Source organism: Tursiops truncatus, chromosome 20 (assembly GCF_011762595.2).
Source record: "Tursiops truncatus isolate mTurTru1 chromosome 20, mTurTru1.mat.Y, whole genome shotgun sequence".
NCBI lineage: Eukaryota > Metazoa > Chordata > Mammalia > Artiodactyla > Delphinidae > Tursiops > Tursiops truncatus.
The window spans coordinates 3,637,173-3,781,351 of NC_047053.1; the positions used below are offsets into that span (position 1 = coordinate 3,637,173).

The 144,179-nt window shown below is 44.5% G+C and overlaps 1 protein-coding gene across 2 annotated transcripts; it reads right to left on the bottom strand.

The window, feature by feature from the left end:
• Positions 1–10,561: 10,561 nt before the first annotated feature.
• Positions 10,562–119,697, bottom strand: COX10 (cytochrome c oxidase assembly factor heme A:farnesyltransferase COX10). 2 transcript variants are annotated; one of them, XM_033848377.2, is made up of 7 exons: positions 119,094–119,697; positions 113,588–113,721; positions 111,547–111,868; positions 97,124–97,248; positions 45,810–45,880; positions 24,714–24,946; positions 10,562–12,404 (listed from the first exon to the last, which is right to left on the bottom strand). In XM_033848377.2, the coding sequence occupies exons 1-7, from the start codon at positions 119,695–119,697 to the stop codon at positions 12,001–12,003; spliced, it is 1,893 nt and encodes a 630-aa protein (XP_033704268.2). In that variant the 3' UTR covers positions 10,562–12,000. The 2 variants fall into 2 exon arrangements, with proteins under 2 accessions (XP_033704268.2, XP_073653382.1); XM_073797281.1 differs by lacking the exon at positions 10,562–12,404 and adding an exon at positions 12,411–16,017.
• Positions 119,698–144,179: the final 24,482 nt, after the last annotated feature.

Sequence of the window (144,179 nt, forward strand, 5' to 3'; positions counted from 1 at the left end):
GGCACAGCTGTACAGAGTCGCAGCTTCATTCCTCTGGAAAACAAGGCTTGAGGCGAGCAGCAACATGCTAACAATCTACTGGAGAGGCACAAGCCCACAGGGTGCAGACCAGCGGCCACGGGAAGTGAGGCTAGGGAAGGAGAGAGGAGAGGCTGTACTTTGTGGGTGACTTGGAGAAGAGCTTGGAAGAGGTAGGCAGGCTGGCTCGTTAGCCTTCTTTATTTTTATTTGATTTTATCTTTTTTTTCACTAGCCTTCTTCAGAAGAGTGGAAGGAGGTCCACAGGATGGGACGGGGGTTTATCTACCACTGCAGGGGGTTTCCTCCTTCTCTTGTCCCCCACTGGTCAAGGTCCATCAGTTGTGAGTTATTTCCTCAGGAGTCCCAGACCGCATCACCTGGCCCTTTGTTGGCTACAGCAAGCAGCCCCCGCGCCCGGCAGCACGCTGTGTTTTTCAGGTTTGGAAGCTGGAGAGGTGCAGGGGTCTGAGTGGTGGTCTCCCAAAAGGTATGTCCACCTGGAATTTGTGATGCAACTCTATTTGAATAAAGGGTCTCTACAGATGTAATTAAGGTAAGGATTCTGAGTTGAGATCATCTTGGATCAGGGCGGGCCCTAAATCCAATGACAAGTGTCCTTAGAAGAGGATGACACGGAAGAGAGGCCAGTGAAGACAGAGGCAGAGCCTGGAGTTTTGCTGCCACGAGCCGAGGGATCCCCAGAAGCTGAAGGAGGCCAGGGGCCCATCCTCCACCGGAGGCTCGGGAGCCAGCCAGGCCTGCCCACGCTGGGACCTCCAGGGCTGCGAAAGGATAAACTTCGCCGCTTTAAGCCACCCAGTCTGTGCTCATTTGTTACAGCAGCTCTAGGAAACACAGACCAACAAATACACCGATGGGGCTGTCCACAAAGAGACCGGGAAAGGAAGAGGGCCGCTGCGGAGATTCGAGGTGAGCAACCGTGTGTCCCGTCCAGCTCCTGCTGCAGACCTGTGTGGAGGGAACAGGGGACCTAGGGACGCAGGCCTGCTGGCAGGTGGAGGTGGGGTGTGAGGCTGGGGCTCAAGCCGGTGGGGAGGCTGAGGGCTGTCAGATCAAAGGGAGTCACCAGTTCATTAAAAACGGATGCTGTTGTCCATGAGGATGACGGCAGGGGATGTGAAGAGAAAAAGAGGGATAAACACAGGGTTGAGATGGTCTCGGGGGGAGCTGAGCTCTCGTGGGAAGGGGCTGTGGGCAGGGATTATCCGGCAAGTATTGAACAGATGAATGGCTGGAGTTTTAGGTGCTGATAATAACATTGAAAAATGTCCCCCAAAGATATCAGGCCCTACTCCCCAGAGGCTGTGACTATTACATAGCAAAAGATGGGACTAAGTTAAGGATGTTGAGATGGGTGGGCTAACCTGGATTATCTGGGTGGGATCTGGCTAAGGATGTCCATGTCCTTCTAGGAGAGAGGTCGGGGGTGGGGGAGATGTCACACACACACACACACACACACACACACACACACGCACACACGGGAGAGGGCTGTGTGAGAAAGGACTGGAGTGTGATGGTCATGAAGCCATAAACCAACGAACACCAGGAGCCACAAGCAGCTGGAGGAAGCAGGGAAGGGTTCTCCCCTAGGAGCTTCGGAGGGGGCTTACTCCTGTAGACACCCTCATTTCAGCCCTTGATACCGACCGCCTTCAGACTGCAGACCTTTAGAACCGCGAGAGAACACATCTCTGTTGCTTTTAAGCCCCCCGGTGTGTGGCAACTCGTGACAGCAGCCCTAGGACGCTGATACAAATGGGGCGGAAGTCAGGGCTGATTTGGCCCTAAGTCATAGCTCCTGCAGGAAGGAGGGACCAGGAGAACTCAGGGGCACGTGCAGAGGAAAGGAAAGTGGAACGGACGACGATTCACCTCCATACACAAGTTCTGTAGCAGATGCTGTTTGACGCCGTGAACTGTACACGCTCACCCTTGAAAAACGAGGACAGAAGTACGACGTGTTGAACGCCCAGTACAGATTTCAGGAGGAAGCAGGGTGAGTAGAAGACCGGGGTCCCCTATAGGAGGCACTGTTGGGTGAAGATGAACTCAGGCGTCGAAACAGAAACAGAAAGGACCTGCGAGGAGGGGGGCGGTGGGAAGACAGAGCGAGACACCCTGCAGGGCAAACCGCGCGCACGCCCGTACCCCACACGCGGAAGCGTCGTCGTTCTGTTTCCAATCTTGCTCTACTTCAGAGCCGTGGGCTGTGTCTGCTCGAGGCCAGAGCAGCTGGGCAATTCAGGAAAATCATTCGTCAGACAGTTCAGCGGGGCAGCACAGTACAGAGCAAAGCGCGTGAATTACTTTCTCCAGTCCCGTCCCCGAGCCTCCCTCACCAACTTCGGAAATGGAGGGAATCGTGCCGCATCACAGAGGGGACTCGTAGAGGTGGCAACAGACCCCTGCCCGGGGGCAGACCCGAATTCCAACTCGGATCTGTCTGCCTCCTAAATGCATGATTTCTCCATCAGTGTGTGGAGGGAATGAATATATATGCTCTTGGAGATTTCTGAAGCAGTTGGCCTGAGATAAGACATGGGTCAGCATGACTAAGACACTTGAAAAGAGAGAGGGGAAATCTGTTGAGAGCCACCTCCCCATATTAGAGACCAGGGGGACCCATGGACCCTCTGAGATAGTTTGCAAAATTGTACAGGCATGTGTCCATTTGCTAGGTGGCAAGGGCCTCAACTCCTACACCTTAAAATACGTTAATCTTGCTGCTCTAGACATAGGGCACCATGCCAGGCTCTGTGAGTAACCATCAGTCTTTCTAAATCTAATGCCAGTTGACCGCCCCTAATCCACAGACAAAGACAGTGCTTTGGGAAGAGGCCATAAAACTGACGTATACATATGTTTGTTTTACTTCTCAGCCCAGGCAACATCTGTCTGGGCAGCTCTGGTCACACGTAGGTATGATATAAAGATATAAAAGGTGCCCCCCAAAAGGAAACCCAGAAGTTACCACGTCATTCACAACTACATAAAGACTCTATCAAAACCCTTTAAAGCCTCGTGTCTACATGCCCTACTCATCTCCCTGAGCCTTTCTAAACTGCGAGGGGCCCTTCTCAGTGAGGTGACAAAGGTTAATTAACAGGGCGGCCCCCTCTACCTCAGAGAAACATAGACAAGTAAGGGAGAGAAAGCTTGAGTCAGCGTGGGCAGAGATTTGATCCTTACACGTGTGTTCTGACAAAACCCATCTGGATGAGCCTGGGCTCTCCAGAGGAACAGGACCAAGAGGACTGAGGGGTTGGCTGGTTGATAGGAATTGGCTCCCGCAGTTATGGAGACAAAGTCCCAAGACCCGCAGTCGGCAAGCTGTTGACCCAGGAGAGCCGATGATACGGTCCAGTCTGCGTCTGGGAGCTGTGACCGGTGTCGTCCAAAAATAGAAAAAGATTTCTGTCCGTGTCTGCTGAGATTGCTCACGTTCCTGCAGCTCAAGAACACCTGTTGGACTTCAAGGTGGGCGAGAGGCCCTGGGTCCATCCTGATTCCCTTAACTCTCCTGGAAATGGAGCCAACCTTCCAGCCGCATCCATCTGGGAACCAGGAATTATAATCACTGAAGGGACCGTATCAGATCTCAAGTAATCAGGTGGGAAAATCCTAGTGGCCACCCTATAAATCTAGATCACAGGCGAGAGCTGAATACACCAGATGGCGGGCACTGGTCTGTGCTCTTGGGGAAGATGAACCAAGTGGCTCAATTCTAACCCGTGGTGTTTGCATGAAGATGTCCATCCATCCGTGTTCACTGTCCTTTTGTCCATATGGGCACCAGGGTCAGGGCTTCTGGAGCACATTCCTTGGGGCTCCCAATGGTACCCCTGCGTAAAAGAGAAGCTGGGGGAAGGCAAAGTGGATGCAAGAGTAAGTAAAGGGACGGGGCTGTGGGACAGGCCCAGGGGTGGCCCAGGGTAGTGAGAGTAGCCTGAGACCCAGGGAGCCCCTCCGGAGAGGGGGCTGGCCACCTGGCCTCCTGCTGTGCCCAACAGCCAAGGTATTTTCAGCTTTTCGATGCTGGGGGCTGCGGGTCTATCCCTGGTCACGTTTGTCTCCAAGTGAAGTGGGTTCAGGGAGCAGATGCACCACCGTCCGAAGCGAGAGCCTGAAGTGGGTGGCCCTCTGCCTCTCCTGCCGCAGCCAGCCCAGAACTCGGCCGTAACACCCTCCTACTTCTCCCGAGACCCAGCTGATCACAGATCAGAACTGGCTAATCCTTTCCTCCCCAGCCGGCCCAGCCTCGGTGTGTCAGAGCTGCTGCCGGAACGCCGGATGCGTGAGTACAGACGGTAGCGCCTTTGATCTCCGAGCACGACGACATAGACTTATCAAATGTTTGCCTCTTTCTGCCTCTTCGAAAGGCTGATTTATAGGACGCAGCCTTAGCCTCCCTTCCTTTCTTGAAATATGAAGTGTTCGTGAATAGCCAGGGTAATATTTAACCTCCTGCCAAGGAGGCTTTCGCACTGACTAACAAATGCACAACATCCCCGCCAAATGGACCACATCTGTTTGGGCTCCTCTTTTTGGGCTAAACAAATTAGCATTAAAATGCCTCGCGAGAATGCCAAGTGTCCCTTTCTAGATGGGGGGGCAGGGACAATTCCGAGGGAGCCCCGCTTGCGGCTGATGCTTTCCTGTCCCGTGTGTCTGGGCAGGAGCCGGGTGGTTGGCGGGGAGCCAGGGAGCACGGGGACCCCAATGCCCACGGAAGCTTAGGGTTGGGGCTACTGGAAAACGGACCTGCCTGGCTCATTCCTGGCTCTTTAATCCAAAGTTTTCCCTAAACGATTCCTGAGAAAATGGAAGCGTCTTCTAAGAAGCACTTTACTTGGAGAAGAAAGGTGCTGAGGCAAATGCTCTTGACAGGAACTAACTTAGCTCTGAGGGTGGCTCTGCCACCCTGAAGAGGGTGCCGGCCTGGGAAGTCCCGGGGGTGCGGCTGACTTGGCGTAAAGAGCAGGTAGTAAAACGCCCTGGGTGTTCACCTTGTTAATGGTCTTGTAATAAGTGGACCTTCACCCGGGTCTGTATATAAAGGAGGTCCTTCCTTACGATGAGTCGGGGACCACAGGTGTCAGGCGGTCAGGAGAGGCTTATCGTGGTGATGGGCAGTGGCATCTGAGGGTCTGCATAGCCGCTGGGCGCTGCCTTTGCTGGGACCCCTTTCCCAGCGCCTCTCCTGGGCCCACTTCCTCATGGCCCTGACCCCAAGGCCTCTCTGAGGACCAAACTATGGGGTGGCCAAAAAGCTCACGCGGGGCTTGCCAGAAAGTGTGACGAAAACCTCGAAGGGACTTTTTGGCCAACCCAATACAGTGTAATTCCCCTTTGTCCACTCTCGTCTCACCGAGTTCCTCAAACCTTCACGGTGGGAGGGGACGGCTGCGTCCCGCACGCGGGCTGATCGATGTGAACCAGGCCGAGTGGGTCAGGAATCAGCACAAACCCTACATCAGGCCAAACAGGGCCAGCATCTCAATGTCCACTTTCTTTTCCTTTAGGTTTGAACAAGCAGCTGGCTGCAGTCGCCCAGTGGCCCACCGAGGAGGCCACCAGTTACCGGGGGCTTTTGTTTTCTTCTCAAGATATCCCAGGCAGGAAGACAGGGGGGTTTGTTTTTTTCACTTCTGCACCCCAGCACCTCACTCGAGGTAAGTAGTAAACAAGTATTTGTGAATGAATAATTGTTTAAGGGGTGTCTGCTCCTTAAGGGGAGAGAGCCTGCCAAGAGTGGTGACAACAGCGAGTGGAGAGAGATTCTGCCGCCTGGATCGAGCCGTGCCTGATCTCAGCCGGCTGAAATGCGCTAGCCTTTCTCCAGCCAGTGACGTTATAGATGGCTTTCTGGAGCTGATGGGTGACGATGCTTTGCCCCCAGAGTTGGTTTCTTATTTTGAAACATATTGCATTGGAGGGGAAAGAGGCTGAGGACCCCGAAGGTGCAGAGCTAGACCCCCGTTTCCTGTAGGACGTTGGAACGTCGGTCAGAGGACACGTGACACTGTGTCTAGGGCACCAAGTGGGGTGAGGCTTTCACGGCGCGAGACAGTTCGGGTGCAAGCTGGGACCCCACCGTCTGGAAACAGATACCTCTCTTAATGAAGGAGGAGATTTTAGCAAAACATAAAAAGTGTGATGCCAAACGAGGAGATGAACCACCAAGCAAAAAAAAAAAAAAAAAGTTAATACTATGAATGAAGGACTTGGAAGACAAGCTCTGAGGTCCAACCCACAAAATAAAAGAAGTTATTTGCACAGTACTGCCATGAATCTATACACCTTTTAAGTTTTCTTAATCTTTTAAAATTTTATTTATTTATTTTTTTAAATTTTTGGCCATGCTGCACAGCTTGCGTGATCTTAGTTCCCCCACCAGGGATTGAACACAGGCCCCTCGGCAGTGAGAGCCCGGAGTCCCAACCACTGGCGCCAGAGAATTCCCTACACACCTTTAAAATGTATTCAGATATTTTGATTTTGCAATAGTCTTTCTAATTTTGTTATTCGTTCCTCATGTACCATCATGTCCTTTTTAACGTCCCTCTTTTATTTTTTGTTATTTTATCTTTTCAGCAGTTGCCTCTCGGCCAATTAGTTTTGTGGCCAAAGTACCTAGAAGCGGAGGACTTTGGGGAAGAAGCTGGAATGCGCCTTCCACTCCCTCTCTGAGAACTCTCCAGAGAGTAAGCTCCTGGGGGTCGCGGCCGAAGCTGGGTTCGTCCCTTTGTCCCACACCAGGCCCGGCTCACGGCACGTGGACGGTCACTTGCTCAGCGGATGACAGAGGGGCAGGTGCCTCTCCCCTCACTGACGCTTTGTTTGGTTTGTGTCTGTCTGTTTGTTGAGGGTGGGAAGGGTGGAGGGCGGTGTTTGTGTTAGCCCAGCTAATGCTCCCAGGATTGTTCGTCTTGTCACCTGGCCCCTCTTTAGGTGTTTGGGGTAGGGTTACTCAGCAAAGCACCCTGCTCTGTCTCCTCCAAAGTTTCCTCTGCTCCCCTCCCCTCCCCCCTCCTGCCCATCCCCAGCTCTATTCTGGGCTTTGCTTTAGAGAGAGGAGCTGTCGGGTAGGAGCTGTCTGCTGAGGACACACTGGCTTTTACCGAGACCCTGGCACTCCATCTTCACCCCCGGCCTGGCCGACCTGCCGTCTCGCACTTGGGATCCTCCCCCTCTTGGCTTCCACTTCCTAGGCAGCCCCCCAGCTTATGCGCCAGGTCGGGGCCCCACTCCTTTAAGCTGACCTGGATGCACGGGCTGGCTCTCACCCGCTGGAGGTGGGTGACGATTAAGGAAGAAGATGGAGCTAGACACTAGATTCTCTGCTAATGCATTTGAAAAAGCAAAAAGAGAGAGCAAGAAAAATCGTGGCCAAGAAGCCAACCTGACTAAGAACTCCTTGCTGCTTAGTCGTTGAGCCAAGACAGCCCTGAAGCCACAGGAAAGAGCGAAAACGTACCACACTTTGGAAAACAGACCGAGTAACATCAGGAGGGAACGATAGTCATCATCTTGGCTCGACCCTGGCTGTTTCCTTCACAAGACAGGTGGAGAGCTGCGTCTGCCCTGGATTCAGTCACATGCGGCGTGTGCCCTACTCACCGCCCCACCCCGTGCTGGTCCCAGTGGAGCCGAGACAAGTGTCGCTCCAGCCCCAGCACCTGCCCTAAAGCCACCCACTCATTCCTTTGCTCACTGACGGGGCACCCGCCTCATGGTCACTCCCAAGTCCCTTCTATTCTGGGTGCCCGTGGATCCAGCAATGAGAAGCAGACGCTTCTGCCTTACTGGGCTTAGGATTGATGGTGGGGCAGGGAGACGGTGCATGGACAGGTGAGTAACACCTGCAGGCTGCACACTGACAGGTGCCCCGGGAGACACAGCAGGAACGGTGGGGGGGATGGTCTGAAGTCAGAGAAGGGAGATTCCGGAAACAAGCGAAGCTGTGGGTGCTGGTCTGGAAGCGGCGGGGGGGGGGGGGGGGCGGGCTCTGGTCGGTGCAGCCCCGGACTGTCCTGCGGGTGGGGTGGGAACGGGGACTGTCCCAGCAGTGGGATAAGGACGGTTTACAAGCCATTTTCTCTCACGAAACCGCCTGTTATAAACAGCTTTCCGAATCAGTTCCTTCTTGATCCCAGGCTAACAGACCCTGTCCCTCTGACCACAGGGGCCTCTCGTAGTCCAGATGGGGTTATTCACTCAAAAAGCACTTACTGAGGGACTTCCCTGGTGGCGCAGTGGTTAAGCATCTGCCTGCCAATGCAGGAGACACGGGTTCGAGCCCTGGTCCGGGAAGATCCCACATGCCACGGAGCAACTACGCCCGCGAGCCACAACTACTGAGCCCACGTGCCACAACTACTGAAGCCCGCACACCTAGAGCCCGTGCTCCGCAACAAGAGAAGCCACCGCAATGAGAAGCCCATGCACCGCAACGAAGAGTAACCCCCTCTCGCCCCAACTAGAGAAAGCATGCATGCAGCAGTGAAGACCCAATGCAGCCAAAAATTAAAAAAATAATAATAATTTTTAAAAAGCACTTACTGAGCACCTACTCTGGGCCAAGCATTGCTCTAGACACTGGGGAAAAAGTGCCGTGGAGCAGCAGTCACGTCGATTGTTGGACCCTGCTTGTTTTCCACTTGCTTTTTATTTAGTTGCCTGTCAGTTGACACCACTGATCCTACAAGACGGATGGAGAAAACGTGCCCCGGACACGAAGAGCTTTGTGGATGATCGCTAGCTGGCCGATGATTCCAGAGAAAAAGCAAGGCAACATCCCAACCCAGTTCGTCTTTAAGTCAAAATCTCTTGGGCTGTGAGCATGTCATTAGAAAGGTCAAGAGAGCATTTCCCGAAAACCTTTCTCCCCTGAGTCCCTCCTGCCGTCAGTTACAAGTGTCCTGCTGTAACAGGAGTGTGCTGGGGAGGGGGGGGGTGGGTGGAGGTCAGAGGACGGAGACCCTGACTCCAACTGAACTCAGAGAAGTGAGTCTCCCATCACACCTGCGTCAGCAAGCAGAAAAACCTTTGCTCTGGTCCCAGCACTGCCATGGGGCAGAGAAGTGCTGAGTCCTAGCTATTTTCTTAACAAGGCAAAAGGAGTGAGGATGGACTGAGAAAAAATACACGGTCAGAGGGAAATTCAACTCTGTACATCCGCAGAGCAAAGCACAGTTTCCGACAGCCTTATTTTTTCCCTCTAGCATCAGGGCATGGGGCACTCAAAGTGTATTTAAAGCGCAATAAAGGTGTTTTGATTGGGCAAGACAGACCCTATTTTTATGTCTGAAAACACAAACCAATCCTGGGAAGAGGCAACGAACAGCATCCCCCTCACTGTCGGCCTACAGAGACAGACCCTTTGGTGAAATTTGGTTTTATCCTCAACGGATACAGTGGTTTTACTAAAAGGAAGTTGGTGCAATTTTCCCAGAGTCAGAAGGAATAGCGTGTTAAGAATCATGTTTCTTAAAAAGCTAAATAAGGAAACTGGACATGACCCCTTTCCTTGTCATTAGTTTGCCATATTATGAAATAAAGTCCAAGTGCAATCCCGTTTCAAAGCACAGGCTTCTGCTCCTACCCGTGTGGCCCCCCTCCTGAGTCAGGGCCCCCAGCTTGAGTCCTGTCCTTGCAGCCACTGGCCTGACAGGCTGAGTGAAACTCTGCAGATCAGGTCCAGACAGTGCGTCCCAGGCTGGGCTCTTGACGTGGCCAGGGAATCACCAGGATGAGCAAACTCAGACCCTCCTGTCTTTAACCTTGGGTGCCTGGGAGGTCCTCTGCACATGTTCGTGCCTCCCCAGTGGGGTGACAGGATTTCCTAGAGACCTGCCGAGGGATGCTTGAAACACACGGGCTTCACTGTGAGGGAAATGCTACTGGTCATCGGCCAGGGTCAGAACACCCAGCTGTGGAGGTGAAGCCCCGGGACGTCAGGAGCCCAGGTGACCGAGCAGCTGTCTGGGCTCTAGGGTTGAGGGGGTCATGGGAGCGTGAATTCCACGTTCCCGCAGGGATGAAGGGACAGGGGTCTGGGGAGGTGGTGGTCTGAGCACAGGGTAGCCCCGGGGAGGTGTGAGAAGCAGCACGGTGGTGGGGTGGGGGTGGGGGTGGCAGTGAGGGGTTCCTGTGGAAGGTTCTCATCCTGGGGTCTGAGCACCAAGGAGCTGAGACATCATTGGCTGCGCAGACTGCACTCTGGGCACTGTATTTTCTGAGCCGGGGAACGACAAGTCAGGAGGTCAGAGAGGCCCCAAGGACCACTTCTAGGGCGATGGTGCTGAAGGGAGGGGAAGGGAGAGACTAGGTGATCCAGAGCAGAGGGTGGGTGTCAGGCGGATTCTCTCGGGAGCGCAGCATGCTTGCTTCCACCCCCTCAATGAGAAGCATCGCCGGGTGGGACATTCTGCTCTCCTCCCGGCTCATGAAAGTGAGGCAAGTGTTATCGGTTCCACCAGGAACCGGAGATGGAGTGGAATGACGCCACACACACTATGGTTCAAGGTGCTGGTTTATTGCAGCAGGAAGAGAACCGACTCGCTTTACAAATCCGAGGGCTGTGGATGTCCCCACCAGACACACTCATGCCAGTTCCCACAGGGCCACCTGGATGCAGCCAGGAGGTGATGTTTCAGGTAAGCAGAGACAGAACTCAGATGCTACCTGCAATCGCTTTGGAAGGTTTTGAGAGAACAGGTGTATTGCAGGCACTGTTTAAGTGTTGCATAAATTCCCAGATGGATTCCTTCCGGGGCACTGAGTGACTAAAGTATCCTGTTCAGCTTCAAGACCTTCGGGCAAATGGACAGACAGCGGACAAGCAGGTGGATGTGGGGGCTGAGGAGGCTGCTGGTGACGGAGGCCACCCCTGTCTGCGGGGACCCATGCGCCTCCCAGGACCATTAAGCATCCCCATCTGGAGTCCAGCTCCTGCTTCCGGCTCTCCGAGCCACTGGACGTGTGGAGGCTGATTTCTGAATTTAGAAGATAGCAGGATGGAAATGTGTTCCTCACTAAAGGGACAAGAATGTGAGCTATGTGGGCCGGCTGGCCCCTTTCTGATTTCCCTTCTCACTCAGCCTTGAGCCGAGCTGATGACCGCAGCAGTGACTAACGAGGACGAGATGGATCAGAGCCGGAGGGATTTCTAGTTTTAAGTCTAGCATGACCCTTCCAGAAAGAAACGCTCTGACACCTCTGATATTTTAAAGTGAACTTTAAAGATGCCTTTGATTCCTTGGAGTTTCTGAAATGCTGATACGTGATAGGGTGGGCAGTGGGTGGTCCAGTCTGAGATTCCCCAGACAACCGTTTGGAATTCCTCCCGCAGAGGCTGGGCAGCAGCATGTCCTTGGCGTTCTGTTATCGTCTGAGGGAAAATGAGGCTGAGGATGTGTGTGGGACAGAGGAAGGTGGACCCGGGGGCCCTGGCTCATTCACAGGAAGGGGGGCTGCGACTGGCAGCCTGCATTTCTTCTGACAGCCGGCGAGGGACCAGAGGCCACGGAACCACAGATACCAGAGTGCGAGTGTGCACCTCGTCCGGCCACCCCGGTCGGCAGCTGGGGAGTGTGTGTGGAGGGGCTAAGAAAGGAAGGTGCGCTTGCACTTCTACCCGAGGGAGAGGACAAAGTGGGTGGGGTTAGAGGAAGAGCTCTGGAAAGACCCTCAAAGAGAAATGCGCTCCTCACGTAAAACTGCGGAGCCAACCCAATTCTTATTTGGGGAGCATTTTGGATATCACCGCGGAAAGAGTTGTCGAGTGATCACCGAGCACCAAATTAGTTTACAATCTTGTTCTCAACACAGCGACTTCTCTCCTGGTGCTTTGGAATTACCAAAATATCCTTGCCTAACAGCAAAGGCGGAAAAAAAAAAACCCCTGTGCGTCTCCCTGGATGATTTTTGCTCCTCCCCACACGCCGGTCGCCGTCAACTCTGCGGCCCGCCCGCGTTGCCCTGCGCAGCCGGCCTCTTGCAGGTCAGCATCAGCAGCAGGAAAAGGGGCAGATGCCAGAGGCTGCAGAAGAACAGCTTCCGGGAGCTCTTCCGGTCTGCATCCCTGTAGAACCGAAAGCTGAGGTAGGAAATGTACAGGTTGATGGGGAGGGCGATGACGGGGAAGGTCCACGTGGTGACGTCCAGGGCGGGGGCCGCGGCGGACATGGCGACCAAGGCCAGGCAGTGGCGCAGGGCGACGCGCCGGCACAGGTCCGGGTGGGTGACCGACATCATGCAGTAGCCGCCCCGGGAGTAGTCTTCGCGGAGGCTCCAGCTCAGCGCGTTGAAATGAGGAAACTGCCAGGAGTAGAGGATTCCTCCCAAAAGACACGCTCCTGCACAGAGGTTTGGGGAAGCAAGACACGCCGTCATCAGAGATCTACAGAGGCACCCTTTCCGACAGCTGCCGGCCCTGGCGGCGCGCTCCCACCTCGCAAGCCAGACTCCCTCGGGTGCTCGCGCGTCTGCGCTTCCCTCTTTGCTCGGAGATGGAGGTGGGCGGGGGCGGGAGGCTTCCCACAAGGCTGAGCACCTGTGGCACCTGACCGCCCCCCGCCCCCTGTGGTGCCAACACCGCGACAACAAAGGGGGTCACGTTCAGGGGCGGCCCAGTCCCAGAGGGCCTTCTGGGCCGGGCTTTTAGCTCTGTTTCCACCAGCCGGCTCGCGAGTGAGGGGCTTGGGCAGCGAGGTGGAAGGCCGCTCCGGGCAGGTGGCAGCTCCCCACTCAGCACCGACAGAACCGCAGTCCTTATGGGCGGCACCGGGGACGCGGGGGCAGCAGGCGGGGCGCACGGCCCGCACCGCAGGGAGGGCGGGGGACTCCCCAGCGCAACCTGAATACGCAGAGCGGCACAGGGGCAGAGGCTCTGCTGTTTCTCAGAACAGGTGAACACCTGAGCACCCTTTCTCCGGAACTGGATCTTCCCCCCAACACGGTGGGGTGAAGGCTGCCAGTTACTGAATGCCTCCTTCTAACAAAGACTTCTACAGTCACCTCACTTAATCCGACTGCAGGACTCGAGGTAGGTTTTATAATCCTCATTAAGCGAACGAATCAGATGATGCTAAGTTCTCCAACAAGAGGTGAAGGAGGAACTCAGCGGGAGCACGTCTGATTGCAGCCCCGGCTCCCCCGCGGCACTGGGCCGGGTCTCCGAAAGGGGCTGCAGCCATTCCTGAGCGGACGGTTCATTCCTCCTCTCCTCACACAGGGCGTGTTCCCCGAGCGCCCACTGAGAGGCGAGCGCGGCCTAGGCACCGCGGATGCAGCGTGAGCGCCAAGACACGTGGGCCGAGTTCCCCCAGAGCCACGCATCCAGAGGCCCGCGGCGGCTGTGCAGAAGCATGTGCAAGGGGGCGCAGGGCACCGGTGCGCAGCGCACGGGGGCGCAGCGCATGGAGCGGAGCAGACGTCTAGAGGAGGACGTCTGTGCCCAGAGAGGAGTGACCAGGCCAGTGCGGTAATCAAGGCGCGGCAGTCACAGCATGACAAGAAGACTAGGGCATGTGTTAGGATCCACAGAGCTGTACATCAGAACAACAAGGTCGATTTTACTGTATGATAATTTAAAAAGTAAATTAAAATAAAGAAGGCAGGCATGTGTCTGGAGTGCAGAGAGCAGCGGGGCCAGGTTCCAGGATCAGCCAGAGGGACGGGCAGGGCCACCCGCCCCCCCTCTGCAGGCGGCGCCAAGGACTGTTCCGTCCTAGAAGCAGCAGAAAGCCATGGAGGGGACTTAACGCGTGAGAGTGCACATGTGCGTGTGGCGAGAGGGGCTGAGGAGAGGGGCCCTGGTGAAAGGACACACTGGAGGGGCCCAGGCAGCTCTGGACGGATCACTCGGGAGAGGAGAGGAGAGGAGAGGAGAGATGAGGGGAGTGAGGATCGGGGCGGTGACGGCGCAGCAGGAGATGGGCCTGAGAGGGACCAAGGAGGCAAAGGTGACAGGACGTGAGTGCAGAGAAGGGAGGGAGGTGTCGGGAGCGATTCCTGGGCCCAGGGGTGCCCGGAGACCTCGCGCCCTAGAGGACACACCCGGAAGCCGTGCAGGGCAGCTCCTAAGGGTAACTCTGGTGTGTTCGGTCTGACACGCCCTTGGGATATCCACACGGCAAGTCGTGAGGAGGGTCTGGGCTGCAAAGCGTCCCCCACAGGGTGAGCCACCTATCCCGTCACTACCTGTTTCCTTTCCCCTCCGGGATGTGAACTCCGTGAGGGTTTGTTCCTGTTTTTTTCATCTCCAGAGAGAAGTGCTGCATACCATGGGGCAAAGGGTCCTCCAGCCCAGCCCCGGAGCCCATGTGCACAGAGATCTGCTCCACAAAAGCCATTCCCAAGACCCCCGCTTCCAGCGCTGACGTGTAACCCTTAGGGCCTTCTACTGCCCCTGCTTCCTTCCTCCTCGGAGGGTCCCGGACGCGCTGACTCACTCGGGGTTCCCTGTGTCTCAGACCCCCACCTGCCTCTGGGGCCCCTGATCCGAGAACTGGGAGGTTGAGGACCCACTGGAACCCACCCTGGGAAGCACTGTGCTGCAGGCGGCTTGAGCATGTGCACCCGCTGTCCTATCTTAGATGGTGATACAGATCTGCTGAGCCCCTCGTCTATGGGAATGTGCAGGAAAACAGGGCGGGGTCTGGGGCGGCGACTGCTAACACAGGACCCTCAGCAGGAGAGAACACAGTCAGATCACTGAGAGTCCTCCAGAGAGTAAGCGTGGGCTCCCAGTCCTGCCACGCACCTGCCGGAGAGGATCAGAGGAAGGAAGCTGCTCTTCATTTTGGATCTTTATTTGTGAGTCAACCGACTCCTCGCCAGCCTTCCAATCCAGGAGGAAAATAACAAAGACTTGCCCTCAGGGTCCCTGTTTTGGTAGGGTGGCTGTCAAATCCCCTGCAGACCATTTTAACCCTGTCTATAACTAGCACATATATACATCTTCATTCATGTAGACACATTCCAATTTGAACAGCAAAAGAAGCAGCTACTGGGACTCCCCTGGTGGTCCAGTGGTTAAGACTCTGCGCTTCCACTGCAGGGGACGCAGGGTGGATCCCTGGCTGGGGACCTAAGATCCTGCATGCCGTGGGGCCAGAAAAAAAAAAAAAAGAAGCAGCTACTATTTGTTGAATCTGGTGGCAAACAGAGGACGGTGTCAGCCACCCACCAGGTACGACCCTGGAGGCCAGAGAGGCAGCGGCCAAAGCGACAGAGCCCTGCACGGGGTCCAGCGGGAGGTGCACACGACGCAGGCGACACTGACGGCTGCTACTCAGAGAATCAAAAGAGGGCGGCAGGATGGGCGACCTGGGAGTGACTGCTCAGGGAAGGCGTCCCCAAAGGTGGTGTGTGAGCCACGTCTCAACTGCACTGATCCTGGGAAGAGTCACTCGTCGTGTCTCTGGGAGACGTGCAGGCTGTGGGGAGGCATGGGGAGTGAGGAGACAGCCAGCAAGGGCAGGGCCGGGTCTCAGGGTACCTGCACACCCGATGGGGAGGGGCATCTCCCCCAGAGCAGCGGAGAGCAGGGAGTGGGGACAGGCGGCAGAGACCACCGAGGGGACAGGTGGTTGGGGGGCACTGGAGTGGCACACACTGATGCCTTTTCCTCCGGGGGGGACCCGCACGGTTCATGGTGGAGACGTGAAGGTTCTCTCTGTGGCCGTATTAGGTTTGCCCAGCAGACATCCATCCCCACGAAGGCCTGGAGGCTTGTACGCAGGCCCGCGCAGGGGAATCACGTCCATGCTCTCCTGTTCCCGGCACCTTTCTACAGGCACAGCTGCTCTCACCTCATAGATGAGAGATTAAGTAACTTGCCCAAGGCTATTCAGCACCCCGGCACCGTGTACCAGCACCTTCTCCTAGAAAGTTGTTGCCGAACAGTAACAAGGGACTGCCAGGTGGTCGTCAGAAGGCCAGTGGAGCAGAGCAGAGGAGGGCTTGCTGGAAGGAGAAACCCATGTATTAAGATAAGAGTGCTGGTGCCTTAAAAAACAAACAACCAAGGTTGTTCAATTACAAACACACAGGTAATATTTTTCTTGACAGTGAGCACCCTTGGGGAATTAGCCAAGACAGAAGGGAAGGGGGCAGCACCCAGGTACACGTGAAGTGGAAAACAGAGCGACAGAAGGAGACTTCTCCTTCGTATTCCGATGGCAAAATAGAGCCATCTCTGGATGTCAGAGGGGCCAGCACAGAGGAGGCAGTGTGACTGGTTCTCGGGGCACCGGGCCACTTGGAGGCTTTGAGCGCAGCCCTAGCCCAGGGGAGCCGACAAGACCAAGCTGTGTCCCCAGAGGAATGGCATCAGGGCTCACGTAGAGATGGGGGAGGGGACAGGTAGGTCAGGGCTCAGGAGCTGTTTTGCTCTTGCAATGGCTGAGAAAGAGCCAATTCAGCCAGGAAACCAGGCTCGAAACGGTTAAGACATCAGGCTCCCACGTGGAACCTTGTCTTTCTCAAAAGCCCTCTTTTTTCCCGTGCCAATTGGAGTATTCTGTTTTGCTCAATACACGTTTTTAGTTACGCTTCTCCTTCAAATAACATAATTTAAAAAAAATCACTTTCGTAAGAGTGGCATGCTGCTTTCTCTGGGAGAGGAAATTGGGTAGGGGTTTGGGTCATGTCACAGATGAAAGAGCTTTAGAAATCACAGCTTAGCCTTCAAGCAGTGTAATCAGAAAACCCCACCCCACACAGCTCTCCTCGATGGGCTGCAAGGCCTCGGCTCCGTAAAAGATTAAAACAAATGACTGTCTCCATCAAGATAAGGCGAGCTAGAACAGGAAGGCTGGAATTAGTCCAGGGGCCTTGGGGGAACCCACCTTCCTCGTGGGGGGAACATAAAGCCCTCGGTTTCCTGACTCAAAGGCTTCACCTCAGCCTCACCCCCACGAAGCAGTCTGTTTTCACTGGGCCCATGGTCTGTGACAACAAATATTTACTGTTTGCCCACTATAGGGCAGGCACGGTCTACTCTCAAGGCCTCTGCTGGAGTCTGGCCAGGGACAGAGACAACACACAAGGGATCACAGCCCAGGAATGTCACCTTCGGTGCAGGGCTTCAGGGGAGCACACAGGAGCAAGACCTCAGTCGGCCCTGGAGAGGTCAGGGAAGGCTTCCTGGAAGAAGTGATATGTAAACTGAGATTCAATGATGGTCTCTGAGGTTCAATCCATTCACACAAGCCGTGCGTTTCCTCCTTCTCTGCAATGTGTTTTCTCATTTTCCTACCGGTCTGCAGAATCTTCATACATACTTGGTTTAATCATATCCAGAAGAAATGTCTGCTTCCTTTCTTTTAATCAAATACCTGTTGGTCTATGAATACACAGGATACGGAAACTTGTGAGATAGTTGGCGTATCTGTGCGAACGGACTCTCCAGAGGACAGCAACTTCCTGAGATCATGATGCCATGATCCCAGCTTGGAGGCCAACTCCAGAGAAGGGCCAGGTGTCAGCGGCCTTACTTCCTTCCCTCCACACACAGAAAACAGAGGTGAGCTCGTCGACTGTGCTGTGTGTGACCAGCTGAGGGGAACCCTTATCTCCTGGCACCCTCTCCGATTAGGGGGGCTCCTTAGGTGAGGCAAGGCCAGACAGTGTCTTCCCAGTGACTCTTGGAAAATACTCTCGGAACATGTCCCAAGCATCTCTACGCCACACCGGCAGGTGGAGACCCTCACCTTGTCCCCTCTGCTCAGGTCCGTAGCGTACTTCCATCATTTTGTTGGCAAACAAAGCCAAGGCAATCCCAGCCAATGGCTTCCCAACAGGGTGGAGACAAAAATCTCCAAGTTGGAGCTCTGACTCTGTACGGGCTCTTCCAAAACACACTCCTCTGGAATGGAGCTCAGTGGTTTCAGCTTGCTTTCTCTGCTGCCTGGCGGGCTTACGTTCAACCCTTCCCACCCCGACCCCAACCATTCACTGCCCTTCGCTGCCCACGCAGGGACTTGAAAAGGAGGAGAGACGCAGGTCCAGCAAAGCCTGGGCTGGGCTCGGGCAGTCCTCCCTCCGTGGACAGTGGGCTCCCTCTCTCCACGTGGCCCTCAGCAGCTTTGGGGTGTCGTGCTCATGTAAACTGGGGCTGGCTGGGGGAGCACAGCCAAGTCAAAAGCTTCATGGTCAGCAGTTTCAAAGCCCTTCTTTTGAGGGTGAACACAGAGGCGCCTGTGGGACAGGTCAGCCTCCCCCATGTGATGAAATTCCACGGCGCCGCAGAGAAAGGGAAGAGGACGGGGGCCAGTTCATCAACTGCATGGCGACAAAGGGGAGATGAAAAGTCCCCTGGAAATAGGAAATAGAGTCGGCAATGGCCGCCTGCCCTTGAAGAATGCTCTGGCAGTGACTGGGGAATGATGAAGAGGCACGGCGAGGAGAAGGGATGCTCTCCCTGCCTCCCTCCACGGTCCACTCCGCACGGTCCCAGCCCCGCTGTCCACGCCCCACCGTCCATGCGGAGCCGCCCGAGGTTTCATTTGAAGCACAGTCGGGGGAAGAGGCAGCACAAAGCCCTGACTCTGAGCAAGGTGACCCCTCCCCTCCTCTTCCCCCCGCTCCCCTGGGGGCTCCGAGCCTCTGTGGGTGCTCTAGGAAACTCACCTGCTCCCCACTCGCCAGCTCACACTTGAAGGTCTGTCCGTTTATCACCCGAGCATGAATCTGTTTGTTGAACAGAACTGACTAAATGTGCACTGCGGGCCAGGCCTCACCTACTGTGGTCCAGCTCCTGTGATCCTGCCCAGCTACGGGACCCGGGGGTGACAAGGCTGGGCCTTTTTGTGCCAAACGGTCGCCAATTACACCGCCGACCTCCGGCTCGCTGCGTGTTTCTCATGTGGTCCTTCTGACTTTTGTTTCTTCGTCTTTGAAGACAAGAGGGCTCTAAATATCGTTTGGTTTGCTAATATTCCTGTAATGTCTCTTGGTCACTCTGTCTTTAGAAATGTCATTTATCTTAATCAATCTCAAGCTCTAAGACTAGTTATGGAAAAATCTCACACGAAAGGAATTTACTCGTTTTCGAGTTTGATCTCAAAGTGAGGCAGTGTTTTCAAGGAAATCTTCAAAAGGGCTTGGGTTCAACAGTGCCTGGTACTCGTTAGCCCTCAATAAATATTTGTGGAATGAATGAGTGAGTAAATTCTATTCTACCTTCCCATCCCAGAATAAAGGAGGTAAATACAGTGAAACGGTATTTAACATTTTGTAGTTTACCAGCTGAGGCTAAAAAAACTCATTCTCTTTTTGTTACTAGAACCATCCATCTGTCAAATGTCACTTCCTGATAAGAGTCCGTCTCCGAGTCCTCATTTGTAACTGAATGTTGGCTGACATAATTAATGTTGACCACACAACAACATCTGAATTACAAACCAAAGGCCATTTACAAATCTCTTCAAGGCAGTCACCAGAAGCATGCCATAAGACCGGGGATTTATTCAAATATAGGAAAGACCCAAGACCGGGGATTTATTCAAATATAGGAAAATAACAAAACAGAATCTGAGCCTTTTTAAGAAATGAGGGTGATGGGAAGAGAGGTGGCTTTGGCATGGGAGAGGGGAAGGGACTTTAACCCGAAGCCTTCGGGATAAACTAGACCGTCTCTGGAGGTGAACGCTGCTGAGAGGCTACCACGTGCGGCTCCAGGCCGGGCCAAGCAGGAGCATCTGCTGTCGGGCACTTATCCGCGGTGTGCCCCCCACCCCCACGCCCTCCCCCGGGCGTGCAGGTCGCTTGTCTCCTTGCTGGCCACTGCCTGCAGAATCAAACCAAGCATTTCCGTTCCTAAGGCAGCGAGCTGGCTGCACCACGGGCCAGCCCTCTTACTGGGCCTTCCTGAGTTTTAGTTGCTAAGCATTTTTAATGTTTTCTGCTAACAGCAGTTAAGCTCCCCCGCCCCCCCCCCAAAAAAAAGCAAAGTAATTAGGCAGGTGGGAGGAAAGGTCTAAGCCTGGGTCTCAGAGGAGAATGGACACAGGAGAAAATTCCACTGTAATGATCACCTCTATTGACACAAAAAGCGCTTTTAGGGCTGGGCCCTGGCTGGGGCTGGCACCCTCTGAAACAAAAATTCCACTGGGAGAGAAGAGCTAGCTGTTCACAGTTCTTTGTGCAGCTACAAAGCAGCAAACACCAAGAACACCTGATGTTTGTTTAGCTTTTACAATTTCCATCCGTTAGTCTGTTTGTCTTCACCTCACCCCCTCCCCCTGCCCACCAATCCGGCCTCACTCGCCCACCCACACTGAGCTGGATTCTGAAGGGTCACATCAAGCACAGGCTTTGGACCCACACCACTGGGGCATCTAGAACAGCGAGAAATTCTTTTCCACTAGTGGTAAACACAAACAAACAAGACCAACAACAACAATGCTGTTGTGGGGAAAAGAAATCAGAACCCCATGGCTGTCTTATGTTTCACGTCTTTACTGGAGGTGGGAAGGCAGCACCATCTCTTCCGTGCTTGGTGCCCTGGAGGTCTTGATTGGCCCCGTGGCCACTACAAAAACCACAGAAAGATCTAGATGCTAAGAAGGGTGCTTCCGAACACTGCATTTCTTCACTCTGTCGGCCGTCTGGGAAGCACACAGTTTTCTGTAGCTACAAATCTGGTATCTTTCCTCCCATCCAGAGTCAGTTCCGTCGAGGCAGGACCCTGAAGGTGAGGCTTCAGGGTCCCCATCACACACGGCCCCGAGCTGCTGCCCCCCAATCGTAACCGATGTCCACCAAGCCCCAGGAAAGGGCTTCAGCCCAAGTCCACCTGGTCAGGGGGACGGCGACTGAAATGAACGCCGGGGCTGGTAGGCGGCGTCCTGAGGCGGAGGCACGGATTTCGGTCTGTGTAGACTTGTATGCCTACCAACCCCTGTGCACACACTTTCCGTTTCTTGGAAAGCACTTTCCCTCCTCAACTAAACGGGCCGCGACTTAACTCAGAAGTCACTCGGCTCCGAAGTCTCCCTGGACCGATTTGGGGGCCAATTTAAGAGAGCCCGGAGCCCCCGCTAAAGCTCTCTGCTCAGGGAAATACTTGATCACCGGCCTGCCTCTCCCTGAAGACTCTGAGACATGAGACACAAGTGAGAACCGGGACTGGGTTTAAGTGACCCTGTATCTCTCAGGGCCCCGCATGCAGTGGTGGCTGGGGGGACGGTTCGGGAAGGCGCGAGCCGAGTGGGCCTCTGTCACCTCTGTCACCCACCTCCCCCTCCCTCCCCGGCAGCAAGCTCGACAGAGTTTTCCAAACTCTTCTCTCTCATGGCTGCTCCACAGTGACCAGTTTCTGGAGGTTTAAAGACAAGACGGTTTGGAGATACCACAGAAGAAAGGAAACACTGCTGGCTGCTTTTTCTCAGAAGGGCTCCTTCAAACAAACACGTCCCCAAAGATAAGAACCCAGAAGAGATACAACCACCTCGGTAAATAGTACAGATGACACTGTTAGCGCATCTCTGATAATACCATCTGCCAAGCCCTTGGCCCAAATCCCTCGGTATTTCCAGGACATTCTAACAGTAAGAGCGCTCGCTGGTTCTGCCTTTTCAGATTGGCGGTTCTCAAATGTAGTCCCTAGACCAGGGGTATCAGCATCACGTGGGAACTTGTTAGAAATGCAGACTCTCAGGCACCTCCCCAGACCCACTGAGTCAGAAACTTTGGGGGAAGGGCCCAGGATGCTGAGTTTTAACAAGCCCTCCATCCAGGTGATTGATATGCACTAAAGTTTGAGCACCATCGTGTTGGACTTTGGCTAGCGGCTGCCACAGTACAAAGTGCAGTTCTAGAAGATGATAAAACTATATAAAATCATAGCTGACTTAGTCCCTAAAATCCAGGAATAAAAATCTTTCAACTACATTCTCTCAGATTCTGCCTTATTTCTTTGAGTCATTTCCTTCTGTACTCATAGGTGATGCTCAATAAATATCTGGCGATTGACCTTGGAATACCTTAGAGGTTTTTCATCTTTAAAATGGAAGCTACTTATTCACTGTTTCATTCATCCATTATTTCATTTACTCAATTCATTCAAAGATCTACTGCTTAGCTCAAGTTGGCTCTACCTATCAAATTAATGTCTTGAAACTTTTGGAGCAATTGCAAGCATTATTTAAAGTAGCGTTCCTCTTTCTGTATAAACCTCACAAGGCTTTGGGTGTGTGATTTGATCTGTGGTAATTAAGGATTCTGGGGGCAGAATCACACAATGCACCTTCAAGATTTACACAAAAGGGATATAATAGAAATCAATCACAACAACTGCAAAAGGACCTTCTTCTTGTGGCTTTACAAACCTTTCAGGCTGCTGTGCTTTACACCAGGGTCAGCTCAGGTAGATGAAGGGTCTCGTTTCTCAAGACAAACGTGCATTTTCAGGCCGCTACCTATAAAAGGTACAGCCTGGCCCTGAGCTGTTCCTCATTAATGAGTTTGTATACAAACAATTAACTTTGGATTGCAGAAATACTATACCTCAAATTAAAAAAAAAAAATTAAATACGCCCATTAGCATTTTAGCCAGATCCGGACGTGGCTGAACAAATAAGGGCTCCACCTGGATGTGCGTCCTAAGTGGGAGGACCTGAAAAGCTTCTCTCTCTGGCCTCCAGGGAGGCAGCTCGAACACATGCTGAAGCCCAAGCTCTTCGCAGGAAACTGCCAGGGGCCTCCAGCCTTCAGCAAGAACCTGGGTCCGAGGACCCTGCATGACAAAGGTGACTGAGTTCTCCACGGCCCTGGACTGGACAGCCCTCACATACCTCCAAGCGATACCTGTCCCTGGGGCTGTCACACTGGGCCCTGACCCTGGCCCTGGCTGGGATTCCCTGGACAGAAAAGGTAGTTTCTGGTGCCTTGTTCCTTGTGACAGGTTTGAGGAAACTGAACAGGGCTGTGTCCATCCGGCAGGCAGGTGGCTTGGAGCAGGCATCCGAGGGCTTAGGCAGGAGGACGTGGATGGGGACAGAGCACACAGTGCGGGGCGGGCGGGGAGGCAGAGCCTGGGAGCGACCTGCTTGCTTTCCAGTGTCTGGGCGATGACTGGAAAGGCCTGGAGGGCACAGCAGGGGGAGGCTAGCTGGGTCAAGCGTGGGGATCCAGGCTGAACTGAACAGCAGGAATCTGACCAGGAGGTTTGGCAGTGCCCAGGTGGGCTCTTTAAATTTACAACTGAAAACCGGGGGTGGAGGGTGGGGGCGGGAGCTCATTCGTCATCTGGTCCAGGGATGCCAGAGCCCTGCTTTCCCTCCCACTTCCCTCACCCAAGACACAGATCGCTGATGGACCCAGTGCTTTCCCTCTAAGCCGGGAGGCATCTCCCTGTCCCAAAACAACAGCCAGGGAACAATCGGGAACTGCTCAGACTCTGCCAATGAATCAAATCTCACCACCTTCCTTCATCTGTACTAATTAACACCAGCTTTATGATTGAGGGAGATTCAATAACAAGTCAGCAAATCCTCACAACAGCTCCATGAGAAGGGTCTTTCCAGTTCCAGGTGGGAGGCGAGGAGACACCGCGTAAGGACGTCAAGTTTGGTTCTGAAGGGCAGCCAGCTAAGGGCGGGCGCGCCCCAAACCCAAGCCCCCTCCCCCAGGGCCAAGCCCTTCACCGATGGGCTGACACCATCTCCCGCTCACAGGAGACTGGCTTCAGGCTCATCACAGAACAAACAGGCACATACGTTTCAGAATATTATATTCGCAGATTCATGAAACGCCAACATTTACAGGATATTAAAGCCACTGTAAGAGACAATCCTGGTAAAGGTGCGATCACCTCTGTAAGCTTCCAAATGGGAACGTAAGAGCTTTTACGAAAACGTTTCAGAAACGTGGCTTCTAGGGCAACGGTTTATGGCCAACAGCCTTTTGATCGCTCATGTGAAAAATATGTACTTACATATATTGCAGGAAACCTCACCACTTCCTTCCTAAGCGTCGGTGAAAAACAATAATTACTTGACTAATTAGACTGTGAAACTTCCCTTACAGATGGTAAAAAGGAGCTATTTTCACCCCACAAATTTACTTGTGACATCCCAGCCAAAAAACTGGAGGAATGTTTCAATGGTTTTACTGTAGACAGCATGAAAAATGTAAGCAAATCATATAAAAATAAATTAGAAACTAATGAAAATAGTCTGTCCTCTCCTAAGAGGGGAAAATAGTCTGGTTCTGGGGGAGCGAAGAGCTGGTGCAGGAGGCCTGCTGACGAGGCAGCATCCGCTGTGCCCGGGCCGGCCCTGATACCCACTCCAGGATCGGGACCGACCCCACACAGCACCAGGCCTGCCTTGGCTCCTGACTTCCAGGTGCTTTCTTCTCATTCTACCTGTTGCCCTTTGTTTTCTCTCAGCCCTTCCCTACTGGTGAGAGCATCTGTTCACCCAGACGCCAGGCTGACACGGTCTCCCTGCAGCTCTACACTCGATACTTCCGACGGCCACAACCGCACACGTGCCAAAGGACTGGTATTGAATAGAACGGCATCTACCACCAAGTACCGCAGCTCAGGGAAGGAAGTGGCCTCTGACCAGCGGTGTTAGCGCATGGAAGAGCCCCTGAGCTCGCGGGGCCAGCACCCAGGCCCCGGGTCTGTGGAGAGACGCTGAGACACTCACCAGCATCCAGGCTGCCCGTGGCCGCGGTCCAGCCCATGAGGGGAGGGATGGCCCCCACGACGGCTCCCACCCACGTGTTGGCGATGCTGATCCTCTTGAGCGGGGTGTAGCAGCAGGTGTACAGGAAAATGTTGAAGAGCCCCAGAGCTCCCGTGAGTGGGTTTACGCCCCAGGTCAGAAGGGCAACTCCCGGAACTGCACAGCAAGTGGCAAAGGACACAGCTAGCAACGGGCTGGAAGAGAGAGAGCAGGGGACACAGAGCCATCACTTTCAGCTCCAGGCAATCACGACGTGGGGCACAGGTACAGGGAAGCGAGCTGGGGGGCGGTGCTGGCCTGGCTTCTGCCCTGAACCAGGACATCCTCTGGATGACATTTACAACGAGGAGGGACTGGCTTGTAGGAGCTCGGGCTGCTCCTCCTGGCTTTGCCAGCTGGGACTAACAAAGTGAAGAGAGTGGAGGCCGCCGAGGCCCGGATTCAACAGGAGGCCCTGCCTCACCTCCCAGGCCGCAGGATGTCCCGGCCTCCCTGTCCTTATCTGAGCAGCAGTGACCGCCCCCTCCTCCCAGGGCTGACGCGAGGGCTGCCCAACAAGGCACCTGCTTTGCACACGGTTCTGTTGCACAGCTGGTGGGAAGTTAAGTGATCGTGACAGATGAACCCTTCGGAACCCAGGATTTAGGATTTGGGCAAAAACCAGTATCTTACTTCTGGAAGCAGTTCTGTCCATTTACTTATTCTTTATTTAAAAACATCACCCAGTTAGTACTAATGCGTAAGGACAGTGTGTCTGAGTACCACTATGTGTAATAAATTACAGGCTCAGCACAGCACCAGCTCTGGGCCAGCAATGAGACACCAGGGGCCGCCCGCGGTGATCACGCTGCCCGGCCGAACCGTGGTTTATGGACACACAGTTTTCAAAAGAGGCGGCACAACGCCCTATATGTAAATTGTCAGATAAAAGTCTACAGCGCTAAAGATGACCGCAAGCCTGGTTCTCAACAGAGCCTACTTTATACAGTGGACTTCCTGGGGCCTCTTGTGAAAGGCTTTTCGAAAGTGTGGATAAACTGCATCTACTAGTCCCTGCCCATCTGCATGTTTCTTTCCTCCCCTGAAGAAACCTAAGGAGGGCGCTTGAGCCTGTATCCTCCTTGGAGAAGCCACGGCTCACTCGCAGGCCCCAGCAGGTGCCCATGGGGACACAGGCGTCATGGGTGCAGCTCTGAGGGGGCTCTGGTTTTAGGGAGGCCGGCTCGCGTCCCTACAGGCACGCGTGTGGGTGCGGCCATGTCCCTGACACTGCCTGCCTGTCCCTCAAGGAAAAGACAAGATGCGGGGGGGGGGGGCGAGGAGCCCCCAACCCCTCAACAGACATCCTTCCCTCTTACTATGAGTGATGGATACCTTCATCTTGACTTCTTCCTCCCATTTTCTCTCTCATTTTTAAAGGTAAACGCTCCAGTTTTGCTCTTGTGTAATCCCCTCCCTGTCTGTCTTTCACCTTCTCCCTCCACTGAGCCACATCCTCACGTCAACGGCCTTGTTCACATTTCTCCAAGGTCTGACCATCCCCTCCAAACCCAACTAGCCTTGACTTCCCCATCCCTCCCTCTGCCATCGGCCCCAACTCTCTCCCTCACACCTACTGAAGCAGATTTCTCTCTGCTGTGACCTGGATAAACACCATGTGATACACACCATGTGACCTGGACCACCTAACTTCCCTGTAGAGCAGACACACTGTTTTCCAGGGGCACGGGGAGGAAGACGCCTGGGGTCACCTCTCACATTGGTCCAGAAAGTGGAACTGAAACGGCTGAGAAGCAGTGCAAAAATTGTAACTGCTGTTCTTCTTTCAATCAGGTACTTTATAGCTTATAAGAACAGATTTTTTTTTCCCTATGGGACTCTGAAAAGCTAGTTTTATTTGGGTGGAAGAAAAATGTGGCTCATAAACATTTTTATTTTTCCTGAATTGGACCTTGTGGGGAAAAAAAAAAGGCTGTTCACTCCTTCTCCAAGGACTGTGGAAGCCAGTTGGATTCAAAGGTATTAGTGTTGTAAAAAGCCCTTTTATAAAAGTGCACGTGAACTTAATTTATTGAGATAGGCGATTTTACGTGGAAGTTTAGTTTCTGACCCTTGTCGGAATCACAGAAAATCATGAGACTCAAGTTTGGTGTTTAAATCCGTGCTCAGGGGCACGAATGAAAATTGGGTAGGTTGACAAACCATGTAAAGAAAAATGAGGATATCCGCCCTGGTAGGGGTGAGCACTCTCAGCGCCCAGACACTCAGGGAACCCATTTCCTTCCCGGTCCAAGGAGCCTGGGGTCGGCTCGTGTTGTGGGTAAAAGTGCCCCAATGACTAATTCTGTGAAGTTTATACTCCTGTGCTTTATTTTTCATAAACATATATGTTTATCAACAGAGGAATGGATAAAGATGTGGTACTTATATACAATGGAATGTTACTCAGCCATAAAAAAGAACAAAATAATGCCCTTTGCAGCAACATGGATGGAACTAGAGATTGTCATACTGAGTGAAGTTAAGTCCGACAGAGAAAGACAAATATCATATGATACCACTTATATGTGGAATGTATAGTCACAGATGTAGAAAACAAACATAGTTACCAGGGGATAAGGGGGGGAGGGGTAAATCAGGAGACTGAGATTGACATATACACGCTACTATATATAAATAGATAACTAATAAGAACCTACTGTATAGCACAGGGACCTCTACTCAATACTCTGTAATGGCCTATATGGGAAAAGAACCTAAAAAAAGAGTGGATAGTTGTATATGAATAACTGATTCACTTTGCTGTATACCTGAAACTAACACAACATTGTAAATCAACTATACTCTGATAAAAATTTTTAAAAAATAAAATTAAGGGGCTTCCCTGGTGGCGCAGTGGTTGAGAGTCCACCTGTCGATGCAGGGGACACGGGTTCGTGCCCCGGTCCGGGAGGATCCCACATGCCGTGGAGCGGCTGGGCCCGTAGGCCATGGCCGCTGAGCCTGCGCATCCGGAGCCTGTGCTCCGCAATGGGAGAGGCCACAACAGTGAGAGGCCTGCGTACTGAAAAATAAATAAATAAAATTAAATTAAAAAAAAATTTAAAAAGTACTTACTCTTCCCCCTACATTTGAGGAAAGGAGGGAGAGAGGGCGGGAAAAAACCCATAAAAGTAACATGTTCATTTCCAAAAATTTGGAAGGACAGAAAATCACACAAAATATTCTAAATTAGCTTTTCAAAGAAACATTGGTTTATAGCTTTCTAGACTTTTTTTTTTTTTTTTTTTTTTTTTTGCGGTACGCGGGCCTTTCACTGTTGTGACCTCTCCCGTTGCGGAGCACAGGCTCCGGACACGCAGGCTCAGCGGCCATGGCCCACGGGCCCAGCCGCTCCGCGGCATGTGGGATCTTCCTGGACCGGGGCACGAACCCATGTCCCCTGCATCGGCAGGCGGACTCTCAACCACTGTGCCACCAGGGAAGCCCTCTAGTCTTTTTCCAATGATACATCTACTTTAAAAATAACTGAGAACAGGGACTTCCCTGGTGGTGCAGTGGTTAAGAATCTGCCTGCCAATGCAGGGGACACGGGTTCGAGTCCTGGTCCAGGAAGATGCCACATGCCACAGAGCAACTAAGCCCGTGCGCCACAACTACTGAGACTGCGCTCTAGAGCCCACGTGCCACAACTACTGAAGCCTGCACGCCACAACTACTGAAGCCTGAGCGCCTAGAGCTCGTGCTCCGCAACAAGAGAAGCCACCGCAATGAGAAGCCCACGCACCTCAATGAAGAGCAGCCCCTGCTCGCCGCAACTAGAGAAAGCCCACGTGCAGCAACAAAGACCCAATGCAGCCAAAAATGAAGAAAGAATTACTTTGCTTGGCTCTTTTAAAAAAAAAAAACTGAGAACACAATGAATTGTGGTTTTGTTGCTTATTCTATTTTCAATATATCTTAATATTTTCCCTATGCAGTTAAGAATTATTTCACACCATTATCATTAATAGTTACATAGTGGCCTATTCCGTGGATATACCGCAATTAATTCAATCAATATGTCTTTTTGGACACAGCATTTTTCCAGTTTTTAATTAGAAATAATGTTGGGATGAATATCTCATAGACAGGTCGTTGTTCACAGCTCTGACTATAATACATTCTGAGGATAAGTTCCCAGATCACTAAGTCAGATGACATGAACATTTTTAGGGGTTCTGACTTGTACCCCAGCCTGTACTCGAGAGTTTATACTAGTTTACACTCCAACCAGCAGTATATGAGAAAGCCTATTCCCAGAACCTGTATCAACACTGGGCACGGCGGCATTGAAAACAAAACAAAAATGAACAAAGTCAGACAAGTTTACTGAGATAGATAGTATTATCCCCATTTTACAGATGAGAACCTGAGACTCGGAACCAGGACCTGTACTCGGGTTTCCTTGCGGGCTCATTCAGGTAACCCGGGGTTCACCCTCTAACTGGTACGTGGAGGGCACTGGTCTAATACCATTTACTGATGCTCTCACTTCTGGGGGCTGCAGGGGGCTGGGAGGTTGGGGTCTTCAGCTGGGAGCAGCCTCCTGTGTGCTCACAGCTCCTTCAGTTCACCCCTCTGCCCACGTGGCCTAACTTCCTATGCATTCCCTGACATGGAAATGACTGGGAAGCACTCCATTTCTTTGAAACAAAGGACAGACCTGGGATGTAACACGGTGAGCAAGACAGACATGGTCCTCATGCTGGGGGTGCTTATCCCACAGTGGGCGACAGTGAAACAGGTGCAACAGTCAAGTGAGGGGCGAGCCTTCCGGGAGCAGGAACCCAGTGTGGGCGGAGGTGTGGAGCAGACACGGGAAGTTCGGGGGATGTTGAAGCCAAACCCAACCCAAACGGATGGGAGGCAGGCAAAGGGCGGGGCAGCGTGCTTTGGGGGCCAGAGAGCAGAGGTAGGGAGGGCCATGGGGAGGTCTCTGGGCAGATGCAGAGTCCACAAAGTTCCCTCTGGGAACTTGTTAGGAACCCAGGTGATCTGGAGACCCGCTGCTACACTATCACCAACGTGACGCTGGTCCTACCTGGCCTGCGTCTGGCCAAGCTGACGCAGGCTGAGCTGACAGAACCCTGCACCCTTGTTCTGCTTCCAGTGCTGACTGTGCTGGCCTGGTAAGTCGCCCACTTTCACTTGTCTTTACATAAATGTCACTGCAGTGGAAAGCACTCAGCGCTGTGAACTAGATCTGTCATCAGCTAACGCAGGAACTCAGCTGTATCCCTCAACCCCTCTGTTCCAAAGACCTTGAATCTAACCTAGTCATGTGGCTTAACGTGTTCTGGCCACTGAAAGGGCAGGATGAAGCAAGTGTGGCAACGTCTTGATAACTGTTGACTCTGGGTGATGGGTGTCCTGGGGTTCAGTGTGCTCTCTCTACCATTGTGTCCCATGGAACGTTTCACAACAAAAATGTTTCCGAAAATGCTTTGATACTCTTTATTCATATTATCATTCTGGTTTCTGTATACGGCATAACTAAGCATGTTGTACAGGAATCAGGTGGTTCCGAGTTCTCTCATGAGAACTCTGATGTAAACTATCTACATAAAAGTGGGCGGATTATTTAACCTCTCTGGTCCTTAGTTTCCTCAACTGTAAAGTAAGGGTTGTATTAGGACTCTTTTGATGGCAAGATTGCAACCCGAGTCAAACTGGCTTACACATAAGGCTCGGTAACAAGACTACGGGGAAGGCCGGGGTTTCACCCCATGGAGCTATGGGACCTGGAGCAAATTATTTAACCTGCTGGCCTCAGTTCCTTCATCTGGGAAGTGGGAGACACTTACGCCACAGACTTGCTTATGAATTAAATGCAATAATGTAAATAAAGCACTTAAGAGTGCTCACTCAAGGTGTTCATTCATTATTCATTCAAATCTCTCACTGCCTACACAGCCAGCCGCTACACTGGGTGTGGGTACAGCAGCCGTGAACAAGACAGAGAGCAGAGTTTAGTCTAGAAAGGAAGACAGACGTTAAACAAACACAAGTACTATGAACTCTCAAGTTGCAACATCAGCTACAAGAAAAAGAACAGGTGATACGAAACAGTTATTAAATAGAGGACTTATTTAAATAGAGCTGGAGGTAGAGGCTGATAAACTTGCAATAAATTGTTTCCCGATTTATTTTTTCAAAATTATAAAGATGTAACGGATATATACTAGAATATGAAAACGCATGTATATATACTCAGGAATGTCAGCTCTTAATCATAAATTATAAATGTATGATGGCTGTGAAGCATGTTTCTAATAGTAACAATTAAAATGGCAGAATATTTCTATCTCTAATTATAACTTTAAATTAAGAATTTAATTTTATTACAGCAAATTACAAACAAATAAACCAGAACCAGGAGAAACTGGGTTGATCACCTGCAAAACATTTTTAAAATAAATTTATTTATTTATTTATTTTTGGCTGCGTTGTGTCTTCGTTGTTGTGCGCGGGCCTTCTCTGCGGCGAGCGGGCTTCTCATTGTGGTGGCTTCTCTTGTCGCGGAGCACGGGGTCTAGGTGTGCGGGCTTCAGGAGTTGTGGCGCACGGGGGTCTAGGTGTGTGGGCTTCAGGAGTTGTGGCGCACGGGCTTAGTTGCGGGCTTAGTTGCTCCGCGGCATGTGGGATCTTCCCGGACCAGGGCTCGAACCCGTGTCCCCTGCATTGGCAGGCGGGTTCTTAACACTGTGCCACCAGGGAAGCCCCCAAACATTTTTTTTTAAAATGTGTGCTTACACGTCTACCACAGTAGCTGTCATGGCTTTTATTAAGAACCGAGGAGTTATCTCTGTGAGTGGATGTTGCTGGAGTGAATTTATAAAGGAAAGATCAGAAAAGCAGGGGAACGGGGTGTGATACTGCTGCAAAACATTCCTCATTGTCAATAAAACAGAAAAAAAAATGTGTGAATAAGGAAAACAGCACTACTTGATGGGGGCGGGGAATGGTGGCAGGAAAAGATCTAGCAATTTTCTTGAGCTAAAAAATATTCTTTTGTATCCCTTCACTCACTCATGCAAATAGGTTCACGGCTCATGCTGAGGGTGGAATGATGATTTATTTCCAAACTCACATCCAAAACTGAATTACATTTTAAATTGAGAGATCTTTCTACTGAGCACCAGCGTGAGGTCTTTCTACTTGTGCCTTTCCTGGCCAAGGCTACCGTGGAAAGAAACTAAGAGATACGAGTGGGAGGGGGATTTGTCAACACATTTCTATGAATTATTTATTCCTCCCATAAAATCTAGTATTTCTTTGTTTACTAAGGACCAATCCTTAGTAGCTCTATCAAAGTGGAATCTATAGAAATTAGGAACAAATGAGAAAATACAAGCTTTAATATGATACCTACTTATTACACTTAAATGTAATTTAAATTACCTGACTTTTAAATAATTTACTGGAGAAATGTGGCCTTTCTGTTTAAGTGATGTGTCAGAGAGGTCTATGAAATGTTATATTAAATCAAGAAGGCTTTATATTTTAAGCAGCTCTGCAGGTAATTGGTTTAGACAAAAACGAATCTCATACTTCTTGGTCATTTTTCCAGAATAAATGATTTTTAAATTGTAAAACGAAATTCCCTTTCTTAAAAAACAAAAGAAAACTCAAAACCTTAATCAAACCAAGCCAATTTAACTTTAATTTCCTACATAAATCCCACATTTGAGCTCTGACCTGAGTTTTTGGGAAAAGTGTTCACAAATAACTGTTTTGAAAATATCTCTTCAGAACCTGATTTAGGAGTTTTCTATTTCTGAACAAGTCTGAAGTTACAGATACTGGAAGGTAGCAGGGGACTGATGTAAATTTAGAATTTAAGGAATATGTGATGACAATGAGGACACAAAACATACTTTAAAAGGAAATTAGTTACAGCAAGTTTTGAAAGACTATCAGTTACATATAAAATGATGGTAACCTGCTTCAGGAAAAAATTAAATTTTACAACATGTTTAAGAGAAATGCAAGAATAAGTATGTATTTCTGGCATGATTATATTCAAAATATGGGGACTGTGGTACTACATTAAGTAAAACTTTAAGGAGGAAAACAAAGCAGGTCTGAGATGAATGAGTTTTTGAAAACTGACTGAAGAATCTTATTAATCTAGGGGGAAGATAAGAAAGATAGGTTAGGGGAAAAAAAAAAACAAAAAACACTCAAAGGAACACTGGCCCGCTGTTGACCTCTCAGATTCAGCCTTCTAACTCAGGGAGGAAGTGAATGGTTACCTCTTGAATGACGCTCCATCGATTCAGCTCAAATTAAGAATATGTTATTTGTACGAAGACTCTGGAATTTTCAAAGAGAAGATTCCTATTGTTCGATCTCCTCCATGAAAAGCAAGTTTCTAGTGTAGTGGTCCAATCTCAGTGTTTTCTCACATCCTTGAGGGCGGGACCACCTATGGAATTCCTCCATTACCCCCAGGCCCCGGGGAGGAACACCTAGGCCTGCCTAGGTGGGAGACACATACTTTTCCTTTTTCCTGGTTGAGCCAGATGGTTTAATTCTGACCCCCTCCCTTTTTAATTTATAGGAATCTATTAAAAAAAAGCAGCTTTGTTCACTTACATAAACTTAGGGTCAGTGAATTGTTAGGAGTCTTTGAAAAGCTTTAATAAAACACAATTTATAAAAAATGAAGCTAGGAAATAAAACTATCCATCCCTACAGCTCTGGAGACTCCTGGGAGCTGCATGCACGTGCAGCTACTTGGACATGAGGGTGCAGATGTGGGAGATTGCATCTCCTGCACCGCCTGGGACCGGAGCCTTTGGTCCACAGGTCCAAACAGTGTTTGCAAACATGGACATCTGTAGGGACCAGGCTGGCAATGTGAAGCGTAAAGTGGGCGGACTTAAGAAAAAACAGGAGGCGTGAGGACTGTGGGAACTGCTAGTCAGGTTGCGCTGGCAGATTCCACGTGGGAGCGAGCCAAAGAAGCCTAGAAATCTGTGGGTTTATGTGCAAAGTTTCTATTTTTAAACGCTGGCAACTGCAGAAAAGCAGTGCACCAAACAAAAACGTGCCTCCTCGGGATCTGGTCTGGTGGCTGCTGTTCTGCAGTCTGTGGTCTAGGTGGAAGGTCTCTGCTGTCGAGTGCGTGCAGCTCCTCTGCCCCAGGACGACCCCACACCCTGCCCCCAGCGACACTTCTCTTATCTTTGGTGTGGCCATTTCTTACTCATCCTCCAAATTCAGCCTTGACATCAAAACACGTCCTCCAAGAACATCTTCCCTCACCCCTCTCTCCTCCCTGTTGGCCCCCCATGGGTGGTCCACGTGCCCTCTGCTGTCACAGCACTTCTTGGTCTCATGCTAACCTCCTCTGCTGCCTTGTCTACCCATCCCCGACGTACACTTTTTCAGTGCGACTCTGTACCATTCATCTTTACACGCCCTGTACCTAAGGCTGGGGCCCAAAATGTTGGCTGAAACAAACCTTTACAAACCAGGCAAAAGAGAGAACACGATCTTAAGACTACTGCTCCCGTAACAGCAGTCAATGGGAGTAGCATTTGATGGTGTCGAGTCTTTTCACATCATCATCTTATTTGAAAAGGGAGGAAATAAAGTGATAGGACATTAGACCAACTGACTCCAGGTTATTAGTAAAAGGTCCTATGACTTATTTCCCACGTGACTGCAAGGTACTGGCTATGTCGCTACGATACGATAGTTACTCTGTATATTCATGTTTCTTACAATATCTAAGTATTGTCTGGTTATACAAAGGGGCCTGGGGGCTGAAGGATTCCTCCATCCCCATGACTGCTGTCAACAAATGCTCACAACTCACGATGCTTTCATAAATGCTTTCTTTTTTTTTTTCTTATGACAATGAGAGAAAAGCATGTTAACTTTCAGAAAACTCCCGTGTTCCTCTCATAGAGCCACTGTGATGACTTGTCACAATGACGTGCACACAGGCCTTTTGCTGGTTCTTCCTAGTATGTTTCATACGTTGAATGATTTTATTTTAAGGATAAAGTTCTGTCTGTTAGCACCACTATTATTAAGTTGAGACCAAATCTGTTCTTCCTGCCACTCCAAATGACTGGTTAACACTAAAAAAAAAGAAATTTCTACACTTATAAAATGTTTATGTTCTTATTACATTCGCATTATATACACAACGAGAGACTAATCGTAACCACCCAGAAGCTCTGCAGAGCTTCCCCAGGGCCGGCTACGTGTCTACTCGACCAGCGTGATGGGGGGGAATGAATAACACTCCCAGGTCCCCTGCAGCCTGCAAGATGTTTACGTTTGCTTAACTGCTTACTGGTAAAACCTTCAGTAAATGTGAAAAATGTCTCCTGTAAATCCCTATAATACTTCAGCTAAACCCCGTTCTTTAAGTTAATAATGCCAACTAAACAATCCATTAATTTCACTCCGAAAACTCAATCTTCATCATTCATTTCGAAACCAGGTATGGGCTGCCCCCAATTCCAAGTGCTCTGATTTATCCTCTCTGAATCACCTTCCACTCTGCTCTTATCGCTGTCTCTCCGGCTCACAGCCCACACCTCAAGCTTACCAGTTATGGAGCACTCTCATCGGAGCCATTAAGTTGGGAAAACTAACGCTGACATGTAGTCTTTCCCTGTCAACATGACCGAGCTGGAAAATGGATAATTCAAAGGAGACGGAATCAAAATAAAAAAGTAGGCCCAGACCACGCCTGACTTCTTCAGGAAGCTTTCATTGCCCAGCTGGTCCTTATCCGAATCTCCCCTTTCTGACCTCCCGGAGACCTTCTTGTTTGTACCAATTCATTTATTTCCGTCAACACATGTTTATAGGTTGCCCCATCTTGTCTGCTAAGCATTTTATGCATTTGGCTAATTTTTCCACCCAGATTATAAGCCTTTTAAGCATGATAACAATAAAACTGACAGTGCTGCTTCCATTCTAGGTAATCAATAAATTTTTGATGAATTAAACAAGGGAAGTATGTAACTCTAAAATATAGACAAAATACATTTGGCCTTGACATTCTTAAAAAAGATTAATTTTAATTAGGGTAGACCATGAAAAAAGGTTATTACTTAAAAAAATATATAAGCTATGTTAGAAATTTAAGTCTGAAGGACTTCAACTCAGAGAAAGATGTATCCCTCTGTCCTCTTTGAAAACAAACAGGAGAGTGAACAGAAAACAGAAAGCTCCAACTCTGACAGAACCAGGAAACCCTCCTAGAGAAGAGCGCCAGATACAGGAGGACAGTGAGAGCACACACAGGTCTGTGCATTGAGGCAAACAGTGAACGTTTAAGCTCAGAAGGTCTTCTGGAGGCTCTGCCTACAGGTCACAGAACGGATCTGACGCCAAGTGGGTGCTCTGGGGGTGGGGAGGTGGGCCCCAGTTAGAAGGTGACCAAGTAGAATGAGGCCGAGGGTGGCTCAAGCTGTTGGAAAGCAGCCCTGGAGGCGTGGCCTTGTGCTCTCTGTGCCCTGAATCCGCGCCCCCGCCCCACTTAACTGCCCCTACAAGCCTTGCCCTTGGCCCAGGGCGCTGGACCAGAACTTGGGCCAGCAAGTCTTCTCACACTGGGCCTGGGAACTGGGACAGAGGACTCGGCCAGAAGACCTGGGGGCCAAGGCTGAGGGTTCCATGTCTATGATGAGTCAGTTTAAGTGGAATTGGGACCTGAAGACCCAACAGGCAGAGAGGAATGAGGTGGAAGCGCAGAGAGCAGCAGCCTCGACACGGGGGTGGGAGGGGTGAGGGGTGCCATGCTTTCCGGAAGTCTGGCTGTAAAAAGAGAAGAAAAGTCAGGTGGAGGGGCTGATTTAACACTCATCTCTGTGGCAGAAGGACCACTTGTCCAAATATTAAGTCAGAAGGAAAGGCCCTGATGGGGCAGAGGGCCTGGGAGGCCCAGGGAGCCTCTAGGCCAGGCACCCACGCTCTGCAAGCTGCCCTCTAGGGCTGGAGCTTGGGTCCCAGAAGGCAGAAACGGGGCCCCAGCCGCCAAAAACAAGTGTTAGATGCTGACAGCGAAAACCTGTGCAAAAGCACCTGGTCTCATCCTCCTCGGAAGAAACGAGGGCTGTCTCAGGAAGAACTACTGAGGACATTCACTTTAACCACTCATCATCTGCCCTCCCCTCGGCCACCCGAGAACTACGAACCGTTTTATCCAATTAGGACCAATGTTGCAAGTAAATACAGAGCTTCATCACACAGAGGGCGTTCAAGGACACTGGATACGCGTGTGACATGTAAGTGGCAGGAAGGAAGGAAGGAAGTTACTGGTGAGAATACAAAACAGCAGAAAAACGGGGGGCCCAGAGGTCTCAAATTCCTTCTTGGTTTTGCCTTGCTCAACCCCGAGTCACCCAGGCTCCCAGAGCCGTGGTCCCCTGGGCGGTGCTGCGGCTGTGCCGACAGCCTCAGGGGCACAGATGCAGGGGTGTGGCCCACAGTTAACAGAGGTCAAGTCTGCAGGGAAAAGCCAGTCCTGGAGGTAAGACAGCGCCATCTGACCCCTGCAGCCCCTCTCCAGACGTTCTCAGAGGCAGACGCTGAGCTCTTTACCAAACGCACCGAGACTCCGCGACCAGCGGTGTGCGTAAGGCATGCACCTAAGTGACGTGGGGACAACATACTCAAGTTCACCAAGTGGCCCCCGAGCCATTAAAGACTCCGATAAGTAATTCCACCATAAAGGCCCCGGAACTGGAGTAGAAAGCAGAAAGCCACGGGGTCAAGTGTTTCCACAGGAAACAGAAGCTGCAAAGGATGTCGCCAGCAACCACCGGCAATTACTGTGAGCCGCAGTGCCCGCTAGACGAGACCACCGGAGTAACTCATAACTGGGTCCCTGAAAGAGTTAAGATGAATTCAAACATGCCATCTAAATATAAAAATGCCTTTTCTTTCCACTAGTGAAAAAGACATAAGAAGCAGTCCCAAATGGCTGACACTTCTTTTTTTCAACTGTAAAAATTTTAGACACACAGAATTGGTATTTTATGTAGGTAACCAACAGATAATTAAAAGTGCTGTCCTCTGTATCCTCCTTGGGAAAATGAAGTAAATAATAATGCAATTTCATAGATTTTTATGGTCATCAAATGGCATTTTAGCTGTAAAGATTTTTTTCCTTTGATCCTCAAAAAAATTAGAGAAAACTTCTATGGCCTAAGATGTAAGGGGTGTATTTTTACTGTAATTGACTTTCAAAAATAGCCAATTATCTTACTATGCCTTGTTTATTTTATTTTTTTTAATATTTATTTTTGGCTGCGTTGGGTCTTTGTTGCTGCGTGCGGACTTTCTTTAGTTGCAGCGAGCGGGGGCTACTCTTCATTGCGGTGCGCGGGCTTCTCATTGCAGTGGCTTCTCTTGCTGCGGAGCACGGGCTCTAAGCACCCGGGTTTCAGTGGTTGTGGCACGTGGGCTCAGTAGTTGTGGCTCGCGGGCTTAGTTGCTCCGCGGCATGTGGGATCTTCCTGGACCAGGGCTCGAACCCGTGTCCCCTGCATTGGCAGGCGGATTCTTACACTGCACCACCAGGGAAGTCCTGCCTTGTTTATTAAATATGTATTCAGTGTCACGTTCTCCAATATCTGAAGCAACAGAGACAAACTGCAGCTCAGCAAGAAGAAAGGCAACAGCATGAAGCCTGGCGAGCGACACCTTGGGAGGACTGGGTGCATTTCCCTTTCTTGAGACACAACTGAGCTGCAGTTCATTCAGCCTGTGTCGGTCAGCCCTAAGGTGAAAATATATTCTACTCAAAATCATCCTTCATGACCCGCCGAAGTCAACCATAAAGTACATGCAAGCTTATATATGTACAAATCTGGAAAATAATGACTAAGTCCACTGAAGTTTGAGAAGCGCTGAGTTAAATTAAAAGAGAGAAGAAAAGTCTATATTTAGGTGGTTGGGTGCTCAGAGCATCTGCCTTTGAGACGACTCTTGGCAGAGGGGAGGTGGAGAACTCTACAGGGTTCTGCTTCCCTGTAGGGCGTATGCCCTTCTGTCTTAACGTCGACTGAAAAGGCATGGATTTCTGCTGTGGTCGTGAGGCTGTGAGGCCACACCTTCTCTGGGGGTTGTGTCCTAATGCCTGCTTTGCTTCTCTACCTTATAATGAATCTGTGGTACTGGCACAGAGGGCTGCAGAATTTAAGAAAAGTGAGAGGTCAAGAGCAGACGGGTTACAGCTCAGGGAAGGGGTGTTAAGATCTCAGACTTCTTTGCCTGGCCTGGTCTCACTGGGGGTGGGTCTGCGGGGCAGCTCAAGCTGTCACCCCAGAAGTGCAACTCCTAGAGTTGGTTTTTGTCTATTGACCTTGTATCTCGTGCACTTCCTAAATTCACTTAACTAGTTCTAGCAGCTTTTTTGTCAATTCCTCTGAATTTTCCAGGTAAACAATCGTATTTGTCTGTTTCATTTCTTCCTTCCCAACAGGGATGACCTCTGTTTCCTCCTGCCTTGCGGACCAGTGAGTCAGGAGCTCCAGAACAACGTGGACAGCGCTCCACTTCCTCCAGGAGGCCCTCACAGCTCAGCCGGCAGGCACATTTGCCTCGCCCTCCTCCCCAGCTTTTCTTCCTTACTATTCTCCTCCAGGAACCCTTCACACTAAGCCCAGCCCGGTCACCTGTCTTCATCCTGAAACACGTATTTGCACTCCTGCTCTGCTCCTCTGCTGGCCACGCCCACCCTGCCTGGCTTGCTTCTCCACCTACCAAAGTCAAGTTGTCCTCCAAGGTCCGCAAGCTCCCTCTAACTTTCGGCCTCACTTTCTCTCATTAATTCTCCACTCCCGTCCTTCTCGTCACCTGAGGTCACATGTCATTCACTCCTCGGTGTCTGTACTTCCCTCGCCTGGAGGCCATTTCCACTTCTCTAACGTCTATCTGTCCGTCCACCCACCTACCCATCCCTCATTCAGCACCAAGAGATGTGCCACTGCCACACGTGGTGGCGAGCAAGAATGCTCCATGGCGTCCGGGGTCGTCGTCTGTTCTGTTGTCTGCTGTGTCACAGCACTAAAAATCATGCCTGGTGCATATTAGGCCCTCAGGATATTCGTGTTATATAAATAATCCTATGCAGTGCACATAAACAGATGGAAGACTCAGTCTTCGTCTTGGAAGAGCTCACAACATGGTAGTGGAAGACGCCCAAGGACAGGTGTGTAGTGTGCTGAGTGGTGCAGTGGCAGACACAAGCACAAAGAACAAGAAAGCCACCAAGACCAAAGCCCAGCACCCCGTTACTGGAGTGTGGACAGAGCGATCCGTCCGGGGGCAGCCCCGCTTAGCTGAAGACCTACCTACCCGGGCATGGAAGGGCAAGGCTAACAGCTGGCAGGGCTCAGAGAAAGCAGGGCATTTTGGTGGAAAACGCAGCAATTCCACTTAGTGACAATACAACATAAAAGCGTGAATAAAAAGGAGAACAGAGGGATGAGGCTGGAAGGACTAGAAAGGACCAGACTCTGAAAGGCCTTGTATGACATAGTAAAGAATTTAAAACACATGTTTTCCCCAAATATGTTTGGAAGACCCCAAAAAGTTTTAAGCCAGACACGAGTGTGATGCTTATCTGCCAGCTGAGTGGAAGATGGATGGAGAGGGGGTGAGCGAGAAAGCAGAGATGGCGGCTGGGGCACTGCTGGAATCACCCCACAAAATGGAGGATGGTCAAAGGGCACACGCCAGGGTGATCCAGGTGGTGGAAAAGACACAATATGTTGAATAGTCAGATGAAGGGGATAAGAGAAAGAGAAAGTCTAGAATGAGTTCCAGGTGCCTGACTTTAGAATGTAAATTAACAAGCATAGAAGGAAAAAGACAGACTTGGGAGAGAAAATGATGAGCTTACGGAATGTGAGATGCCGCAGGGCACCCAGAAGAGAATTTCAAAGGGTCCAGGCTCGGAAGAGGAGTCTGGGCTGTGGGCACAGCAGTGTGGAGGGCAGCACCTCAGGGGAGGAGTGAGATGGGAAGAGGACCAGTGACAGGGCGCAGACGGGGGAGGGAGGGGCAGAAAGGAGAGCCGGAGGTCCCATGCCTACTCACCCTTCGGTCCTCAGCTCTAAGACCCCACTCCCTGATGGTCGCCCTGACCTCCTCGGTCTGGGTCAGGTTCTCTGTGCTCCCACCTCCCCTGGGCACCCCCCAGCACAGGTTCTACCGCTACCCCTCCAGTGTCTGGCGTGGGGTCTGTCTGGTTGGCAGGTGTATTCAAAAATTACATTTGTTGAGTGAGCTGTACCTTGGACAGCACTTAGGGTCCTCATGCTTGTGTGCCCCGCTCTCTCCAATTGGATTCCACGAATGGAGCCCATGTCATTTGCCTCTTCGTCACTCTAGCAACCAGCACATCCTCTAAGGGACGACATCCTCCATAAATGCGTCCTGATAATGACAGGATGAACGAAGCATTCACTAACCTGCCACTGGCTGGACCAACTTAACCGTGAAAATGGAAACATGCACTTTCATCTTCTGAGTTCCCTTATCTGCCAAGTGTTTTGCTTCCTTTTCCCCATCCCTTGAAACGAATCTGAATTTCTTTTTTATGTTATTGCCTGATAAGTATGAAAATATTTGTATTTCAAAGCAGATTTGGAAAAAGATGGAAGTTCTGCAAACAACTCTACGTTCCTCTGGAGTGTCAAACCCACTCCCCAACAATGCACTTCAGTTTACATGGTTCTATCGATCTTACGTTGTCCCCCCAACAACGCTATGAGATGAACAAGGTAGGAGATACGATCTCACCCTGCACGTGAGGAAGTGGTGGTGTGGGAAAAGCCATTCACTGACTTGCCCAGGCTCAGTGAATGAGATAACGTTTTTCCTAGACTGCAATGACCACACGAAAAACATCTGAAGACTGAGATGTTTTCTCTTGCATACAGTTTTTAAAGATTGCTAATTCACTTTTTCCGATCATCAAGTTAAAATTGGATTATACCAAATCTGCCTTTTTTCTGAAAAACTGAATGAGTCTTTAAATTCTATAGCGCTTTACAATTTTCAAAAGTTTCACACAGATGTTTTCATTATTTCCTAACGCTATGGGATTATATGACCTTCTTGATAAGAACGTCAGCTCCTCTGACGTCTACCTTCACTCTTGCCTTTGAGTCTGCAGATTCAACCTCCTCAGTGGGTTTCCTCACCAGCAAGGTGAGTTCTCGGGAATGTTCTTTGTCTGAGAATGAAAGGGAGCTCTAAGCCCAAGTCCCCCCCGCACAGCGATGACCAGAGCCATGACAGTCTGGCCAGGAATGTCCAAACAAGTCAGCTGACCTTATTTATCTTTTCCAATTTATAAGACATAAAGATATTGAGAGTCATTGAATAAAAAGCTATTTAAAGGGGTCGGTATGACAATGCCTACCCGCAAACTGATTTAGGTACATCGTACTTTCCATTTATGCTCTTTCTTCTCTTCGAGGCAAAATAAACAATTGGAATTTGTATGAAACATCCTTAAAAGTAAGGGAATTCTGTGAACATCACAATTGTCACCGTCACTCCCTTCATGTAGGTGGCATTTGGTCAACACTCAAGCTGGACACTGTTGACAGGGAGAGGGGACACCTCCCACAATTCTGCTGGGACAACGGGTATAAAGCAGGCCCGTCCTGGGTAAGCTGGGAGGACGGGCCCCTTGACTTCAGCACACATGACGGTCACACTTGTGGCAGAGTGCTGTCCCCGAGCATCTCTGGTCATGGCCCTCACCTGGGACGCACTCACACATGCAGCTCCTCTCTTCTTTCTTTTCACCATGTCGGTTTAACCCTGGGTCAGGCTGAAGGGCCAGTGAGTCCATTCCCCTCCCCGCTCGTGTCGAGGCCACGCATGCACTCGCCATGGGTCCCAATGGGAGCTGGTGCTTGGTGTCCTGTCTCTGGCTTGTACCCAGCGATGCCTTTGAAATCCATGATTTGCCGCCGCTACAGAAGCCACTGAGGCCGCTCCTCTAATATCATCCAAGTGCCCCTTCTTTCTTACTTTTTAAGAACTAAGAGGCAGAAGATTGGTCTCCCTGGAGTGGTGTTTTCTTCTCATGGACAGGGAGACTTTTACAGAGAGTTATGTGCAGCTGTTAGGAACTCAGGGTGTGGAGTCAAGTGGCCGAGGCCAAATTTATTCATCGTACTTGGATCCCCAGTTTTCTCACGTGAGTACTGGGAGGAATTTAAAAGCATCTACCTGGGCTTCCCTGGTGGCACAGTGGTTGGGGGTCCGCCTGCCGATGCAGGGGACGCGGGTTCGTGCCCCGGTCCGGGAAGATCCCACACGCCGCGGAGCGGCTGGGCCCATGAGCCATGGCCGCTGAGCCTGCGCGTCCAGAGCCTGTGCTCCGCAGCGGGAGAGGCCACAACAGTGAGAGGCCCGCGTACCACAAAAAAAAAAAAAAAAAAGCATCTACCTCACAGTGCTATAGTGAGACTTAAATATAAATAACGCGTATAATGCTTTTCATTATGATATAAGTGTGGTTTCACCAGGAAATGTAGAATGACATTTACAGTTCAACCTTATTAACTATGTGAATTTGATATGCTTTTCTTGTGATCTTACCATTTATCCCCATTCTATTTTCTGTAACCCCGACTTTCTTTACATATTTCTCTACTTTACTAATAGTCTTATGAAGCCTCTAATCCTTTCTGGAATAAAGAATAAAGTAAGTAAGCAAGAAGGCACTATTTCCTCTGCCAGCTCCGAACCCTCCCTGTCGTGTTTTTCTAGAAGGGAAGCCACCTAGGAGCGCAGAGAAGGCAGCCAGGCACATGCAAACTGCACCGACGGTGCACACAAGCGAAGAGCTCCTTCAGGGAGCTCCCCCAGGTCCTCGAGAGCTCTCAGAACGACCAGTCCAGGCATGTGCTTCTTTCCTTCAGGATTGCTATATTACTTTAACTCCCTAGAATAGAATTTAGTTCACTTAAACAAAAATTTTCAAAAAAATCTGCAATCACTTGAAAAAGATAATGAAAATAAACGTCTACAGTATGTCTGTCAAATGGATACAACCAAGCTATGGACAAAGGCTGTCATCAGCAAAAGACCTTTAAGGATTTCTTCCCCAGATTCACTTCACCGCTGCCCGTCAACAATGACAGGGATCACACTTTACCTGCCAAATTGTGACTAAGTCTACAAGGTTGTGCAGATTCATACAGGCCCAGATCAAATGGGACAGTAAACACCAAAAGAGAATTTCAGAGCAAACTGGCTAGGCTTTGGACTTAAGGCCCAATAGCCGTTATGAACGGGAGAGCCACCAAAGCTGAGAGATAAATGTCAATGGTCGTCTACAAGACTTTCTACTATACCCCTATGGCCGCTCATTTATAAAATATCTGTGTAGAAGAAAATGATTTACTGAATATAGTAAACACTAAATGGCAAGATATTAAGTCTTCAGTTTTAAAACTATGATTCTCAATGCAAGATTTTGCCACAGACTCATAATAGCTCCTTGTACCTATTTAATAAAATACATCCTAGCTAGAAAAATAAGTCTGAGTCTAGATTTTTCAGGCCTATAATCTACCCTCTAGAAGAGCAATTACGGTTTATTATCATAAATGAGATTCTGCCTCGGTCATCTTGCAAACAAAAGATAAGTTCCAAGTCTATCAAGACTAATAATCTCGTACTGTAGCCTCTTGCTTTAACGCAAGGGCACTGCCAACACCAGCCACCAATGCCGTGACGCTCCTCCCTCCTGGATGTACTGAGAGACTGTGCTTTCCTGGGTGCGAGGAAATGAGCACGCTGGGCGAAGTAAGACAAGCTACTAGAAGAATGACGGCCTGTATCTGATGACCATGCCATGCCTAATGGCTGTTTGCTGGGCTTATCCCGTTTCCCTTGGTCCTAAAGGAGTATGATTTCACTGAGGAAGAAAGCCTGGACAGAAATTCCAAACAAGTAGGAAGGCACCAGTGATTTCAGCGGCGGCAGGAGCATCGTTTAGCTTTTGAGATGGGTTACGGGGCTTACGTGTGCCCTCTAAAACGACTTTATTCAAATCAAAGTGCTTCTGACACTTTCTAAACATAAAGACAGCAGACAGCTGCATCAGATCTCACAAAGGGAAATAAAGGATCAGTCAGGTATGAGGTTTCTGTCCTTAGGTGTTTTCATCTGGATCTCCTGCCCTTTCAATATTTAGATTCATTTAAGAACTGCAGCAAATACTAAAAATTACGTTTACACAGACATCTGACTGCATCTGAACTTGCTTCCTTTATTGTTTTGCTTGATATGTATGATTATTTGATCCACGGTGTTACGCCAATGAATCTGAAGCTCCGTGAGGGCTCCGCCGGGACAGGTGGACCGGGGTTTCTCTGACTTAGAACAGTCATGCAGTATGAACCACTGGTCCTTTCTATTCTTCTCACCTGTGCTGGCTATTAGACTTTAAAAAATATTTTAAAATGCCGGTTTCGAGGCCTCCAGGAAGTAAAATGTTTAATTATTAACCGTTAGTGGTATTAAAATATTCATATGCCTTTTAGTTCTACTTAGTTGAATTTGGTGGAGAGGAGAGTAAAGGACGCAGTGCTTTACTTGGGGTCTAACGGTGCTCTCAGCTCATCTGAAAACACAAGGATTCAGACATAGCTTGCTGCTGAGACCCTGTATGGATCTGTCTGAAATCACCTGTGTTAATGGAATGTTTTTACCTTTAGCCACTACGAGCAAAACAAGCCCACGTCTCAAAATCGAGTCTAATAAGGGAAACTATCGCGTCAGTTATTCCCACAGCAAAACTGCCCATCTCAGATCCATTCTGAGCTCTGAGCCCTGCATTCTGGTTAGAGTTGGAGAGCACTACATGTCCCCCTCCCCGTATGTCCCTTTGGGGGTGGGGTGTTCTTTTCACTTTACAACTCAAGGCAAAATACCGGGAAATGATTCAGGATGGACAAGCAAATGAATGTTCTGTAACATGGAGGGGACTGACATTCATGATTTTACCTGATCTGTCCACGAACCAGAGGTCTGTTCTTTGTCCTATTCATGTTTGAATCAAATGGAACCTCAAAAAACTGCAAAAAGATTGAAAACAAAACAAAACATTAAATACAGTGTGAAACAATTATTCTCTCCTGCTTTAATTCTACAGTTTTTTTTTCCACAGTAAATTTCATTTTAATTTTGATACTACAAACTCATACTCTTGGTACTCTTTAGAGAAAAATTCTCTGGGAGAGACACATTTTAAAAAATATATGCATTAATTATCAGGAACATGCACAGTTCTACTTTTACCCGCTTTGAAAACCACGTGTTAAACACACAGTTGCATTCCTCAAAGCCAATGTTTCAGCTTTAGAGCATTACTGCTGTCCACAATTTCAGAACTTTTCACACATCCCAAAGCCTGTGAATTAACCAAGCACCAGATGACACAGGAAATGGGCTACTAGAGCCAAGGCCAGGTCTGAAGGGAATAAGATGCCAGATGAAACCATACACAAGTGAGGAGCTTACACTGAGACTAAGGCCACATGCCCCTCTGCCTGGGACAGCTCTCCTGTACACCCGAGACCAGGGTGTCACACCTGTCACTGTCTTATGAACACAGCAAAGTGCCCGGGGGATGGAGACTTAGGTGGCTTCTAGGTCTGAGGCTGCAGGAAATACTTAGTGTCTGGAGCCTTAAGAGTTTCCTCAGCAGCAAATGAGAACAGTTGCTCTCACCTACCGACGTCGGGCAGTGTGTGACGACACTGCTGCCATGCAGGCCGAGAGCTGCCGATTCTCCCCCACACCTGCACCCGCCCACAAGACTCCCAGCCCCTCACAGACCGACCCTTCCTTCAAGACTAAGGTCCGGTTTAATTGAAGCCCGAACCTCTGACCTGATGTGATCCCCTCCTCCTTTCAATCCCCATGGCACCTGCCTGAACCACTTGGAAATGTGGCTGCACCTGAGGTGAAATCGAAATGCTGCAAATACAACAATCACTTGTCAAGAATTACAGAATTTAAAAGGTGATAAGTCTCTTTCTGATTTCACATGATAGCACTGTCACTCTAGTTGGTAAATGAAAATACAGACTGTCCATTTTTTGGTTCAATCTTTTTTTTTTAACTTTACTGAGATCCACTTGATATACAATAAACTGCATGTATTTAAAATATATGATTTGGTTAAGTTTTGACATCTGTACACACCCCTGAAGCTATCACCACATGAAGACACCGCACGCATCCATCTTCCCAAAAGCTCGGTCATGCCCCCTTGCAGTCCCTTTCCCCCACCCTCCTGTCCACACCTCATCCTTAAGCAGACACGGAACTACTCTGTGCCCCTATAGACTATTTGCATTTTCTAGACTTTTACGTAAATGGAATCAAATAATATGCCCCCTCTTTGTCTGGATTTTTTTTCACGTGGCATAATTATTTTGAGATTCATCCTACCACTTAGTGTATCAATAGGTCATTCCTTTTTACTGTTAATATTCCATGACATGGTAATACCACAATCTGTACAGCCATTCACTTGTTGCATATTTGGGTTGTTTCCGGGTTTTACCTATTACAAAAAAGCTGTGATGAACATCTGTGTATAAGTCGCTGCATGAACACATGCTTTTATTTCTCATAGGTAAACACACTGGAGTGAGTCATCGAGGAGATGCATGTTGAAACTACTCAGGAAACTGTTCCACGAGGTGGATTGCCACGTTACCTTCCTGCCCCCAGAGTATAAGAGGTCCAGTCCCAGAGCCTCCAAGAACTAAGCTTTGGGTCATCTCTTGTGGCAAGGAACTACAGCCATCCAAGGACAAAGGGCACGCGGACTGGCCAGCAGAAGAAGGTAGTTATAAACACCAGCTACAACCCTACGACCAGTTGCAGAAACAAGGAATGTAATAGTTCTGAGTATTTTCTCCTTGTTTTGCTATAAATATGTTTGTATATATAAACCACATTTTTTATTTGTCTCCCATTCTCCTACCACTGAATATACGCTAATAGTATTTACTCTCATGCCTCAGTATTGAAGTTACACAGGATCAGCTGGAAGAGAAGTGAACATTCCCCCAGAGATGAATAAAGGGACTTTGCCTCCTCTTTCAGGGAGTGGATCAGTGAACTGTTGGTGGTAAGGAGAATTTCATCATGTTCAGTGTACACACAACTTTTTGCTATCGCCTTATCTGGAAGTACGACTGAAGGGTGTATCCAAGCGCCAGGCCGACAGCGGCGAGCTGTGACGGGTCTGTGCCGCGTTGATTTAGCTCACCGGGAACCATGCTGCCCGGAACGCCCGCTCCCCACAGCTGCAGCTTAGGGGCAGCCACGGAAGCACACATGAGACCTGGAAGGTGGGAATGCAGGAGCGGCCATGTTTACACGTGCAAAACTGGTGTGAGGTCTGGCTCTACTGCGGCTCACACGTGGCAGCTGGGATCCGTTGGCTCACCTTGCTGGCCTGGATCGGCACGGGGCCCGCAGCTGCCCCCCGAGCTTGTCCACGTCTCGTGACCCTGGGCCAAGTCTGTGTGCTGTTCCATGGTCAAGTGCATGCTCTCCTGCAGGTCAACCTGCATCATCAAAGGTGCAGGCTTGGAAGCGGCAGGAAACAGACACGTGGTCCAGTCTTTTCTCATGCACTTCTGCTCCTCCTTGTGGATTCCGGGTCACTCCTGCTCTCCTCTGCTTTCCTCAGGCCTGGCACCAGGTACAGGGGCAAGAGGCTTACAGGACTGCAACACATCCATGGTCCCACCAGGCCTAATCCCTTATATCTCTCAAGTGGTTCCGACATCCTGATCAAACCTTAACTGATACAGGCCTCTTCTCTAATACTTTCAACAGGGCTGCTGTTTAAAAGTAGTTACCTGTCCAGTATGACCATCTTATGATCTCAATGACAGGCTTCCTGAGATATGTGAATATCCCATCCTTAACGTTAAAGGGAACTACGCAAATAGGCACTCAATAAATAATTTATTAAATAAACCATCACTGCAAGTAACTATATTTGTAGACTGAATTACATGTTGAAACGATTTACAATTTATAAGTGTTAAAAATTCTTTGAATGTGTTCAAGTTACACATAATTAAAATGTTCCGTCTGTCACATTCCCTCCCTTCCCCAATATTCAAACACATTCTATAAGTATTTGACTTATTAATTTAATTTCACAGGACTAATGAGGATTCCAATTACAAATCATGTTATTTAAATGCTGGTAAGGTGTTATCCAATATAACACAGAAACTCTTGTATAAATAACTATCTTGGCAGTTCTCAAGTCTGTGCGCGTGCACACACACACACACTTAGTTCAGGAATTCTAATGAATGGTTTCATCTGGATGAAAAAAGATGTTATATTTTCTCTGTTTCTGGCAAGTCAGCCATCCAAAGATGGGAACTGAGGTCTAGAACACAGCAACTGAACTGCAGGGTGCCAAAACTTGGCAGTAGCTTCTGACTCCCACGAACGCTCAAATTTATCAGGACAAGCGACATCTGGGTAGAAATACCACGCTGACCAAGACTTCTGGTTCATTCCAGCGAGGGCCAGACAATTCCTCCAAGTACATTATGCTGCTTTACGCTGTTTTTCATGCGTTGCCTATAATGCCTTTCAGTGATGCTCACTGCTTTGGTTTAGCTATTGAAACCACATTCCCAAAACGTAAAGCGGCGGTGATACAGATGAGAAATTTAAACACTTTAGAACATATAGCTGGCTTGATAATCTACTCACATTTTTCCCCTGTGCTTTGCAATTTTTTCGTAATGTTATTATCATTTCAGTTGGCTCCAACTACGTCCGAAGCAGAGAAGTAAAACTGCTACAACTTGTGTTGAAAATAAAATACAAATGTTGTCTTACCAACCCTTAGAACACACTGTTCGGCCCTTTTCGTATACCCTCGCTGCTTCGAATACCACCCCCAGTGATACGCTTCGGTGAACACACTTGGACAGCCGCTCAACCCAGGCCTGTCCTCTCGGGCCCTTCCTTTAGAAGGCTCTAGTCATTAGGTCTCAAATGGCCATGTCACCCAGTACTTTACCCCACGCCTGGACACAGTGACTGGTTTACTGAGTGGTATCGGATTCAAACAGAGTCTTTCCTTGGGATTTTACAAACCAAAAGCCCAGGAAGGTATGTCCTCCCTTCTCTTGGGTTGCCTGTGGCCACGGAACAGGAGAAAGGGAAGTGGAGGAGAGGCCCAACACTGATTCCTTGGGTCAAGTTACCTCCAAGGCTCCACCTCCGCCCTTTCCAGTTGAAGCCAACACCATATGGGTCCGGGCCTCTTAGTTCCAACATCCCAATACAGGAAAGGCTGTAAGAGCTTCAAACATCAGAGCAGTGCGTTGCCCAGGAGTGAATAATACTTGCTTTTCCTTCAGCAAACAACTTATTTTCTGTCTATGTTCATTTCCAAAAGAAGTTTTTCTCTCAGTCTCTTTCCCTCATAAAAATCCGTCGTTCTTCTGGAATTCTTTTCATTTAAAATTTCCCCTTTAATCCCAGCTCCCCACCCCACCAGCCTCCACTGGTGACACTCCTCCTAGTTTCTTGCCCCCCAGCTATCATATGAGCTGTTATATGAGTCAGGCTCTTGGGGCTGCAAATGGTAGAAACACAACCCAAACAGCTCAAAGCAAAAATGGGGTTTAATTTCTTACTACAGGGCTGTGCCTGCTTTTAGGAATTACTGGGTCCAGTGCCAAATGTGCTGTCATGATTCTGGCTCTTTCCGTCTCTCGCATCTACCCCGAGCACTCCTGCATGCAGGCGCCTTCCAGGAAGCAGGCAAAATGGCACAGGCAGCCCTAGACTCTCATCCTCCTGGTGACCCTAGCAGAAAGTTTATTGCCTGATACCTCCAAAAGAAAAGTCCAGAACCACCATGGCCATGAATCCTCACAGCTAGGTGATGATGCGACTAGCCTGTGACCACGGGGAGGGTGCAGGTGGAGAGACACAGTGATACTGTATCGCCCTCAAATCGTGAGTGTTATTTTCTCGATAGGAAAGGACAATTCTATTACCAGAAGAAAATGGGAAGATGTTAGGCAGACGGATGCAGTGAAATTATTTCTAACTCACTGTAAAGCTAACAGCCCCAAATCATTTCATCTCACGTCATACCTATAAAATAACTTGCCTACGTTACTCCTAGTTTAAGTATCTGAAAGGCATTAATCATTATAAACATAGTAAATAATTTATATTAATCTTTGTCTCATAATCAGTTTGGGGATCAATAGTTCTGTCTATTTAACAGAGTAGTAAATGGATTACTTTTTCCTCCTTGTAATCACATGAAGATATGGGTCACTATTACACCAATGGGTAAATATTTATTAGATTCCTAATATCAGATTTGTGCTTTTCTATTATACCATGCTTTTATATTAGTAATTATTATTACTCCAGAGAGATGCTGCTCAGATATAAAATATACTTATTAGCCCTTCTAACAGATAACAACCTACTTACCACACTACTGAATTTTGTAAGCTAAAATGACACAGACACCAAAAGCAGGTCGAAATATAACTTGGCCCTAGTGATGAACTTCCTATTCCTATTTTGATTAATTACACGCTATGCAAAAAGTAGATGTGTTCTAGAGATGTCTGCAAGTCAGGCTCAGGAAATATTGACTTTGATAACGAGGTGCAACTTTTTCTTCCCCTATGCTAAATAATGGGGGCAACGTTCTTCTAAAGACTCAAAGGAAAAACAAACGTGTGAACCCTGTCAGAGTTTGTTTTTCCATCCATCTTCTCAAAGCTGTCAACAAGTGTTTGTCATTCCAGTATGGCTCACAGCCTCCCAGGTCCAAGATAATGTCTCAATCGGTCTCAGACCAAGTTAAAAGGGATGTTAACAAAAATAAATAAATAAAGCACCGGGAGAGGCACCTTATCCAGCAGGGTTCCACATACCATTACTTTCAGCTTACAAATCAGTTAAGATACGAGGTCAGCCATGGCTCTTTGGTTGTTACCAGTGTTCCACAGCCATACCAAGAATAAACAAATTAAGTGAGACTCGCTGTTCCCATTGATTTTTCCCCACGAGGTATTTGAAATAAGGTGTGTGTGTGCTCAACGTGGTGCTGGGGTAATGTTCTCCTCCAAACATGCTACTCAGGCCGTCGCTCATTAAGCTGTATTTTGAGGCTTCGCCCTAAAAGGTCACCCAGCACTTAGCAGGGGCCTGAAGTACCATATCCTATAAGTAAAAGAAAACTCAGAAAGTTGCACTGGTTTTGACGAGCTTCAGAAATGGTGTTATAGGTCACCCTTTCTCCTGCCAGAGGGAACTCAATTTGTAACACTGCTTTCTGAAAAGAGATGGAAGGAAAACACAGCAAAATATTTACAAGATCTGGGTAGAGAGATGTGGGGTGAGTATTCTTTTTGTATTTTATAATTGTCTATAAAGACCATGTATGTTCTACTTAGGAAAAAGAAAAAGTAATAAAAATTTTTACCTAAATGATACAAATATAAAATCTAGACAGACCTTCGTTAGGTTAACTAATAAAGAATAACTAAACTTATCTAGTAGAAAGCCAATATCAATGGAGCCTTAGTCAATTAGAATCCTTTTTTTCCCCCAGAAAGAACCACAGGATAAAATGCTGATCCTAAATATTTCTCAAGGACACCCATTTCCCTCCATCCTTGGTGCCACTCCTTTAACTCAGGCGACCATTTTATTTTGCCTAGATTACAGCGACTCCCCACACTTCCTATCTGCATTATTGATTACCCCTATCAATTTCTCACACAGCAGCCAACACGATCTTTTCAGGTACAGACCTGATCATGTTAGTTCCCAGCCTAAAACTCTTCATGGCTACCCGCTGCCCAGGGAATAAAGTCCAGGCACTCACGTGGCACAGAAAGCCCTTCACAGAAGCTCTGGCCCCTCTACCTCCCGAGGCCTCATCTTCTCTCGCCCCTGATTGCTCCCCTCTAAGGGTCAGAACCTCCTGTCAGGTCCTCAGGGGCACCCCGCCCGCAGGGACCCTTCGCGGTAGCCGTGCCGCATCCATCATTAGCGCAGAGCTGACTCACTGGTCTGCCATACATTCTGCTTCTCGTGTGTGCCTCGGCAGTGGAGCTCTGCCCGAACAACCACCGACAGGACAAGAGGGCTCACTTCAAGTTCAGAGTCACCAGTTTCAAAGGGGGCTCGTACCACTCCCTGGTGAGCCCCCTGGACCTCTCTAGCCCACTGGCTCTGCTCCCCTTCACGGGACGGTGGGGGGCGAGTTCAATCTGGTCCGCTCTCAACCGATGGGTGCAGCCTCCTCCTTCCCTCCACCTGGGCTGGCGACCCTGTTCCCTCCCACCTCCTATGAAACCTAGTCCATCAGGCACCCCTTTTCTCCACAGCATGGTGTCTTTTAGCTGGATCTTTCCCACCCCCACCTCAACATGCTTAGTTTTCCCCCAAGCCCACACGTCTCCCCGTGTCATCAGCAGACTTGAGCACCAGGTTAGCATTTGGAAAAGAGAGGACGTGGTCTCTGCTCCTACAGCACATGAAGTTCGGGCCCCTCATCTTAGCCAGCACGGTCAACAGCAGGAGGTGTCCGGGGCGAGGCTAAGAACCCTCCAGAGATCTCGCAACAAGCTCCAAGGGATTTCTATGCTAACACCTGCCAAGGACCATAATTCCATCTTTGCAAAAATCATTTTTAAAACAGGTAATTCTGAAGGCCAGTTTTGAAGAACAATAAGGAAATGCATTAAAGTCCACTAAAGGCGACTAATATGAACAGACTATTTAGATTTCAAATTTTTTTTTCAAACCCAACTTTTTAAAACTTGGGTCTCACAGATTAAAGGAACCTTTCCTCAACTAGTGCTACTTCATCCTAATCTAATGGGGACAAAAGACTAGCAAATTAATAAAGTCTTGTGGATCCCTCCACAACTATAAAAAAACAGGCATGCTGACTGAAACCATTAATGGTGATAAACTAGCAATAATATGACAAGTCTGACCTCTGAAACAGTTCCAAAGAGCTGTTTGGAGCTTAAATGCTACACTACACTACAAAGAGCTTAAATGCCACCATTAAAAAAAAAAAAAATAGAACATGAACATTTTAAAAGGCAAGAAATAAGTAAAATCACCTTTATCTGGGATCCATGGCAGAAGAACGAAACGATACTCGAAAAGAAAAGGTTATACCACAAGGTGAGCAGTAAAACTGGCAAATCTACAGAGATTCAGCTGCTGCTCTGATACACATCTGGTCCCACCGGGGCGGGGGTGGGAGCTACAGAAATCATTAAGCCACCGGAGATGTTCCAAACAAAGAAACTGTAAAATTCTTAACTATAAAGCAAAGGAAACACACTTAATCCCTCAGGGGTTGCAGTATGTATTTCAACTGGGTGATCCCCTCCCTCGCGAGGACACGTCGATACACCAAAACCTGGAGTAACACAAAACCTCCCCTGTCCGCATGTGGCCCGGAGCCAGCCTGCGCTGGCACCCCGGCCCCTGTTGGTTTAATCGTCGCGTTACTCTACACACCCAGGAGGGGGCGGCAGAGAGGAGGAGGCTGGGGGAATGGGGGAAAAATGTGTCTCACTCATTCTGCCGATCAGAGAATAAATACCTTAAAAATATAGTTACGCAGGCCTTCTGTAAATGTTCAATAACGTGTTGTAAGATTAACACATTTCTTCTCAGATTACGGTTTATTTTTGAACTTCAGATCCTATACGGCTGCAAAGGGAAATGATTCGTCTTCTGAGGAGACACCAACTACCTACTTACTTACTATGTTATCTTAAGCAAAGTGACTCGAAACCGCTCTTTAATGACCCCATTCCCTTCTGTCTCTGAGATTCTGTGATGGGGGTACAATTATAGTGCATTTTAACTTTAGTAAAATTTTTCTGCTGCCTATTTTCCCCTATAATCCTCAGTCTCTTACTGATCACCTAAAATTATTTTTAAATAACCTTTTGAAAGTCTTCGTGCTGAAAGCAGGTATATTACAAAATGAGCTTCTTTAGGAACTTAAGTGAAAAAGAAAAAGATTGGAATGGTGAATAAAAACAATGACTATTACATCAAAACAATAAATAAATAATAATGGAAATAATACTTGAATCAAAAAATAAAATAGCACATAAAATATATTGGGGCATTTTCAAAGGCTTAAGAAGGGAACACAGGTGTTATATAAGTAGTCATTAAGTGGAATACTTCCGACAGCCTTTTATAATTGTTTCTGTTCCTATATTCCCACTGCTTTCCTTTCAACCTGATTACTGGACATGCCTTGATTCTGTGTCTGATATATTCAGAATATGTATCTGAGCATAGAGTTGGGCCTACAGAGAAGGACCTACAGTTCCTTCACTGAAACACAGGAAACGGCGGAAAATTCTTTTGGTAGGGCAAGACATATGTCATGGGCAAGGGAAGGATACTGGGAAATTTCCCAGAACTGAGAAAAGTTTAAGTATAGAACTTCCTTCCTGAGAAGCCAAACAAAAACCTGTGACATGTTATAAGCATGGTTACCGTGTTCTGAGAGTGTAACACGTGCATTGACCACCTTACAGAACGATGCCGAAGTAACACAGTGGTTGATCCACGGAAGAAACGCTTTCCATCCACACACACAATATTTTCAGTCTTCCTGTTAAAAGCAAACCGGGAAGAAATGTTTCCTTTTCTAAGATATGTGGATAAAAATTCCAAATTACTTGGAGTTTCTAGGAGAGAAAAGATATAATAGGGTCCTGACGTTCACTTTGAGTTTTTCAGTGGGAACTTTTTTAAAGTTTTAAATTTAATTAATTAAAAGTGGCATTAAAGAGAACTTAAATATTTCTAACTTTTCTGTCAAATATCAATATAATCCCAGAAAACAGGCAAACATTTAAAAATGCCTATGAATTACAGTAAGTGATATGTGACTGTGAACTTATTAGTATGATCATGCAGCTTAGGTGGATGGCTAAGCTATTTATTTGGTCATCAAATCCCAATACTTAAAGAATTGCAACCGATTACATGTCCATGTAGTTTCTGTCAGCATCACAGTTTTTTGCCTCAGAGGCAATTCTTAGAATATATACAATTTTCTGCGTTTGCACAACTATCCGTGTAAAGTAGCAATCTAGTTTTCTAATAAATATGAGTTAAACGGACAGCATTAATGTCTTAATGAAATACTTCCAAACAGAAAAGGTTCTAATTTTAACGACCACCTTTCTTAACCAGTTTTAATTTTTTTTTTTTAATTTTAATTTTTTTGGCTGCACCTCACGGCTTGCAGGATCTCAGTTCCCCGACCAGGGATCAAACCCGAGCCCCCAGCAGTGGAAGCCCGGTGTCCTAACCACTGGACCGCCAGGGAATTCCCCTCCAGTTTCCTTTTAAATACACTAATGGGAGGGCAGGCTTTCAAAGAGATGCAAGTACTCCCTTTCTTACTGTTGGTGACAGGAGACAGTGAAAGCAGCAGAAGGAAGCCTCTATGCTGAGGATGGGTAAAAAAGCAAATGAGGAGGAGCTGGCACCAGGTTAAACTCTAAACGGTACCCAGAGTCAGATTTTACGGACAAAACATGTAAGAACTTATTTGAGTGCACGTCTAATCAGAGATTTTACTTTAGAAATACCAAGTGGACCACCGTTCTCCTATATTTAAAAAAAGCCTTCCAGGGGCTTCCCCGGTGATGCAGTGGTTGAGAGTCCGCCTGCCGATGCAGGGGACACGGGTTCGTGCCCCGGTCTGGGAAGATCCCACATGCCACGGAGCGGCTGGGCCGGTGAGCCATGGCCGCTGAGCCTGAGCGTCCGGAGCCTGTGCTCCTCAACGGGAGAGTCCATGACAGTGAGAGGCCCGCGTACGGCAAAAAAAAAAAAAAAAGTCTTCCAGATCATGTACTAGTCTTTCTTCTGTGAAGCAGAGAAACCCTGAATTTATGTGCCAGGAAAACAGTAAGTAACTACCACTCCCACAAGCAGCCACAGCAGACAGAAAGGCAAATAGACTTTTATAATTAAATCTGTAATGATGAAAAACAATGTTGCGTAATGAATGTCTTTATAAAAACACAGTCTGCCGAACTACCTAACCATTAAGACATTTATTTCAGTTTATCCGTTGACAGTGACTTTTATTCCATAACGAGACGTGACTTCTCATTCTTTAAAAGACAGTCTTTACAGGTATAATACAAATTAATAAGACAAGTCACACTGGGAAGAGGGGTTTGGGACTTCCGTCAACTGATCTTTAACAGATAAATTAGAACTATAACTTATAATTAGGCTTAAAAATCCCAGACAATATCCACATATGAATTCTTGAAAGAATATATGAGGAACAGCAATAAAGCAGAGTCTAGTTTATACTAGTATAATTTTTCAAAATGACAGCTCTTATAATTAAATATATTTGAGAGAATCTGTACCTTAAAAATATATAAATGAGAATATATACCTCATTTTATTTATCATAATGTGCTGACTTAAAAATTAATTCTATTAAAAGTTTTTTTAAAAAGAAAACTACCACCACAAATCAAGATTTTGAAAGCTCAGATGTGACATTGCAATTAAATGAACAGGCTCGCTGAAGATTTACTGACCACATATTACGTGATATTTAATAATCTAAATTTTGTATTGCTTCATAACAAGTCAATGAGATTACTATTAAGGATATAAAATGCCTGAAATTAACAAAAACAGGAATATGAAAATAAGGATATATTATTTCAATATCATTTACAAAAGAAAAAGAAAACGTTCTTATGAAGGGCAGTAAGGAACTCTAAATTTAATGAGCTTAGTTTGTTTCTAATAAATTCCACTTCTGGAACTACATATCAAGGAAATGATATAGAAGTATAGGAGAAAACTACATGATAAAAATTTAAAACGTCTGCTGCAGGGTTGCTTTTAACAGATAAACACTGGAAGAGCACTAAAGGAACGGTTACAATGTGGTAAGACACCTTAATGGAACATCAGGCAGTCATTAAAGATGATAATTAAGACTCTAATAATCTGGGAAAATGCTTCAAACACTAATAATATAGTTTATAGTTTATAATTTGTTCAGAGTGGTGGGTCTATGGATTTTTGCTCTCTTTTTCAATTTTGTTTTATTATAATAATGAGAAAAATAATAAGCACAAGGAGTAAATTAAACAGATAGATGTGGCTACATTTAAAGAAAGATTTGCAGATGTTCTGGGAGTATTTTTAAAAATTAAATGTTACATTACATTTTCCAAACCACATTAAATCTTTTAGGTTTTCCAAAACACATTAGAAATGTAAAAGTTTCATCACAAACACTTTTGAAGGTTAGTTTGAGGGAGAAAGGCCCTTATAAACATGGCAGGTCAAGCAGACTTAAGAGAAGAGGCTTCTTTTAGAAAAGGTTTCTTCACTTTTAAGAAGTCTTCAAACCTATATTTTCCATAGCTTTATTTGTTTATTCATGGCTGTAGCTCGCTAAGGCCGTATTTCTCAGAAGTTTTGTTTTAATTTTACTATTATAGCATACTCTGATTTGCTCAAGAATTTACAGACATTTATTAGTCCAGCAAGCTTAGGACTACCAGCTGAAACCATTTCTGATACTAAATATTGGAGGTGACAGAGGGTTTCTTCCACGTAGAAGGCCTCAAGTGTGCACATCTGTAGTTTTTCCACTTTGAGCTGTGATGCTGATGAACAAAATACCTAAGTTTGCAATCACTATGCAATTTTATTTTACTGCTAAAAAATCCACTGACTTAGACATTACAAAAATATAAAGCTAAGTTATTTCATTTGAAACTGTCTTATGAAACCTTAAATAATAAAATTGTAAAACCTTTTATTTTGATCAGCTTTTTACTTGAAAGACAGTGCACATTCTCAGCTATGGATTTAGTAATGAAGGAAATATATTTCCCATGAGGTGACCAGCAAATCTGCTATGCATAAAATAATTGATGGATTCTGGCTAATATTGTGAGGGTTCATTCAAATGTTAGCTTCTCACAATAACCAGTCACAACGTGAAGCAGGTGAAAACCTATAGTTAGTTTCATGACTAAATGAATGTAACGGACAAGCAAACACAGAAGAGCAATGGGAAAATGCCTTCTTAATACTGATGAGGCTACAGCAATGCACTGACTTATTCTGAACAAATCAGGAATAAGTACCGCTATTAGCTATTACTCACCGAGGGTTTACTATTCCCACGCCTGGGCTCAGTGTTTTGTGTATTAAGCCTTATCTCCTGTAGGTAGGTATTACCATTATCTTCATTTGAAAGTCGAGATAACTGAAACCCAGACAAGTAATTAACCAGGGTCGTAAGGCTTGGATTTGAACCTGGGCTGCCTGAGTCCCTGTGCTCAATCATGGCCCTACACGCCACCCGGCACAGGAGGCTTGAGCGTGAGACACGGCTGGGATGAGGATGCTCTGAGGGGCTGCGAGATGGAGACCCTGGCCCCAGATCACAGCCCAGCTCGGGAGATAAGATACTTAATTTATAAAATAATGAGGCGGCATGATAAGATTCACAGAGATGCAGACGATAACTGCCCAAAATAAGGTTCAGGGGTATAATAATATAAAGAATATGTTTCGGGGCTTCCCCGGTGGCGCAGTGGTTGAGAGTCCGCCTGCCGATGCAGGGGACACGGGTTTGTGCCCTGGCCGCGGAGTGGCTGGGCCCGTGAGCCATGGCCACTGAGCCTGCGCGTCCGGAACCTGTGCTCCGCAACGGGAGAGGCCACAGCAGTGAGAGGCCCGCGTACCGCAATAATAATAATATGTTTCAAATGATTTTATTCTTTTCCAAAAGAACCACTGACATGCTTAACTGCAGTGGAAACACAAAGTATTGGACACAATTCCAATATCCAACAATATGGGCTTAGTTAATGTAAATTTTGCTTTATTTGTATAATGGCATAATATACAAAATGTTTAAAGCCTTTTAAAAGCAAATGATATTGAGTGACTTGGGAAGTTCATGATTCGGTACTAAGAGAAAAAAATAAAATTATGACATGCCATATACAGTATAGTGCCTATCTGTGTATCTGTATTGAAAAAGATCGGACAAGAGCTATAAACCAATATATTATAACTGAGGGATGCTATTCCCTCTCTAAGGAAATTTTATTCATGAGTGTCCCTTTAATGATCATCACTGTATGAAATATTTGAAAGAATACTTCAAGAACATTTTGGTATTAAAGAGCTCTGATAACAATCACAAAACTAGTTGTAAATCTGCATGGAGAAAAACAACATAGAAATATAAGCAATTTGTCTAAGGCATGCCGATGAATCTCGATATAAACTGCATTTGACAACTGAAAATAGCAGTGATTTCCCAATACCGAACTGAAGAGATACCCACTCCACCCCAGCTCCCGGAATGTCAGGACTCAAATCCCTCTGTCCTTTTGACATCCCAGAGAGTGTCCTTTCCAGTCTATCTTAATGCTGTTTATTTTTTCTCCGTTCACCCATTTATTTTAAAGTGATTTGTTTTAGAAAGTTCTTACAGTCTGTAGATAAGCATGCGTCAGAATCCTAACCACAGTCTTTTAACACTACCCTTAAGATTTTCTGTATTAAAACATTAAATATATAATAACTCATAGGGAGAATTATTTTTATTCTCCTTATCTTGGTTCAGTGTTTTAAAAGAAGTGTAAATATTTGTTTACTTTCACTTTATATACATTCATTTCCAAAAGGAAAATTACTAGGTTAAAAGCTATAAATACTTTTGGATCTACCACTCAGACATATACATATTGTATTCACTATAATAATCTAATATTTGTTTCATAACACTCACAAACTTACCGTGTCATTAAATGCTATTTGGAAATGTGACTTTTATGATGTTCATAGCATGCCATTATATGGATAAGACATAATTTAACGGAGCCCATTTCTGTATGTTGAAATTATGTCTAACGAATTTTAATACATAAAATACATGCACGTATTTTGATAATTTAAAACATTTCTAGAAATGGAATTGCTGGGTTGAGGGGAAGGTACATTTTTAACAATTTTAAACTATACTTCCAAAATTTCCCTCCAGAAAGACTGTCCCTATTTACATTCTCAACAGCCTGAGAGGGCCTGCCTTCCAGCATCCTCGCCAGCATTAGGTAAAACAATTAAAAAAAAAAAAAAAAAAAACCTAAAACATCTTTACTCATTTAATTTCTCATTGATTTAAAAAAAGATTTCTCATTGACGTAAAAAAAAGATTTCAACATAGGATGTAAACTAAACCTTACAACTTTACAAAAAGTCTTAAGTTAATAAAGCGTTGATTGTTAAAATGAAGTCATCAGCACATGCAAATATCTGTATGAACAGACTACAGTCATGCATGTTTTTCTGTCCCCTTTCACTATAATTAATTCCAAACACTGTGAATCAAGGTAGAGTTCTTGTTCTGCTAACCTCATAAATAAGATAATCACAAAAAAGAACACCCCAGCAAAAAATGTATTTTGAAGGAGGAGATTCACTCTAAGTTTTGACATGCACATATCAAAAAAACAAATTAAGTACAGCATTCAAACAACAAGAGTCTCAACTGGGCTTTATGGTGAGAAATCTCCTATAACATCAGTATGGTGCGGCCAAGCCAACAGCAAAAAAGGGGGTTAAGCAAACTGGTAATGAATGAAAGCAAATCTAGACTTTTGGGTTAAGTAGCAAGAAAAACATCTATAAAAAGGTATATATAATTCCCCAGCTTTTCCTTAAAAGGATGCTTATTACTCAGAGGTCAAGTGAATAAGTCACACCTCATTTTTCTGTCATCTCTGAGAAAGAAAACGATGCACACAAACTAATTTTCTAGATTAATGAAGTAATTTTCTATTTTGAATAGCCAAGTATTTATAAAATTAAAATCAGTTTTGGATGGAAATGTCTCTAAAATTTCTCCTGTTTCTGAGCTTTCAGAACAATTTGCTGAGCCTCATCTGACCTCGTTTGCAATGACTCAGGATGCCTGCCTTCATAGGAGATTGCTCGAACTCCTAAGCTTTTAAAAATAAATCACCTTTATTTTTCTTTGTTTTGTTTTACGCCAGCGTTTTCTTCCTCTTTACCTTCATCTCGAATCCTTACTACTTTTAATTTTCTGTCATTACTTAAAGAAAAAAAAAAAGACTAGACGGGGGCGGGGTGGGGGATGGTAGGAGAGGACAACCAACCAAACTACTTGATTAAATGCAATCATCAAAGGCAGCGCTTTTAGGGTGTTTGTTCCTCAATCTCTATTCCAAGCCCTTTACCGTGCAAATGCCTTTGCTTCTCTAGGTTTGAAAAAGGATTTCAACTGGAGGACAGAGGTGTGACTGACTTGCAATACTGAAATCTAACCGTTTCAATATGGTTGAAATATGGTGAAGGTGGTCAAACGGTACAAATGTCCAGGTATAAAAAAAATAAATCTGGTGATGTGGTGTACAGCACGGTGACTATAGTTAATAACACTGTATATATATTTAACAGTCGCTAAGAGACTAGACCTTAAAAATTCTCATCACAAGAGTAACAAATTTGTAACTGTATGGTGATCATTTCATAATATATATAAATAGCAAATCGTTATGTTGTACACCTGAAACTAATATAATGTTACATGTCAATTATAACTCAGTTTAAAAAAAATCTAAAAATTCTAATAGATTCAGTAATAAGACTATGAAAAACAGTAATTCCATATTTGAACAAAAATTTAGAAAATGAAGATGATGTTCTCTATACACATTTAGAGAAAAACATAAACATTCTATTGCTTCTACAATATAATGCTAGAAAGGCTCCATGTCTAGTACAGTGTTTTCAAAGTGCAGTTCAGGGGCCGAGTGCATCAGAATCCTCTGCGGTACTTAATTACAAATGCAGATCCCTGGGCCCCGCCCCTGACCTTCTAAAAGGAAGAACATCTAGGAGTGGGGACTGGAGCCTGCCTTTTCCATCAGCTCTGCAGGTGAGTCTTTATATCCATAAAATTTCAGAACTACTAACCTAGAATCTAAAGCCGGTGGCGTGCTTGCGACATGCTAACACACTTTTGTTCCCAACAAAATAGCTGCATGAGCTCCAAAGAAATTTTACCATTACGATAATGGTTAATTACCAAAATTATTCAAAGATTTCAACTTCTGATTTTTAAAAAAAATCAAAGTAAAATGTGTCAACAGAACCAATAAACTAAACTGCGAAGGAAAACAAAGACCACTCCACGTAAAATCTGTAAGAGTCAACTATTCGCGAATGAACAGCTTTACAGCATGGATCTCTGTGCCCAAAAGGTAATAACAGAGATCTCATCATATATACATTAGGTTAATTTTAAAGATAATTTTTATATGTATAGTTATGCACAGTTGCTCTTTATTCAGAATGAAAGAACAAACATAGTGCTATGCTTTGGCCTTGTGGACAGACTCAAAAAGCATTTTGAAAACACGAAGGCAAGTTGGTATCCTGGCTATGATGTCATGTGATGTTTTTGCAAGACGCTACCACAGAGAAGAACTGGGTGGAGGGTATATGAGATCCCTCTGTATCATTTCTCACAACTGCATGTGAGTCTATGATGATCTAAAAATAAAGAGTTTAATTTAAAAAAAAAAACAAAACCTCCAAAGGCACTGATTTTACCCAGGTCTGGTCAAAGAACTACCGCTTTGGAAGGCATACTTTCTGCTACTGAAGTTCAGTGGCAATGCTGGCTTTATTAGCTTATTAAGCTAGCTGATTTCAAAATTCTCTCCGAAAGTGTACTACACCACACATATTCCTTGGGAACAGGTTTAATTTCCTTTTTATGTGCTTGTGATCCCTTCTTAGAGGTGAAACCATCTGTGTCCCACATATAAAGCAAAATTAGGCATCTTACAGTCATTCTGTGCCTCTGAAACCCTATCTGACAGAGGCGATGCTTTTCATCTTCCAATATGAGCAACCATTAAGGTAATTCTAAGACCCAGTTAATATTTTCCAGAAAACAGACATTTTCTAACACGTAAGTTGTTTACTAAAGCCAACAGATACTGTAACTTTGTATTTTTATCTCGATTTTCTTTAAGAGCACGTTAACAAGCATGTAAGCATATCATCAATAATATTCCCAAAGGTCACAAGTGTCAGAGACAACTCGATGAAACGTGAAAAACTATACTCTTTAAAGATCTAGATGGAATGGATTGTGAAGAATCATTGCTTTTTTCCTTCAGACACTAACATTCGTTGAATTTGAAGACATTATGCGGTCTGCATCACGAAGCCTTTTAGTTACAAGTAACTGAAAAACTGTTATTAATATTTATTGTGTAGAAAGGAATTCTTTAACACCAAAGCAAAGAACCAAAGAGAGCTCAGAGACACTGGCTCAAAGAACCGCCGTGAACGCCGGGGTTCCTCTCTGTAAAAGTCACGTCATTCAGCATCTAGGTTATTAACATGCTCACAAAAAGAAAAGATTTCTGTATGGTAACACAGAGTCTCACTTACGTCCCATAAAGTCAATGCAGACTAAAACTTCACTAATTAAGACTGTACTAGAATTAATGAAAAATCTGAATTAAAGACTAATTTTTCTTAAAAACGATGTTTCCTTCCTTGATTTCAATTATGATAAATGTTTCATGAATTTAAAACTTTACTTAATTAGTCATTTTTTTCATCACCCATACTAGAGTCAGGATGAAACCGATTTCCATTTAGAAAACTTTTTCATTCTACAGAATACCATTTCGTGGTTTTAACAATATTTGGTGTTGGTAGTGACAGCAGGCATTTAAAATGCTTGATAACCAACTGTTTAAGTATCTTCAAATATATTTTGTCAAGTACTCTGTATTACACAGTGGGTATAATTACAAATCATGTTTGTTAATTCAATGAATTACACCATTAGCTACAATGGGGGCATATAAACATAGACACAGTGCCCACACTCAAAGATTACTCTTAATAAGAAGAAACTCTTCAAGAACTTTAGTATTCTGATTTAATTTGAAAAATAATACTGGATTTCTTCAGAAATATTCCATAATTTGAACCTTTCACAAATCCAGCTAGTACAAATTAGTGTAATTTAACTGCGGCTACAGTAATACAGATTAATGGATAACCAGAGGTCCCCTTAAAGCTTCCTTTAATGTATGAGTCACAAAAGTAATTTATTAACAATTCCTTTATTTAGTCCTAAATATGCATTTGTAAAATATTTCTAATTATTTTTAAAAATACATTCAACAAACTACAGTTATTACATTTTTGATTTTTTGTTTTCACGGAAAGTACAAAAGTAAACTGCAGTCCAATCCAACTAAATGAATACAGTCTAATTACTGAAATACTAAGTTTTAAAGTTTTACTCCATCATTTCTAATAAAGAAAACTAGTGAATAAATGGCTTATTTTTAATAAATTGCAGGGAAATTCTAGGAAAGGTTTTCAAATTCACATTAACCCAAGCTTCATCTGGTCCCTGTGTAAAGAACTTCACAAGCATCACACATCCCCTCAATAAAGAAGCTACAAGAGTTACCACATTACAAATTTTTAACTTAAAATGTTCAACAAAATCTCCAACTGACTGAACTGTACTGTTTTCTTTAGGAATTAAATAAATCTAAAAGGAACTAAACTCAAAATCAGAACGGTTAAAAAGTTCTAATGACACAATTCTTTCAACATTAGATTATTAAATTTCTATAGCAACAGTGCATAATTTTTCTCTAATACTACCCAAAGATTTTTTATGCTATGATTTAGCATCAGCATAGGCAGAGAATAAGTAAAAATAACAAGGATTATTCTTTGATATAGTTTCTTAGCCCAACAAATATCTTTTTCTTCTTCTCAAATAATTTAATAGGTTAGAGGTTAAAATATATGTATATCCCACAGAAAATTTAACACTTTATCAAAAACTGTTCTACAATAGGCCAATGTAATTGTCAGATGGGAAAAAATACATAAAATTTTATTTTTTAAGATTAGGAGAACATTATGGTTAGAAAATTTTTAAAAAGCAAACTTTTATGCTCAGATACTATGACCACCATTCATTAAAGTGCTTATAGACCCAACGTGAGAGAAAGCAGAGAATCAAGCTAACGCATATTTAGTAATACAAGGATCATACCTCCATGTTGTTTAAAATTGATACATCAGTTGTTTTACTTCATATAAAACTTTTTCAGGTGAATGGATTTCACCATCTACACTTATCCTCCTTCGGAATTTAAAATAACAAAATTACAGAACCTGGTTTCATATACGCATCTTAGGCACAAGTGATTGAACAGCTGTGGAAATCTACGTCTCAAATATCAAAAATTCCTGATATAATAAAATGGTGTAAACTTAAACCATCCATTTCTAATCCAATTACTTTATCTCCTCATCTCATCTGCAATGATTTCATGATGTTTGGATAAGGAATGATGTGGCATTTTGTTCATGATTAAATTCTAACGTAGAATGTAGAAATATTATGGAAAGGGAAACCCAAACAAAAGCAAGTTCAAGTATTTTTAACGTAACTATAAATGATGAAAATGTATAGATCACTAAGGAAATGTCTACTTAGAAGGAAGTCATAAACAATTCATTTGTTCATCATTTTATCATTTAATCCCCCAGTTTTTTTAGTTGGAAAATGCTCTGAATGAAAGGGACTTTGTCAAAAAGCTACTGGCTTTGGTTTCAGACTCTCCTTCCTAATTACTCTACCCACCTGATGAATGCCAAGATTGCAACACACGAATCAGCGTTCTTTATTATACTGAGTCTGTCCGTCTAACACTCCTGTGCATTTGCTACTATCACGTGGTAACAATATAGGCTGTCGTATAATAATTTTAAGGGAAAAATCTGTTTCATAATTTTTTAATATTACTTTCTAAATTACTTCCATTAGAATATTTGAAATGGGGAGGAAAGGCAGAGGCAGAGGACCTCCCGTGGATGGAGGAAATCAGGCCGGGGAACAGAAAGGAAACACAAGCTAAGGCAGGGCTTTCTGCGTCTCTTCTAACTGATCCCCAGGCTCTATGACAGGCTACCCATACCTGCCTCCCAGAGCTGCTGTAAGGGTTACGGAACCACACGGGTGCAGCATCTTTGTCTGGCATGTGCTATGTGCTTCTTTGTTCCCACCCTTGCAACCGGCATTCAACAGTTTCTTAGTTTGAATCAACCTATTCCCATGGAACGTTTGAAATTTCTCCGCCTCACAGACTTATGAATAAATTACCTTTAAACAGCGTTTCACAGCTTACATAATGCTTTCCCATACGTTATTTCACTTGAAAGTGTTTTTTCATAGACACAACCTTAGGTAAAATGAGATGGGTAGGTCTGTGCCACTTTTTGCCTCTGTGTATCATATCCTGTTTGGTTGTTCCAGATTTTCTCTTGGGCTAAGATTTAACTGCATGAAACTGAGGTCTTTTGGCTACAAAGACTGTTGATGCAAACTTCTAACCACAACATGTAAGTGATACATAGCAGGGGCCATTCAAAATACTTAACCACCAATAGAGCATGGGCCTGGGGCTAATCCAAAGAGACGCTGCCCCCGCCCTCACCCCTGCTCTGATGTCTATGGAGTCCTGGGCGCTGGGTGGGTGGCTGCCTGACTTACCAACCCATAGGTTAACAGCCAGCATCTCCTGACTAGCAGCCCTGCACGTAGGTTTTTATCCCCGTGTTTAAAGTGGACCGTTTAGGTCCAGTGGTATAGACTCTGCACTTGCACCGCATGGGGTGTGGGTTCGATCCCTGGTCAGGGAACTAAGATCCCCCATGCTGCGTGGCATGGCCAAAAAATTTTTACAATAAATAAATAAATAAAGTGGACCGTTGGGCTATATGGGGGGGATGCTAGAATGGGCCCCGAGAACTCATTCTTCTAATCTCATGTACAGTCTTCAACTCCCTGGATGTCCCTTCTTGTACATTATACATGTTTGATGCCCCTAAAAATGGTCTTCTGTGATATAAACACTTGTACATCAGCTGACAAATAAAATATCTGAGCTATTACAAAGTGTGGTTTTCTACCTCCTCATATTTGAGTTTAGCTGCGCTATTTTTGTCTCAACCATAGTATTAGCGAAATTATTTAAATATTTTACGGAGTCTTCTCTCATATTTACAAAATGAGTAGAAAACAGAAAATGGAAAGCATAGGGACTAGTGATCAGAGAAACTGAAGAGGAAAACCTGCGCCTAAAGCTTGTGCCCTCTGGCTTTTATTTATTGGATTAAGCCGGGAGATGGTGTATTTGACGGTGAAGAAGATGTTCAAAATTTTAAAGCGCTGAGAAAATTTTGGACATAGAGTACTGAAGATCATGTTTAATTAGGAACTGGAACTAAGACTTCAAAGATAATCTTAAACTGGACGGGAGTATTCAGAACCCCTAACAACAAGGAAATTGATCTGTTTACACCTGTATATTTAATATATAAAGCAGCTTTCTTAAGCTTTAAAAACCAGTTTCATGCTTTGTTTTCTAATTATAAAATCAGAAAAAAAAAGAAAAATAAAAGATAAACCATAGTACTGATACATACAAAGTTAATATATTTTTATCTCTATCTCCCTACATATTGCTCTGAATATGCTCTTTCACTTAACATTATAGAGTGAACATCATTTGTGTTAAAATATATATATATATATATATATATATATATACACATACACACACACACATACATACACAAATAGATCTACCTCATCACCTATAATGACTGCAGAGTATTTCTTTCACTGGACAAATCAAGATGTATTTAAACAATCTCCTTTTAGTTTTTCTTGAGCAGCTTTTTGGTTCTTCTTCTAAATTACAGTAACTACTTAGAAATGCCTTTTGACTTTCTCTTCAATAAACTGCCCTTTTAAGATGTCTATAAATCAATGGCCATTTGGCCCTTCATTTAAATGACTTGAATATATCCAAGCTACACATCACAATGAAAATCCAATTGTTCATTTATTCGAGAAGAATTTTATTAGGCATCTATTATGTGCTGCTGGGGATACGGTAGGGAACTAGGTTCCTGATCTAGGGGAACCACTAGTCAATGACGGCACAACCAGAGACCAGCCGTGGTGTGAGGGCTTTTCAAACACAGCCTAATTCGGCGGTTTTCACACAGTGTTTGAAGAACCCCAAACCCTTCTGTGAAGGTCCCTGAAAAGTCTTCTGTTATAGGGAATGCTGGGGGAGAAGAGGAGAAAAGGAGGAGGGAAAGATGGGGGACAGGAAGAAGAGGAGAAAAGAAAGCTGCAAAGGAGATAGAGGGGAGCAAAGATGAAGATGACAACCAGGAAGATGGCCTGGAGGATGCGAGATGGCGAGACGGTGGGGACCACAGAGACGACGGCCAGGAAGATAAACGCGACGGTGAGGAAGACGGCAAAGGAGGAAGTTCTGAAACCAACTGACCTAGCTTAACCCTTAGGGAAAATTCTACAGGGTAGATGTTACAGGCTTCAGTTCCTGCGTGAGAAAGCTGGGGTTCAGTGAGATTGCCTGGTGACAAAAATAGTACACCTAGTAAGTGGAGCGGGAATTTGACTCTGGGCCTGTTCTGCTCCCAAACTTCTGACCTTCACCAGGACATTATTTGATGGACTTTGTCTATTACAGATCAGTTGATCATTACAGAGGCAGTGACTGGGCTTCAAATCTTCCAATCACTGATGGACATTACTCAGATTTTATCTTAAAGAGGCAAATCTACTTAGTAACAGTAATATATCTAGTGTCTTTACTTGCAGAAATATTTTACAATTATGGGAGCAATGTCTTCCTAGGAAGGGAGGAATAATCCTGAGGGGGGCACAACACATTCACTCACGGGATTCTTACTTCTTCCGTGTAATTTAATTGGGGACTAAAATCTCTCCACTTACGTCCAAAGGCTTTTACTTCCCTGACTTTTGTTGAAGTCGCAGACTGGCAGAGGTTGACTTCAGCACGTCCACTCCAGCCCCCCAGAGGAAGAGATGTGGGAAGATGCTGGGCTCACAGGTGTACACACCTGGGGTTAAGGAGTATCACAAGCTATAACTTATGCACGCTTCTTAATACGCGACTACAGTGTCTCCTGGACAAGTTGGTCCTTAGGCTGAAAAAGGAGAAGGAGGCTTACCACCTTTATTCTTCAATAAATAAAGAAAAAAACCGCCAAGCATATCTGGCTGTATTTTACACATACTATTCCCGACCTTTTGCTTTCACGGCTCTGCAAAAGTGGGCTTTTCTGCAGGCGTGCTTCCCAAGTAAGGAGGTCTGTTTTTGTGGAGCACAAAGAACCTACATCTCCACATCTTTTGCTAAAGGGACGCATGGCTTACAGTGCGATGAAGAAAATGATTGAGGTGATTATGAGTAGTTTTCTCAAGGGGCCTTAAAGAAACAGAGTAAAGGCAAACAAAAATATAGGAGGCTGAAAGAGCTGGTCTACCCACATAAGCCTAAATAAAAATAGCTCTCCTACATAACCACTGAGAGTAAGATCCTGGTAAAGATTACAAAAGATGCAGATACCACAGGAAGTTTTAAGCTGATTCAGACAGTATGTGTATAACTGGAAATCAAACAATGGAATTCAGGTAGGAGAAACTGAGAACTTGAGTTAATAGTTCTTCATGGCAAGGGGCTCATCAGCTGAGGAAAGGTTACATTATTTATACACCAATGCAGAAATATAAAATACTATTTCATCAAAGGGAAGAAATTTCATTTCTGCAAACTACAACTGAAGCATAATGGACCTGGCAATCTCTTAAATCTAAAGAAAAAGATTTATTTTTACTAACGCAAAACGGGTGTTTTAGAAAAAATAAATGTAGAAATACAGATTTTAGAAATGCACCTTGAGATATACTCTTCTTGAACACTTTTGTTTGGGTTCGGTACTCCTGCTGTAACTCGGCCCAGCTGTACAATCATAAATCCATCCATAATGTACTTAACTGCCCCCTCTCAAAGCACCCTCTCCCCTCCTCCACAAACCTTTTTATTTAATTATCTAAATATCTGAGGTGAAAGCATTTTTACAAGAAGTCACCACGCATGCAAAAAAAAAATAGAGAATCCCTACTATATGCACACCCTATTTGGAGAATTCATAATTTGTATCATAAGTCATTCAATTTTAATGGTTTATTCTGACCAAAAGAATATTTGCAGAGTTACTTTCTATCCAGAAATATAAAATAGCATAAAAAGAACACAAGTATTATAATCAAGTCATAACTGAAAAAAAAGATATCTGATACTTAGTATTTTTTAAATTAATAACTGCAGGAACAGTTTATGGTCAAATAAGCATGTTCACAACTAACATGTTGTCGCATAAGTATAGGACAAACTAAAAAAAAAAGATTACAGCTGAAAATGCAAATGCTCAAAATTGCAGCATTAAAATGTAGATGAAACAACACAATTTAAAATCCTTTCATGTTTTAATCTACTCATAAGCATATGAGTAGTTTTTCATATCTTTTTTTTAACTAAAAATTCAGTTCAGTGAAATTGCTTATTAAACTATTAGAGGTACCAAAAGAGCAAAATTAAACAGAAAATGTCTACACTGAAAAAAAAAAAAAAACAAAAAAGATAAATCAGATTTATACACAGCATCTGCAACAAATTTGAGGTACTGGCTAGGGCTTCAAGATTCCATGCTATAATTTAAAAACCACACACACACATACACACACACACAAGATTCAAATTACTATTAAAAATGCAACTTTTGAAAAAATTAAAAACACTTCTGAAGGTGGTGCTAACTTTGATGTGGCTGTGTTACCAGACTGTTTTGGTACCTGAGGGCAAAACAGTAACTTCTCAATAGCGTGTAATTAATAGAATAACAGCTAAGTGTGCAAAAAAAAAAATTACTTTTTAATTTTTAAGTACAGAATGACAGTAACAATATTAACAGTCTAAACGTAGGGCAAATGCATAAATTCTCAATGAAGCACACTCACACACATACAGTTTTTATTTAATAGAAGTCACTAGCTCAAATGTCTAGTTCTTAGTTTTGACCTACCTGAACTTAATAAGTAGAATGCATTTACTGCATTTGAATTTTTGTTCAATAATCTTAAAACTTCCTCTAGGGAGAGAAAATTTAAAGTGAGTATGGCTTATTTTTATTTATAAATGTTAATGCTTTACCTCAGAATATATCTTACCTCTCCCTCCTCACCACCAGTATGTAAATACATGAGAAAACTGAGGTAAGAATAATAAATAGCTGAAATACGCTTATTATGACAGAGCTGTCGCCAACCCCACTATAATGTCTCAGTGGTATAACTTTACTTAGTGGTAGCACCAGGAAAGTAGATACAGGAAGAACAGTCTTCAGAAAATAATCTATTCAAAACATTAAATTTATGAAAACATACACCTAGAGAAGTTGGTTTAGTAAAGAAAGCACATAGCTTAAATTTACCATTGCTCCATCATCTACTTTAAAACCAACTCTCTTTAAAAGAGCTGAAGTTAATTCAAAAGTTATACCATAGTCTTGGTCAAATTAAACTATTTTCTTTCAAGATTATATTTCAAAGATTTAAATATGAAGCCTCGCACTTTCAGTCCTTTGCACCAAACGTGATTCTTTTATTCAAGGAGAGACGAATTATAGTTATAACAATCTACCTCTTCTAAAGTTAAAAACAAGTCAGAAACCAAATCAATACGATTCAGCGTATTTCAGTAATGCTCATACTGATTAATACTTAAATATTTCCTTGTAATTTTAAACACTAATAAAACACTGCAGAGAACAAAAAATATATAGATGTTAATGCTGCAAAAGCTGGAGAGAATTAAACACGGAGTCACCAGAGGAACACTAGCAAGCTCACCCCATGGAATCACACCCCGTCGCAGGTCTCCGCCCAACTCCACCCAACGACACTCCCCTCCTCACACACACTCGCATACCAGTGAGCTTAACAAAGTCGATTTTCCTCAAAACAGTAAGACAGACAGAACTATAACCACTTTCACCATTAAACACACTTGGTTCAATTAAATGGCTTGAAAAATGTATACTAATAAAAGTGTAGAATACCCTATTAACATATAAACACATCTATATAAAGTCTGAAAGTTGCAAAGAGTTACTTTTCGCTAATTAGCTGTGGTAACAGGATGTTTATTAAAGCTTGATTTATTTTTAAAATATACATTATACATCTTTAAAACGAGGAAGAGGATTATAGAAATCAAAAACTTTTAAACCTGTGTTTGAATGCCCTAATTCAAGAGTTTATACTGAACCTTTTATTCAATGGGCTGACTAAAGGAATTTAAGTTAGCGAGACCCAAATGGCTTAAGTTTAAATGGATATTGATGGAGAAGTAAACATTTGGGTACATTTTAAAATAAAGATGAAATGGTAAAGTGCCTTCAAACTAAACATATTTAAAAGAATAAATAGAAAGTAATGAAAGATGCATCCTTATAAGGAATCAGAGGGAAAAAAAAATCTCAGCAATGAATCAACACAAGTACCCCCTTATTAATCGCAGTGTTTTTTGTTAGAAGCATTTTTCTAATTGACACTGAATTAGCATTTACTACCCCAGAGAGAGTTCTCCGTGGCAAGCACTTTAATGGGGGTTGTCTGGTGGCTTCCGCTCGTATTAGAGGTGTAACAAAATAGATTTCGTGCACCGAGTTCGCTGCGGTGGTGCAGGCGGCCCGGGAACGGCTTTCCTCCTCGCCCCCACGACATGCTGGGCGTGGAGCTCTTGCCCTTGACTAATACATCAGGTCCTTTAAAACAATGCATTAATTATGCATTCGCTGCAAGTTCAGACACTGTGCTTAATATGATTAGTGCTGCTGTCTACCCGACTTAAGTACTGACATGTATTTTAAAGCCTGAAAGTGAACTGGATGCCTTCAACTACCCAGAACATTCGCTGTGAAGTCTTCTCAGAGGCCTTACAATAAAGATGGAGACACACAGGTCTCAAGTCCTAACACCAGCAGGAGCCCTGGTTCAGTTCTTTAAACTCACAGGCATCCCGTTTGTAATCCATGATCCAATTGGTTTACCTCCCCGGAGAGCTGCATTTTGTCGTCTAGCTGTGAACGCTGGCCTATGAATATGTTTTAAATTTTACAGCGTGGTTTTCGGTATGGAAATAAAACTTTATTTTTCAATAGCCCAAATGTTTTTCTTTCAATGAACCTCTTTGGTCCAAGGCTAATTCAGCAAAGAATGACTTGAACACTGCGAAAATTACCAGTAGCACCTGAAATCCAATTCTCGACAGTTTCAGGACTTTATTACATTTTTATTAGTAAGATGACAATGTGGAACAAGAAGGGCACGCTGTCACCTCCTATCAGCTGTAGGAGTGGCGCCTTCTGTTTTCAGCGCATGTTGAAAACTATGGCCTCCGTGAAACGTCTCAACTGGAGGTGACAGGATAAAAACATCCCTGTAGTTATTTTACTGATGTGCATTCATCAGTGACAACCTGTGTAAATACATCTTAAAGATGAAGTTCACGTCTCGTTGTTCACATTTCAGGGCGGAAGAAACCCAACCAGCATCTCCTAAATCAATTTGTCACCTGCTTTAACTGGCCATTTTCTACTGGATTTCAAATCAAAGTGAAAACTGATAACGCAATAGGAAGAAAAAATGAGATTTAAGTAATTCTACACGAAAAGGAACATTTCTAAAATTAAGAACACTTGTTTCAAGTATAACTTATAAACTGGTTCTGATTCAACATTAAACAAATAATCTCCAGCATTAGGCCACAGTCACATAATGAAAACACCCAACCCTCAGGAGCCTCCTAAGAGTGGGAAAGGAGACTCCATGCTTTGACAGATAAAGAAACCAAAGCAGAGAGAGGGGAGCCGGGGAGCGGAGCGACACCCAGGGCACAGAGGGTGCTCGGCACTGGACCACTGACGGCAAGACCGCGACAGGCCTTCCCCCCCAGCCACCCCCGTACGTATTCCCACAAGTAATCATCTAACAAGCGGGTGCTGTGAAATGAATACACCACCCTAATTATCAAGAGGCCCATTTTACATGTGCAACACAGACCGTGAGGGCACATGTCCACCAACAAAGGACAGCGGAACTGGCGGCAGCACCCAAACTCATGTTCTGAACGGAATGAGGAAAAATAATCAACTCTGGATTGTCCTATGGAAGTCTTAACTTCATAATTCTATGTTCATTGAAATTAGGGAAAACAACAACGGGAAACTGCCTGCAGAATATTCTTAGGATATGGCTCACTTCACTAAAACTATCCCTCACTTCTCCATCCTCGAAGGAATGGCAATGGTGTGTAATAAATGCTAAACACTAGTCTCTCTAAAGGGGTTGCCCCCCAATTCACAAATTTTGTGCCAAGTTCAAGAGATGAGGCGATTCCTTCTATGGCTACATAGCTGTCCGAGTCTAACAGAGTGGTCACCCTGCAGTATCTGATGCAATAACTAACCTATTCACAGCTGAACTGAGCAGAAGACAAGAATCAGGTACCTGATTTATTCTTTAGAGACCCACTGTCACAATGACAGGAGAGACGTGAAACCAACAGCATGCAATCGATGTGAAACCAACAGCATGCAATCGACTGTAACTGTTGTAAATACTGTATCTGCTTTCCAGTAACACTAACCAAGCCTAGTTTCACAGCTGGGTACCACTGATACACGGGGCACCAAAAGAGAAGAAAAGGGAAAGGCACTTGATACTGAAGGGAAAATGGTCCAAGTCCACACATCACATGGTTTGACTTAAAACAGACAGATTAAAGATACTTAAACGGCTCTGAACATACACTGCAGGCACCTGTTGCTCTCAGGCTGCCTGCCCCGCCTCACCCCTGTGAGCATGAGAACACTGGTCCCGCACAGAAAGCCCTGCTCACACCATCTCACGTTGCCTAACTCGGAGAAGAGTGGATTTATTTCTCAATTTCACAGTTTCTTCGGGATACATGATTTACATTAAAATGTAATACCAAATAGACCACAGAAATAACATTTACATTCTCTATCGAATGCCTTTCATTATAAACTGCCTTCCTAATTTTATGATTTGTAAAAATTTTTCTTTTTAATCAGACAAATTAGTTTCGTATGCTTCCATCATGCTCTGGGCTACTTTATCCACACTAGGAAAAAGCCTGAGTTCTAAAAAAAGTTTTAATTTTCACAGCTCGTGCATCAATAATATTACCTATGTGAATCCATTCTATACTCAAATAGTTTTAAGAAAATTACTGACTTAAGGCTGCTGAGAAGAGAGCTACGACTTGGGGATCCAGATTCTTTATGATGAATTGTGAGCCTGCCGTGTAAAGAGAAGTTCAGAAGCCGTGGCTTCCCCAGATCAAAGGTTTACTGCATGAGCCAGCAGAAGAACCAATAGGTTCCGTGACAGAAGAAAAGCTAGAATTCTGAGTTTGAGCTCTGGCACCCAAGGCAGGGTGATTATTTAACTCTAAGCCTCAGTGTCCGGAGCAGTAGAGCGGTACTCATATGGTGACCCCTGTTCCATGCACCTCAGGGAACTGCGGGGAAGATCAAAGACCTGGCTCAGGAAAGAGCTCTGTAAACTGTGAGGTACCCTCGAAACCCAAGGCACCGCAGTATCGTCCTCACTGCCAGCCTTCTCTCCACATCCGTCCCCCTGCACATCCTCTCCGGGGGCTGAATGGGCTTGGCTTCTGCTCTCAAGCCCTTTTGAAAGGAGGCAGACCCCGTGTAAAGGCAACTCCCCCAGAGGCAAGTGCTGGAAACCTTACCTCGGTTTCTTAGGATTCAGGGAGGATTTAGCAGGTTTCTGGTAGACACATACTTAGGAAAGATCTTAATTCAACGCAGTTTACTGAAGCAGCGGTCTCCTGGCCAGTGGACTGTCCAGCACTTGGCTTTCGTGAAGACTGAGAGGCCAGTCTCAGCCGTCCCAGCACCGCCTGCCGCTTGGCAGGACTTCCCTCAGTTGGTCAAGGGCATTTTTCTTCCTCAGAGCATCCCCACAGCCACTGCCACCAACCAGGACTGCAGTCAGCCCTGTGCCTAGAAAATCTCCGACTGTGGGGTGAGGGGTGGGAAGCTAGAGCAGAGAGAGGTACGGCAAGGCTTAAGGTCAACATGCAGAAAACATCAAAGGAGCAGGTCAGGCCCAGAAATCCACTGCTGGTGAAAGGGCAGCAAGAATCTGGGAACAGGTGCCTTGTGTGTTGATGTTTGGTGAAAGCAAGTTTAGGAATTTGGTGGGTAAGTCAGGGTCAAGAGAGAAGGGGCTCCAGAGTCAGATAAAACTGGAAGGACTTCCAGCTCTGCCATTTGGCCAAATAACCGGAGACAACTCACTTAACTTCTCTGAGCAACCATTTTCTCATCTGTCCAACAGGGAAAGCAAGACCTAGCTAACAGTGCTGCTACAAAGATAAAATCAGATGACGTATGTAAAGTGATGCTACTATTAGCATCATTATGATTACGGTTATTTGCAGTGACTCACCGGGAGGCCCTGCAGGCCGCAGCAGAAAAATATATATATTTAATATATATATTTGAATACGTATTTATTCAAAGTATAACCCATTTCGCTGGGAACCAGGGGACACAAGCACTTAGGGGTGGAGGGACGCCTGGGCAGACACAGGGGCAGAATCAGGGTGATCCCTGGCCTGTGGCATACGGCATTAATACTGTTCCAGCAGAGGCAGGAAACAACCCAATACAATCAATCCAGGAACAGATTAGACAGAAGATGGAAGCAGATTACTGGGAACACACCCGAATGGACAGAATCATGTGGAGTGAGGAAAGGAGCAGCCTCTAGCAGGCAACTTTTAGCCCTGTATTTACACTCTGATGATTGTGAGGTTCCTACTGGGAGATGAGTTTTCATAACAGTCCAAGGATACCCACACACACACACCTCCCTTTACAGAAGCAGGCCTCTTACCATCTTACCCCATCCCTCCCTCAACAAATTGGACAACTGCCAATAAAAAATGTCTACCGAAAGAAAAATCAGCCAAAAAGAAGGATGTCAGCAGGCTAGGTTTATTCCCCACTGACATGGCCCACTGTCATCGGGTCAGCAACTGACAAGTTCATGGTCCCATAACCACCATACTGGAACTTCAGATGAGAACAAGAATGTGTAAGAAATGATCTTTAGGCAAGCAAATCTGTTTCACTTGTAATATAACCTAATTTTAACATTTGTGAAATTTCCATGTAGTAAAAGTTAGGGAACTAACTACTCAAAGAGACTTAAAGAGAAAATTTGGCATTTCTTATAATTTTCTTTCAATTTCATGAAAAAGCACTGCTAATCATTTACTTATAGTTAAAAGTTCAGAAAACATATTTTCTCTGGATCACAGTCTTATTTATAATTGTATTACACTTCTCTTGATTCTCACTGGTTTTAAAATGTTAACCAAAGAAATTATGATAAAACTGTGATAAACTACAAACAGTAGGCTAGCATGGACTTGGGAAGATGGCAGATACCAACTGGTTCAACAGGGTGACGGCGACCTCACTCCGGAGGTTGCCGGAGCACGCCGAAGGCTTGGTGGTCTCGCATGTCCTAGGAGGAAGGGGACCCTGTCACAGAGTGGTGGCTGTCACCCAGGCCGGCGGATACACTTGCACACTAAGAGTCAAGCTCAAGGTAAATTAATTTCTCAGAACGAAGGCCCTTTTTTTCTCAAATCCATTTCCGTATTATCACCATCATTTCTGAGTTCCTGTGTCCTACAGTCTCGCTGGGGCCGTGGTAACAACACCCTCACTGGTCACAGGCCTCTAGGCTTTTCCCACGTCAGCGACTCTCCTACTGAATCAGACCTGGACTCCCTCGCCCGGCGATTATGACACCTGACGTACGGCTCCTGTCTGTGGCCACCTGCCACTGGAGGCCCCTCCACACCACACACGTGCATGTCTGCCTGATGCCCTCCAGCTGCCCTGCTCAGGCTCAGCTTATTTCTTCGAACTGGATCCATCCTCTCCTCAACTTCAAATCCTGCACGGTCTACCAAGCTAAATGTGCTCCCTCCTCTAGAAGCCGGGGATAATCGTTCTTCTACGATATCCTACACAACTTTATTTCTCTTATTTATTTTCTACCTTCAACTGCAGTTACTTGTGTATTTATCTATTTCCCACTAGGCTGTAAGAACAGAAATAATGTTTCATTTTCCTGTCTCGAATGCCACCACATGACACAGGCAGATACTATTGTTACCATCTGCTATTGGTACTAGATACTATCGTTACCAAGGAATAACAAGATACTATTGTTACCAAGAAATCAAAACGTTAGGAAGGTGAAGTAATCTGCTCCAGTCACACCACTACTAACAGGCAAGACTCATACCTGTGTCCCTATCCATCATACTACATAGCCTTCCTACTGCGTTATTTTCTCTTTCATGTTGATTACTAGGCTGCTTAAAGCTGAAATGCCTAAGTTTAAGACATGCATCCCTAAGCATTAACCTTGCTTCTGGCTTAAGTTTTTCAACTGGTCACTCTTTCTTCCTTGTCATGGTTCTCAGAAAGTGCCTGGGAATAAACATATAATTTTTAAAATGGACACTGACTACTCATAATAAAATTCAGATCATAAAGCCTGAAATCAAAGGTGAGATGAAATACAACTGGCTGAGGCAGACAAGATATAAAAAGAGAGCTGCAGAACAGGGACAAATAAATTAAAAATATAATTACAGAATTAAAATCAGCCCTAGCAATATTAAAGAAAAAAATCCACCCTGAAGGAGATTAAGCCAGTCCCAGGCAGAGCGAGCAGGACACATTCACCCAGACCACAGAAGGAAAGGACCAAGAGATGAAAGCACGGAGGAAGGAAATTCACGGTGGAGAAGGCAGACAACGGAGAAGGAAAACACAACCGCCGCCTGCCGCCTGCACGGGACGACCAAGCGTTCCAAAGGTACGGATTCTCCGCATCATAATGTCTACTTCTAAGGATCTAAGCTGCGGAGATACAAAGCCATCAGGTGGAGAGACCAGGCCTGAACAAGCCTCGGGACACTGTGTCCCAGAGGGCGTGGCCGTCACTCACCATTTCCGTGTGAAGTTTCCCACACCCGCTGCCACCATTTCATCCTCTTCTATGGCTAGTCCTCTTTCCACCCTGGCCACCACGAACACCACGCCACGCAACTCCCGCAAGCACCGTGTGCTTCTATTCCGTGGGAACGGCATCTTCTGGAATCCTGCCTCACTGTGGGCTCGTGACTTCCCACCCAGCGACTGTGGGAACAGCTCTTCCTGAACCCATCGCCCACGACCCCTCCCCACTCCCCCAGCAGACTGCCTTAGGATTCGGCCCGCATGGCCTCCGGCAGCTTTCTACACTGCTGACCACTCCCTCCCTCTTCATTATGCCCTCTGCTACCCTGCTACCCTGGTTTTCTCCTCCTCTGTCTCCTCAGTGTCCTCGGCAAGGGCATCCCCCTCCTCGTGCCATGAAACAGCACAGCTCCTCAAGGCTGGGCTCATTCGTGTCCACAGCTACAACCATCACCTCTGGGATGACTCTCAAATTTCCATCTGCAACACGTTCCTCTATTCTGACTTCCAGACCCATATATTCATCTGTCCACTTGTCATCTCCTCTTGGCTATAATGAAGGTACCTCAAACTCAACATGTCCAAAACTGAACTCATGATTCTTCCATCAAACCTAGGTCCTCTTTGAGTGAATGGTATCACCATCCACCTAATCTCACAAGTTACACCCTAGGAGTCATCCTTGACAACTTCTCTCCCTCTTTCCTCGAGTGTGAATCAATCTGTAGGTGCTGTCCATTTTCTCTCTTAAATATCTCTCCGACTCACCCCCTCCAGCATCACTCTGGTCTAAGCCACCACCAGCTTTTCCCTAGAGAATGGCAAAGCCTCTTGACGGTTCTCGCCGTATCCATTCTGGCTTAAATACCAAATCTGATCAGGTGATCCCTCTAGAGATGCTAGAGCGTGACAATGGTTTCCAAATGCTCTTAGAAACCCTGCCGTGGCACGCACACCATCCGTGGCCTGCCCTCTGCCCTCCTCCCACGCGGCCTCCCTGCACTCAACAGCCCCCTTCCCATCTCTCTCCAGTGACAGCGCCCCGAGCTGTCCTCAACCACGCTCCCTTCTGCCGTGGGGCCTATGCACGAATTAGCCACTCTGCCTAGAACGCTCTTCCCTCCCCCATTTCCCTGGGAAACTCTCACTCATCTTTCTCAGCTTGGGCATCGTTTCCGTCCCTCTCACAAACTCAAATAGTACCAGGCACCTCTCATCTGCAGAACTCACTAAAGTAATCCTGTAATTTTCAAATACAATTTGTGATCACTGAAGTACTGTCTGCCTCCTCACTCCCCAGGTATCGGGGAGTTTCCTGGGAACTCCGTTGCCTAGTGACGGGTATATACAATAGATGCTCAGAGGAAGACAAAATAGTTGAAAACAAGTTGAATACCTGAACCAGCTGCTTCAATAAAGGCATAAATTACAAACTTACACAAAATATAGGAAGTGGGACCAGGGGATGTTACCTCGGGGCAGATGAAGAACCCAGAACTACCAGCGTTCGGTTGAAGGGAGACCCATACGCACTGTGGCAAAGCGTGAGGGCAGAGAGAAGGAGTAGCGCTCACGCCTGCAGTTTCAAGCAAATACTGCACACCCTGCAGCGGTGCAGGGACTGTGGCTGGAGAGACCTCTGTGAGCTGAGTGGTGAACAGACGGGGAGTAACAGTGGGACCATCAAAACTTTCCCACAGAAACAGTGGAAACAGTACCAAGAGGCAGTAGAAAGTATGTTCGAAAAAATCCTACTAGTAAAAATAAAAGTAAGCTTTGGAAGGCATTTGCTTTTTACTCTCAATACCATAAAGAAGAACTAAAGGAAGACATAACAGCATACCTGTATGGGAAAAAAGAAAAAGCTTCCTGAGTACAGGCAGATATAACAGAAAAACAGGTGAGAAATGGGACCTGATTTTAAAGAAACTAAAAATCTAAGAGTTAAGAAAACCTAGGAATGAACATTCAAAAATGGGAGAAGGTCTAAATTTTAGAAATTACGTTTACTAAGAATATAAAGTGTGAGCAAACTGGAAAAAAAATCAGTGTATTCCTTTGATTCTTCTATGTGCTCTTCTCCCCTATATTTTAACCTTTCTGAAGCTGGGGTTCATCTGCAGATTGGCTGGTCTATCTAGTGCTGTCTCCTGTTATATTTGCACCTTCCTGCCCTCCAGAGTTAGCAAATAGTCTTTAGGAGCTAGGAAATGCTTTTGGATAAGAAGGCTGAATACTGCAAAGATGTCTTGTTTTCCACAAGTAAATTCACAGGTACAATGTAGTTCTAATGACAACCCAATGGGTTTTTTTCTTTTAAGAACTTCAAAACAAAGATTCTCAACTTCACCTGAAACAATAAACTGATGAGAAGCACCAAAAAAAGTCTTGAAGAAGAAGTGCACTGCAGGAGACATGCAACCTCAGACATCAAAGTACATTACAGAGATCAGCTTCTTAAAAGGGTGTGGTTCTAGAAACAACAGAATGAACAGATTAGTGAAACAGAAATAATCCAAATATAACAGAATGGGAGCTATTTTAAGAGTTGCAGTTCAAAATAATCCTGGGATGACAAGCTAACAATTCAGGACCATATTAAGTTAAATTACCACCTCATAACCTATTGTTTTTTTAAAGAATCCAAATATAGGTAGAAGGTAGAAGGTCTTTCTAATTACCCTTCGCAAGGGAGAAACCTCATAAAACAACAGATTTGAGTATTTAAAAAATGTAAGGCTTCCCTATACTCCAAAATAACATAAATAAAGGGCAATGTCAAGGAAAGGTTCGGAAAAATATTTGCAACAAATTATTAAACACACATAAAGCTCTTACATATCATTTGAAAAGAAAATGTCTTCATGCTAAAATAGGCAAAAGACATGACAGAACAATCATAGCAATTAACCAACAAGAAAGTACAATGACTAACAAATCCTTGTAATTAACACATTATGAACATAAGACTGGTTTCCTTTTCTCAAGACCTAAGATGAGCGAGATGAGAAGATGTGTTGACCAACGTGAAGAAACTGAACTTGGGGGGAGAGAGGCAGCATGTTCACAGGGGTCTGGGGAGTCCCTGGTGGGTTTTGAGTAGAGGGATGTGATCTCACTTAACGTTTTAGAACGTCACTCTGGATGTCGTGTTGAGAACAGGCTGAAGAAGCAGCAACCCCAGTGAGAGGCTATTCATAACCCAGGCAAGACACACCAGTGGTGGTGATGTGACGGTCCAACCATCCTCCTGTCACTCCTCATAACCTCTACAGCTAAGTGTGTGTGTGTGTGTGTGTGTGTGTGTGTCCAATCGGCATAATTTCCTGATGGACTGAATCTGGGGTTTGAGAGAAAACCAGGGGTCGTGGATGACTCCAAAGTCTCTGGTCTGAACAACCATCACACTGCATTGATTGACAGCAATGGAGATGGGCAGTCAGAGCAGGTTTACGGGGAAAGATGAGAAGTTCAGTTTTAGACATTATCTTTCCGGCATCTTACAGAAATCCAAGCAGAGCTGTTGAGTAGACAGCAGGGTATGTGTAGAGTCTGGGCTTCTGTATCTCCTATCTAATTTCTTCCTCTGGTAATGAGGTTTCTGTGAGGAAATGAATCACTGGAATATGTTTTCACTAATAGCTATTAGTTGTAAGCACAGAGAACACATAACTCATTTCATCCACACGTTTTGCAATACCAATTAATGAAGAATAATTTTTTAAAGTCTTCAAATGACAAAGATGAAATTAATAAACACTCTCATTTAGTACTGTATGAAAAAACCTACTGTGCTGTAATAAATAACTTTTACATTGTCATTAACTTAAGCTTGATTCTATCTGCTCCCTTCGTATTATTCAATTTTAATTCAACTTGTTTTATTATAATCTTAATGCTAATCCTTTCAAAGATGGCTAATAAGTTTCCAAGAGAATTTGTACAAACAACAGGATTATCCTCCTCTTTACCTTGTAAAATGTGATTTTTTTAAATAACAGCTGTGATGAGGTTAGAATAACAAAGGCCCAGAGCAACAATGCTGATTTAGGCCCCTTTGACCACAGATCTACCTTATCACTTGAGGGCTCATTTGCTTATTCAACAGCCATTCAGTGAGTGCAGGTGCCGGGAATTAAGATAAACAAAATATGCCCTTGCAGCCAGAAAGGGGCTCAGAGGCTAGTGCAAGTTCAGATATGCAAAACATAAAATGCAATCTAATAAACGGTGTCACAGAAAGCTACAGGGAGTTATGAGATCAGGGCAGAATGCATCAAAATCCAAAAAAGGTTAAATTAAGCCCTAACATACAAGTTTATGGAAAACACATACTAAACAAACATTGATTAAAATGACCTGAGTGCAAAAGGTTAAATATAACTTAATAGGGGAATGTTTTTGTGCTACCACATACTAATCTCTAATGGCCATACTTAAGAATATCCACTTAAAGTGTTTTCTATCGAATAACTAAGAATTATATATGCTTATGATTGTAATTCTTTGATTGAATTACTTAACTCTGACATATGCCTCAAACACCTAGAGTGAACCTCTGTTAAATTCAATAAACAAGGAGCCCTTTAGACTGAGATGTCCCTAATGCCTCAGCAGCCTGCGTATGCAAAACAAAACCTAAGCCTGTAAATATCTCAGAGGAAAAGGAGTCAAAACCTAAGGACAGCCAAACACAAACAGCCAACCAGGTTCCCAAATAAGGCTCAAGCTACAGCCAATCAAATCATTTCCTGGCTTCGCTAGCCTCCTCTCTAGGAAAAGCCTTTTCCTTGGCTCCTGTCTTGGGAGCACCCCTAACCACTTCTGGTTTGGTGCTGCCCAGCCTGGACCAATTTTTGCTCGAAGAAACTTGAAAAATTTAAGATGCCTCAGTTTATCTTTTAACACCTCTTTACAGAGGATTACAGTGTTAATGTCACTTGCTGGCAGCTTGAGACACTTTGTTGTAAAACATCAGTGGCATATCCAGAAACACGTCTTTGATCAATGAACTTTAAAAATGGACGCTGAATTTTTTACTGTTACACTCTCCTACGCAGACATTTAGAAAGCAAATTAAGAATTCTACATTCAGTGACTATTTAGGCTTCAATCTGACAGAAATTATAAAAGTAAGCATGCAAACAAGCATGACAACGAAAGTAAGAAAATGACATGTTTACATTGATTTGACTTTCTCTTCTTGCAAAAGCAACGGCGGATTAACTGGTTAATTCAAGTGATTTTGTTAAAAGTTCACGCAAATTGTTTAAAGCTATGTTTAGAAAGTAATAAAGATATTTAGAGTATCATACTTAATTTGTATGTGGACATTTGTGGGGGAAAACATGGGCTAATGAGGGAAAGGATGATTAAGACATGTGGATAACTATTTAAATACTTGAGCCAAGAAATGTACTAATATGGAATGGCACGAAATGTAAATTAACACAGGATCTGGTCTTTTAATTTGACAGCTGTTTGACAACTGCAAAATGGAAAACTGACCTCAGACAACTGCAAATAAATGAGAGACGATTAAGGCAAAGAATTTCACATGGAATGATACAATATCCATTGTAGTAACTCCTCACAGGGGGATAGATAAATGCAGGCTGGAATTTTTATTGTCTTTGAAGGTGCTGATACTCAACGGACTTAAATTGCACAGAGAGCTGTCTGTTACTCCATTACAATTAACGGCACTTTCTGAAATGTAACCCCGTCACCATCGGTGATAAAATAATTGTAAACACATTTGAAATTTCCAGGTGTTTCTTGAAGCAATTTTCAGTTGGCCCTCCTTGGCTTTCCCTTTTGTATGCTACCACAGTGCCATACCCCCTTTCTTAAATTTGGAAATAACGAGCTCTTCTATGGCACAGCTCGCGAAGACACACGTGTCCAAGAAAGGCAGCCGCTTCATCTCCAGCCTGAGATTCACCGGCTTGATTCTATCTAACTCACTGAGATATTTTGTGCTTCACTTTTCTTGGCATGATGAAAATAAGGGGAGAAAAGTACATTCCACCATTTAGTTGTGAAAATTCTGTTTTCAGAAGGAAGATTTTTCTATGCTTTCTTCTTCTTAAAAAAATTTTGGTAAATGATAATATATAAATTGTGTGTCCTATTTCAAAGGCTAGACTTGGGGGTGGAGTCCTCAAGGAAAATTCAATCCACTGACAGGTTTTGTTTGGAATACACAGGGTTTCAAAAAATTGAGCCAACACTTCACACTGAAAACTCAGGAAATTTCACAGGAAAACCCAAGTGTCTAGCTTGTATTGAAAAACCGGAGGTTCCAGCTGCACGGGTTCTGCATTGATCTGGGCTGAGCACAGCAGCTGCTCCCTGGTCAGGGCACTCACCCTTCAGTTCATCAAGGCCACCACACAGCCCTGAAATGGCAAATAAAACATGGAAGGAAGAGACACCAAAGCATTTGTCTCTGAAGTGGAAAAAATCACTGTGGGTAACTGAGACGAATTCCCTGTGATCACGGAAAAGGTTAAAAAAAAAAAAATCTCACTTCTTAGGCTTGTCTATAATCACTTTCCAGCAAGACTGTTTCCTACAAACACAATTATAGTCCCAGGAACTAGGTAGCCTAAGGGGCTGGGGGGTGCACGGCTGTATCTGCCCCCAGGTAAGTCCCTCCTCACCCCAAGACGCAATCCACAGGAAGACCGGGGTGGATGACGAGGCCAAGCACAGGTTTCCAGTTTGCTTCTTCAGCATCAACGCACTGACTGTCTTCCTCACGGACGGGTTAGGCATCCCCTCTGTGTGCCCTGAATGCCTCAACCACTCACCACAGTTGGGATTTTACATTTATCTGTGTCATTTTTTGATTGACATCCATTTCTCCCACCAAACGATAAGCAACAGTCATCACTGACTCATTCACACGCTGAGCTCCTACTATGTGTTGGACCGTTTTCTAGGCCCTGGGGGAAGAGCAATAGATAAAACAAAGGTCAGAGGAGAGGGACAGGAGTGCAGAGTGTGGGCCTGCCCTTGGCTCAGGGCCGGAGAAACCTGAGCGGAAGCTGGAGCGAAGCCACGTGGACACCTGTGAGGAGGCAGTGGGCACGAAGACCCCCAGACTCTCGCCAGGAGCGTTACTGACGGGCTGGGGTGAGGGCAAAGAAGCCGCGTGGCTGGAGCTGGATGAGCAAGGCTGCCAGAGGGAGGAGAGCAGCACCCAGGCGGGGGGACTTGGGGTTTTACTCTGAGTCGATCCATCCACACGCCTCTGACATAACTTCCCTCTGTTTGTCCAAGATCTTTATTTTCCCATCACAGGAAACACCCAAAATGTTCACACCAGTCCCAGCCCACAGAGTGCAGCCTCTCTACTGTCCTCAAGTCCAGGCTGCCCTCTGCCCCCAGCCCCCATTCACTCTCACCTGGATGCCCACCGCCAGTTTTCTGGTACCAGCTCTCCACATTTTCGTTGTCTCTGTCTCCTGCTCGGATGCTGGCCCTACCCATCTCCACCTGGAGACGCCAAAAGCGCGGCAAACATTACCCGCCACCCCTCTCCCCCCAACTCCACGCCGCCAAATCCAGACTGCATTATTATTTCTTTGCCAAGACCTGCTCCTTCTTCTGTGTTCCCCACCTGTGCATCATGGGTGGATGGCACTCTATCCACCCACTCCCCCGTGTCAGAAATCTACCAGGTGTGTACACACCTTTCTTTTCTGCACTAGGACATCAAATTAACGATCAAGTCCTCTAACTTGGCATCTCTCCTAACGACGCCCCTTCAAGCTCTCATGAGCTCTACTTGTTATCTGAACCGGTCTGTCCTCAAGCTTGGTGTCCCAGAAAAGCTGAATCAATTTTTATAGAAAGAAAATCTCCCCATCTCCTTTCCTCAGTCAATAAATTCCTGTTAATAAGAAGTCATAATAATTAACATTGCCTGCCTGCCTTCTAAGTACCGGGCCCCTCTCTAAGAACTAACTGCGTCATTTACTTTCTCAACAACGTCCTCTGCTGAGACAGGTTCGGTCAACCGCCCGAGTCACAGGGCTCACGGGTGGCAGATACCGAACCTCCACCAGCAGCCTGGTCAGTGAGCCTGGGCTCGACCCTCAGCCTTCCTGGCCTCTGTGAGTGGCTCCCTTGCGCCAGAGAAACAGACAAGATCACTGCCCGCGCTGAGCTTACAATCAATCAATCATCCAAACGCATCCTTACAATCGTGAAAAGCGCCATGAAGGCACGCTGCCCAGGTGATGCAGGTGGGGACCTGACGCTGCTGCACTGCCTGCTTCTATGTTCATCGCGTCCTCGTCCCTGCCTGGTGTTTTCTTGTTAAAATATTTATCGCCCACCTTTTGCTTTTCCACTTAAACTCCAACAGACGAGCGACCTTCCTGCTGCCAGCACCAAGCACAGTGCCTGGCAGGACACAGGCCTGCAGGAAGCGTCTGCTGAATGAATGACACTTCAGCTGTGATCCCGGCAGACTCCATGGTCTAAGACGGGGACGTGGAAGGAGGTGGGGCTGGAGAGGAAACGGACCACGCAGTGTCCGTGGGTCAAAGTCAGCGCCTTCTTCTCCACCCTTAGAGTGCTTGAGAGCCGTTACAGGTGTGATGGCTTTATGACCACCCACCATGGTTGCCCAGCACCTACAGGGTAGTCCGGATGCTTGAGCATGGCAGGCCAGCTGCGATGCCCCACCCCTGCTGAGTCCTTCGGCCGAATCTCACAGCACAGCCCCAACCGGGGCCTCAGTCTCCGGGTCTTTACTCATGACCTTCTCTCTGCCTGGAAAGTTCCCCTCTCACACGCATCTAGCTGGTAAACACCCACCCGACCTTTGGAGGCTCTGGTCCCTTCTTGGGGAAGCTCTCCTGCCCTCCAGAGGGGGCAATGCCCACTCCCGGCCCCTTCCCTGTACAGTGCCTGTATTCTTCGCCTATACTAGTGTGCTTTATTATTCCACTGTACTTATTTACACAACTGTCTTCCCTACCAGGCTAGGTGCTACTTCAGAGCAGGGACTGACCTTTTGATCACTGGCAAAAGGAGCCGATGAACGTGCGAGGATCCTTCCCGAAAATGACTTTCAGGAAGAGACGACCACCTGGTACTAGCATTTCCTACTAAGTAACGGCACCCTGCTTTTTTGGTCACGGGCAAATCAGAGCCTCTCTCCAACAGGCGGGGGATGCCGGGGAGACTCCAACAGCCTCCCCCCTCCCCGCCTCGGCGATTTGGACTTGAACTCAGCAGAACAAACAAAACTCTGCGCGAGTGAAAGCCAGCTCAGTCACATCTTCCTGACTTTCAAAGGCATTAAAGCAAAGTCCTGAGGCCTGATTGTTCACCACATACTTACGGAAAGCATCATTTTTTAATGCGACCTGACTTTACTTAAGCCAGAGGCATTTGGGATGGCTAAATATCTCTCTGCTGAAAAACTTAAGAACGATTTTTCTTCTTCTGCGAAAACATGTTAGACTTTGAATCCGGGGACTGTCTAATTGTTCCAGGTTAACTGCATGCTTATTTAAATAAGCTATTTTGCCATTCCGTCATTTACTCAAGAGCAAGTGAAAATCAAGGAGGGAATCCAGGCTCAGTCAAAAGTGTCCTTTACTAATACCCTAATTTACAAAATCCCTGAATACTCTGATAAGAACTGAGAATCTGGTCTTAAGATATTTTTAAATTCTTAACATCCCACGTCTTGTTTAATCCCCATTATTTTAAATTAGGAGTTGACAGCATTAGCTTTAGGAGAGAGATCTTTAGTCACGTATCTTGAGCAAGCTGTTTAAGGAAATTATACACAGCACCGTTTAATCCTTCGTATTAGTTCACCTAATAACAGCAATATGAACAGTAGCAATTTTCTAGATCATCAACCATATTTTTGCTAAAAGTGGTATCAGAATAACGTAATTTTACTCAGATATATTAATGAAAATGTTAGGATAATACACTAGACTTTTATTTCAGCCGTAGTTTTCTTTTTTATAAGCTAGCAGGTAAATATCTTCTAGGATTAAAGAAATCTCCGTTGGAATAAAAGCTAAAACTGCGCATTTTCTTAGTATTTTAAGGTTACACAGTATATTTTCAGGTATAAGGATACTCTATATTACAAGCATACATAAATCTTATTAACTACCCAATTTTCTCTTTTGTTTCATCCTATCTTTACACTCCATCATTCAAATCCTTTAGAATTTCTTTGTTCCCCCTGTGATCACTGCTTCCAAGAGAAATCTGGCATAGGATCTGAAGGAAATGCCAGAGTGAAATTTTCCTTAAGATTAATCACACAGGTAAGTAATTTCCCCTTCTTACCAAACAATATTTTCTAAAACTTCTTGGAAAATCGATAAGACAGGACTGGGTGGTCGTGAAAATGTAAATTTTAGGATTTACTTAATTACTTACATACAAATTTTAAAGGTCTAATACCTTGCCTAAAGCAGTATGGAGCTCCTTAACTGGTTAGAAATAGCAACAAACAAAGGATCCTCAAAAGTCGGTTTGCATTCAAGAGCACAGGTCTAACAGATCTGTTCCACTGTCCATCGCCGACAGCCTGATTCCTATTCTTATTCAAGTGTCTGGAAGTTCAGTATGGAATTCAGAGTCATCAAATGACTCCGATTTTAAAGTGAAAATACTAAAACATTGAAATTTTTCACGTGTTAAACACTAAGAGCAGCGACTAAGACAAAGAGAGTGTGAGTATGAGATGGCTTCCCAGGGTCAGTCCTCATGGTCAAGTTTGACATCAGTGTCATCAGTCAACCAAGAGTCAACCTCACCTAGAAAACAGCGGGGCAGGGAGGCTGGCTCCGAGCAGAGAACAAACAAGCTGAAGGGATTCAGATGAACAAGCTATCAGGAAAGGCAAAACATAACTGAAGACTTGGGGAAAAGAGAAAAGAAAAGAAAGATAATTTGGGAAAAACTCAGCCTGACTCCTGCTGGGTTCAGAAGACAGGGAGCCATCCAGGCAGGAAGCAAGTTTCTAAACCTCCCACATCACAGTCAATCACAACCCGCTGCCCAGAGACACAAGCCAAGAACCACAACTCCAAAAACCTACATTAGTATCACTTCCATTAATTCCATTATGTCTCAATTAAATTCCTGCTTTTGCGATTTATCAGCCTTTTTCACCAGTATTTCTTAGATTTACCAGCACTGACTACACAACTCCACACGGCTATGAAGTGGCAGAGGACGAATAATGCCTGCTGAGCCCAAGTCCCCACATATTCCAATACCACGTGCAGGTGTTACACGCTTGAAATAAATATATACGCATATTCACGCACATGCATATATTACAGTTTGCAGGGCTAACCCAAGGCTCTTAGTACACTGAGGAAAATATCCCATTCTCTACATTATGACCCTAACTGGAGATAACTGGACGGTAACCAGATTCTGAAAGTGGGCCAGAAACAGACCACACTTTTATATCAATAACAATAATAACATCTAACATTAATGGAGCACTTGGCTTCTACAGGGCGTAAGTGCTTCAAATCCTCCCTGTCTCACTAGAGACAGAGACACTGCCGGCCCATGACGGCTCCTTCACCTCCAGGGCTCCGCAGCAAGGATGCCAGTCAGCTGAGGGAAGGTGACTCAGTCAGTGGGAACAGCCCTATTCCGAGTGGTGCCCGGACTAACACATTTCAAGCGAGGGGAAGAAGCAGTGAACTAGGGGCCCACGGCCCACAGATTCTGCTCTCAATTTGACCAGGTTCAGATGTGTGATCAAGTTTTTTCTTCTACAGCACTGGGACGATGCCACCTCAGAGTTGTTGTAAGAAGCAAACAAAATAATGGTCAGTTAAGGTGGCATGTAAATTATAAAATACTGTCTACGAATATATGTTCAAATTATCGTCATCTCTACATTTGCTGGCCAAACTTCACCTAGAGTTATGCGGTTATGAATTCCAATGCCAAACTCACTCTACTTAGACGGATCATGCTGGAGTAAGGAATCAAATGTAATTTAGGAACTATTTGGGGTTATATCAATGCAGGGAAAGAGACTGCATTGAAAACGCATTTTCTTTCTGACATTGCTCAGTAATGCTCATTATTTGCCTTATATAAAAAACATATTTAGTTGGAGACTTTTTCCCACATGCTATTCGAAGACTCTGCAAAACTGATCTAGCGCAGTAGCTAATCTGAGTCATCTGACTAAGCCACAAGTTGCGGACTGCAGAAGCCTCGGAGTGAACGCAAGTTGCCCACCAGTTAAAACATCGACGTCAAACAAATCACAACATTCAGAAGAAAAATACTTTTCTCTTATTGATTTTTCTTACACAGACAATACGTTCTATACATCACATCGCCAGTGTTCGCTGACATCAGCCTTCCTCCCCCAGAATACAACACCGAGTTTCCTAACCACTTCTGTTCAACATGGAAGATGAAGTCAACTCCTATTGCTCAAGGCAGACTGCAGAGTCAAAACAAAAAAAACATCAGAGAAAGGGAAAACAGAGAAAGATGCTTTAGATATTCATCTCATATTCACTGAGAAAACAGGAAAATCTTTATCTGTCTCTCGTCTCACAGTTTAAAAGGCTGTGAATTTTCTTTTGCCCTACCCACCCTAAAATTCAGAGCTCTTTATCCAAAGCTCTTCCTTTTTACCTTACTTCAGCCATGAAAAGTCTCTCAAGTACTGTCAGTATCAAACAAAAAACAGGTCTCTTCTTGACCCTATTTTATTCACACCTCTTGATCTCTTTCATTTCCTTTCATAAAAATTCAACACTCTGATACACTAGATCCCAAAGATAACATGACCTTATCTCCTTTACCTCTCTAATTATAACCTCTCAGATCTGAAACTCTACTTACGTTTTGTGCCTTTCTTGTCATTTTCTCCAAAATAAAGTCTCTGAGAACATCAATAGTTCTTCTCAGAGCTAAGTCTAGGTTATGAATTCATTCATCATTTATTTCATCTTTCAAAGGAGCCATTTTTTGAAATCCCATGAACGTAGATTTAAACAAACAAGCTAATACTTACAAAATGCTTAGAACCTTACTTGGCATCTGGTTAAGTGCGAAATAAGTGTCAGCTGCGACTACTGTTATGGAAATCTCTTACTACTTTCCCCGGCTTCCCCCATAAATATTCCTTTTTTTCCCAGTATGACTTTCTTTGGAATTTCACCCTCCTGGCCAGCTATATGCTGTGGGAAGAGGTGATGGTCAGACAAGATCAGTAAATCATAATCACTGGTCTCAAGGAGTTCAGCGTTCCCTAGGGATGAGCTACAGATGAATAATTTCACTGCAACACCACAAGAGCCTATTAACCACAGTTAGGAAGTGATAGACTGGGAGCACGGTCACAAGGAAGAAGGGACACTGAACTGTCACAGACAGGAGCGCAATGACCCATAGTTTGGAGGGATAAGGAGGCCGACTTTGGCTCAATAGGAGGAAGACATTTCGAATCATCAGGCTGCCCATCAACAGAGCCAGTTACCCTGAAAGTAAATGGCAACCGTAGTTTTCAGTATGCCAGGGATATTATAAAAACTAAAGAGATCCAACACAAAACGAGTCACCAAACTTCCTGAACAATCTACCAACAGCAGAGTAATAATGGAGGAAAATATTCTTGGTCTTATTTGCAGGCGCACACACAGCACCACAATCAGCCTGACAGTAGATCCAACACGTAACTACAGAGAGGGTGAAGGTGAGGCAAGCCAGTTGACCCGGGTCCAATCAGTGCACTTGGGAGTAGGAAAGCCAGAACCCAAGCCCAAATCATTTGATACAAAGATGCTTTTACCACACCACACTTATAGTGAAAGATGGAAGGCGCAGGTGGGCTATGAAGAGAGAGACATAGGATTTCTTGTCTAAACTGAGTTAAAAGGGGCGTTGTTAATAATTACACAAGGAACACCAGCGTAAACCAGGCCACGTGGTCACCCCAGCCATCAGTGGGCAGTTACGTAAGAAGAAAGGTGAGCCAGAGACTGCCCGAGGCAGGAGCTGTAGCCAGGATCTAGAGTGAAACCAAAAGTAGAAATCATCAAAGCCGTAGTTCTCAACCAAGTCCCCAAGCAACATTTGGCAACGTCTGAAGACATTTTCAGGCGTCACAACTAGGGGGTTGGTGCTAACAGCATCCAGTGGGCAAAGACCAGGGACCATGGGAAACACCCCAGGATGCACAGGACAACGTTTTCCAGCCCAAACAGTCAAGAGGGCCAAGACTAAGAAACCCTGTATTAAAAATTAAAAGATCTGACTGTATAAACATATGAAACATCTGCACTTCAAAAACAACCCCAAAAAACTGCAGAAAATATTCCGACCTTACGTGAGAAAAAGTTAATCCAATCTACGTACTTCGAGACTTCTTAAACAAAGGCAAGCATCGGACAGCAAAATGGGCAAACAGAAATGGCAAATAAGCATTTAAACAGTCTCCCCAAATAAAAAACCACTCTACCTCCTGAGGAATCAAAACACTTTGAATTAAAAGGACACATCTAAGGTCACCTATAAACCCAGCATAGATTTTCCAATACGCAGCGTCAGTGATGAGCTGTCACACACTGCCAAGTGGAAGCGTAAGTTGATTTGAAGCAAACAAACAAAAAAAGACCTTCAGGGAAGAAATTAAGCTGTACTTAAAATACATATCTTTTTTAATTTTAACTTTTTATTTTGAAAACTATGTATCTTTTAATACAGGGGCACAATTCCAGGAATCTACCTAAAGAAATAGTTGTGGACATGTTCAAAGATTCAGCTACAAGAATTTCAGCTCAGCATTATTTATTTGGGCAAAAATTGAAAATCCCTAAAATGTCAAATAAGGAGAAACCAATTAAACAAATCATGGTATATCTATATAGGACTCTTAAAATCATGCTATATAGCAAATATCGACATGGAAAGACATTCATGACATACTACTTAAAAGAAAAAATATATAGAAAATATACATATTATATATATATCATTTCTGTGAGAAATTAATATGAAGGTATGTGCGTGAAAAAAGTCTGCACAGTAATAACACAAATCACAATGGTAAGTGGTGGATCTATTTGGGTGCTGGGATACAAGCTACTAGAGCAGTGGATCTATTTGGGTGCTGGGATGCAAGATACGAGGGCAGGGATTTTTGCTTTTTCTCTGCTGTGACTCACACAAAACAGTGCCTGGCACAAGGGGACATAAAATAAAAAATGTTACTGTTATTTTTACTTACAGTTTCTCACTGATGTGCAATAAACACTTTATTTTCATCATAATTTTAAATGTTGCTTTTAAAAAGAATAATTCAACGGCAAAACAAAACGTTTTACAAACAGAAATGGAAATAATGCCACCTACCCCACAGGGTTGTGCGGCTTAAGTAATAATTTATGTAAATACGCTTTGTAAACTCTAAAGCATTGTATGAATATTAGAAATTAATTATTCTGCTAAGATCATACTTTCCAGCATTAAATCATTTTCATAAATGCTTTGGCTGGTAGCCTTTCTCTCAGCAATTTCACTTCCAGTATTTTGTCCTTTAAAAACAGAGGTGCGTGTGGCATTACTTGTAGAAGCAAAAAGTTGCAACCGTAGAGGATTGGCTGGGAAAGTTGTGGCACACCCATAAAATGGAATCACTGTTAAAATTCATCCTGTAGAAATGCACTTACTGACATACACTCTTGACCTTTATTAAAAAAATTCATATATGTGTAACATAAGTAAAATAATCCCCAATACAGCTTATTACAACAGTATCCGTTACGTCAAATAGCCAAGAGCTGTGATGATAATTTTCTGATAATTCTTATCTTTCAACTTGTTAATTCATTCTAATTGAATTTATTCAGCTTCTTCCTTTTGGTCTCTCGTTTTACAAGATTCGATCAGTCAAAGCCATCTATATAACATTTTATCTTCCAGTCGCTGAATTTTATGGATTGCTTTCATCCTTGGCTTGCTTTTTATTCCAATTTTCATTAAAAACATGTTCATTGTGAAACCATGACCGTTCTCTTAGCCAGGGAATATGGGAGGGCAGCAAAGGGTAGGAGCAACTTGGAAGAGATGGCATCATGGTTTACAGGAGGGACAAAGGAGCAGGGCTGTCTGAACCTCACTGTAAGACTGTTTTGATGCTTAAAATTGTAACAGAAAATTAACTTCATTTGAAATAGATGGATCCTTCTCCAAAAAGCTGGTAACACATTGTAAACACCACAATGATGTTCGGCATCACCGAATGAAAACACTCATGTTTTTCAGACTACCGACTCACGCATGCACTCAGCCAAGCTGTTTTCCTGCTGGTAACTTGGACGCCAGTTTTAAAACCGTGCCAACTCCTCTTGGGTGTTCTGGTGATGAAAATGACTTTCCTTACATTTTAGCCAAGACTTTTCCACCACAGCATCTTATGAGAAAGCCACAAGGCTGGGGCACCCCACAATGACCAGGCGGAGGGAAAAAACTATTTTAGAGAATCACTTTGATGTTTAAAATAATACATAATAGGGAGGGGAAGATGCATTAAAAATAATGTGCTAATTAATTTTTTGATATATTCTGACTCCACACACCAAGTTTACTGAATACTGAATTTTTGATTTTTTTTTTAAGCTGGATATGCTTGTTTAAAATACACTGTTTTGCATAGTGGTGGTTTAAAACGCAAACAAGTCAAACCAAAGAAAGAACAGCACATAATAATGTAAGCGCAGGGGAATGTACCTGAAGTGGGTAAGAGGAGAAAGTCTGACGGCCCTAAAACACTTCCTAACCCCGAATCCTGGTCATTTGAGGCAGATACTCTAACACTCTCTCCCCTGAAAATATGTGAAAACCTTTCGCCTCAATAGAAAAGACAAATTGATTCTGTGTCCCAGACCTTGTAGGACACAGGTTCACAGGACCTTCCCAGTTACAGGTGCAAGCCTGGAAGGTTTTTTTTTTTTTATGTGACAATATCATCATCTAAGAAGTAACAAAATCGTGATCCAGCTGAAAGGTGACACACTGACCTGATTGATGGAGTTGGCAGCGCAGGAAGCCAGGCCAGTTCCGACAAAAGTCAGCAGGAAGCAGGGCCAGTCAAAAGGTGCTGGGGCCAAGGCAAATCCGGCTGAGGTGGTGCTGACCACAAGGGCTGCAACACAGAAACAGAGCAGAGCTCGTCACCACGCAGGGCCAGACGGTAACGGCCAAGCAAGCCCCCTCCATGTGAAACAATCCACTACAACAACATGACCTGTAGGCTGATCTTTCATTAAAAAAAAAGTTTTACAAAACATTTTTCTGATTATAAAAACTATATGTGTTCACTATAGAAAAACGTCAATTTTCCTTTAACTCCATTACACTCAAAAGTGAAAAATAAGATAGGTATTTCAGATCCAGTCATTCACTTATTCACTCGACAAACATTTACTGCACACCTAACCCACAATCGGTACCGTGCTGGACATGAGGCATTGTTCTGAGCAGGTCAGGCTCTTTTTTGCCTCAAGGTCCTTGTACTTTTTGTTCCCTCTGCCTCTTCCCATAACTGGATCCTTCTCGTCCTTCAGATCTTGTCTTAAATATCACGTCTTAGGGAGAACTTCCCTGACCATCTCACGTGCGGGAGGCTCTCCCCAGGTACATCACCCTTCAATTTCCCTCCTGGTACTTGTCACACTCCAGCGCCTCCATGGAATATAAGCCCGTGGAGGCAGGAGCCCTGGCCATACCTACCTAGCAAGAGATGCGCAAAACTCAAGCAGCATCCTCCTTTGCGGAGGCTTGTCACTCTTTCCAGACATCACAACATCAACCGCTAAGCCTTACAACAGGCTGTGTTCTAGGATCAGTCATCTTGTTTTGCACAACTCAGCAGCCCTGAACATGGGTTCAGTGGCTCCTCACGTGTCACCCCATGTGTGGCGACAAGCCAGGACTGGGAGAAGAGTTCTCAACACCCAGGCTCCTTCCCAGCAGTACCCGAAGAACAAAGGGTCCATGGTGTCAATGCGGGAATTCAAAGGAAAAGAGACAGCAGGGTTCTCCCTCTCAAAGTGGAACTCAGTAAATTGCTTCTCTCCATAGAGTAAATCAGTTGAAATAATTCTTGACTCTATTTTGAGACCTTGAATCTTAGACCAAAAGTAGACTACTGGGCTTCCCTGGTGGCTCAGTGGTTAAGGATCCGCCTGCCAACACAGGGGACACGTGTTCGAACCCTGGCCTGGGAAGATCCCACATGCCACGGAGCGGCTAAGCCCGTGCGCCACAACTACTGAGCCTGTGCTCTAGAGCCCGTGAGCCACAACTACTGAGCTCGTGTGCCTAGAGCCCGTGCTCCACAACAAGAGAAGCCACCACAATGAGAAGCCCGCGCACTGCAACGAAGAGTAGCCGCCGCTCGCCGCAACTAGAGAAAGCCTGCATGCAGCAACGAAGACCCAACGCAGCCAAAAATAAACAAATAAAGTTATTTTTTAAAAAGTAGACTACTTATAAACATCTATGGTAAGTTAAAAGAGTGTAGAAAATCCATGATAACTTTCTCAATATATAATTAGTAAAATCTAGAGTCACCAAAATAAAAAACAACTTTAGATGTCTCTAAATATCCAGGTCAATATTTTGTATTGTGATTTATAAAGACGTTTTAAAAATCAATTACCACCATAGTGGAAAACATAGCAACACAGTCACTGAACTGTCAAGCTAAAAATACTGTAAAAAGAAAATTCACTTTGTTTAAAATTGAAAAAGGTATGCAGACACACAAAAGCAGTGTTTTTCTTTTTATTTGCCCCCAGAGCATGACTGGGTAATGGACAATAAACACAGAAAGCACATCAAATTTTTGACTGATGGGTCAAGTGGTAAGTTGAGAAGAGACAGAAAGCAGTTTACAAAAGAATGACAGAGAGAAAAGGACAATGTTTTTTTTTGTTTTTTGGTTTTTTTTTTGTGGTACGCGGGCCTCTCACTGTTGAGGCCTCTCCCGTTGCAGAGCACAGGCTCCGGACGCGCAGGCTCAGCGGCCATGGCTCACAGGCCCAGCCGCTCCACGGCATGTGGGATCCTCCCGGACCGGGGCACGAACCCGTGTCCCCTGCATCGGCAGGCGGACTCTCAACCACTGCGCCACCAGGGAAGCCCAGGACAATGTTTTAGTAAGACTTAGCAATGATTAAATTTACAAAATGGAAATACTGCCTCATTTAAAAATATACAAATTGTAAACGGTAATATACATTAAAAAACGTGTATTTTTTTATAATACAGGGGCCATTATTTTTTATAATACAGGGGCCAGTATTACTAAAAAGGAAGAAATCTGAATTTTGTAACACATTTCTAAAAAAAAGATCAAAAGCTAACAAAGAATGTATTTATACTTACTTCATCAAAGCAATTAATTTAAAGAAAGGAAAAGAAAATTGATAAATTGTAAAACTGACCAAAGCAATACTCTCACACAGCACTGCCACAATGGTAATTAAACTGTTCATTGATTTCCTGGGATTCATTACATGGAATCATTTTGCAGCACCAGGATCTCATTAACAGTGAATGTAATATATTCTTTCATTCACAGCACTTGAAATTATATTTTATTTGGTAATCTCATATTGTCCCTTCACAAATAAACATAAAATCAATGTCGCCAATGAAGTGTGACCCATCCAACAGAAGCCCAGAAGCGCTGTCCTGCAGGCCCAGGCGTGACTCTGGAGGTCCAAGGAAGAGGGATACCCCTACCCCGATGCACCCACTCCCACCTGCCCCTGGCTCGTGGGTGGAGGTCCAGCCCAGACACAATCACCGCCATGCAGAGACTCAGCAGCCACCTAGGGAGGTGCATGGTGACAAAGGCAGTCCTGACACCTAGCACAGCTGCAGCTCTACCCACAACTCTTTCTGGAACCATCAGGCTGGACCTAAGACTGGTCAGGGCCACGTCCTCCCAGATGCCGTCGCTGACAAGGAGTGACCAGATGCAGTCTCTGGTCTGCCTGTCTCCTCCAGGGAGAAGCTCTCTATAATTAAAAACAGCTTGTTAGATTTTCAAACGGTCGCAAGCAGGCACACCCTGGCTGGCCTAGAAGAAAGCAAGCCTCCCCGTGTGAGCTACCTGAGGACCACATGGCAAAGAAGCCCAGGCGGCCGCTCGGAGCAGAGTGGTCCGGGGACCTCAGACGCAGAGATGCAAAGGTATGAGTTCTGCCAGCGGCCCCCGAGCCCCAGGGGAGAAGCACGGCCCCGGCCCACAGTGATTTCAGCCCAGGGGGACCCTGAGTGGAGGATCCGGCCAGGCCACACTTGGACTTCCGACCTTTAGGAACTACAAAGTAAGAACCTCGTGCTGTTTTAACCTGCAAAGTTTGTGGTATCATGGTTTGCAGTAAGAGAAAACGTGTGATACTGTAACAAGGGTGGCACTTAAGGAAGACTAGACTTCAGGACAGAGAGGACTGACCGGAGTGGAGGAAAGCTCGCTCAGGACCCATGCAAAGGCCACTGCAGGGAACCAGGTGGGCAGAGAGAGGACCTGGCAAGGGTGGCAATGGTGCAAACACAGGTGGCATGAGGGATCTTAAGGCAGTGACACGGGCCTTCAATATGGAATAAGCGGAATGGGTACAAGCAGAGGAGCGAAACGCAATTCAGTGACTCCAAGAATAATAAAGCCCTAAAAGGTCAGAGGGAATTTAGGGTCAACTAGTCTCATCTCTGTCCTAATGGAGGAATGGACACTATCCCTGGATCTGGCAACAGGAAGCGGTTTCTCCCCAGGCAGCCCTGCACAGAAGGGCTCCAGCTGTGGGATGGGTCTCTCTCTCTCTCTCTCCCAGATCAAGTCAGGACGACTCCCTCTGGATAGAACCCTTGTCTCTGGAGCAACACCGAGTTAACCTCTCTTAGTACAACCTTCAATCATGCAAATGCCACTACCCACAGCCTCTGTCTCTCCAGGCGTACTGTCCACGGGACCAGCCATGCGGAGCCTCCATGCTCCTGTCCACACTGAGGGACACCTTTTAGAGAAACACTAGTTTCTAGTATAACAAAAGCACTCAGCACAGTGCCTGGCAAGTAATAAGGGCTTAATAAGCAGTGCTCTTGGTAATTATTAAAATGCGCTTCAAGATGATGTATTTTTCCAGCCACTATGCTTAGACTTAATATTTCAAAGTGGTGTCTTAAGGAACTCTGAGAAACAGCAAAACACTTCACACAAGCTCCACGCGCCTCTGTCTTAGAACGTCCAGGGGAGTGCCCGGAGTGCAGTCCTTAAGAAATGTGGACTAACCATGATAGTGATAAAAACAAGACTTACATTTGTGAAGCACTTTGCAATGCCAAAGTGCCCTTACATTTATTTAAATCCCGGAAACACTGCACTTATGGGAAGAAAACATGAGAACTTGCACTTATATTTGACTTCTCAACCCTCTCTTTTAAAACACACACTTTGTATATCTTAAAATGAATATAATACATTGGTGTAAGAATACATGAATTTTACTTACAAGTAACTTTACATTTTTGTTATATATGACATATTTATATACAATAGCATAAACATTTTATAAATATACACACGTGCACTTAAAACTGTTTTACTGATAAAGTACACGACTAACAAACTTTGCAGAAGCTTGCTCTAAAATGAAAAGCAAGGCAAGCATTGGTGGGTATTACGTCTGATTTTATACACGGAGATCCAGGCGTCAACCAGCGGCAGTGAACTCAATCTACCGTCTAACCCAGAGTCATACGCTTTAGGCATAATATTTGGCTCTCTGCTTTATGGGATGTACTGTAGCAAGTACTCCAAAGACTCATTTTCAGAAGAAAGTTCCGCTAAAGGAAGGGAAGATATACACACGCACCACCCAGCTGATGACAAAACCACCACCAGGCCAGCAGGGCTCGCAGGACACCGCGTACCTGCGCATAACCCACGACGCCCCTGCAGCACGGGTCTCAAGGGGGACGGCCACAGGTCCCAGAGGAGGGAGCCCCGCGCTGCGGGGACGCCGCCTGCACGTCCTGCGTGCCCGTGTAGCCAGGCTCCCCAGCTCCAGCTCGCAGTGTGCTTTCCAGGGCAGCCGGGAGCCACTGAAGGGTTTCGCCTTTTCCAATAAGCAATACGTTTTCCCGCAGCAGCAGCTTTGTCAGGAACGATTTTTTTTTTTTTTTTTTTTTTGATAAAGGCTCAATACTCTGAGAACTGTTGGTCTCTGAGCGTAAGCACAATGGAGCTGCTTTCTCTTCTGAGATCGTCATTTAGAAATAACTCTAACGATTATATTAACACACTGGTCATCTACATCCTGCTTTATCTCTGTCTTTCAAGGCCTCGCTATTTTTCAGCCCTGGCCCCAAAAGAATTAAGTGAAAAACAAAACTCCAATAAGTCAATTTGGATAGTTATCAACTCTGATAAAAGATCTGCTCAAAAGATTGAAACCACTGGCTAAATGAGAGTTTGAGATTCTCTATAGATTTCAAATTATCCTTGTGATCTATTACATCTCATTATCCTTGATAGCAGATACTATGCAATATTATAACCCAAATCCTACAAGCCTGTGATGAATCTCTCGAAAGCTCTTTTATGTACAAAGCTGCCCAAGAACAGGCGGTTAATGAATTTGTACGTGGTTTTGTTCACCGGTGGCTCCAAGCAATGGAATGTTTTTGTTAGCAGATCTCAAAGTTCAAAATTATACAACTTAATTCAGAGGCAAGAATTAAGTTTTTCCTGATTTTCAGACGAGCATGTATTTTTACTTGGTAGCTGTACTTAATGATTTCTTCCTCTCTCTTCATTTCTGTTAACACCGTAAGCTTCAAATGGTTCAATGTCTAATTTAAGAGTTTTTAGCCTCCACAGCTTGGCCGTGTTCCGCGACCGTCCCAACGGTTATCTTACCCACACGTGTATGGAGGAAGGTGGCGACTTCTACGCTTATTGTTATGTTCAGATGAAAAGTCAATTGATGAGAGACACGGTACTTTCTTCTCAGCTACATTAAAGCCTGTCAATCAGGGGGTAACTGATTACAAACCATAGCCACTTCTGGTTAAAAGATAAAGACTTTTTAGTGGAGATTTTTAATAACACAGCTGCAAAACTAAGAACTTGCCGGGCCTTCTAGTTTTCCCCTTTCTTTTTTTCATACTCAGTGACCAGAGCTGGTCTTAAAAATCCTAAAACCAAATTAAAACCCCTAACTTCAAATTTACTGAGCAACACTGTTACCAAAAGGAAACATTTAAGTACAGTCCCGAGGAAGCGCTGGGTTTGCACCCAAACGGCATTCAGAAAAGGAAGATGAAATTGCTATCAGGTCGGTGACACACATAAATAAAACACATAAATAAAAGCTGTTTATATCCAAGTTAATTATGCAACACCGAGTGAGGGCCTAAGAGTGTTCTTTCAATCACAGTTTTTCCTTGAACCATCAAAGATTTTCTACTTTGTCATCCTATTTTTAGTTTTCCTTTTCAATAAAGAAATTTTTCTTTTCAATATACTTCATAACCAACACCTTACAACCTTTGTAACTAACTAAAAAACGTTTCCATAAAACTGATGCTTATCAAGCTTTTAAGAAGTAAAAACACTTTTTGAAAAATGAGTTTGGCAAGAAGAAACTGTTAGTTGAGCACTTTTCATTAAAATAACGAAGATTTTTCTCAGTTTCCTATCAATGACAACAGGTGAAGGTGACACTCTACAAAGCAGACAGAGGAAATCTAGGGGCCCCAGGTCATCTAGTTCAAGTACAATACTTTTCAGTCACCACTAAACATTTCAACTATTATATCATAGGAAAATAATTATTTGTAATTAAAAGGCTAAGCTGTTCCAAATTCTACAAATGGTGGCAACAGAGTTCATTAGTTTTCTTTTTTTCCCATCGAGCTTCTGCTTTTTGAGCACCTATTATGGGCAGAACAGGAGCGAGGCCCTGGCAATGCAACAAGGCAGGAAGATGGATGTGGTCCCAGGCCTCCTGGTGCCCACAGGCTGGGGAAGATTCAGACAAGCCAGCAGGCATGGCCACAGAGCGTGGGAGCATGTCAGAGGGTGCAGTTGCGGACGGATGCCGTGAGGGAGGTGAAGGGCTCCCGACCGAGTGCCCGCTCACACTGAGCTCAGAGGTGTGACCGAAGGCTGAGGAGGAGCTGGCCTGCGATGGGGAAGCGGGGAGACTTGACTGCGAGAGGCAGGGCGACGGCAAGGACAAGGCCGCAGGGTGACGGAGCGCCAGACAGACCTACCCTCCTCCCCTGCCCGTGTGAATGCAGATAAAAAGCGGGCCCCTGTATTTTTTTTTTAGCAAATCACTGATATGTTAGCACTCCTCTTTTCATTCTTAACTTCCCAATTCACTATCCACCCCCTTAAGATATAAAAAAATAATGGTATTGAGCAAAAACTACTTTTAGTACTTAGAGATAACCCTGTAACATTCTTTTAAATTCACTTCTGTAAGTTTTTCGTTCCTTAATCTTAATAAATGAGATGCTACCATGTTTTGCTTTGAACTGGAAACCAAGCCCTTGATAATACCCCCAAGTGCTAATTAGGCACCTGGGCATTTCTGACCTGCAGGGTTGGGAAGCAATCGTCTCGTCTCCTCCAGAGATGCATTAACCCGCCCTCCACAGAGGAGGGAGGCCTGCTTGCGTTTGCAGAGTCTAAGAGGACTCCCAGGTGCCACGGTGATGGAGCCGTCCACTGATGGGGGGGAGGGTCGGGGGAACAGGCAGAGGGGAGAAGAGGCAATGACAGGTGAGAATTCAGATAAATTCGGTTTGCAGGAAGTTGCTGAGTTCCCACTTGATGAGAACTAAAGCTCTATTTTTTTCTGAAATGGAAAGCAAGGTAGTTTGCTGAGAATGAAGATGAGGTGGTACAGAGGTGGTGAATGAGTTCTCCAGGTAAGAAGAGCTCCTCAAATATGTTCTGGGGACCATGCCTACCAGGGCCCTCTGTTAAAATACAGATTCCTAGGCCCCATCCCAGACCTTGAGGGAAGGGGCTTATGGAGATGAAGCCCAGAAATCTGCATTATAACAAGCGATTCGAGGAGTTTCAGAACCACTAAAGATAGTGAAGTCCCCTAGGTCGATGATGGAATTTGGGGTGAGGAAGAAAACTTAGGATGCCAAAGCCTTCAGTGACTGTTAAATGCAACAAAGAAAGGAAAGAGGAAATTCCATGGGACCACCTGGCTCGTTCCCTTGTTTAGCTCAAGTTTCACTGTCAACCTAAAACCTACACTTGTCAAGGTAGTCTTGGGCTGGGTGGCCTTCCTCACTGTACAGTCCAGGGTTGACAACTCCCCAGCACAAACTAGGAGTCTCAAATGTGTATCTGATTATCAAGACGACAGGGAAAGACTGCCGACAGATGGCTACACGTCCACAACCACCACTGGGAAAGTGCATGTTGAGGTGGCAAAGCAGTCTTCATTTAAACACATTACATGTGAAGTGCACGTGTGGTGTAGTCCCAGAGCAGACCTAGGGGTGCTGTTCTATTTTCTTTGGAAAACTGGGGGTGAAGAGGTGGGCAGCCCTGCATCCTCTTCCTGGGAGGGGATACACTGCATAATGAGACAGCCCGGGGGGTGCTGTGAGAATACAGAGAAGCTGGATACTGACAGAGTTGACTAGGCTGGACTTCAGATGCTTTGGCTTTTTCAATGATAGAGGAAAGAATTTTTTACAACCTCCCTTTTAGCTGTAAAGCCATGCTGTACAGTCCTGGCCAATGAGATATAAGGAGACATTCCTATCAAAAGCTTCCCTTCCCAAGTAAAAAGGCAGCACGGCTTGAGGGCTCTTAGTTCCCTAACCAGGAATCGAACCCACATCCTCGGCAGTGAAAGTGTAGGATCCTAACCACTGGACCACCAGGGAAATCCCTAAAAAGGCCAAGTCTCATAAGGAGGCTTCTGCTTTTCTACACCATCCCCTTTCTTCATTCTTTCTGCCTGGAACATAACATGATGATGGGGGAGTGGCAGCTATCTTGTGGTCTTGAGGACAAAAGCCACAAGCTAATGACAACAGAGGAAAAAACAGCAGCCAGCTATGTAGACAACATCCTTGAGCACTAGTTCTGGGCTCCTAATTTCAGACTCAAGAGAGTAATAAACCTCTCTTGAGGTTTATTACAAAAGAGTAATAAACCCTTTATTTGCTTAAGTCACTGCTCTTCAAGTTTTCAGTTACATGGAGCTGAGCCCATTCTCAACTCATAGCTTTTTCTCCTTCTCTTCTTTAAAGTCGTCAATGTTTTTTTGAGAATGATTATCATCCACGTGAAATTTATCTCTACATTCTTCGAGCATCTACCACACCTCTTACACTTACAATCAATCCAAATAACATCAAACTGAATTTAAAACAATTATATCAATAGAAAACAGAATAGCCGAGATAAATGCATTTTTCATCTAACTTAGAACACTGGCTGAGGCATCTACGTGGCCCACTCCTACCAGAAACCAAATGAAATGATGGAATAAAAATGAAAATTGGAGAAAAACCTACATCAGCAATAAATTAAGTAAAGAGACGATACTAAAACCCTCAAGAAATGTTTGTTAAATACAGTGCAGATGAGTTGAAATTGAAGACAGTTGCTGAGAGCTGACTTATTACTTTCACTATTTGAATAGTAGAAAATTAAGTAGAAAATTAAGGTAGTAGACTACCTTAATACCAAGTGGGAAGAAAATGGATAAATATGGGAAATAAAGGCTATCTGACGGGACCCTGTCTTCCTGGCTGGTGTGGAGGGTGAGGGGCCAGAAGCAGAGGCCAGGGTGGACCACGGCGACATGGACCCACTTCATGCAACAGCAGGACTGTCTGGAGGCAGCTGCATCACAGCTGGAGGGAGAGAAGAGCAGTCACACCAGAGAGAAAGCAGGGCCTGGCCCAGACATACTTCTCACAGAGCCGAGGCAGAGATGAATCTGAGGACCTTAACCCAACGAGCAAGCCCCACACCAACACTGCTCCTGCACAGCGGGTATGCCCAGCAGGCGGGGGCACTGGGGCAAAAGCTGGGCACAGACACACTGTGTGCTGAGCATGGAAGCGGATGGCACGAGAAACCAGACTTGGGAAAAAGTAGGATGCTGGCTCTGTGGTTTCAAAAACACGTTGGAAAAACCTTTTCAGAGAGAAAGTTCCCTTGCTGGTTGCCTCTGTGTCTCCTTTGGGCCACAGGAATGTTTTACCAGTAATGGAAACTGAGAGCCTCTATCCTCAAGCTTAAAATGCAAGAGAAGTCCAACAACACCACGTCAAACTGGGTGGTAGGTTATCATGTGCTTTTGTGTCTTCAGACAACACTACTCATTAAAAGAGAAGGTCATCAAAAACAGGGTGAGCGCAGGGACACAAAAAGATATGCACAGAATCAGAATTTTTTAAAAAGTACAGAAAGCATTTACATTATGATCTTACTTTTGTTTAAAAAGCAAAAATATCTGAATGGCATGTATAGAAAAACGTTCTAGAATACACCAAAATCATCAAAATGGTTATTATTTTGAGAGGGTAGACTTATAAGGAGATTCCATTCGTCTTACTTTTGCTTATCTATTTGTTCTAAAAGTAAACACTTACTAATAAAAATACTGCTTTAACATTTAACAAGTATATAAATATTAAGGTATTTATTTCAAAATATATATTAAAATTTTAAAAATTAAAATTCTACTCAACTAATATTTTTATGAAAATGAGAAAAATCCTTTACGCAGTATCTCAGAGCTGATGATTACAGTACGTTGACTTTTAAAAACTACAAGCAATCTAAAATAAAATTGTATCCTCTATTCTTGTTTTTTTTTTTTTTTTTTTTCCTTTTAATAAAAAGCAGCATTCTAGGTTCTAGGGGAAAAAAGATCTATACACTGACAGACTGTAGTTTATATCAGTTCCATGGACAGCCCAATCTATTGGTTCCAATAAACAATCTATTTTAGTATTCTGGTCTCAGAAAATGTGCTGTAGCTTTTCAGCACAGACATTATTCAGGAAAAAATTTCTGCTTTTTATTGACACATATTAAGTATAAACTCAGCTGAATCACCAAAGCTTCTTATGATCCTAATCCAAATAAAATTTCTTCACCCCAGTGTGGTCCTTGCAACAAACTCCAAAAACATACTGTAAATAGCTCAGCTGGCAAGAGAAACTCAAGGGAGACATATTATTACTTCTTTATAAACTCAGTCTTACTTCCTTTCACAGAAAAAAAATCTCTTTAAATGGCATTATCTCCTGCAAACTTTGGCCCAGATCCTGGCATAAATGCCAAAGCATCATCCCACTGCCACCCTCTTATCCTACAAAGGAAATGCAAAGATGTCACTGTGTGGCTCTTCACTTAAATCTATAGTTAGTTATCCTCGGCGTATTTCAGCTATAAACAGAAGGAGGCAAAGAAAGGAAGACTAGTTCTCTAAAAGTGATCACTGACTCCCAGGTATTTCTGTCTCGGCTATCATCAGCCATAAACGAATTGCCCAAGATATTAAGAGTCCAAAAGAAATCAATTTATAGATACCAGGGATTTTCTTTAAAAAAAAAAAAATCCTGCTGACTCCAAGACGTGTGAATTCAAGTAATAAAATAAACAGGGAGGTAAGAGGTCAAATAAGAGGGTCGGGGTCACCCGAAGGGTGCTGCCTCTTTAAATGGAATAAGCAGAAGGAAATGACTTTAATTCAATTAGCTCGTCCAGAAGCCTGGGGCATGGAATATATAAAATGCTCCGAGGACAAATTTACTGCCCAGGGCTTTTCCATCTGTGGCTGCAGGGGAGGCTGCTGCTCTCTGCCCCCTCCGAGATGTATACCTCGCCTGTGCACATCTCTCCTGTGTGGTCCAGAGCCCCCAGATGGCTGCTCCCGTGCCAGTGGTGGCAAGGGCTGCTCTGGCTCACGGGAAGTAAGGCGCGAGCTCTCCCACATCCTCCAGGCCACTGGGGCTGGGCCTGGCCCTCTGCCTGTGCAACCCTTCCTTCACTTTCTCGAAGGGTGGTCCAGGACCACCGGCATCACATCATCTGCATGCGTGCCAAAATGCAGAGCTTTGGGTCCGGTCCCAGGCCTCTGGGAGTTGATCTCAGGGGACAGCAGAAGCCCCATTTGAACACACGTGCCACGTATGCTCCTTAGCAACTGACACCTGGGGACTGGTAAGTCGACAAGCAACATAAATAGAGCACAACATGTACCATTGAAGAAGGGATGTAGTCATTACTTTAGATTTCAGACACCATGTTTTAAATATCAAACCCTGCATCTGGAATGCCTATTCAGATATACAGCACTATAAGGTACAGAAAAGGAAAACCAATACAACATCTGGTATGAAGGGAAGGAAAATGTGCCCCCAGCCCCCCCCAAATGATCCTAAACCAGTTATCATCCTTTCCTATCTGTCCCTAAAGAAATAAGCATTATGAAAAAAACTTGAAGACGTTATTTTAAATTAGTAATTTAAAGTACCTCGTTTGAGACTCTAACAAGAGACATTGATAATTAGTTCCTGACTTTGCAGGCTGTCATCGCTGACTTCCTAACTGCCAAATAAAATAACTTCATAGCCAGGCATCTTAGGAGACCTCTACCATTTAAGTGTTGATCACTTCCTTTATGGACTGGCTTTCTTTTGGCTTCCGTGACAAAGCCACTTCCTCTTTCCCTTCCTCTGACCATTTATTTCCTTGCAGACTCCATTATACACTCTGCGCAATCCTTAAAAGGGGACATGCCCCAAAGTCCTGTCCTTGGCCTTCTGCTCTGGTCACTCTACACTTGACCCCTGGCAACCCTGCTCACCACCACGGCTTCACAGTCAACCCTACACTGAAGACCGCTTGCTCTTCTGGCCCAGTGGTCTAGCTGAGCTCCTGTCCTTCACAGCCAGTGCCCACTGGACCTCTCCACCTGGATATGCCAGCAGCAACTCGAATTCTGTGTGTCCAAAACTGTTCTCCCCCCAAACCTGGTTCTCCCTTCACTGTTCACATTCTTAAGTCTCAACACAACCATTCATCCAGTCTTCCACAGCAGAAGGCCCCAAGTTGTCCCAGAGCAGGGGCAGCAAACTCAAGTGCCTGCAGGGGCACCCAGGTGACGAAGTTATTTTATTTATTTAAGAAACAAGTGTATAGGTCTTAACATGGTCTCTTCTACACAATTTGCAGATGTCACCCCATTTAAAACTCAGTATTGACCTAGGAAGTAGGTATCATTATTATCCCTACTTTACAGATGGGTAAACTGAGGCACAGAGATGTATGGAACTTGCTCAAGGTCACTCAACCAGTGAGAGAGAGGATTTGAGGGCAGGGACTCCAGCCCAGAGGTCACTACTCTACGTTCTCTCTCAGAACTGGGCCGCGTGGAGGATAGCAAGGAGCACAGTGCCCAGGACCGGGGAAGGCTTGCTTCCCCTAACAGCAGTTAAGACTCCTTGCAAGTCTGTGTCCTAAACCTTCTATCTTATGGCCCCCAGCACTCCACCACGTCTACCTGAGGTTCTGTTCATTCCACTTCCTTAATATTTCTCTCTCTCTCTCTCCCCCCTTTTCTCCTTAACTCAGCCCCAAGTCATTTCTCAGTTGACCACCACTGATTTGTTTCCCATCATCCCTGCCTCTCACTAGTCCATGCTCTATAGCTGGGGTCAGCAAACTTTTTCTCTAAAGGGCCAGACAGGAAATAGTCCAGGCTTTCCAGGACATAAGTTTTCTGTGGCAATGACTCAATTCTGCTGAGGTAGCATGACACCAGCACAGAACCAACGGCTATGGCTGTGTTCCAATAAAACTTTATTTACAAAATCAGACAAGCTTTGCTCAACAGTGTAGTCACCAGCTTTCTTCGCAGAGAAACAATCTACATTCCCACACATGTGGGACAATCCCAGAGGCCCTACAAGAAGCAAAGCACAACAGTGAGCTGGGAGTCCCAGGGCCCATGTGTTCACTGCCCATCAAGCCCAGCAGTGCAGTCCTTCTTGTTTCCAGAACTGAAACGGAACACATTATCTTACTGCATCGTCACAGGGTAGTAGGTGTGAACACACAAAAGACAAGGAAATAAGCAGGATAAATATTCTGTGTTAACTGCAAATAAAAGAGAGACCATTTTTAGTACAATATGTTTAGGGCAATACTACTTACTATTCTGCGTAAACAGAATTCCAAAAATTTGATTTCAAATCCCAATTAAGTTGAAGAGAGGAAAAATACTAAGAGGGGACCCGTAGTTTCAAAATCATTCCTTTTGGGGCAATAACAAAATTAGCATTTTGTTTAACCAAAAAACAAACAAACAAAAAAAACCAAACCACTCTCAAGTAAGAATCTGACTAGACTGGAAAAACAAAGTACCTGTGAGTTTGATTTTGGACAGCCGAGCCAAAATTCCTGGCAAATCATCCACACGCAGCTTCATCTCTTTCCACTGCTTTTCTTCTTTTGTCTCTGTTCCCACAGCTATAGAGCCTTCAATTACTGGGGTGGGTTCGAGTTCTATTGATTCTTTTTCATTTGGCTTTCTGGACAGAGACAGGCTTGGGGGTGAAAGAGGTCTCATCTCGTATATTTCAGCTTTGGCCTCATCCAAAGATGCTTTTTCAAGGAAAGGAGATGCCACTGGTTCTGGCTTTGGTTTCATTTGCTGGTTGAAGCTTCTGTTCAGTTGTGTGACATACTGAATAAAAAAGGTACACGTTACTAGGAAACCAAGGCCCAAAATGCTCTTAAATGTTTATTCAGTAGCACCTTCCATCAGTCCAACTTGTAAAATACCTAAAAGATTTTCCTATACCTTTAAAAATACTCACTGAAGTAACTTGTGTTAGAGTGTTACATGGGAATCACTCTACTAAGAAATATGGAGAATACAGTTAACTGGTTTTTCAAATTCTACGGCTTAGAAAATCCTAGGAATTTAAGTTCCTTGAAAGAAAGATAAATTTATTTCATATTCATCTCCCCCAGAATTTCCCTCCATGTAGTACCAGAAACTGGAGGTTGCATATTCCAAATACAATGAAAAAGTTTTCTATAATCAAGAGCCAAGGCAACCTGTTGACTTTCCATGTTCCCAGGTGAACAGTGCATGCAGACTTACTCAGTGGGGGACACAACCCAGGGCTCAGTGACCTTAGGGCAGTGGGTGTGGGGAAAGAATTGGATTTTAGAGTCAGATAATCTCTATTACTTACTAACAAAAGGAGTAAGTATGACTAATATCCTTGAGGCACTTCACAGTTTCATATAACATATATCTTTAGAGTTTATTGAATACATATCTCATCCAATGTTCTCAAAAGTTGTTAAAAAAGACGGATCATTATTAGTATCTCTCGCTTTAATTTTCAGATGAGGAAACCAAGGCTCGGAAATAAACTGACAGAGAAAAGAATCAACAACTAGTTACTTATAGATGCTCCTGGGACTTGGAGCAACCTATCCTGATAACTAGTTAAGCAATTTTTCATTACATCACAAAGACTTGAAATTACATATACTCATCTTAGAAAGGAGTTACAAACTCATGAATGAATTCAGAGTTCTGTTTACATAAAAAAGGCATTAAACATATTTGAGTTTCTCTTCTAAACATCCATTATCCTCGATCCCCAACTTTAAAAGTCTGAACATTTCTGGAAATTAAAATCTCTCATCAAAACAATGTGCTTCATTAAGATTTTAAAAGTTAAAGTGGGCATTTTAAGTTAAAAAAAAAGGTGAGAGAAATGTCAAATAGGACTTCAGAGTATGAATTTGCTATTCTTTCCTGCTTGCACTGAAATCATGAGTTTTTAGCTGTCGTTTCTTCATCCTATGATTCTTTGCCATTTGAGAAAGTGTCAAATGTAAGTTACCACACTGCCGATACCACGAAGTCGACCTGGACAAAAGTCTACTGAGCTATATTACCAACGCCCACTGTAAAATGCCCAGCAAATCACAAACTCAATTTGTTTGAATCTGCTCAGAAGGGCATGTGTTTAAAAGACTTTTGAATACACTGCTGATGTTAGAAAACAGGAAGGTCACACGGTTAAAGCAATTATTTCTGTATTACTGATGTATTCACAGAACTTTAAAGAATTTAAAAAGTTGCATCATAACAGTTCAGCTTTTCCTAATTGTGGCCTAGTCAAAACATGCCAGTAGTTTTCAATCTTTTCCCAAACTTAATCAATAAGTTCAAGATCATACTTTAAAACTCAGACACCAGAATTATTCTGGTTTCAGTTAAGTATAAACAGAACAAGGGATTAAAGTTGTGGATAAACTTCAGACCACATGAAATAAAAGTCCTTTTCAAAGAGTACTTCTTAAAACTCTTCTTACAGTCCCCTCATACAGGGAAAGTAAAGGCAGGGAGCACAAAGTGAGGATGGTCTTCTCAACGTACCATGTGCCTGAGGAAGTTAAAGTGCTGAAATGTAACCCACTGTTGATTGACGTTCCTGAGAAGATGCAGGAACCTACGAGGTGACTCCTGCAAGGCTCTCCTTTCTAGATACCAGACACATCCTCCTACCCAGCCTGTAATAGAGAGGAAGGGGGAAAAATGTTAAAATCGTTAATACTTCTCACCAAGTGATGACTGGACCTACCCAGAAGCAGAGCCCACACCACGGTAAGCAACACATGAGTGATGGGTCAGAACTTTGAAATGACCTGATCCAGACCTGTGAATGAACGGTATTGATCAGCCCTGCTCACCGTTTAAGTGAGTGTAATTCTCCAGCAGGGCTAGGGAACACTTTCATCTCAGGATCATTAGGCTTTTATTATATCAAATGCTGAAATGACCAAACCATAGATCTTTTTAAGAATAAAATATAAGGCTTCCCTGGTGGCGCAGTGGTTAATAATCCACCTGCCAATGCAGGGGACACGGGTCCAATCCCTGGTTCGGGAAGATCCCACATGCGGTGGAGCAACTAAGCCCATGTGCCACAACTACTGAGCCAGCGCTCCAGGGCCTGCGAGCCACAACTCCTGAGCTCACGAGCCACAACTCCTGAAGCCCAGGCGCCTAGAGCCTGTGCTCTGCAACAAGAGAAGCCACCGCAATGAGAAGCCCGCGCACCGCAACAAAGAGTAGCCCCCGCTCGCCACAACTGGAGAAAGCCCGCGCACAGCAACAAAGACCCAATGCAGCCAAAAATAAATTAATTAAATTTTTTTTTAATTTTTAAAAAAGAATAAAATATAAAACAATCAGTTCAGTCACTTTTTAAAAAGTATAAAATAAGAAGCAGAATTTTTCTCAATAAATAACAGTAAACTGGAAGATATGTTTCAGATTAATATTTTGGCCATGTCAGGTAAGCCAAGGAAAAGGGAGAGGAAATAGCTCTCAATAAAGTATGAGTCTATGAACCTAGTTAGGAAGAAGCTATTTTTGTTGTATCTGAATTTGGCTTTTAATCATTTCTCTCTAAACCTTCTCTCAAACATCAACAAATCCAATGCTTCCATGTAAGGCCTCATCCTGGGCAAGCCTTCAACAGGACCACAGCACAGACCCCCCCACACACCTTTCTTTTAAGTCTCTCCTTCCATGGCTTCCATGACCCTAAGGACCCCTGGTTCTCCACCGCCCGCAACTTATCAGTTCTCGGGTTCCTGCGGTGGCTCCTCTTGCTGTGTCAGCCACGTGAAGGCAGCTGTGTCGTTGCTGTTCTGAGCACTACATACTGTCCCTGAACAAACGTAATTCCAGGGTAACTGTTCATCTTCAACCCATTTCTAGAGTCACTACGCCTCTTTCCATCTGCTGAGTATCTCCACGTGGATGGGTTCTAGTACGTCTCTGAGAATGTTACTCTCACCCTTATCTTTACTCTGTTCCCTACTGCTGATAGAACCATCGCCTACTTGAGATTCTAGGACCACTTTGAACTCTTCCTTCATCACCTAATAATCATCAACTCCAGTCAACTCGGAAACACTGGTCAAATCTGTCCACTTCTTTCCCTGCCGCTGAGAGATACAGACCCTTGTCATCCCACACTTGGACTACGGTACAGGCGTGGGATTCAAGCCACTCGCCCTGACTTCGGTTAACTCTCTTTCCTCTCCAACCCAAGTCCCATAGAGCCAACGGTTTTCTTCTGAAGCCCGGAATACACATCACCTGCCCAAACCTGTGCCTATGACTCGCTGTCTCGGGCTCTGCACTGCACGCGCCACCATTCCAGCTCGTGCCTCTGCGCTGACGCTGCTTCCTCGCTGGCACGGTCCTGCCTCCACCCGCTGCCTGTAAACTGTCGAAGTCTCCTTCAGCTGCCCTATCACGTCACACTGTTTCTGTGTGGCACTTCTTTCTTTCTTTCTTTTTAAAGATTTTTTGTGATGTGGACCACTTTTAAAGTCATTATTGAATTTTTTACAATATTGCCTCGTTTTATGTGTTGGCTCTTCGGCCGAGAGGCATGTGGGATCTTAGCTCCCCGACCAGGGCTGGAACCTGCACCCCCTGCATTGGAAGCCGGAGTCCCAACCACTGGACCGCCAGGGAAGTCCCTTGTGGCACTTCTTAATGCAAATATTTCCATTTGTTTCTGCATCATGTTTTTCAGTTCCTCAGGGGTAGGGACTCTCCTTTCCTCACCTCCGTTACAACAGCTAGCAGAGTGCCTTCCATATAAGAATGAGATGATGTCTGATGACTGGGTCACCCACATCGCTCACCTGGACTGTGGGAAGGAGAGCTATCACCACCCCTCAGTAAACATGGCAATTATCTTAGACTGGAGATAAGTCCCTTCTTCACTGGAATCATATTCTCAACCCTCAGGTAAGTATGAAACGCTTATTTTCCACATACATGAGAATATGTGTTGTCTGTATATAGGTACAGGAAGGAACAGTAGTGTTGAAATCAGGCCACTGATTGAAATTTCCTTTGAATTCAGTCCTCTGATAGTAAGGGTCTGTTATCTATTTATTTGATGCTGCGTGCATTTCCTTTTTTGCCTTGACATTGTTCTTTGGGATAATACAATTTTCAGTATTAAAAGATTATGTCAAGAAGACATCAAGTTTTATTGTTCTGGGCCTTAATTTCAAAACGAGTTTTGAGTTCCATTGGTCCAATGAGAAATGCATGTTCCTGTGAGGAAAAGAACCACTTTTGAAAATATCTCTCAAGATTATGTGGGTTAAAACCGAGATTTTACGGGGGGGAAAAAAAACAGCTAGGAAAACTGTACTTTTAAATGATGAAAAAAACACTTCATTTAGTCAAAACACGTCATATCTCTATGAATCAGTGCCCAGAAATTTAAAGACATTTTGGTCCCATGTAAACAAATGTAGGTTTGAAGATACACATGGCTTATAATAGATGCATTAAAAATCTGGAAACAGGGCTTCGCTGGTGGCGCAGTGGTTGAGAGTCCGCCTGCCGATGCAGGGGACACGGGTTCGTGCCCTGGTCTGGGAGGATCCCACGTACCACAGAGCGGCTGGGCCCGTGGGTCATGGCCGTTGAGTCTGCGCATCCGGAGCCTGTGCTCCGCAACGGGAGAGGCCACGACAGTGAGAGGCCCGCGTACCACAAAAAAAAAAAAAGAACAAAAAAAAACCTGGAAACATATGATCTTATCCACTATTCATCATCAACACTGAGTCATGATCGTAGGGCTTTTAAAATGAAGTACACATGACTTCCCTGGTGGTGCAGTGGCTAAGAATCCACCTGCCAATGCAGGGCACACGGGTTCGAGCCCGGGTCCGGGAAGATCCCACATGCCATGGAGCAACTCTGCCCGTGTGCCACAACTACTGAGCCTGCGCTCTAGAGCCCGCGAGCCACAACTACTGAGCCCGTGTGCCACAGCTACCGAAGCCCACACGCCTTAGAGCCTGTGCTCCACAACAAGAGAAGCCACCGCAATGAGAAGCCCGCACACTGCAACGAAGAGTAGCCCCTGCTCACTACAACTAGAGAAAGCCTGCGCGCAGCAACGAAGACCCAATGCAGCCAAAAATAAATAAATAAATTAATTAATTAATTAAGTTTTTTAAAAAAATGAAGTGCACAGATAAGAAGCTGAAAGGTCCTGAAAAGTTTTTAATGGCTATAAAATTCTTTGAAGCTTTAGAAGAACAGTCAGGCATGACCCCTAGATACCTGATACAGTCCCTATTTACCCTTCTGCCACCTTCCCCCCATGCTGCTTCCATATCAAGCTCTTCCAGTGGATCTTCCAAGTGGATCATAGCAGGTTGCACAGACCACTTACTAGCAGATCTTTTGGCGATTATGTTCATAGCTTCAGGAAGCTAAGCTGTCTGTTAATTCCCCCCATACCTGCATCAAAAAGATGGGTCCAGCAACAAACCATGTGGACCATATGCAGTCCACTTACTGAACTGGGGAATTCTAAGTAATCAGGCGGACTTGTCCTATAGGAAGCTGAAAATACAGAACTGAAAGGCAGAAAAGCAGCCAATCTTGAGGAACACACGCTGGAAAAACCTCCCTACAGAGGTGGTAATTCAAGCACTAAGAAAGGATGAGCTCTCTGAGAATGAGTGTCTAGGGTCAGGATCAAACATGCACAGTCGGGGATGGGAGAAGGCAACAAAGAAATTCAAAACGAACTACAGACCCTTTAAATAAAATGTATCATTACGGAAAATCCCAGTCATACGCAATAGCAGAACACAATGAGCCCCCATCACTGATCCCCCAGCTTCAACAACTACCAAACCTCTGCCAATCTTGTTTCATCTATACACACTCCCACTTCTCACCCTCCTGCCCTCCTTTTGAACCAGAAGAGACCTTGGAGATCATCTAGTTGAAATGCCTCATTTAATAGGCCCAAAGGGAGTCCATCTCCAACATGGGCCACCAGCAATACATTCGTGACCCATAAGTTATCATCCTAAACTACGGGGGAGAGGGGGGCAAAACAGTTCCCAACCTCCAGTTTAATAACTCCATCAGAAGAAATTTCATTCATTCACATGTAATTATTCAGCACCAACAGTGTACCCCCGGTACTGTGTCGGGCACTGGGGACACAGAGGTGAACCAGAGAGATACCGTCCCTGCCTGCACAAGGTTCAATCTTCTAGTTAGGAGAAACACGTAATAAACCGGTTATAAATAAATAACTACAGACTGTGCTAACCATCATGAAAGAAACAGGGTGATGCAAGAAGAGAAGGGCGGGGGACTCTCCTTAGATAGGGTGATTCAAGCACTAAGAAAGGATGAGCTCTCTGAGAATGAGTGTCTAGGGTCTCTCTGAACAGGTAACATTTGAGCTGAAACCGAGCCAAGGGGCAGGAAAGTGCATCCCACTTTCAACATATAGCTGTGACAGGTCCTTAGCGTGGAGGGATTATATCAGGGACCACGCTAATGGAGAAAGACAAAAGTCTGGGGGTCAGGGGGTGGTTGTGGCCCGCTGTCCGCGGTGGTCATCATCTTTATCATCGCCATCATGACGCTTTATCCTGGAACAAGGCTTCCGGGTTGGGGGGTGGGGGAGAAAAGCACTTGCCCGGTCCTTCAAGCGGGACGTACGAGTAACTTACAAATGGCTAGGACCTAAGACTCTAATAAGCCCAGAGGTTCGTGGAGCCCCCAGGTTCTACTCCGCCCTCTCTCCCGCAGCCTCCAGTCTCTGAAAACTGAAAGAAGCACCAGACATCGCGCCCAGGGGGAGAAGGAGATGGAGACGGTGCGGACCACCGGGGCCCCAGTGCAAGACTAGACCCTAGCTCCGTGGCCTCTTCACGTCAGGCTACTCCAAAAGTCACTTCCCGCACTGGTGCCCCGCCGACCTCGCCAAGGGCTCCCAAGGTTGCAGGTAGGCGGAACCACGGCGTCACACGTGGCAAAGAGAAGAAAATTCCCCCAAGGTGGTGCCCGAGAACGGGCGCAGTACCTGTCATGACGCGCGAAGACAGAGTATGCGGGGATGCGGCCATCACGCACGAGTCCGGCGGCCCCCCGTGGTCCCCGCGTCCTCTCTCCTCACCGGCTGCTGGGCGCCGCCATCTTCTTTTCCCCGCCCCCCGTGAGAGGAGCGGGAGTTTCCTGTTCGTCACTTCCGGCGGGCGGGACGCGGAAGTGGAGGGCTGTGGCCTGAGGGGCGTTGACCGGCCGCCCGGCTGGAGCGCGCTGGGCCTAGGACAGGGGACCTGAGGTACCTTCGCGGGGCGCGAGGAGCGCGGGGCGGCGGAGGCTTCCGAGGAAAGGCCGCGCGCGACGGCTGACCTGCGCCTCCCGCGCCGAGGCCGGCATCCCTGGCCGGACCCGAGGGGCCTGGCGCTTAGGCAGGGCCGGCCGCGGGCTGCTTGCGAGCCGCTTGCAGTTATCTCCGGGATACTTTTGGGCCGCCGAGGCGCCGGGAGGAAATGGTTCTGGGGACGGTGCCCCCAGCTTCCAGCCTCATCGGTTACAGCTTTACCATATTCGCTGTCAGATGCGGGGAGCGACGCACGCGGGCTCCTGGCCCCTGAGCCACGCCGAGGAGTCGTCAGGAGCATCTCGGGACGAGGAAGGTGCGTGCAGAGTTTAAGGTTCCAGGCTCCGGAGTGACCTCTGTATTCCTGGCTCCACCTTCTGGCCTCCTGACGTGTTGAGCAAATGACCTAAGTCCCCCGAACCTCGGTTATGTCGCTGTGCGACGGGGATCATAATAGCATATGTCCCATAAGATGGTTGAGAGAATTAAATGATGCCTCTGCAGTGGGTACCCAGCCAGACTCCTGTCACGGCCAAGAACTGATAAGTTATCATTCGTGTCTGATTAGGAGGGCAGGTTTCAGCACTCCTCCTTTCTTCCGGTTTTGGTGTTGGAGTTCCGCAACTAACAGTGCACTGAAGGAAAAAGATTCGGCATTTGAAAGAGAAGAAATAGGTAACTGGGTTCTAGGAGGGTAATTTCTCTGTCTTCAGTGCTAAGGTGATAGGTGGTCATGTGGGTCATCTCGGCTAGCATTGCCGGGCACGGGGGTACCGAGAAGAATGAGACCCCCTGACTGTGTTAGAGCTGACATGGTACCAGTGGGGCGAGAGGGGTTGTCAGTTAGCAAGGTCAGTGTGATGGGGGTGATGCAGAAAGTGCTTCAGAAACCCAGGTGAGGTAGCAGTTCTGTGTGGCTGGTCAGGGAAGGCTTCGGAGATTTAAACTTGGTACTCAGTTGGAGGAACAGTAGATTTTTCCTGCAAACAAGGAAGGGAAAGGATATTCCCTGAAGAGGTAAACAGCATTAAATACTATGTTAAAAGTTTTCAAAACGCCTTGTAATTTTCCATGTGCTTTTTAGAAACGTTTGGTGTTGACATCCACAGGAAAAGGTAACCTCTTCTGAATAACAAGTTAAGGCTCAAAGAGTTTTATTTGCCCAAAGTCACCTAGCTCCTGAGTTCCAGACCAAGACCAGAACCTCTGATACCTGTTACCACGTGATTTCCACCGTGCCTTATGGCCTTATTCACCCAAGCGTCTTGAAGAGTCACAGCCTCTGTGATTTGTAAAACACAGAGAATTTCAACCTTGGCTGCCTGTCAGCATCACCTGTAGGGCTTTAAAAATTACAGATGCCTGAGCCACCTCCAGACCTATTAAATTAGAAAGGGTGGGGAATGGATGGAACGGACGTATAATTTTCTTTTTAAAGTATCACAGGTGATTTTGGTACACAGAGCTGAGAATTACTAGATTCCAACTTTTTTTTTCTTTTTTTGACAACACAGCTATGTCTAAAAGGTTGATTCACATGAGTGTTAATGTTTCACGTACTCCGAAAATATGAATTCCTGAGTTCTCTAGGTTTGTGATAGACAAGAAGTTTAATAGACATGTTCCTCCTTGGCCAACAGATTTTTCTCTTCATTTTCAGTTCTTTCCAAAAATGGGGGCAAAGTCAAGTACATGAATGAATGCATCAGTTTTTATTTATTGAGAGAAACCAGTCAGTGTCATATGGGAAAAAAGGCCTAAATGATGAATACCTTCTGATGAGATGGGTCAGGAAGTGCATTCATTTGTAATTAAGTTAGCCTATGTCAATAATCCCAAAGCATAGTCTCCGGAAAAGTAATCCCTGGAGATACTTCTGGGAGGAAGAGAATTCCACTGCCATGTGCGGTGAATTGGCTGCCTGTAGCTGCAAGGGAGGCTGAGAAAGCAAAGAGCAGGATTGTAGTGATGAGCTTAGGCCAGTCACAATCCATCCCCCAGACATAGTGCTGTCTGGAATCAAACCACAGTGATGTTAAACTAAGAAAAAAGTAGAGAATGGATTTTGGTTAAGCAGCTAAAAGGGTGTGCCACAGTTTTGTTGAACTTGTTGTTTTCCAAACGTTTTGGAAACAGACCCTTTTGTGAAATACCCTGAAAACTTGGGAAGTGCCAGCCTCTCTCACACACACACAGCCAAACAAACAAACAGTTTGGGGCTTGGACTATGTTTGTGTTGACAGTTTTCACTTATTCTAAGGCGAATAGACTTCCTGATTTGGAACGATCTTACTTCATTCGACTTACTTTTCCTGGACAGGTTTCCTTAGAAAACGCCATATACAAGCTCTGCCCTTCAGTCACTGTAGCTTAATAGGACGTGTAGAGATGGGCCTCAACAGCCATATAACTGCACCTTTTCATCTTATAGATTTGGAAACTGAGGTCCAGAGAGGTTAAGTAATTTACTCTGAGTGATAGAACTTTGTCTCCAGACACCCAGGCCAGCATTTTTCCATCTCATTATATTGTCTTTCTTGTCCCTGACTCTACCTGTGGCATCGTCACTAATGAAATTAAGTAGGGCTTCACAATTATATATATTTCTTTGACTTTGGATTTTTAAATTTTTACATTTCAAGTAAAATAAATATGTTTCTTAGATTTTTGTAGAATATGTTTTTAATTACCTGCTTATTTTGTTTAATATTGCTTATGACAAAAGACATAAAGAATTAAAAGCATTATTTTTAGCTAAAAGCATAGTTTTAATTAGCCCACAGTTACTGAAAGTTGAGTTGTATTCAATTTTATGTTAATGTGGTCATTAACCACAGTTATCACTTGCATATGTATTTTTAAACAGTGATTCTGAATAACCAATGTAAAGCTTTGTACTTTGTCTCTTAAAACTAATGTTATCACGATTTACCTAGATAATGGCTTAGCACTCAGTTAAAAACCAAGCTACCCTCAACTCCCACTTTGTCCTGTAGTGGATTTGCTTCAGAATTTGAAAGCAGAATCTCAAAGTTTCTCCTTGCAGAGTCTGTACTGAATCCAATCTGCATTTTATTCCATCTGATGTGACTTCTGAGTGGATGCTAACTCTCTCAAAGCCTTGGTGAATTTACTGCAGTAGATACAGACATAGCTTCCTCTAGGCAAAATCCCAACCTAGTATGCAGGATGTAATCAGTTGGCACAGAATTATCCATCTAAAAGCAAAATAGATTTCAGAGCCCAAGGATAGGCAAAGGATCTGAATCGAGTTTTTCCAAAGAAGATATACAAATGGCCAATAAGTACATGAAAAGGTGGTCAACAGCATTAGCAGTCAGAGAAATAAGACTTAAAATCAAATTGGAAACCTGATGTGCTACTGCTGAGAATGTAAAATGGTGCAGCTGCCTTTGAAAACAGTTTGGCAGTTTTTCAAAAAGTTAAATAAAGGGCTGTCATATGACCCAGCAGTTCCACTCCTAGATGGAGAAATGAAGACATACTTACTCAACAATAGAAAGACAGGGTTCTTCCCCTGGTCCCATGATGTTGGGGGTAGGTGGTGACAAGACAGGCCTGGTTTGCTTCGTGCTTGAGGGAGGCCTCCCTCCTGCTGTGAAAAGGCCGATGCTCAGGCTCCTTCCAGTGAGCTGGGCTCCCACCAGATGTAGCTCTGCTCACCAGCGTCAGGGTCCCACATAAGTGTGTGTGTCCAGAGCCTCAGTGTGATAATAAACTGGCGTTTACCCACGCTTGTCCTCCTCTGGAGGCTTAGCAAAGGTGACCACTGCTACAGTAGGCAACTCAGGTGTGGGAAGCGTGGAGTATTTCAGGACCCTGCCTTTGGCCATGGCTTCATGGTGGTGATGCTGGGTCAAGTCAGGTCAGGAGACTGGTGTTAATTAGGCAATCGAAAGGGTTAAAAAGAACTCTAAGTGTCACAGAGGTAGCAGCTTCAGAAAGCAGCTACCACCTCTGTAACTGGATGATGGGGAATGAGGTCAGGATTATTGCAGTGTGGAAACCGAGAGGAGCAGGCACTGCTCTACTGATGCTGTGATCTCTGCGGGGAACTGACCGAGCTGGATCTAAAGGTGTTAGGAAAGCTGTACGTGACCTCAGCCGCTGCTGCTGGGGTGAAGGAGCACTGGAGTGAGGTGCCCAGGGGTGCAGGCAGACGGGAAGCAGGTGGCAGGAGGGACCCCTGCCCTCTCCATCCTGCAGCATCACTGTCCCATCTTGGCAGAGCCGAGCGGTGAGAGAGCCTGCAGGAGTGTGGTTTGCAGACTCCCAGCTCCAGCACCACCAGGCACCGGATACAGGGTAAGTTTGGAGCCAGGATAGATAACTACTGTGAGTTCTTAGGTGAACAGACGTTCCACTGTAAGTGTACAGATTAGGGTTTACAAATCAGCCTCCTATGAGCTTGAATAACCTATATCAGTTCCTCAGATCTCTTAATAGTTCCTCCAAGGTGACCAGTAAGGATCCTGGTCCAAGGTCACTCCAGTCAGACATTACCCCTCAGCTGTAACCTTTTCCAGCTCTACACCCCAGGGCTGATTGCATCCAGGAGCTTGGTGACATCGTAAGTGGAAAGCGAAGTTCAGGAATGCAGGAAAATGAAACAGCCGCAGGGAAATGCACGCGAGCAAATTCTGTTCACTGCCGCGGCCTTCCACCTTCATTAATCAACAGGCCACGATTTTAAGGGAAGCAGTACCTTCAGCCCAGGATGTGAGTTACGATGGCCTCCAGCCAAACAGAGGGATCTCAGCCACACTTGCCCAGAGTTCCTGACAGCCGGAGAGGCCATGTGACCCAGTTCTGACTAGAGAGAGAGAAGGAGAAACCTGCAGACAAGTTTTCTAGGAAAAACCTCATTCACTACTGAAGGTGTGCAAAGGGCGGTGCTCTGGGCATTTCCCTTCCTTTCATTCTCAGGAAGCAGGGCTGAAAGTGGAATTTCTGGCACTGAGGCAGCCGTCTCGCAATTGTGAAGTGATGAAGAAACATGCCAGGGAAGGTGGAGTAGGAAAAAGAGAGCCCAGATTCTAGATGAACTTGTTGGGCCCCTGCTCCAAGCCTGGAACATCTGTCTGCAGACTTACTGCTATAAGCATACTGTTCTGCTTAAGCTACTTTCCGGGCTTCCGGTTTGTCGCGTCCCTGATGGGACATTGAGGGGTAGGGCTGGGGAGCCGAGTGACCTGCACCAGAGCTTGCTGAGGAAGACGGCATGGAGAAGCAACCCAGATCACGCCAGACTGCTGAAACGCAGGCCGTGTCTAACAAGAATAACACAAACTCGACATGGTAGCTGTTTCCAATAGGATATAAACCCACAACGGTTTAAATAAAACAAATACAAGATGCAGTTTTGTGCAGACTAGCTTCTTATCTTGTTGCTTGGCTGTTTACTGTGCACCCAGTTCCTTTGCTGATGTCAAAATGTCCTGCTTCCCCACATCAGGAAAGTATCCCTTTTCTCGTTTCCTCCTCCTTGGAATCTTGAGGCCTCGTGAAGAATATGGTGGAATGCTCCAAGTGTAGCAGGAAACAAATCCTGTTGGCCACTACTGGTTGAGAAAATCATAACCCATAAAGAGCATCCCTAAACACCTAAACACACATTTTTTTATTAGCTACCGGGAACTCTTAAAAATGGTTCTTATATATTCTGGTAAATGACTTGTCAGTGTTATAAAACTAGAGAATTCCAAGGTACAAGGAAATTTGCTAAATGCAAATTAATAAGAAGAATCCCAGCAAGGTTATTCTCAGAACAAAAATAATTAGCAAGCTACTAAGAAAGCATAAACATCAGATCTTTTCTAAAATTAGTTATTAGTTCCCATCTGTGGATCTTCTTTCTCCCTGCATTTGTACCTTTAAGACAATTGATAACAGGAAATGAAGATGTTGATTTCTTTTTTGAAATAAGTATCAATGCATATTTGCAAAAATATGCCATTTCTTTAGCATTTACGGTGCATTAAGTGCTTTGTCATGACGTCATTTACTTTTCTCCAGCACCAAGATGTGTGTCATTCCCATTTTCAGATGAAGAGCTTGAGACCTTAAAAGATTTTAAAAGATTAAATAATTTTTCCAAGTTCACATAGCTAGGAAGTAAGTACCACAACTAGAATTTAAACCTGCCTGATTTACAAAGAATGTGTTCTTAATACTGGGCCGTCTCCCATGTTTTATGTATTATAGAGTCCTCATTATCTGGCATTTTTTCATACTAGAATAGAGTTTCACATTTCATCAAACAAGTGAAGTTATTGTAGTCCGGCCTCAAAAAATTACTTGATTTTGCATTTTCTGACTTGGGTTCAATTTCCTTTAACCTCAGTTTCTGGGTATATAGAACAGGAATACTAATACCAGGTCCACCACTTCAATTACATTGCACTTTCAATACTTAATGAGAGTTCATGTCTGGACACCTTCAAATAATACTCATTCCAGAGACCTACCGAATCAAAAATCTTTGGGGGTGGGCCTGGGAATCCAGAGTTAAGCAAAATGACTATTATTTTTTAAAAATCACATAAGCTTTGTGTAAAATGTCAAGAGTACAGAAAAAGAAAGAAAGCATTCCCAAGAGAAAGGGTCCCCAAGGAAGATGGTGATGGTGATGGTGGTGATGGTGGCCATGATGATGATAGCAGCACAGACACCCCCTCTATTTCTTAGATTCTTCCTGTGTCCCAGAATTTACGTACCTTGTCTCATCTAATCACATTTCACCTTCGCAGCAACCTTACAGCTAACAGACGATTATCCACATTTATAGATAAAGTAATGGAAGCTCATAGTCTGAGAAATCTGTATTAGGTTCCTAGGACTGCAATAACAAAGTACCACAAACTGGGTGGCTTAAGACAACAGTTGTGTAGCATCCCCCAGTTATGGAGCCTGAAGTCTGAAATCAAGGTATCAGCAGCGCCATGGTCCCTCGGAAGCCTCTATGGAGCATCCTTCCTGCCTTTTCCAGCTTCTGAGAGACCCAGGCATTCAGTTCCCAGGCTGTGTCAGCCAAACTCCCATCTCTGCCTCAGCCTTCACATGGCAGTCTTCCTTCTGTGTCTGTCTTCACAGGGCATTCTATGCTCTGTGTGTGTCTCTGTCCGAATTTCTCTCTTTTAAGGACATGAGTCTAATTGGATGAGTGCCCACCCTAAGGACTTCATCTTAATTTGATTACATCTGCAGAGATCCTATTTCAAAGAAGCTGACATTCCCGGATCCTGGGGTACTTCAACATGTCTTTCTAGGGGACACAATTCAACCCATAACACTATCCAAGGATACAATGGCTAGTAAACTGCAGGACTGGATTTGAACCTGGGTGATGCTAGAGTCTGGCCCCGTGGCCATCAGCCACCACATATCCTGTCTCGGGAAGACACTCAGGGACGTTGTGCCGCAGTGCCTCGAGCAGGGGGAGGTGTAGTAAGTGGGGAGAAAAATCTTGCAACTGTTCAGGAATAATTTATTTACAAGAGAACAAAACTCGGTGAGTCTCCGACATTTCCTCTGCAACAGTTAGATGCCAAGTGACTCCACACAGTGTTCTGAGGGGGGAAAAGTTATGAGCTAAGAACCTTATACCCAGCAATTTCTCTTTCAGTGGGACAGGCGGGCGTTCTCAGAAATGCAAGGGCTCAGAAAATATTCCACGTGTTGAAAAACTATTTGAAGATACATTCCGGTGGTTCAGAGGGTTTGAGATTATAGAGACCAGAAAAAAATCTCAAAAATAATTTAGAAACCAACATAGGGATTGCCAGCTTTTAACTGTGTAAAGGCATTTATAACAAATCAAACTACCATCTAGTGTTCATATAATGGCTTCATAAAAGATTGATCATTTTAATGCCAAAAATATTAAAAGAATATAATCTGATAGTTACTTAAATGGAATAGTTTAGCTTTATGGAAAAAATATTTGTATTTAATATATTTTACCCCAGAGGAGCGAAGAACTTTTTCTGTAGATAAGATCTCACCCATGAATGGGTGTTTGAGAATCAGGAGCTCACAGGAACCTAAATAAGGACAAGTGAAAATGTGTTCTGGCTAGCATTCAGGATTTATGCCACTGGGGGGAAAATATGATTTGAAACTGACCATAATCATTTCCATCTTCTCAGGAAAGTTTCAGTGGGAAAATCAGTCTTTGCAGTTGCTACTCCCTTCCACATACAGAGGGTAGAAGGAAGGAGATAACTTATTCCCTCAGCTGACATCTGGGTTTCCACTTAGTCTTTCCAAGTTCTCATGAAAATATCCATGAAAGGACCACTAGTTTAAAATAATGGTTTGCATTCGCACATTTAATTACTTCTCCCTCCCCGATTCTCTATAAAAAGAACATGTCTCCATTTCAAACTGAGGGTTTGCCCATTTGGCTATAATTTCTGAGAATTTCTGCAAATTAGAGTACAGGTGAGGCCAGAGTGAGAGAAGAACCCATCAGTCTATGATTCATGACATATAAAGGGTGAGACTCATGTATGGAGAAAGAGGAGTGGCCACCTAGCAAAATTCAACCAGAACCTCCCTCCCCAAACTCAGAGCCAGAGGGGCTGGGAGCCAGGACAAACAGAATCTGAAAGCCAGTGTATCAGGTAGAGACACAGAGGCTGCTTGAAGCGTTCAATCACACTTATACTTGGAATGAGTTCCGGGACTAAGTAAAGAAGGGCAGCGGTGAAGCTGGCTTAAAACTGAGGAAGTGGGTGTGAGTTGGGAAATGCTGCCCTGGAGCCTTTGCCCTAGAGCACTAGCTAAGGGTAAGCTAGAATGACAATCAGGAACAGAGACTTCGAGGCACCATGGTGAAGTTCTTCCCTCATATCTGTTCCCTTCCTCACCTGCTAGGCATACGGACCTTCTATATGGTATGAAGTAATACTACGGTAAATCAAATCACAATTTCCCTATCACAGTAACTACAGAGATATCAATCCGAAGACACACTGAATAAGAAATTTGCAACCTTTCCTAAGGGACTATACAGTGATAACAAGTCCTCAAATCTAAATGACTTGACACCAACAAAAGGGTTTACTTGCTCACTTAAAGCTTGATGCAAGCTGGGTGACTCGTCAAGGCTGCCATCCTCCAAGCAGTAACACAAAGATCCAGGCTGCTTCTGTGTTGTGGCTCCACCATTCTCAATATGTCCTGTATGGTCACCACCATATCAAAGAAAGAGACTCGCGCGTACGCATCAAAAATGGCAAATGTCTTTTATACTCCCAATCCATTGCTCAGGACTAATCAAATGTCCCCAACATAACTGCAGTGCAAGGGCATCTGAGAAATGTAGGTAAGCAATGAAACATACGGGTATTACTCTGCCACAGGGACATAAAAGAAGACTTGGATAAAATGAAAGGCATACCATGCTTCTGTATCAGGAGAGGTAATATTGTAATGATGTTAATTCTCTCCAGTATAATATAGGGCTGTAACATAATCCTGGCACAGCACTTAATAAAATAACCCCCGAGTTCTTCAGGAAGAATAAATGACCAAGAATAGCCAAGAAAAGTTAGAAAGTAAAGTGAATAAGGCAGGGCTGTCCACCAAGGTGTTAAATGTATTGTGAAGCTCCAGTTGTTCAAATAATTTGGTGGTGCTTGCCCAAGAATAGATACCAAGATCATTGGAACAAAATGACAAGTCTAAGAACAGACCAAAGGGTATATACACATTTAGCATGTTTAGATAAGAGCAGCCTGCTAAATAAGTATGGAAAAGAATCTTTAGCTGAAGCATTTAGCATAGGGGCCACCGAATCAACACTTGGGAGGAATGTTAAGTCTGTACCTCACACTGAACTCCAAAATCTATTTCAGACGGACTGAAAAGTTTAAATGAGTTAATAGAGGGAAATAAAGGCTTGGGAAGGACCGTCTCAGCATGACTTAGGTCAAAGGATGCATAAAGATGCATGCGTTTTTCTTTTAACCTAAAAGTTTTAAACTTCTCTGTCCCAAACGACAGATCAAGCTAAAAGGCAATCAAAAATGAGGAAATCAACTGCATCATATATGACAGACAAGGGAGTACCACTATTAACATGTGAACAGCTCTAGAGATAAATGATAAATGCACAAAATTATATGAATGAAAAGACATGGGTTTTTTTGATAAACATAAAAATTTCAATATCATTAGGGTCAAAGTACAAATTCAGAAAAACTGGTATAGTCTTCTACCTACTGAATTGGCAAAGATTAAAAAAAGTGATAATTGGTGCTGTTAGGGTGCAGGGTGATAGGGAGTATACATTTGTATCCAGTTGGCCCTCCATATCCACGGGTTCCACATCCGTGGATCCAATCAACTTCAAATCAAAACTATGTTTGTTTAAATTCCAGAAAGTTCCTAAAAGCAAAACTTGAATTTGCTACACACCAGCAACTATTTACATAGCATGTACCTTGTATTAGAAGTAATCTAGAGATGATTTAAAGGATATGGTAAGATGTGCATAGGTCATATGCAAATACTACACCATTTTATATAAGGGACTTGAGCATCCATGGGTTTTGGATACTGACAACTGCACTCTCTCTGGAGGGCAGTTTGTTAAAAGTCTCCAAAAGTTTCTACCTGGGCATTCTACTTCTAGGAATTTATTCTAAGGAAATAATAATACATTTGTAGAAATAATTATTTATTAAAATCATCATCCAATCTCAGTTTTAGGAGCAAAAGTTTGAAAACAACCTAAATGTTCAGTAATAATTCTCGGTAAATATCCAGTATGTCTTGACTGAATAAATTGTTTTATGTCCATATGCACAGACATTGTAAATATTGTTGTAAAGTTTGTTTATAGGCGTTAAGATGTTCATAGGCTATATTTGAATGAACAAAGCAAACTACCTACAGTATGTTCCTATTTTAATTTTTCAGAGTTTATATATGCCTTAAAAAATTCTAGAAACATATGTTCAAAATTAACAGCAGTCACCTCTGGTTGATAGAATTAAGGCAATTTAAAATATTCTTTTTCATTCTCTGTATTTAAAAATATATGTATTCTACAATAAGTATGTCTCACTAAATTAAAAAATGGAGAAGGTGGAGGGAAAAAAAAAACTGTGAGACTCCCAGAGTGGCCACTGCCAGGGTCTGACGTGTGGATCAAAAAAAGAGAATGACTGTTGTGCCGTCATGGCTGCCTGAAAACACATATTTCAGAGTTGGCTGCATGCTTTCTGGTAGCTTTGTATTCCAAGGGCTGAGGTTTGCAAACAAGCTAAGCCAAGTACAGCGTGTGCCCCATCAGGTGGTTTTGGGAGCTCACCAGGGATGAGTAACGCTCGCTCATTTACCTTTGGAGGAGTCCGTGCGGGGCGCCAAGGTGTTGACGGAACCTGCGCTGAGAGCAATGTTTATTTATATCTCCTCAACATCATTCACGGCTAAATCGGGGGCTTTCTCCGAATTTGCTCACAGTTTGCATTTGCAGTTCTCTCCACTGGTGATCCCTGGTTGGGTTTGGCTGGGCTTGAGCAAATGAAGAGGAACTGAGACGGTGAATGGGGCTGAGCGCTGTGATTCACGCGTGCTAGAGGCTCGGTTGCTTACACCATACGCGTTGGAGATGCTAAGGTCTCCAGACTTCTGCTTTGCACCTTGAGGACTAATTCACATCTGCACTGCTCATGCTAGAAGATGTTTTAAACTGTGTGACTCTCTGTGTGTGTGTAGCCAGTTGGGGTAGGGGGAGCCCTCATAATGTCCCAGTTAGGGGTGAGCCGTTTGTATCCATTGAATGTCTCTATGGAATGTGAACACTCATATAAGCCTCTGTTTATTATGGAAAATCTCAAATATATAAAAAGCAGAGAGTTGACCCTCCCCAAATAGGGGTACATATAATTGCATCAGCAATCATCAATGCATGGCCAATCTTATTTTCTTTATAATCCCACCACTGTCCTACCCCAACTATTAGACACTGCAAATGCCAGCAGCTATGGAGTTCAAGTTGGAAGTCTTAGAAACTCTTCTATGTAATTTGTGAATTGTGGGGTAAGAGAGAATAGAGCAAAAGATTAGGGAGCCAGATAGACCTGACCTGAAGCAGGCTTGACCATTACAATTTGCTGCTTGGTTGATCTTAGGCCACTTAAACTTTCTGATCCTCATCTGTGAAATGGGAACATAGTACATAGCTTGTAGGACAACTGCATTAAACCCATGGTGCAGTTAAAGTACCAAGCACCATTCTCTGTATCTAGCAGGTCCTTAATTGTTATTTTATTACTATTTCTACTTCTCTATCTAGAGTAGAAAACCTAAAGTATAGAAAGAGAAAGTCCTTCACAATATCAAAATTTCCAAACAGGCTGATAAATAACCGTTGTCCACTTGCTGAGGTCACTACTTAGGAATGAGTACCTTTTGAGAGTAAAATCTGTAACTGGCCATTGTCATTAGTGTGAGCTGCTGCCTTCTCACTGTAAAGGATAAATACGTACCAATTTTGTCCAAAATTTCACCAATATGGGCATGAACAAATGTTTTTAAATTCCCCCATTAGCTGACCCCTTGTTTGGGTTCAGTGCTAGAGATGCAAACAAGGTGATCGGTGTGCTTTCATGAGTCGGTGTCGATTAGCTTTTCAGCGTAAGTCATCATCCTGCTACCAAGGAAACGAAAACAGAGCAGGTCGGTTGTGATGGGAAGCTAGGGTGTTAGGGAAACGTGACGTCTGAGGAGCTACTTCTCAGGTGGTTGGACCTACAAAGTGAAACAAGTTGGGGTGAGTCAGGGGAGGCGGGGTGCTGGGACAGGATCTGGATGGAGTAGCCGGGAAAACGTGAGCGCATGAATCATCTGGATGGTGTCTGCGGAACAGGAAGAAAAGTCACCGAACTTGGAACTGGTGAGCACTGTGGACAGATGTCAATAGGCTCTCCAACCTGGTTCAGGTCTGTGTGAACTCAGCAAGGCCTTCCAGCTCAAATCAAGAGGAGTGAGTTTCGGAAAGTCAGTTAATTTCTTAACTGCTCTTTCCAATTAATTTCTGACCTGAGGCAAGTCACTCTGCCCTAATAAGTATTCTCCTTATCAGCTGGGCTTTGAAGAGTGGGTTTGTCTATCATGTCGAAAGGGTGTGCCTGTTAGTAACTGTGCTTTTGCAGTGGACACAGAAGTGGGCAGCTCAGGTCCCACTTCAAGGGAGCTCACAGCACCTTCCAGATCCAACTCAGCATTTGAGCTGAGACCACATTCTTTCTAGAAGGCCCCCAACCAATGACTGAGCATGAGATGAATCTAGGGCTTGGCCATCTCTGCCCAACGTGGGGCTCTTTCAGGGATCCCCATTGGATTAGCCTAAACCTTGTCAAATCCACATGACAATCTGAGGCTCTCCCTGGGAGAGCATCCTGCCTGCTCCAATAATCTGCCCTGAAGCCTAACTCAGTCCCTGAAGATCCACCTGACACACGTGGTATGGAAATAATTCAGAAATTACAAGGAACAACTATAACAGGATGATAGCAGACTTAAATCGTAGATGCTCAAGTTGCAAAAGTTTATGCCATACACAAAACAGCCGTATTTTTAAAAAAGACTTGGCACTGTGATAGTATTCTTTCATCCTGGAACTAACATTTCAGAGTTCTGGTTACAAGCCCGTGTTTCCCTTAGCCAGGAGTTTCGTGACCAGTTAGACAATAACCACATCCCTTCCCAGCCTTCCTTCTGTTCTTTTCTGTCAGGTCCGTGACCTTTTAATTTTTCCTTTTTGAAGTGTGCTTTTCTTTTTTTAAATTGAGGTATAGTTGATTTACAGTGTTTCAGGTGTACAACAAAGTGATTCAGTAAAGTATGGTTTTCTTTAAGATTTTCAGAAAAAAGTTGTGTGTTTTTTTTTTAAAGTGATGTCTTATATATTATCAAGACAAGAAAAGTCTCTGTTGAAGTCATCTGGATCCACACATCTTATTCATTATGCAGTTCAACTATTGGTCAACATTTACTTACAGGGGTCCAGTGCTGGCTAGGAATTACGTTTTGGTTGCTGATAATGGTGTCCCAAATAAGGTGGTGTAGACAAGAGAAAGTGTAAAGAAATCCGAAACGTGATGGCTTTCTATCAACCAGGCTGTGTTAAACTACAAATCCCAGAATGACCTTTCCTGTGTATCTCCAGGTCGAGTGGGTAGCAGAGAGGTTCTCTGGGAGATTTGGAGATAGAAGGGCCATCAGAGCCATTGTGTAGCTCACACATGTTGTCATTACCTGCTGACTCACCTTATCACACAACGAGGTGAGCCAGCACCTGGGCCCACAGTTGCTCCATCTTTTCTTGGATCCGCCTTCAGCTTCTCTGACACCTGCCCCTGGGCCAGGTGTACCCATTTAGCTCGGTGATGAAGATGCCCAGTTTCTAAAGGATATTCACACCACTAAGGTCAGAGGCAATGAGATCTGACACTGGTTCAGTCTGTCTCCAGGGACTCCGGGTTGTGCTTGTGGGTCCCACTTGTTCTCTTCCTCCTCATTTCCATCTTCCTCTCTCCACTGCCTGCAGCCTCCAGCATCAGCATCGGGTGCAAGGACAACAGCCTTACAGATTCTGCTTAACCTGCTCCTGCGATTGCCTAAGGTCCAGACTCTGTAACAGAACACACCCATCTAGGGATTCTGCTTCTCTGATGGGACCTTAGCTGATACGCAGAAGTGGACAGCCCAGTGTTGGAATGGAGGACACACCTTGTCTTTCAGTTCAGCCATCCTTACCACAAGTGCTTCCATCCTCAGGATCACAAGGTATAGCCACCATACTCTGGTCACTATTTCCTGTTCCTGGCAAAGAGGGGAAGAAGAGAAAGCCAAAAGGGGGTTTTCCTGGAAGCTCCATGTGTAGCCCTAACCTTGGGAACGTGAAGTCCTGACATCTAAACTACCTCTGTGCCTTCAAGGAATATGTGACTGAATAGAGTAGAACATTGGGTGTAGCATGGATTCCATGTAAATTGCAGATGAAATTCAGTGTCTAACAGTGACGTGGAGGATGAAAATAACTTATGCTGAGCTTTTTGTAAAGGAGAGGGTACACTTATATGGGGAAAGTTTTCTGGAAGAGGTCACTTTACACTCTGATTTCAAGAAGGTAAAGGATGTGGCATAGTGGAAAGGATAGAGGGAATTATACAAATATGGTGGAGTGAGAGGTGGGAGAAGTAAGAGTAAAAATAAAACATTTCTGATTTGAAACAGAGTATGCATTTGGTGTTAATGACTGTGATTTGACTCAGGTACTTTAGATTTCAGGGTATATGTCTGAATCTGTGCACATATGAGATGTGCATTTTTGTGAAAGAGAAACTTAAATAATGTGTATTTTCCTTGTTTACCAGAAAGTTTTCTTTGTATAGTAGAGGATTTTAAGTACAGAAAACATAAGAAAAAAAATCTATATTAGAAAAAAATGTGTCTCAATTAGGAAACGAACTTGATGACACTTCTTAGGACTTTTCCATGACTGTCGCCTTCAAATTATAACTAAGGTGAATTTGGTACAAATGCTGGAAAGCTGAGAGTTTAGAAAAAGCCAAATAGGAAAAATTTTTTTTCATTCATCACTTCCATCCATTGCTTTATAGAGAAGGTAGCTGGAGACCTTTATTTACCATGCCTGCCTTTATTTACTAGGCTGCTGCTTATAAAATGGGTCAAATGTCCTATTTTGTTTTAATTTTGTCCTATTTTCATTTGAACTCAAACTAATTTGTTCCTTAAAAATGAGAAGACGAGGGCTTCCCTGGTGGCGCGGTGGTTGAGAGTCTGCCTGACGATGCAGGGGACACGGGTTCGTGCCCCGGTCCGGGAAGATCCCACATGCCGCGGAGCGGCTGGGCCCGTGAGCCATGGCCGCTGAGCCTGCGCGTCCGGAGCCTGTGCTCCGCAACGGGAAAGGCCACAACAGTGAGAGGCCCGCGTACCGCAAAAAAAAAAAAAAAAAAAAAAAAAAAAAAAAATGAGAAGACGAACACGCTGAGCTTAGGTACCTTAAAGTATTTTAAGAATTGACAGAAAAATCAGTACTTAATACAGATTATTATTTTATCAAGAAATTATGAAATATTTGTACTATTAGAAAACTTTGTCCAGAATGTACGACTTCAGTATATATCCATTATTTAGTGTCAGGAAAGTTTGAATTTGCTTAAGAACTCCTTAAAGATTGCTGTTGAGAATTATGCCATGAAAAAAAAAAATCAAACCAATAACCCCACCTTTTTCTAATGAACCACCTCATTTGCCAAGTTAAGAAATATAGAAATATGCACTTGATGCTGATTTAACATATGATGTTACGTGGTATTAGAAATCTCTGCCTCAGAAATAAGTAATGGTACACAACTGGCCAGAAAGTGTAGCCAGTATGATTCTCAGGCCACAGATACAGGGAAGCAAGAAATGTATCCTCTTTGGTGTACTTTATTCCATTTTTTTCATAACCACTTATCTTCTAATCCAAACTTCTACAATGATGGAGGTAACTTAGCCAATTGTGGGTTCCTGGTCCTTTTCACTGTGACTTAAAGGAAAAGTTCAACAAGTTCAAGAACTAACAGGATAAATTGAAAAAAATTACTTGAAAAAATATATAAGAAATGTTGCTGACACAACTGGACATCCACATGTGAAAAAACGAATCTAGACACAGAATTTCCACCTTTCAAAAAATTAACTCAGAATGGATCATAGAACTAAATGTAAAATGTACAGCTACACAACTCCTAGAAGATAACATAGGAGAAAATCTAGGTGATCTCGGGTTTGATGATAACTTCTTGGATACAACATCATTTAAAAGCTTCTGCTCTGCAAAAAAGACACTACGAAGAGAATAAAGAGACAAACCACAATCTAGGAGAAAATCTTTGCAAAACACAAATCAGATAAAGGACCAGTATCCAACATGTATAAAGAACTCTTAAAATTGAATAATCAGAAAACCCATTAAAAATGGGCAAGAGAAAAAAATTTTAAAAAATAAAAATGGGCAAGAGATCTGAACAGATACCTTGCCAGAGACGATATATGGATAGCAAATAAGCATGAGAAAAGATGTTCAACTTCATATGTCACAGGGGAAATATAAATTAAAACAATGAGATGCCACTACACACCTACTAGAATGGCCCCAAATCCAGAACACTGGCGATACCAGGTGCTGGTGAGGATGAGGAGCGACAGGAAGCCTTATTCTTTGCTACTGGGAATGTAAAATGATAGAGGCACTTTGGAAGACAGCTTCAAAGTGGAACTGACGGTTTCTTACAAAACTAAATATATTCTTACCGGATGATCCAGCGATTGTGCCCGTTGGTATTTATACAAATGAGTTGAAAATTCATGTCCACGTAAAAACCTGTTCACAGGTGTTTACAGAAGCCTTATTCATAATTGCCAAAACTTGGAAGCAACCAGGATGTCCTTTAGTAGGTTAACTGTGGTCCATCCAGACAATGGAATGTTATTCAGTACAACAGAAGTGAGCTATCACCCATGCAAGACATGGAGGAGCCTTAAATGTGTATTACTAAGTGAAGAAACCAGTCTGAAGAGGTGACATACTGGATCCCAACCATATGACATTCTTGAAAAGGTAAAACTATGGCGACAATAAAATGATCAAAGTTGCCAAAGGTTTGGGGAGTACAAGGAAAGAATAATAAGTAGAGAACAGAGAGTTTTTAGGGAAATGAATCTATTATTCTGCAGGTTACCATAATGGTGACCTACATGTCATTATACATTTATCAAAATCTATAGAATGTGTACCACTGAGAGACGGCCCTAATGTAAACTGTAGGTTTAGTTAATGATAATGTATTGATATTGGCTCTTTTTCTTTTTCTGCCTGCATTGGGATTTCGTTGCTGCATGCGTGCTTTCTCTAGTTGCAGCAAGCAGGGACTACTTTTCATTGTGGTGCACGGGCTTCTCATTGCAGTGGCTTCTCTTGTTGCGGAGCACGGGCCCTGGAGTGCGAGGGCTTCAGTGGTTGTGGCACGCGGGCTTAGTTGCTCCGCGGCATGTGGGACCTTCCTGGACCAGGGATCGAACCCATGTCCCCTGCATTGGCAGACGGATTCTTAACCACTGCACCACCAGGGAAGTCCCAATATTGGCTCGTTAATTGTCACAAATGACCATAGTAACTCAGGATGTTAATAATGGTAACTGGGGTAATTAGGAGAAGTGTGAGGAGCACAAGTGAACTCTACTTTCCTCTCAGTTTTTTCTGAAAACCTAAAGCTGCCCAAAAAAAGCCTATTAATTAATAATATGCCTAATATACCTATTAATTAAAAATATACCTAAGAGTTATAGAAGAGAGATTCTGAAGAGAAAATCGAGAAATCTCATATACACACAAAAATATTTCCAACAGGAAAGAAGGAGCAGTAAAGAGGAGCAATAATGAAAAAAATTATGCACGTTTTTTATGGGAGAAAGATTTACATATTTAAATCGAAGGACAAAATTAATATTAGGCGAGCTTAATAAAAGTACACATACATTATCTGAATTAACATTCTAATTTCAAGGAATCTAAATATAATGGGAAAAATTAAGCATATTTTTCCCCCACAAACATAAACACCAAAATAAAAGGAAGCAATTAAAACATAATTCTGCTGGAAAAAATGTAGCTCAAGTGTTTTAGATCAAGCCAGTATTTTGTATGTGCAAATGTGACAGACGCTTTATTAGATATATTTGGGGATGCAGAAAATATGCCTCATATATGCCAGTCCTAAAAAAATAATGACCAGAAATGTCCTGCTCACTAGAAATGAGCCATAGCAGAGAATTGAAGAATAAGAGACTAATGCATAAAAGAATGGTGATGCATAATGAAAGCATAAAAATGTCAACAGTTAAGCGATCATTGTTACTAAGTTCAAAAAGCAATGTAAATTTTTAAAAAAAAAACCTAATTCTTGAAAGAGACTACATCATATGTCATGAAGCATTTACAAGTACCAATCAGATTAGAGGACACAAACATTTTAATAAATTCCAAATCATAGGAATTATACAGGCACAAAATGCAGCAATAACACTTTAAAATGTGTTAACACTAGTATAAACACACACACACACAAAAACTTCGTGGCCCTTTACAACTTTCCTAAATAAGGCAAGGAAGAAATCAAAACAGCAATTTTAGACTATTTAGAAAATAATGGTTCCTGAACCAAGATGGCGGAGTAGAAGGACGTGCTCTCACTCCCTCTTGGGAGAACACCAGAATCACAACTAACTGCTGAACAGTCATTGACAGGAAGACAGTGGAACTCACCAAAAAAGATGCCCCACATCCAAAGACAAAGGAGAAGCCACAATGAGATGGTAGGAGGGGCGCAATCACAATAAAATCAAAACCCATAACTGCTGGGTGGGTGACTCACAAACTGGAGAACACTTATCCCACAGAAGTCCACCCACTGGAGTGAAGGTTCTGAGACCCACGTCAGGCTTCCGAACCTGGGGGTCCAGCAACGGGAGGAGGAATTCCTAGAGAATCAGACTTTGAAGGCTACCGGGATTTGATTGCAGGACTTCGACAGAACTGGGGGAAACAGAGACTCCAATCTTGGAGGTCACACACAAAGTAGTATGCGCATCGGGACCCAGGGGAAGGAACAGTGACCCCAGGGGAGACTGAACCAGACCTACCTGCTAGTGTGGGAGGGTCTCCTGCAGAGGTGGGGGGCGGCTGTGGCTCACTGTGACAACAAGGACACTGGCAGCAGAAGTTCTGGGAAGTACTCCTTGGCATGAGCCCTCTCAGAGTCCGCCATTAGCCCCACCAAAGGGCCTGGGTAGGCTCCAGTGTTGGGTTGCCTCAGGCCAAACAACCAACAGGGAGGGAACCCAGCCCCACCCATCAGCAGTCAAGCTGATTAAAGATTTACTGAGCTCTGCCCACCAGAGCAACAGCCAGCTCTACCCACCACCGGTCCCTCCCATCAGGAAACTTTGCACAAGCCTCTTAGATAGCCTCATCCACCAGAGGGCAGACAGCAGAAGCAAGAAGAACTACAGTCCTGCAGCCTGTGGAAGAAAAACCACATTCACAGAAAGATAGACAAGATGAAAAGGCAGAGGGCTAGGTAGCAGATGAAGGAACAAGATAAAACCCCAGAAAAACAACTTAATGAAGTGGCGATAGGCAACCTTCCAGAAAAATAATTCAGAATAATGATGGTGAAGATGATCCAGGACCTTGGAAAAAGAATGGAGGCAAGATCAAGAAGATGCAAGGAATGTTTAACAAAGACCTAGAAGAATTAAAGGACAAACAAACAGAGATGAACAATACAATAACTGAAATGAAAACTACACTAGAAGGAATCAACAGCAAAATAACTGAGGCAGAAGAACGGATAAGTGACCTGGAAGACAGAATGGTGGAATTCACTGCTACGGAACAGAATAAAGAAAAAAGAATGGAAAGAAATGAAGACAGCCTAAGAGACCTCTGGGACAACATTAAATGCAACAAAAATCGCATTATAGGGGTGTCAGAAGGAGAAGAGGGAGAGAAAGGACCCGAGAAAATATTTGAAGAGATTATAGTCAAAAACTTCCCTAACATGGGAAAGGAAATAGCCACCCAGTCCAGGAAGTGCAGAGAGTCCCATACAGGATAAACCCGAGGAGAAGCACGCCAAGACACATAGTAATCAAATTGGCAAAAATTAAAGGCAAAGAAAAATTATTGAAAGCAGCAAGGGAAAAACGACAAATAACATACAAAGGGACTCCCATAAGGTTAACAGCTGATTTCTCAGCAGAAACTCTACAAGCCAGAAAGGAGTGGCACGATATATTTAAAGTAATGAAAGGGAAGAACCTACAACCAAGATTACTCTACCCAGCAAGAATCTCATTCAGATTCAAGGGAGAAATCAAAAGCTTTACAGACAAGCAAAAGCTAAGAGAATTCAACACCACCAAACCACCTCTACAACAAATGCTAAAGGAACTTCTCTAAGTGGGAAACACAAGAGAAGAAAAGGACCTACAAAAATAAACCCAAAACAATTAATAAAATGGCAATAGGAACATACATATTGATAATTACTTTAAACGTGAATTGATTAAATGCTCCAACCAAAAGACACAGGCTCACTGAATGGATACAAAAACAACACCCATATATATGCTGTCTACAAGAGGCCCACTTCAGACCTAGGGACACATTCAGACTGAAAGTGAGGGGATGGAAAAAGATATTCCATGTAAATGGAAATCAAAAGAAAGCTGGAGTAGCAATACTCATACCAGATAAAATAGACTTTAAAATAAAGAATGTTGCAAGAGACAAGGAAGGACACTACATAATGATCGAGGGATCAATCCAAGAAGAAGATATAACAATTATAAATATATATGCACCCAGTATAGGAGCACCTCAATACATAAGGCAACTGCTAACAGCTATAAAAGAGGAAATCGACAGTAACACAATAATAGTGGGAGACCTTAACACCTCACCTACACCAGTGGACAGATCATCCAAAGTGAAAATAAATAAGGAAACATAAGCTTTAAATGACACAATAGACCAGATAGATTTAATTGATATTTATAGGACATTCCATCCAAAAACAGCAGATTACACTTTCTTCTCAAGTGCACATGGAACATTCTCCAGGATAGATCACATCCTGGGTCACAAATCAAGCCTCAGTAAATTTAAGAAAATTGAAACCATATCAAGCATCTTTTCTGACCACAACACTCTGAGATTAGAAATGAATTACAGGGAAAAAAACGTAAAAAACACAAACACATGGAGGCTAAACAATATGTTACTAAATAACCAAGAGATCACTGAAGAAATCAAAGAGGAAATGAAAAAATACCTAGAGACAAATGACAATGAAAACATGACGATCCAAAACCTATGGGATTCAGCAAAAGCAGTTCTAAGTGGGAACTTTGTAGCTATACAAGTCTACCTCAAGAAACAAGAAAAATCTCAAATAAACAATCTAACCTTACACCTAAAGGAATTAGAGAAAGAAGAACAAACAAAACCCAAAGTTAGCAGAAGGAAAGAAATCATAAAGATCAGAGCAGAAATAAATGAAATAGAAAAAAAGAAAACATAGTAAAGATCAATAAAACTAAAAGCTGGTTCTTTGAGAAGATAAACAAAATTGATAAACCATTAGCCAGACTCATCAAGAAAAAGAGGGAGAGGGCTCAAATCAAAAAAATTAGAAATGAAAAAGGAGAAGTTACAACACACACCGCAGAAATACAAAGCATCCTAAGAGACTACTACAAGCAACTCTATGCCAATAAAATGGACAACCTGGAAGAAATGGACAAATTCTTAGAAAGGTATAACCTTCCAAGACTGAACCAGGAAGAAATAGAAAGTATGAACAGACAAATCACAAGTAATGAAATTGAAACTGTGATTAAAAATCTTCCAACAAACAAAAGTCCAGGACCAGATGGCTTCACAGGTGAATTCTATCAAACATTTACAGAAGAGCTAACCCCCATCCTTGTCAAACTCTTCCAAAAAATTGCAGAGAAAGGAACACTCCCAAACTCATTGTATGAGGCCACCATCACCCTGATACCAAGACCAGACAAAGATACTACAAAAAAAGAAAATTACAGACCAATATCACTGATGAATATAGATGCAAAAATCCTCAACAAAATACTAGCAAACAGAATCCAGCAACACATTAACAGGATCATACACCACGATCAAGTGGGATTTATCCCAAGGATGCAAGGATTCTTCAATATAAGCAAATCAATCAATGTGATACACCATATTAACAAGTTGAAGAAAAAAACCCATATGATCATCTCAATAGATGCAGAAAAAACTTTCAACAAAATTCAACACCGATTTATGATAAAAACTCTCCAGAAAGTGGGCATAGAGGGAACCTACCTCACCATAATAAAGGTTGTATACAACAAACCCACAGCAAACATCATTCTCAATGGTGGAAAACTGAAAGCATTTCCTCTAAGATCAGGAACAAGACAAGGATGTCCACCCTCGCCACTATTATTCAGCATAGTTTTGGAAGTCCTAACCATGGCAATCAGAGAAGAAAAAGAAATAAAAGGAATACAAATTGGAAAAGAAGAAGTAAAACTGTCACTCTTTGCAGATGACATGATACTGTATATAGAGAATCCTAAAGATGCCACCAGAAAACTACTAGCGCTAATCAATGAATTTGGTAAAGTTGCAGGATACAAAATTAACACACAGAAATCTCTTGCATTCCTAAATACTAATGATGAAAAATCTGAAAGAAAATTAAGGAAATGCTCCCATTTACCATTGCAACAAAGAGAATAAAATACCTAGGAATAAACCTACCTAGGGAGACAAAACACCTGTACTCAGAAAACTATAAGACACTGATGAAAGAAATTAAAGATGATACCAACAGATGGAGAGATATACCATGTTCTTGGACTGGAAGAATCAATATTATGAAAATGACTATACTACCCAAAGCAATCTACAGATTCAGTGCAATCCCTAGCAAATTACCAATGGTATTTTTCACAGAACTAGAACAAAAAATCTTAAAATTTGTATGGAGACACAAAAGACCCTGAATAGCCAAAGCAGTCTTGTGGGAAAAAAGCGGAGCTGGAGGAATCAGACTCCCTGACTTCAGACTATCCTACAAAGCTACATTAATCAAGACAATATGGTATTGGCACAAAAACAGAAATATAGATCAATGGAACAAGATAGAAAGCCCAGAGATAAACCCACACACCTATGGTCAACTAATCTATGACAAAGGAGGCAAGGATATACAATGGAGAAAAGACAGTCTCTTCAATAAGTGGTGCTGGGAAAACTGGGCAGCTACATGCAAAAGAATGAGATTAGAACACTCCCTAACACCATACACAAAAATAAACTCAAAATCGATTAGAGACCTAAATGTAAGACCAGACACTATCAAACTCTTAGAGGAAAACATAGGAAGAACACTCTTTGACATAAATCACAGCAGGATCTTTTTTGATCCACCTCCTAGAGTATTGGAAATAAAAACAAAAATAAACAAATGGGACCTAATGAAACTTCAAAGCTTTTGCACAGCAAAGGAAACCATAAACAAGACGAAAAGACAACCCTCAGAATGGGAGAAAATATTTGCAAACGAATCAACGGACAAAGGGTTAATCTCCAAAATATATAAACAGCTCATGCAGCTCAATATTAAAAAAACAAACAACCCAATCCAAATATGGGCAGAAGACCTAAATAGACATTTCTCCAAAGAAGACCTACAGGTGGCCAAGAAGCACATGAAAAGCTGCTCAACATCACTAATTATCAGAGAAATGCAAATCAAAACTACAGTGAGGTATCACCTCACACCAGTTAGAATGGGCATCATCAGAAAATCTACAAACAACAAATGCTGGAGAGGGTGTGGAGAAAAGGGAACCCTCTTGCACTGTTGGTAGGAATGTAAATTGATACAGCCACTATGGAGAACAGTATGGAGGTTCCTTAAGAAACTAAAAATAGAATTACCATATGACCCTGCAATCCCTCTGACATATACCCAGAGAAAACCATAATTCAGAAAGACACATGCACGCCAATGTTCATAGCAGCACTATTTACAATAGCCAGGTCATGGAAGCAACCTAAATGCCCATCAACAGATGAATGGATAAAGAAGA

What these genes read in the sequence shown, in the direction of transcription:
- COX10 (XM_033848377.2), bottom strand. Translation starts at nt 119,697, where the DNA reads ATGCTCCTGACGACTCCTCGGCGTGGCTCAGGGGCCAGGAGCCCGCGT. An exon ending in GTCCAAAATCAAACTCACAG is followed by an intron (nt 97,249 to 111,546) that starts GTACTTTGTTTT and finishes TCTGTGTTGCAG; the next exon opens with CCCTTGTGGTCAGCACCACC. An exon ending in CTGCCAACTCCATCAATCAG is followed by an intron (nt 45,881 to 97,123) that starts GTCAGTGTGTCA and finishes ATCTTTTTGCAG; the next exon opens with TTTTTTGAGGTTCCATTTGA.